Source organism: Argentina anserina, chromosome 7 (assembly GCF_933775445.1).
Source record: "Argentina anserina chromosome 7, drPotAnse1.1, whole genome shotgun sequence".
NCBI lineage: Eukaryota > Viridiplantae > Streptophyta > Magnoliopsida > Rosales > Rosaceae > Argentina > Argentina anserina.
The window spans coordinates 4,629,003-4,772,150 of record NC_065878.1 but is presented as its reverse complement, the minus strand read 5'-3'; the positions used below and the strand labels follow the sequence as shown (position 1 = coordinate 4,772,150).

The window sequence follows — 143,148 nt, the reverse complement described above, 5'->3', positions numbered from 1 at the left end:
GCATCATCAATGGCCTTCAATATGGTGGCACCAGAGCAACCAACATCAGAGCATGCCTTGTAGCATGCAATCCTTTCTGATGGTAAGCCTCCCCTTGCTGTACCTTGTGCTAAGCCATAATAACTAGCATTGGGAACTCGTGCACCCGCAGCTATGGATGCAGTGTGAGTACCATGGCCAGCAGAATCTCTTGGGGAGCCTTTTGCTGCAGCTAGATTGCTCTGGTTACCAGTCATTTGTTCATTGTAGTATCTTGCACCTATCAATTTTCTACAGGCAAGTGTAGTGGTAATGGATCAAGATATAGGAAGATTTCATAAATATAACTCCGAAATACCTGATTTATTTTTCACCTATCCAAGAAGTGTGATTTAAGATAGAACTTGTGAGAACATAACTACCTGTTACAGTTAGATTTCTTGAAGTCGGAGCCCTCCATGCAGAGCCCTTTCCATCTGGAAGGGACTGCACCAATTCCCTCATCATTGAAACTTGGAGACTCGGGCCATATACCTTAACCAACAAATCAAATGAAATTTTTGCTGCATTAGAAGCTTGTACTATATATGCTTATCAGAGACTTGCAACTACAGAGCTAGCTAGTTGAATCCACAGCCTGAAATATTTTTGCAGGTGTAAAATGTGAAGTAGCAAACATTAAAACTTCATTCTGTCGAATGGACCACTAAAAAAATGCAAGCGCAAACATTTTCTTCCTTTTCCAATGTAAAGAACCAGTATTTTCTTTACTTCTATGAGTACATCCTTCTAGACCTATAGCATCTATTCATCACCCCGTTTTTGAATTCGAAACGTTCTATCTTCGTTTTCCTTCTCACAGAAGCTATATCAGAAATGGCAAAATCTTTTTTTCCATCTTTCGTAACATTAGGTGTTATTGTGTTAAGTGCCCTACCTTCCCTATCTCCCTCCCCAATTTGTTTGCAGCTTCACAATTGAGTTGACTACTTCCATTTCATCCCTTTCGTTACAATTAAAAATATCGAGCTTAGTTCGTTTGGTTCCTCAGATATCTCTTGCACAGAAAGAGAAAACTCAGAGATGATGGAGGAAGTGGTACCTGTGTCTATGATTCCAATAATGACGTCATCACTGCTTGTTGTTGGGCGTGGATGATATGAGACTCTGCCTAATCCTGACCCGGCCTCTTGTATGAAATCCCAAGATCGTGTTGTGTGTAGTTCAAGTTTTGAGTCGGGGAAGATGGAGACGACATCATCATGCCCTACATTGTGTTGGGAAATCAGGTTAGACTGTCACTCACATTTCAAATGTAACATAAAATGTGACATGAAATGCCCTTATAATGTTCTAAACTCGTTACCAGATGGTTTGGTGAATTCATGTTTGCAGCTACCTACATAACTATCATCGTAATGGAAAAAATTTCATGATTGATTGATTGATTCATGGAGACAAACAACTAAAGGATCAGCGAGTAACAGTACCCTTCTACCAGGTTACCAGTAGTTAATACCATGGTACCTCTTTTTGTAGAATACGGGAAACTAATACGAAAATACACATTCTCATACAAATACAAATTGCTATTTGCTATGTACTGAAAGAGAAACAGCAAGGAATTATTACCTGACAGAATAGAAGCTTCACTCTCTGTAAGCATGGCAGAGAATCCTCTAAGAGCATGATTATACTTGTGAATTATAAATGTTCTTTCTCTCTGATGGCTGGCAGAAAAACATTGAAAAGTGGGTTTGTACAAAAATCAAATGATGAAAAGTGCAATGCTATTAGTCTTGATAAATGATGGTGATGATAACCTTGGAATAATGGATGACAGCATTTCCAAGTAAGCTGATTCTGCAGATTCAGCTTCCCTTCTAATTCCATCTGATAAAGAACTTCCCATGTACACCACATGATGCTGCCAAAGAAACAAGAACATCAATTTCACAATAAGAATGAAATGACATTTCATTTCGAAAATGTGGGTGAAATTACTGGGGCCAAGTTCCAATTATGTAAATATGTAATACAATTCATATTCATGTTCTGAGGAAGAAAGCAGATCGATTAAGATTTAAGAGTAAAATGTAATACTACAGATGATTAAAGCAGATTACGATAGAGCTACTGTTGAAACTACCTTGGGAATGTCTGAAGTGGCAATTGCAGCGCAGAGTAGAAACCAGGGGAGTATGAGAACAATGGGAGTCATGGATGATCAGTGCAGGGAGTGACCTGGTGAAGGAGTTGTTTGGAATATGTACTTATGCAGGCACACATGTAGTTTGAAGTTTAAGTCTGAACTCTGAAGTAAATGCTTTTTATAAGCTTGAACCTCGAGCAAAGCATCTAAGATACTTTTTTAGTTCATAATATACAACATTAGATCTGCAATCATTGACAGAAGAAATGCAGGTTGTTTAATTAATTTTTCAGAAATATTTTCATCTTGTTTTTAGCCTTGCTGAGAAACAACATATATCTTCAGGAAACATAGCAATCAATCATGTAATAGAATAGAAGATCATGGTATTATTTTTCTTCATTGAAGATTCACATATACGATATATAACCATTAAGCAGGAGTGTGTATTGTATGTTTCTATAATTCTATTCTATCTCAGTCTCACTTCCACTACATTTCCACCTTTTTTTTTCTTTATTTATATAATTTTTAATTATTCACAGAAAAAGCAGATAAGAAACTTGAAATCCAAGTAAGCAATGGCTCTTTTCCAACAAGGGAGCATAAGGAGAGGAGATTTTAATTGCATGAATTGGGCATGTGCTTTATTCTCCACTCCTTTCCATTATTTTCTCCATCACACATTTCTCGGTGTAGTTTATGTCCTCGTGATATCAAAAATTTGCAAGCACCATTATAGGCTGTGGCAATGCCTTCAAATCCTTCAAGCACAAGTAACCCGACTTTAGGAACTAAGCATATTATACGAATCAGTAACTTTTTTTTTTCTTGGGCTTTTGCCCGCTGGTTTCTAGTAAAGATGAAGATAGAGAGCACTGTCTATTAACTGGCACTATAGACTCAATCTACCTAAAAAAGAGTGAAATTATGCTTAAAACACCAAAAGCTGTCAATAATCTATATTCTGTGCTTTGCTCAAAGCTATGAAAAAGCTTAAACCAGTTTATCTGTGACACGAAACTCTCTTCCATTTCCTCAGTAATGAAGAGGGAAATGAGTGTTGCATCTCTCGGCAAAAACCGATGAACAAAAAATTTAAGGTCACGTTAGCAGAGGCATGAGAAAACATTAGCATATCCTGAATCTTTTATCTAGCAATGAACATCTTCCAATTTTTCCTCTCAAGGCCTTTGATTTTGTTAAAACAAATGTTCCACCAAGGCATCAAAAGAATGAGCAGGAAGACGGGACACTTGATCCCAAAATCAAATGCATTATCCAATACGATCCTGCTTACCTGATTAAGGAATAGAGATACTATAACCTCATATTAACAACATCAAGTTCCTACTTATGAAGATCAATTTTCATTTCTTGGGATGTTCAGGAAATGAAAATATATACTTATATTTGAAAACTTATGTACTCAACATATAAATATACTTGATCTGTACAGTCAGTGTTACAGTCTTGCTCATCACCAGTCAGATCATCATCCTTACCAGGAAGAAAAAGGAAAATAAAGTACACAAATACGTGGAATTGAAATGATCTGAGGCACAGAGAAAATTCAGTAAAATGCAGCCAAAAATAGGAGTAGATTATTGACACGAGGAAAAGAACAGAAAATGGAAATTCCCTTGCTATTAATATCGGGGACGATGCTTTTATATACAACTGAGTGATGCTGAGTGACGATTAGGAAGCATCAATCCTTTAAAGATATGGGAGCCACAGGCACCCAGTACCTCATTCTCCATCCCTCACAACAGAATATGTTCTCAGATTGACCATGATATCCGAGTATCAACTGAGCTTATTACTAAAGCAAAGCTAATTTATTGAACTATATCCCTCTGGTTCTCGACTGGTGGAGACCTTTAGTCAGATATTGTATCACTTTTGTTTCTCCACAACTTGGTTCTTAAGGAACTCCAACACTGAAAGCCGCTGCATTTAAGATAAAGTGTTAAATCAGTGAACATATCGCAAACAATTTATGAAATGAAATCAACATGAACCAAATAAATAATATAAAACGAAGTCAACCAAGAGAACCTTACCCGTTGCTCAAGACCAGTGTCTGCAGAATTTAATGTCAAAGTTTCCAACAATTTGATTCCTTCTTGAAACTCACTAATTGCCACATCCTCATTCCCAAGACTTCTGTCAGCATCTGCAACTTTCGCAAAAGAAACAGCCAGATCCAGAATCTGTAATTGCAAGACGAGATGCAACATCAAGAAGTTGACAACCACAAAATATATGTATCATACATCTTTGACTACAATTTGGAAAAGAAAAGAAAAACAATAAATGAAAGACAAAATTTATTACTGTTTTCAACCTGGGGCACATTAGTAATAACTACAACAACTTCCATTAACATGTACCCTTACGTGATCAAGTAACGTCAGAAATCAATTTCCAACCATCACCACTCAGATAAAGGTGAAGGAACTAGCCTAGCATTTAGATTGTAAGAGGATTTCTCATACTTCAGGTTTCATAGGAGATGCACCAAGTAATAGAGATCCCTTTATATTTATATTTTTGTTCCATTTGGTCAGATGAGATAAAAAAAAAAAAAACAAGTGCAGATCACCTTTCTGATGATGAAAAAATTGTGAATTTGGGCTTTATAGGAGTTAACTAATACAAGTGCAGGAGGTAACTTCTTTACTGTTCAGTCTAGGAAATGTATTGTGGCAGTCAACAGACAATTCTCTAAGAATTTAGAGAGCTAAATCGTCAGAATTATTTTGTAGACCTGTTTCATACTTAACAGACAATACTCTTGCTCTTTCTGTGGACAAGTGATAATATTGCTAAGAGAGGTTGACTGCATGTAATATGTACGTCCTGCTATCTGTCTAATGCCCCTTGGTGTGCGGTGTGTACACACTAAGTTGAAACTTTGGACCATATGCTTCGTAACAGTCCAGTTGCACTGTCCTTATCATGGCATTTTACAATGGTTAATTAAAGTTGACAGCCTCCAACTCGATGGCATCTATTTGGTAACTTAGGTTACAAGTACAAGTTGGTGGAAAGACAGGATAAACTGTGGGATGTGCAATGATGCCCTGTTTTGAGCCACCTTGGATGAAAGAAATACCAAGTTGGTAAAACGAAAGATAAACTTGGGAACGTGCAATGATGCCCTATTTTGGGGAACCTTGGATGACAGAAATAGAACGATTCTCTATGATCGGTAGGGGAAACTAGGGGGATCACTTCTTGGATAGAGTTCAATTAAGGTCAAGTTTGCCAGCGTAAGTAGTATCAGAAGTTCAGGGACCTTTCTATCCAGCTACTTTATACAACAAGAATGTTGTACTTGTACAGTTACCTTTCTATCCAGCTATCAGAAGTTCAGAAACCTGATGTGCTGTTATAATGAAAAAATAAAAGAAATAAAGTTCTGTGGAAGAAACAAAAAGTAATTGCCACCTGAGATGGAACATTCGGATCTCGTTTAACCGCATCACGCCGAACATCCAACGACTTGAAGTAGAAAGATCTTGCAGCTTGCAGGTCACCATCATAGTATTTAAGATCTCCAATTTTATTAAGAGAGATAGAAAGTGTATGAGTTACCTGTAAAAGAATTAAAGGAAAAGACACTTGTCAGAGCAAGCACACCTAGGACATAATGGCATGATGCCGATATCACAATCAAGCTTTAATGCAATAACCTCCTGATCATTTCCTGGCATTTTTGAAAGAAATTCAACGCTCTCTTCAAAATAAGTGACTGCAGAACTAGACTCTCCTGTTGCTCGACTGAAATAAAATATATTGCAATGGGTTAAAAACTCCATCAAGCAAATTGCTGAAATCATCAAGAAGGCTGTAACAGTCTCAAGCGAGCAAATTGTCTATTAGTAATTTTCTAAGAACTCAAGTTTCAAAAGATTTATCTCCAACCAGATATTACTATCTGACTCTCTTTTCCATATAATCGTCAAACACCAAACAAATTGTGTGTGTGTGTGTGTGTGCGTGAGAGAGAGAGAGAGAGACTAAGAAGAAAATGGACGCTCCATAGTTTTCATCATTCAAGATACCATTGCATCTTCAAAGAAAATAGTAACAAGCTTCGGTGCAGCCCATAAATTACACGACACTACGACCTCCAAATTCCATTTAGAACACAAAGTCACAAAGTAAAGAAAACAATTCATACACAAGGCAAGCCGTTCGATATAAATGGAAGCCGAACTCTTTTTCTTTTTTATGAAACAACTTTTACTGAACACTCAAGATAAGTAAACTACGACATGGTAGATCAGTAGTCCACCAAAATAAAGGTAGGGAAACACCCTAGACTCAGCCACTTTCCAATCAGACTGGCAAATGGCAAGCAATCTAGACAAGCCCACGAACAATCAACGGGAAGAAATTCACACAATCAAACAACATGAAGCCCAATGTGTATCCCCATCCAATAAACTTCACCAGTTCTACAAATAGTCAACAACAAATCTTAGCAACATCAATTCCCCCAAAATCTTCAATGCACAAATAAACTAACACATTGCATTAGCTATAAACAGCCAAAGTTCAAAATTTTACACCAGATCTAACCACATCCACAAAATTAAATCAGAAGAATCTCAGAGACCTTTCCACGAGATTTAATTTCCTAACTGTACTAAATTAAATATACTTAATTTACAGGTAAATAAATTGAATCAATACAGAAACAATTTGTTCAAAGCAGTCAACATGATATCCACTGACAAAAGTACACGTAAGAAAAGCAGACAAATAAACAAAATATATCATACCCAATCGGCAATGACCACTACAAGGAATCTTATCAAGGGATGCAAACTGCAAAAACTTACGAGATAAACAAATAAAAAAACGTATTCTTCCAATTGCCTATTTAGGAGGAAATTTCAGCCTTCCCAAGTAGAGGTATCATATTGTAGACAGCTTGTCTGGCCTATATCAGGCCAGAGGTTCAAGAAAACTCACATAAAGCCTCCACCAAACTCCTCTTGTCAGGTTTATATGCGGCTAGAGGTTCAAACCAAATTGTAGGAAGTGGGCAAAACACATATCATTTTTGGATTTCTATAAGAATAACTATGGTACCTACAGGTAGTGCTATCGCACATAACAAATGCTCATTCAGTAATGTGTTTTAAGGGTTTCAGCTCATAACCAAATGCTCAAATTCCAATGAGAAATAATTATATTTTCATAATCAATTACAATGGCCTACTGACTTTAGCTGACAACACAACACTAAACTATAAACTGGCTGGTAGGAGGAAAAAGGAGGTAATGGTTTCTATGCCTCAAGTTAAGTAACATGGTATGCCTACTTTCGATAAAACTAGCCATCTGCTGTGATAAAAGAAACATATTACTATCCATTAGTTATATGTAATCAGTTAGTTTTATGTATCCCTATATACAGATGAAAGAATTTATGCCTTGTACATTAGGAGTACAAATCGGGTTTGTATTGGTGACATGAACAGACAGAGCCCAAAGCATTTGGGGAGTCAAAGTCCAATCATGCAGGCTTTCTCTATCATGTGGTGAACTTAGTTCCAAAAGAATGAATTAACTCACACGCTTAGATTTTACTAGGATATTACTGGTATTGTGTCTCTGTACATTTCTCTACCTATCTACTCTATAAAGGGAACATCCGACTATTCAGACGCTATTGTTAATAGCTACACACATACACAGACGCACTATATATATAGTGCGGACGGCCCTTTTCCGGCGACAGCGGGGCGGAGCAGCACAGCCGGACTCACCACGGCAGGGCGATCCCGTCTATGTCAGCCGGAGCTCCATCGGCAGCCGGAATAGCAAAGTCGCCGGAATAAACTTAGAAATTGATTTTTGCAGATTCCAACCGCCGTGAGTCTCCGATTGAGCTCCGGCCGGCACAGACGGAGTCGCCCTGCAGTGGGTATCGCAGCTGTGCCCCTCCGCCGCCGGAGTCAGAAATGTCCGCACTTTAAGGGAGGGTGCGGACATCCGCTCTATAACCTCCCTGATATATATATATATATATACACAATCTCTATCCAGAGTGAAGCTTCACTCTGAAATTAAAAAGTGAAGTTCTAATTTTGACACACTTTTCGATCAAATTTTTTCACCACAAGTGATTCAATATTTAGGTATATTATTTAAGATAATCTCTACAAAATTTCATCTAATTCGGACATCTTAAGTATTGAAATTAGATTAAATCAATGAATGAATTAAAACTGTTCAACGTGAACCGTTCGTGTAAATCTCAATTTTGAAAACTCAAACTATTGTCAAATTAGATGAAACTTTGTAGAGATGATCTTGAATAAAATACTTAAATATTGAATCACTTATAGTAAAAAATATTGACCGAAAAGTGTGCCAAAATTGGAACTTCACTCTGTAATTTCAGAGTGAAGCTACTCTGGATATGGACTATATTGAGAGAGAGAGAGAGAGGAAGGAAACAAACCAGCAGTCGCCAAGCATTCCTAGAACGGCTCCCAGCTGAGAATACAACTCCGAAGTATTCCCCATGGTCTCCAACTGACCCCTGATGTCTTGTGCACAGAGACTCAGCCTCGATTTCGCACTCTCTATATTCTGGGACCGGAATGCCTATAAATGCACCAAAAATTAACAAAATGTTCATAGCAAAAATGGAAACATGGTAACATATCAGTTTAATCTAATAAGTAAGGCGGGAAATGCGAAACACAGTCAGGGCAAGGCTTCCACTGACCCTCATGGCTTGCTGGACCAAGAAAGCACCTCTCTCCAAAGACACGTCTTCATAAATCACTCTCTCACTCTTCTCCTCCTCCGCATTATGAGACCTCGTGATCCTCGCGTGCCCCTCAATGAACCGATCCACCAATCCCTGCAGCTCTGGATTCGCCTCCGTCTTCTCTATGTCGGCTCCGCACAGCGGGCAGTCTTTAAACCTCGACACACAGACTCTGCAGATACCACCAAACCCCCATTTCTAAACCCTAATTCCGAAATTCGAGTAAAACCTAATTCAATTCGAATTGGGAGGGAAGATTGAGCTTACTTGCAGAAGGAATGAGAGCAAGGGACGCAGTTAGCGGAGTCGAAGAGGAGGGCGTGGCATATCATGCAGCTGAGTGGGCCCAGCTTGAAGGTCTGAGAGTCGTAGCCCATGGGGCATTTTGGGGAGACCGTGGCCGGCGACGGCGATGGCGACGGCGACGGCGATGGCGACGGCGACGGCGACGAGTCTTTGTCTTTCTTGATTGGCTCCGACGGTCGAGCGGCTTTCACGAACGGACACACCGGTCTCATCTTCTTCTGATCCTCTTTCTTCCCCTTCTTTTGATGTACATGATATAAAAGCTTGCGCATACGACGTCGTATTTGGTTGCTAGGGATTATATGATTATTATTTTATCGAATAATAACATTCATGAAATGTATGACCTTGCCGAGCAAAACATTGCGAGTTTTATGACCATGCACGTCATACCTTTTCTAATTCTGTTGATACGTGGAATGTATCTTATACGATTCTGTTATATTTCGTAAATGTCGTCGTCATCGCGATCAGAATGTTGGAATCTTGAACCTTCTAAGTAAAGATTATCACCGCTGGGTCAACGATATATGGAAGTCGCCTTTATAAACAAAGGCATTCATACATATTTTTTTGAAGGTGTTGTCAATATTTTTGTGGGGTGATGTTTCCAAGACTCAAGCTCTCATCTATACGAAACGTTTGAAAAAGCAGTACTTGAACAAAAAAGATCCCCGGCTCCTATGGTATTATGTTGTGTTTGGATAGAGAAAACCGCAATCCGCAAATACTGGAGACTTACAAATATATGACTCTTAATTGAACTGAGATATCCAAAAAAAACTTAAATATATGGCCTCTACAGAAGACAATTAATAGCCAACGTGTTATTGTACTTGATCAATCCATTGAGAAAGTTGTTTTTTTGCTTAATCTGTTCCTGACCAAGATAAGAATTTGTTAGAGAAATATATGGGTATATGTATACTTCATAATATGAATCTTCCCTCTTGATATTGTATGCCAATCCTTGCACTATAATCAAAAATAGGAAAGGTTTGAACTCATAATACAAAGTTCAGTTTGACAAAAGGGTCATTTATGCATCAAAACTCAGCCAATAGTCTTAGGTTTATATTGACCAAGAACACTTCTCAAAAGTTGAGAGGGGTCAACTAACCCTTCTCGCCCTATAGTGGCTACACCAGGCTGGGAGCTATTGGACAAAATCAAACTGCGGTACAACAATGTTCATTATAAATTGTTGCGAGAATTAACTCTACAATATATGGGAGACTATCTATCTATTAGATTATGCTAAAATGGATGAGTTCAATCAAGACATGCTCACTTTACAATCAGACCTTGGAACTGTTGGAGTCATTTAGACCGATATGGTTCTTATTGACAATACCCTGGATATCTTTCTTTTTTCATATGATGTTTTTACCCATATGTACCGCACTCATAATGAGGAAGGCAAGATTTGAACTATTGCAGATTAAGTGGCGTTTTTGTCCAAGAAACAGAGACATTCTAAGATTTTGCTCAACAACTAAAATGCTAGGCCTGTTGCCACTAAAAAATTGATACGCCACAAATTTACTATGAAAAGGCCCCACAATAAAAGAATCAAGCTCGAAATTCTCTGTACCAACAAGCGAATCAATTGCGTGGTGGTTAATAAAGAGGCTATCAGACACCATTTCAAATACTTGGAGAAGAGATGGCGGAGGCACCGCACCCACCGCGGGAGGCCGCCACCATGCCAACAACAATCAAGGTGGCCGTGTACCACCTGAATCCTCCAATCACGGCAATGGTCGTGCTCCCTGCTTCAACTGTGGTTCCTCTAAGCACTTGCATCATGAATGTAGCTCTAGCAAAGAGATGATGAAGACCTATAGGAAGTACAAATTCAACATGGAAAACACAAAGGGAGACAAATGGGAAGTAATTGGTAGTCCTTCAAATAATACAATAACAGTTGTGTGGTGGATGGTTTTTGACTGAATTTTCAAATTCATCCATAATTCAACGTTTGATACTTTTTGCTAATATTATGGGATCTCTTGTTGTTTCTTCATTTGGACTGAATTTTCATATTGTGGAAATATATTGAATTTTCATTTTTTTTTGTTTCCAAAAGAAATAAACTGGAATCTAATGGATATTTATGGAAATCCTGCCATAAATAAAAACAAAGTAACCTATAACAAAATAAAAATAAAAATATTTGACGGGAGGTCATGTGGTTGATAGGGTTAGTGACCTTATGTCGGGTGTGGGAGAATGGGATGCTACAAAGATTTGTGGTATTTTTTCTCTTGCAGATGCTCAACTTATTTTAAGTATTCCTCTTAGTCGTAGGGTTGTTGATAGGGTTGTTAATCGGTCACGGTTCCGTCAGGAACCGTTGGAACCGAATCATGTAAGGATGGTTCAGTTCGGTTCTTACATAAAAATTTGAAATTATTTAATAAAACCGAACCGTTTATATACGGTTCGGTTCGGTTCCGGTTCTAATTTGTAAAACACATAAGAAGCGTTGGATTTTAAGTCATACAATTCTGATCGTTAGATTCAGTCATTTAGTTACCTGTATAGTTCTTTTGTTGAAACTCTAGTCGCAAGATGCATACTCTCACTCCCTAAGCCTCTGAGCCTCTGAGCCCTCTCTTCATTCCCAAATTCTTCGCCAAGTTTCTCAGCCCTCTGCCTCCCTCATTCCCTCCCTCTCCTCAACCTCGATCTCCCTTTCCTCCGACCGCAGCATCTACTTCCACCATCGTTGTGCCAATCCGATCGAGCACCATCGCCTCCACCTCCACCTCCACCTCTTAGTCTTCACCTTCAATTCTGACCACCACCGACACTGCCCAGTAAGCACCGTGGCGTCCAAAATCTTAGCCGCAGTGGCTCGCATTGACAGGGTTTGTGATTTTAGGATTTTCTGCTTGTTTAGAAATAAATAATCGTTTCTATTCCTATGCCAGATTTTTGTGTGTCTTCTGATTAAAGTTTCTTGTGTTGGTGGATTTGGCTCCAATTCTTACGTGTATAAGATCAATGGGACCATGTATGAAATCATGTAGTTACTATATATATTTGAATTTTCATTACTGGCTTAGTATTCAATAATATTATGGGCAATGGGCACTGGCTGTTTGAGTTACTTTTCTAGGATTAGTTGATATAACATGTTGGGCGTATTTTAGATCTTCATTATAAGATACTGGCCTTTTTGAATGTACCAGGGAATAGCTAGGAAATTGGATCTAGAAGAGATATTTAGGATGAAAGAGGCATAGGTCATAGAGATGTTAACTTCTCATAGTTTTTCTTGGAAGTGATTGAAATTCAGTATGATTTGTAGTTTTAACTCATAAGTTCACTGCTATCCTTGCATCCAACACTAATCTCTCTAAGCAATTTTTGTTTATTAGACTGATATTCATGTCCCTGATGATCATTCCCTGGGATAAGTTTGGGAGTTCTAAGTATATGACTAAAGAAATCAATGTTTTGGCTTTGCTTGGGTCTAACAATGTAGCCATTTATTGTTTATTTCCAAACTCATAGCCTAAAAGTAGATTGCATAATCCCCTATGTGTGTGTGTGTGTGTGTCATGGCGTAAAGGGCATGAAATTCTGATCAGGAAGGTCTGGTAATGACATATATGACTTTAAGGATATATAAAGCATTGAAATTGTGTTCACACACATCATTTAACTCAAAAATTGGATCTCGTTGGATGATAATGACTGATACATCTTAAATCTAATTTGCAGATAAGAGTCCTAAGACAAGCACCGAACATTCAGGGCTGCCATAACACAGCTGTATATTGGAGGTAAGAGACTTGTGTTCTTGTTTATTGGAAAATACACATACATGCAGACTTTGAACTTGGAATAATTACATATTTTCTTTATATACCAAAAATCATTATTATGTTGTAGAATGTAGAACGTTAGTATACTGACTCAAAGTATAATGATACATACAGTTTTACCATGTTTCTGATTGAGACAATAGAGAGGTCTTGTTCAATAATATTGGAGTTATTGCACCAGCGAAATACAAATTCCTTTGTGTTCCTACTTTTAAGTGTTTGTTAAATAATTATCCTTCTGTTGTAATGGGTGGTGTAAATTATGATCAGAAGCTGCAAATCTCATTCATATTCAGACTTACAGATTAATTATAACCATGTGCAGCCTCTTAAGAATCTGTCCTTATCAAAGTTCATGTTATCATATTATCTAAACTCCCTTGATCTGTATCTTTTGATCTTTTATCTTAATTGATTGATGGTTTCATCCTAATTTCTTATTTGTAGTCAATCTCCAAGACTGATTAGCACAGTATCAGAACTGACAACCTTATAGATTTTGCCTGTTTGGCTCTGTTAATCAACTAATTGAAGACTTTTTTTGCTCTACTTGGGTCTGACAGTATAGCCATTTGTTGTTTACTTACAAACTCATAGTTTGGATGAATACCAAAAAGTAGATTGCATAATCCCCTGTGTTTTGGGGTTTTTAGTTCCAATAATGATGGTATGGATTGAAGTTTTGTTCTTCATATTGAATTATTGGTCTTCCACAATTGCATATTGCCAATATCATCAAGAAGCATTGATTTTTAATAGTTTATATAGAGTTTCAGCTACAAGTTTTGCAAGAACCGTTTGGAACCATTTTGGAACCGGAACCGTTTGGTTCGGTTCCTAACGGTTCCTACCCTGAAAAACACAAAAACCGAACCGTTTAATTAACACGGTTCGGTTTACGGTTCCAGCTTTTTTTGGCGGTTTTGGAACCGTTAACAGCCCTAGTTGTTGATGATCGCCTCTGTTGGAAGTTAGCTAAGGATGGAAAATTTTCGGTCAAATCGATGTATCGTTATGTTTTCCTTCATTCATCTAACTATTCTCCTATTCATGTTTCTATGGGGGATAAATTTTGGAAAATGCTTTGGAAGACCAGAATTCCTAATAAAGCTAAGATACATGTGTGGCGCGTTTGTATTGATATTCTACCATCATTAGGGAGTTTGAGTGCTAAACATGTTGCAGTTGATGCTACTGTTGGTGTTTTATGTGGCTTGGATGGAGAGACTACTATTCATCTCTGTCGTGATTGTGAATTTATGAAGACTGTGTTCAGCTTTCATGCCATCCTTTGATCTATTTGTGCTCAGTGGGGTGCTATTCATTCTTCAATACTGTCATGGCTGGTCCGGTGTGCTTCTGAGCTCTCTGTGCATTATTTTGATGACCTGCTATTTGCTTTATGGCATGTCTGGAAAGAGAGAAATGAGTGGTTTGGAATAAAAAATCTAGGGTGGCTATTGATGTTCATATGGATTTGTGTACTCACTTGCATGATTTCAGGAACTATTCTACTAGTCATCCCAGTTCTCAGCCGAAGCTTGACATTGTGAGGTGGACACTGCAATCGGTTGGGATTCTGAAGGTAAACTTTGATGGTTCTTATAAGCATACCACATGATTGGGTGATATTGGATTTGTTGTGCGTGATTTCAGTGGGAATATGGTGGCGGGAGGAGCTTGCTTGGTCAGGAGTTTGCTCTTTGCTGAACACGCGAAGTTGTTGGCTTGTAAGATGGATGTTGATTTTCAATCTGAGCAAGGTTTTGATCAGGTGTTGACTGAAACTGATGCTCAAGAGGTTTCTCGTCAGTTACAGGCGTCACTTATGCCCAACACTACTGTTCTTGGGCGTATCTATGAGGATGTTTAGGCAAAGTTACTCACTCTGGTGTCACGGAATTGTCTTATATTCGTCGGACTGGCAACATGGTTGCACATAGTTTATCTGCTCATGCTTGTTCATTAGAACAAGCTGCTTTTTTACTTTTCAGTTCCTAATTTCCTTGCAGCTGAACTCTGTACCATTTGATTTCTTTCTTCTTAATATTAATTTGTCCTTAGATTTAAAAAAATAAAAATAAAAATAAAAAACAAAGTAACCTATACAGGCCAATGGGTCGTCACTGATCATGTCCCCCATTTTCTATTTGGAGCTTCTATTCACACTTCCAAAAATGATATTTTGACCTTCTCACTTAATAGATCTCTCTTTTACTTTTACAAATATTTGAAATGTTATTTAGACCTCCATACTTTTTCAAAAATGCCCATAATCAATATATTATTATTAAATATCAAATCAATTTACAATCTATTAATATCTTTCCAGTTTTACTTTTATATTCAGTTATTATAAAAAATCGAAAAATTCTTTAGAATTACATAATCTATCTTCTCAAATTAATTTTCTCTTTCACTCTTAAATTCATAATCAATAATATTGTTCTTTGTTTTTCATTCATTGATTTGAAATTAACCAAATAGTAAAATCAACACGAAAAATTATATGTAGTTTTTCCATTGATACATGAAAATTAATAATGCTATCTATTGTATTTATTTAATAATAAAAATGGAAGTAATTAAATCATCCTATTTAATTTATTATTTCGAATTAGGGTTAATCTGAAATAAATAATTAAATGATTGACGAAAAAAGAAAAATCGGTATTAGTTAAGCAAATAGTGCTTATGGAACTGCCACACTATTAATACTTGTATTGCCCTCATTTTTGAAATGATTCTCATAAAACAAGATTGAATAAATCATGGGTAGATGAGTAAAACTACAAACCAGCAAAACAAACCTAAGATAACTATGTTTGTATGAGATAACAAACATAAGGTAAGAGATAACTATTCAATTTCTAGTTTCACAAAACTACTCCCCAAAACCGATGTCATTGGTTGAGGCTCATCATTGACGTCATATCAAATATCCATACAATTATTAGGAGAGTTTTGTATAGACACTGTGGGGAGTACATCATATTTGAGTCTGGGGTGAAATTTGTAATGGCCAATGAATTTGATTTCAGAGAGAGAGAGAGAGAGAGAGAGAGAGAGATTTGGTCTCCAAATTAAGTGACGAATTTGCAAGTCGGCAAAATGTATCATGAAATCACCAATAGCATAAAGCTTCCAATAAAAATGAATATATATTCTTTATTTTCGTAGGACTATTTGAGCAATAGTTTTTGAGTTGTGGGTGGAAGAGATGAGATTGAGAATGCTAGCTAACACACCAAAAAGAAATTATGCTGTTGAAATTCCGTAATTGATTCATCTATATTATGCAATTCACATACAACATCTTTTTGGAGTTTGGAGATTGAATTTTCAACGAAATAGTTAAGAAGCAATAACTATTTACTTTCACAGCTATTTTGCAGGCATGTAGGAAGTGTTGGAAGGCTAGTTATAAATTTGGCAGGTTAAGACTTGTCTTGTTTTTTTCACTCTTATATGTCTTTTTGCTTCTATTCATACCTTCTAAAATAGGACTTAGACCTCCCTCTTTTTTCAATTTTGTTTGACTTTTTCAATGCATGTTAAATTACCAAAAAGATATATAAGAGTTAAAAAAAAAAAAAAATAAGAGAATTTTTAACCTACCTAATTTATAATTTTTCATTTTTCGTCAATCCTTTATTTATTTATTGATTTCAGACTAACCCTAATTCGGAATAATAAATTGAATAAGATGATTTAATTTTTTTTATTAAAAAAATATAATAAATAACATTATTAATCTTTACGCATCAATTGAAAAGCTACGTAGAATTTTTGATAAACTTCATATGAGAGAAAATTGTTCAATAGATGTTAGAATTTTTCATGTCGATTTTAAAATTTGGTGAATTTCAAATCAATGAATGAAAAAAAAGAACAATATTATTAGTTATGAATTTAGGAGTGAAAGAGAAAAATAATTTGAGAAGATGGATGATGTAATTCTAAACGCATTTTCGATTGTTTTATAATAATTAAATATAAAAGTAGAATTTCAATGATATTAATGGATATTAGAATGATTTGATATCTAATAATGATATATTTATTATGGGCATTTTTAGAAACGTATGGAGGTCTAAATATCATTTTAAGTATTTGTAAAAGTAAAAAGGAGGTCTATTAAGTGAAGAGGTACAAATACAGTTTTTGGAGGTATGAATAAAAGTTCTATTGAAATAATCAAAACAAAATTGGAAAAAGAGAGATGTTTAAGTACTATTTTAGGAGGTACGAATAGAATTTCACTTTTCAATTTATTGACTGCAAAATTAAAGAGTGACTTGACACTTTTCTACTAAGAAAGAGAGTCATTTTAAAGTTTAAACTCATGGGTACTCCATTATTACAGTATATTGAAATTCAATATTGAATTGTTCACCAAACAAAAGAGCCACTGTCAAATACCCCTTCACTATCTCTGTATCTCGGTTTCAAGCTTCAAAGTTCAAAGGGTGAGTTATTAAATTTTCTGAAGTTTTTCTTTTCTGGGTTTTGAGTGATTGTTCTGTTTTATCCATGCCCTATAACTTATATTAACTTCTAGAGCAATGATGTTGTGTATCTTCAAGTGGGTCTTGTTCTTTGATGTGTAATGCTTCAGTATGACTATATTGTTCTTGTTTTGTTTTCCCTTGAGGGCTCTAATGTCATGTTTGAGTAAATGGGTCTTCCAGTTTTTGATTTCCTTGTTTTGTGATTTCTGATCAAACATTGTTATGCTTTTCAATTAAGATATGACATAAAAAAGACATTGTTTTATCATACAAACACTCAATAAAGAGGCATTGTCAGTCTAGGAATGGTACTTTGATTAATTTAAGAGGTTAGGGTGCTTTGTGTAAAAATATAATTCGTTATGTATAGGTTTCCAATGTCCGGGGATCTATTGGTCATTAGTGTTTGAATTTGTTGTTGCTTCTTTTGATTAGCTACAGGTCCTTTTAGTAAATGATTTCATGGAAGATCGCTAGTTTGTCTGTGCTCTAGGGTGGAGGCTGGAGCTTCCCCTTTAAATCAATTTTTTTCTTCTTCTAAATTTAACGAATTGTCATTTACTTTGACAAAGGACAGAAATGATGAGGGTACCCACGAATTGTGTCGAGCAGGAGAAGCCTAGCTTGTTCAAGATTATTCTACCTGGCTACAACTCTGAGCATGTGATAATCAATTTTCCTTCATTTTGTCAAATTTTGTTGATATTTTGCAGCTGTTTGGTTTAGAATATTCTCAGTATCCTTCCCTTCTCCATGAATTGAGTTTTTTGAAATAGTGGTTCTCCTTTCTTTTTGTTGCGTCTTGAAGAGAATCCCACCAAGATTTGTCCGAAACCACATTGTGAACAAACTATCAAAGTGGGCGACATTGACATTAAAGCGATCCTCAGAGCATTCAGGGAAAGTTAGAGTGAAAAAAGCAGAAGAAGATGTCTATTTGAAAGATGGATGGCTCGAGTTTTATAAAGATGCTGGCTTGGGTGATAGAGTTTATAGTGTTCATATACACTGGAAAAATGCATTTAAGCATAAAAGTTTTTGACATGAATGGGTGTGAGAGAATGGATTTCCCTGACATCAATACACACCAAAACAGAGTCTCATCTTCGAGTCCTAAAAGGCCTCGTGGGAGACCAAGAAAATCTACCACATGCAATTCAGGTATGATAGTATGATAGTATGTAGTTAGATGTTGGAGTATACATTATTACTACTGGATCTCATACAACTCATGATAATGTTCTTGATATTATACTATGTTTGTGAAGCTGATAAGCTCAAAGAGGTTAAAGGAGAGCAAGTAGATTACATCAACAATTCAGAAAAATCTACTTCCAAGGGTACTGAAATGCTTCGTGGTAGGCCAAGAAAATACCCTGTCACTTGTAAAGACTCAAGTAATTCTATCAGATATGTATATGCACTATCAACGTATCCATGTTACTTGTGGCTATTTCTGATTTTGCCATGTTTATATTATGAAAATGTGAACCAGCAGGTAAGCACAATCCAGATTCTGAATCTGATGTACCCAGAGGGTAAAAAAAGAGGAAAAAAAACTACCAAGAATTTGGGAAGCTGTTTAAATGCAAACAACAATATTTTACAAGCAAAATCAACAGACTAAGTCAAGTGGTAAGCAAGCCAAGCAACTACATTTGTGTTAGGATTAATGTCTCATGAATGTTTATGTAAATTTTCTTTGTCTCTGGTTGGTTTTGTGTTGATTGTGTGTTGCTTCTGCAATACTTGTGCAAATCATTCTATATGGACAATATTTCATCACAAAACTACGGTCTTCATGACTAAAGTGTGGAATGCTTTTGCAGCGCTAACCAAGTCAAGGTTGGCAGTCTGCCAATTTCAGTTCCTAAAAGAGAACAATTGAACCTGTGAAGTGTTGAACAACGGGAAGGTCAATCTGAGGTAACTAGTAATCCCCATAACACTCCTCCTTGTGTCACATGCCTACGTTGCATGGTGCATATAACGTTGCCTCATTAAAAACCTTGTCAAGCAAAAGAACTTCTTGGGTGAAAAAAAAAAGCTTGATCGAAAGAGAAATATAGTACAACACACCATCTGCGTTTGATAGCATCATATGAGGTAGACTTATCCTGAAGTCTACGAAACAACTCCCCCCTGATTAGTGTCATAATCATGGAATACAAAACACAACGTATAGAACGTTTATTATATTCTTCTCAAAAGTAGTCTTGGGCTAAAAATTAATCATTAATCTCACCACATATCTTTAGATCATACATGCTATACTTAGTCAAACTTAGATCTTAAGAAACAGCATAACAACTCAAAACAAGAATTTGCAAAGAAAATCAGATTTCCGCATGGAATGACCATCACAAACTTAGATGGCCATAACGTCTTCGTTATAAAGGTATGGTGAACCGTAAAATGTTCTGAAAAGTAGACACTCATGGCTTTTCAGTGAAATAAAGTTCACAACCTAATTCGACCAGAGAAGTTTACAATACTGACTTGCAAATTCTCGGACAGAAGTGTCATACTTTGCTAAAACGAACATAACTCACTGAATACGACATATATAATTAAAATGGTTGGTGTCCCTGAAAATTAGACACATAGTAGATAGAACAATCCTATGTTAATTGAACCTTTCAAGTACCGAAACAAATGCTTGATACCATTCCAATGACGTAACGTAGGCACAAAACTAAATCTTGCTAATAAGTTCAATGTGAAAGATATGTCCAGTCTAGTACATTGAGCTAGATACAATAATGCCCTAATTGCACTAAGGTATGTAACGACGGCAAGCATATTTCATCAGAGTAACAATTTGCAATAAAGAGATCTCTAGTGGTTGGTTCTAAATAGCGGACAATAGTTGGCGAATTATAGACAACATAGATACCTAATCGTCTTTGAGGACCCGTTTTAGTACGTAGTGGAAGCGTAATAGGCACATAGATGGCGCAACCAAATATACATAAGTGTGAAATATTTGTTCGTAACCAGTAACCATCTAGTACGCACTAAACGTTTGGTTAGCCGCGGGTCTGAAACGAATAAATCTCGCAGCATGCAACACTTCATATCCTCACGCATAGACTGGCAGGTTAGTACCCATAACCGTAGCCTGAGCAACAAGCTGAATATGCTTGATGGTAGCCTCTACTAGACCGTTCTGTGTATGAACATGAGGAACTGAATGTTCAACTTCGATCCTAATACACATGCAGTAATCATCAAAGGTTTTGGAGGTTAATTCTCTAGCATTATCCAATCGAATGGATTTGATAGGATGGTCAGGGTGGTGAGTCCTAAGTTTGATGATCTCAGCTAATAACTTAGAAAATACAGCATTCCCTATGGATAACAAAGAGACGTGTTACCAACGCGTTACTGTGTCAACCAGTACCATAAAATATCTAAAAGGTTCACATTTCGGTTGAATAGATCCACAAATGTCTCCTTGAATACCTTGTAAAAATGAAATGCTCTCGGTGGAAGCCTTAGAAAATGAAGGACTTCCTTGAGTTTTAGTAAGAGAACAAGCTTTGAAAAACGAGCGTCGAGCGATAGACATTAGAGATTGTCACAGTGGCATTAAAAAACACGGAAGGCATCACAAGCTTTTGTGAAGGAGGGGACGCAGCTGCTGATGGGATTACTGCCATGGAGCTGCCGAGAGGGGCAGGCTACCTTGTAAAAATGAAATGCTCTCGGTGGAAGCCTTAGAAAATGAAGGACTTCTTTGAGATTTAGCAAGAGAACAAGCTTTGCAAAACGAGCGTCGAGCGATAGACATTAGAGATTGTCACGGAGGCATTAAAAAACACGGAAGGCATCACAAGCTCTTGTGAAGGAGGGGACGCAGCTGCTGATGGGATTACTGCCATGGAGCTGCCGAGAGGGGCAGGCTCGGCCTCACCATGCAGGGCACGGGTTAGCACTGCCTCACCGTGTGAAGCACGGGTGAGGTGGTCCTCCAATCACTTCTGGGACTTGAAAAATGGGTGACCGTGTGAATTCTTAAGTATTCCAATCATCATATCACGTCCAACGTGCCCGAGATAGGCATGCCAAAGCATATAGGAGCCCAAATTACAAAACTTTCGTGCAACCGCATATGATTCAAAGAATCGAATGGAAATTACATACACACTATTCCTGAGACTCTTCATCTTCTCTAAGATGCGGCGTTGACCTACTTTCTTAGAGGTAATACAAAGATATTCCTCTCCATTCAACATAAGTATCGAGGTGGAAACCATTGGCACATATTGTAATACCCGAGATTTTTAATATCGTTTAACCGACACATTAGAACTAATTAATCGACATATATTGAATAACATAGTTTGATACGTCGATATTAAACTACATGTCGCCATGAGCGTTTCCGATGCTCTAATTTGTTTTTCTGACTTTACAAATATTTTCTTGAGTATTAAAAATATTTTACTTAAATTTATTTTACGCGACTAAGCCGTAACCATTGATTTTAACATTCGTCAAAATCAATTCTTGGGCCAGTTTTTAGTAACTAATTTGCGCTATTCATCCTCTAGTCTTCCAAGGCGAGCCCAAGTCTTTCCTCTGACCCAAACCCGAGGCCCAGTCTTCAGCCCATTTCCTTTTCATAACTCAACAAACTCTCTCTCTCTCTCTCTCTCTCTCTCTCTCTTATTTCTTCTTCAGTTCCTCATCTCTCTTCTCTTCTTCACCAAGACCAACACCGACCGCTGTTAACTCAAAGGTCCCCCTTAAGTATAAGGGTCAAGTTATAGTGTAATGAAATTGTGAGTATGAGATGTTGTACCTAAGGGATTAGAAAAACCCTCTCTAGCTAGGAGAACCTAAGCGATGCTAGAAGAATATGTAAATGTACAAGTCACAAATCAAGGCTCACAAGTGAACCTAAATTCATGGTGGATATATGCAAGATGATGTAGTGATTTAAATTTTTTTCGGATGTGGAGTTACTTGTAAAAACTAAATGACCACTTAAAATGTAAATTAGGCTATATTAAACTAGATGAGATAAAATTGATGGAAGTTTGGACTTAAGGTTTCCACCTCTAGCTTCTCTTGTGAACAATGATGCTACTAAATTGAATGATGTCACTCTAACTAGCCAATTTCTCTCCTTGTATGTCTCTCGGGTATGACAAGGGACAATCTCCTTTGTTGGTATCAAGCAATCCCTCTCGGGTGTAGTACTTAACTACTCAAGTCATGCATATGAATCCGGTTAAGTATCAAATGCATTACCCTAAGTGCATAAAGTTTTGAGATGAAGAAATCATGCAAACCAACCATGCTTATCTCTGAGTGATTGTAGTTCACAACTCTAACATGCACATATGATATGCTATCATGCTTCAAACAACTAAGGTTAATCAAGCCTTAATCATTCTTCATGTCATGGCAAACAATCATACACAAATTGATTAAGTTTAAGCATAAATGCTCAACTTTTGAACTAGCATATTAGAGTGCTAATGAAAAGTGCATCAACAAAAAATATTTATATCAATGTTATACAAAATTGGCTAGGGTGAAACCCAAAAAATTAACTACTCACTCATAACCAAATACACAAGCTTCAACATGTGTATGAACATCAATGTTAAGAGAGAGTAGAGAGGTGACTAGCGAATCTCAAGTTGAATGTTACTGTTCAACGTACTATTCACAGGAATTTATTTTTACAAATATACAAATATAGTACAAAATTAACACTTCAAAGAATTGAGATTTTCTCAATTCCCCGGCAACGGCTCCAAAATGATAGAACGTTTTGTTAAAACGTCTATAATAAACCCTGTAAAAACATCATCGTTAGTATAGAATAAGCAGGGATCGTTCTGTCCGGGGAATTGAAGGGAACTCTAAACTTTTAGTGTTAACAAATAATTAGGGGTTTGAGATTGATTATTAACTACTAAAATAAAACCTAAATTACTATTTACATGATCGACTTCTCTTTAACAAACTTAAACCAAATTTACCATTACACCACATAATTACAAGTTCAAACCTATCATGTATTCTAATTCGACCAATTACATACTTTTTAGACACCAATACAATTAGAGCCTTAGGGGATCATCTAATCATGCAAGATTTCAATTAACATTTAGATTGACTTAGGGCCTAATCTAAATTTGCATGCAATCAAATTCAATAACACTTAGAGTAGAAATCAAACAAGATTACATTTAAGCACCAAATCTTTGTTGGAGACATGTATCATGTGTGGCGTCACCCACCATGGTTTCACATGCAAATTTCCAGAATTTTTACCACTTTTAATCAACACAAACCGAACCTACTTAGGGCATGATTCGATTTGTGTCAATATGGTTGATGAATCTAGCACTCAAACACAATCTTAGGGATTGCGTCTAACCACTAAATTCATATGCACATATCTGAAAATTATCTAAAAGTATGAGAAAGATGATTAGAACACAACAGTAGAAATACAAACTCATTAATTATAAGAACATAGATTCGACATAGTCTCAAAAAAATATCAAATACAATCTGAAAATTTTAAAACAAATACAAAACCAATATTTCCACATAAACAACAACTTACAATCTTCATAGACAAAAAATTGTAGATTAACACAAATAGACGAAGCCATGGAGATGAGTTGTGAGAATCACACGTTGTAGGAACCTTGGAGGTGTGTCTTCAATAGTGAAACTCGGTGGAGATGATGATAGTTTTGGGGTGGACGGCTTGACTAATTTGTGAAGGAAATTTATGGTGGTGTTTTGGTAGAGTTTTGGCTCTTGAATGCTAATGAGAAGTGATGATATTTGAGAGATGAAGTCATGTATATATAGAGGAAAGATGGAGGGTTTGAAATTGCTTCTTTCTTCCTATAATAATGACATGCTTTAATCCCTTAAATCATGGAAAATTTTATTCCCTAAAACATGCCATGCTTTAATCCCTAAAATATGTAAAGTTTTATTCCCTAAAATATGCCAAGCTTTAATCCCTAAAACATGCCATGTTTTATTCCCTAAAACATGCCATGTTTTATGCCTTTAATGATCATCTTCTATTTAATTGTTGCATGACTTGGCTCCATCTTTTTTTCTTTAATTATATCTTCAATCCAATCTGAAAATAAAATCATAAGTAAGAGATAATTAGTTTCAAAACCTAACAAGGATTCCTAGTCAAACTAGGACTCTAAACCAATTATGCGTTTTAACTCATGTAAGCACAAAAATGCATCCAATACCGCTCAAGACTCTTACCACGACTCAATGACTCAATAGTACAACAATAAGGGCTAAGCAAAGTACAAATTGAGGTAAAAACATGTTAAGAACGTCGCACAAAGTGCTCCTATCATAAAGCTTGGACAAGTCCAGAACATTGTTAAGGCAACAAGTCGTTTTTGAAGGCATAGAACTCAACCATCATCGATATAGTTTCTGACAATTTGACGGGGTAGCAAACCCACTCCTTTTGGTTGTGTTTTGGACTTGTTGCATTGTTGTGATAGTTGTATGTGTTCCGTATGTTGAAATTGATTGAAACGAGTTGAATTTCTAATGCCGGAAACCTATCGGAATTGAGAAGGGTGAAAACCTGGTTTTTACCCTTTTGTTTAACCCTTTTACTATTTTACCATAGGGGTGAAATTACCTTTATGCCCCTGATAGGAAGTTATGGTTTTATACTTTTACTATTTATTTTTTTATTTTTAAGCTTTTTCCTGTTATTAAATGACATTTAAATAGTTTTACTTTTACCTTATGGTAAGTTAGTAAAACCTAAGCATACCTATGGCGACGAATAACATAATAGTTACGACAAAATGTTAGTTCTGATTTTCATCATGTTCAGAAATCTAGAGCTCTTTAACTTTAGATAATGTGTCGGTAATTAGATAAATCATCGATATGGTTTTAAGTGTCTTTAATAACCTTAAAGCACGCTTAGTATCGTTTGATGACTAAAGTTAGACTGTTTTTGGGTTAACTGAGAATTAGTGGATAAAAGGGTCAAACAAAGTCAATACAGCCAACTCCTGATCAAACCAGGAAAGACTTGGTCAACGAAAAGTCAAACTTTGACTTTCTTGATCAAACTAGGAACGAAGATCCAGTCAACTTGTTTACTACATTCAGAATGAAGATTAATTATTTATGCATCGTTACATCATAAAATCACTTGAATGAGAATTGCTCAACATTCGGAACATCAAGATTGGAACGGGAGCATACATTATGGACTTGGGGATTTTAGCACGTCATTCCCGGTAAGGGAGCTAACCCTATCATGTTGCTTTGGCCTAATTATAAATGTTCACAGTCTAGTTCTCGAAAGATTATATATTTTTGAAATGTTTGTTGATGCATTAAATACTTGTGAAAACCCGAGACTAGTCATATTGTTTAAGATATGATTGTACGAGTGTGATAAACCTGAGAGTGAAGTGGTTCTAGGATATCGGTCTAAGACCCCTCGGTGTTGAAACCGTAAAACCTCCGGAGGGGCAATGCCCTACTACCATTCTACCTTGTGCACTATATCTTTATTTTAGGGTATTTTCTGAAATGGACACTCTTGCTCCTTTATTGTTATTTTAACAATAAGGGCAGTTGACCTTAACTTAAGAGGTGACTTGTTCTCCTTCAAGTCATTAGGATTGGTCATGCATTCCTATTGTATCTATTACAATCTTATGAAAAGGGATCCCTATTGTTTTAGCATAATGTGTTTATTAAACCTGCATGTTTTAGAAAAGGGTTTTAACAGTACCAAATAACTTACCCTCAAACGTTTTATAAAATATATTGTATATCCTTACCTGTTTTGATTTTCAAACTCATAGGTGGGTTGGCCCCTACTGGGCAAGCGAAGACGACGCTCACCCCTTTTATAGTGTCTTTGCAGGTCATTTTGTTATTTTGGAACTAGGAGAATCGATAGAAAGTCATTGTACCTTTATGTCCTCTGTTAGTCTTCCTTGCCTTTATATCTTACGTTTTTTGAGTAAACGTACTCTGAGGTTGTATAGAATAGGTAACCTTTTTAATTGTTATTTTTACTTGGGTTGTTGTATTTTGTAAAATTTGGGCTAGTGACATTTCACTCATCTTCTACCTCAATGTGTAAACTTTGTAATTTGTGTTATTTGCGGAAAATATTTTGAGTTGTTCGTTTTCTCTTGTTTTTGTCGAAAAATTTAATTACATGTTTTCTTTACAAAACAAACTTCTTCATTTCGTTTCGCTTGCTAATCTCATTTTAACTCAAATCTACTGCTCGCATCCCTTTTCGAGATGTGACACTATGTCCTCAAAACATAGCAAGGTGCGGCGAGACTTCAGCACATAAAAAGCGTTAACGACGTTGAGAGTCGTATCATTAGGCAACATGAAATAAGTGGTGTCTTTTCCTTGAATGATGGATTTTGAGCTAATCATTGTAGTCATCGAAGAAGCCGAAAACACTAGATCCATGAAAAATTGTCTGTGCCGTAGAACAATGTGGGTTGTTCCGCAATCAGCTAGATACTCGATTTCGCCGCAGGACATCTACATAATAAAAATTAATAGAGTCAGCAACATGGGAACAATTCTGTCCAATACACCATATAATATTGTAAGAAAGGGGATCAGAACAAAAGGCAATCCCATCGAGTGTATCACATGGAAATAGTACTACATTCTTCAACTAAAGAGTTGGTAAAACATGGTATTGAAGTAGTGAAATACCAAATAGTAAACTAGGGTGGTAAAACCATCGATAACCAGTGTAAAAACACATTTAAAGAAAGTCGGTAAGTGTAGATAACAGACTTGGAGAAAACCTGAAAATTAACCAGAAAACCATGTTAAAATAATTCAAAACTGAGTGGAATTTGGACTGGGAAAACGCTCAGAAAAACTGTTGGAAATATGCCGAAAAATGACAAGAAAACAACAAAACTCGCCAGAAACCAACGGCATGCGGCGGCTGGAGCTGGCTAGTATGGAGCCCGGAGTTGCAGGTCCGACAGGAGATGCCGGCAAGAAATCAGGCGGTGGCGCTGGAAACGCCGGCATAGGACCAGAAGGCGGCCAAAAGGGCTAGAAACGTTGGGAAAATGTCGGAAAATGTTCCTGAAATGCCGAAACAGTGGTTATTATGAATGTTGTTGTACCGCAAGCAAAGTTTTCTGATACTTCTTTAGGATCATTTACCTTCAAGTATTGCCTCTTGAGAGTTGCATGGATGTGACGTCTCATAAAGATGAGAGCTTGAGTCTTGGTCATTGGTGGGAAAACAGTATGAGGGTTGGCAAACGTGCCTTGAATCCTTCGGCTCTCAGAAGCGAGCTCCATGTCGGAAACCCAGGGTGGTATGTCTTGCCTTCAAGATCAAGAAGGCCAAATCCGATCGTAATGGCGATGACATCTGCAAAATAATCACAAAATCGATTAGATTCAAGTATGACATGAATTGGAAGGGGTGATGTATATGGTCACAAGAAAAATCGATGCAGAACGGTGATATTCATGACCGCACCTAAAACAGCGGTGCACTCATGCGAACACACAAAATCGATTAACTTCCCTTTCAAAACCATTGTGACTCCCCTAGGACCGTCACACGAAAGACATCAACCAAAGAGAAGAGTGGCGAGTTCTCTCGTTTGTTCTCATATGCGATATAAGAATGGCGGGAAATTGAAGTAAGGCGAATATTTCCTGATATAATATATCTATATGTTAAAAAACGGGATGTATATTTCCCCATAGCAAAAGAGTTGTGCGCAACACGAGATTATCTAAGACGATGGAAAGTAACTAGCTAGGTGTATATCAGAGCTTACAAATGATGAAGATGGCAGCAGTCCAGCCTCCTTCAGAATGATTTTGTTCGCTGACGATGTTTTGCTCAATATCTTCATCATTATGATGCCCGCGTGAAGAGCCAGAGCTGTCCATAGAATTTTTTAATTGGTGATCCAATTTGGTTTTGAATTGGTTTTGATGATTCCAGTGATATGTTTGGGTGTGAGTTTGAGATAGTATATATTTCCGAGGACGTTTGTGTCTTATCGTTACTTTATTTCATAGAAAGGGAAGAATATACGCAAAACCAGTAAGACATGACAAGTTGCATGCATGCTTAAATTGAAACTTAATTCTTCTGTATTTAATCACCAGGACCTTCTCCCCCTCGTTTCTCTCTTCTCCATTGGTCTGATCGTTTTGTTGGGGAGTTGGAAAGCCTACATAGATCTTTCCTTGCGGTTTGTAGATCTGCATGTGCGTTGTCTAGGTGGAGCTTTGGAAGTGGGGAGAGTACGGCCTGGAGGCTGAGGGCTGGGTTGTTGGCGGGGCTGTTGGGACATCTTACAATCGTGCAATGGATTGTAGTTGGCAGCCACAAGGCTGAATACGGTGACAATCGACCGTCGGCAGAGTTTGGTGGTGTCAATGGGTGTGGGTCTTGCGTTGGGTTTGCTTTTTCTCTTGATTTTGGAGATGGAGGCGGGCTTGCAACGTCGGCGTTAAGGCTCTTCTTGCTGACGACAGAGGAGTAATAATTAATGTCATATTAATTATCTAACGATATAAACAATTATAACCCATATTCTAATCTAGAATATTTGTGGGTGCACCCAAATCTTGGTTGGGCTGCCTGCGTACCGTATAAAAGTGATCAAGCCATTCGTAGTTTAATTCTCCACCAAGCCAATCACTCCAACCAACTGAAATTACAAAACCCACAACCGCCAATGAGCAAGGATAAATGCCAGTATCACAAACCCTCACATTTACCACCAACCTACAACACTAGTCTGAATCTACAACCTCATACGACAACCAAATTCAACTATTAAGACATCGATAAGTTCATATCGACATATATTACTCGATGGAGCGACTCACTGCTCCCAAAATGACAGCACGCGCCACTATTCTCCGACCACTCCAAAATGACTGGACTGCAACATGAAAGTTATAGATCATCAGAAAAAAAAACGTTTTCACAACGGGATCGAAGCCCATATCAGCCGGACAGTGGCCGAAAAACGTAAAGGAATGTCAGAATAGTGCACCGATTTCAAGATCGTGATCTAGCTCGATTCGTAGCCCAACTCCAATCAAATCATGCCCAGAATGAAGGATCACATCAATTAGCAGAAATACCGAGCTTCGGAGTTGCCGGAAAACGCCAGTAGCAGCGTTGACTTTCCGCTGCAAACTTGCGGTAGTGACTGCGAAGTGTACGGTTGTCGGCGTTGCGTGATGGATCGACTGGAAATGATGAGACGGTATAGAACCGATGGCGCGTCGATCACAGGGTCGGGATGAACAATGGCGGGAGAATTAGAAAATTTCTGATTTTCTGATTCTCTCTCCTTTAATCTCCTTATTTATACTATTTTCCAAAAATACCTAAAACACTTCTTCATACGAACTCCAATTTAGGCGTGCCACATGTCCACAAATTCGTATCGATGAGCCCTATAACTTTCGCGAAAGACGTTTCCTCGGAAAACTTATACATTGAAAAGTCAACTTTTAGAGTCGTCATACTTAGTACGACTCTCGTTCCGAGTAAAAGATAAAACTATAATCGCAACGAATTGTAAAAGATTTGGGGCGTATCAATTCTCCCGTCCTTATAAAAATTTCGCCCTTGAAATTTTGGTAACCGCAATATCCATACTAGTTATGCGAAAACATCCCCTCTTAAACGTGGGCAATAACAACTACTTAGAGAATAAAATCACACGCTGCTAGTATTTGAAGGAGCACAATCTTCTTGCTGTAACTTGGTGTGGAGCCTTGTCTATGACGCTGGACGTCCTCCACGTCCCCTTCTACGCTGAGCTATGTTCCTGCCAGAGCTATGGAGTGTACCACTTGAGGCAGCTCTAGAAACCTGATTAGAATCTTGTCCCCTATTTCTGGGTCTCAGCATAGGACAGTTCCTGATTGTTTGCACCTAAATTTAGCAATCCCCATGAGTTGCTAAATTTGTTTGAAGTTCAGCCAAATATAAAAGACTTGCTCATTTGGCTGGGGTTAAGACTAACAAGAGGAAAGGGTCAGAACAGCCCGGTCCCGATTTAAGTCCAACCAAGATGCCACACCCACCAAACATGATTATTTGGATAGTTCAAATGGATGCAACCGACAAATGGAATTGGGCTGAGATGTTGTTGCATTTAGTTATCTTAAAGCCGGAGCCCAAAGATAAGCATGGCTGAACGAGTTTAGGAAAGAAATTTTCATAAGGAAAGCTATCAATTTGCTTCACGGATCCAGCCATTTTAGAAATCAGCCGAGTCAAGGCATTCATGTTCGAATCAACCTAAAAGGAATTTGTCATCCTTGACATCATGGGACTTGTATAGCTAGGGTTCGACCTATATAAATAGCACTCTATAAATCTTGTAAAGGGTCCAGCATCAACCAAACAAATCAATATACAACCCTTTCAAACAACATATCCAATTACATTTCATAGGTAATTTTACTTTCATTTTAGTTTTATTAGTCTTTACTATTCATATTGTTTACTTTCTTGCACCTAGGAGTATTTTGTTAATTTAGATTCACATCGTCAATCCATCGATCTCCTTCGGCCAGTTTGAATTGGATCAATGCGATTTGTCATTCATACCCACATCACATCACAACGCTCCGACAACCGAATCCGCTTCAACTTCATATTCACGGTGATCTGCGAGTACCTTCATCCATTCGATCTCTCGCCTATCACCCGTATATTCGAGTTCAATCAACAAGTAGACGTCTTCGAAGATCCCGGCTATTGTTGGCCGGAGTCCGAACAAAGGTTTCTAAACCTAACAGCCGAGAGTGTTCCTTCCACGGCCGACAGTCACTTGAAGAAGTCAAATCTAGCATAGACACATAAATCAAAACCTCGCTTGGCCGTCCGGCCGTGAGTTGCCACGCCTGCATATAAGAAGGGCGATTGTTTCTGAGTCCCTCATCCGAGATGATTTTTAGCCAAACACTGACGAAATGGCCACTTTGGGCGCAGTGGAAGCATGTCACGGGCACGGATCTACGTTGAGGTCGATCACGTTATGAATAGTATTGATCCAAAACGTCGCTTCGCCGACTAATAGGATGTCCCGTTTGCCACTCATCTCTGTTTCACATGTAGAATCCTCCAAAATCCATTGAGGTATGCAAACTATAGGGTCTGCCACCCCCAGAAGATCCAGAACCAGAGCTTAATGTAGGTCTCTTAGTTGGACCTTGACTGGGGCCTCTAGACTCATGGGGTCTATTTCCTGATACCAGCCTAGTCTCAATATTCAGGGCTGCGATCACTGCCTGGAGGAGGGTAGGGTACACATTACTTGTCATCCTATCAGCATAAACTCCCCCAAGTCCCTCAATGAACATACTAATCTTACTCTGCTCATCTTGAACCAGGTGAGGAACATGATAAGCCATAGAAGTGAACCTCTGCTCAAACTCCACCACACTTTCTATGTCACCCATGTTCAACCTCAAAAAGTCTTGTTGCAACCTATTGCGGTGGGCTTGACCAAAGGATCGTGCATATAAGTGAGTCTTGAACTGCTCCCAAGTCATCTTACCAACATGTTCAACTCGAACACCACTCCACCAATGATAGGCAGTTCGGTCTAGAAACGACACCGCCATGCTCACCCTCTGGTTCTCAGGAAACCTGGCATCCGTAAATGCCCTCTCCATACGGAATCCCACTCGTGCGCATCTATAGCCTCTTGAACTCCCTTAAACTCATAAGCTCCTGCTTCAACAACCTTTAATTTCTAAAAGTTTGATGGTTATGCTGACCAGGCACTCGATCAGTCACATGTCTAATAAGGCAATCAAGGGTGCCAATGAATCCTTCAACATTACTTTCTTCCTCTCCCTCTCGACGGCTTGCAGATCGCTAACTCCTACATGGAGGCATTCTGAAAACTCAGTACCTGAGGATGATATCAAATCAGAAACTTAGAACATGAGGTTACACCACATGGTCATCCTAATAATATTAATAAGTTCCATCACAACATAGTATCACAATGGAAGCATAGTTGGAACTAATGCTCTGACACGACCCGCCCTAATTATTAACCTAATTATCTAGAGTAAGTCGTTTGGGGACCATTGTTCAAGGAAGTATACCAAAATTTCGGCATAATCTCCGTTGAAAGTAACTAACTCTACCTACACAAAACGACACTCCAAATATCTCAAATCCAACCTCAACACCTAGAGCCTCCGTGCTCTGCAAAATTTCACAACCTTCGCAACAAAAATCATAAATATAATTCAAAATGCATGACAGAGTATGCATTGTTTGTTACCTAATCTTATTGGGCCCATGGAGCTTGTAGCTCGTCTTATACCACAACCGTCTAACCCACTAAGATGACGGGGTCAAAACAATCATAAAAAATTATATAAACACCGAACCCTGTAAATTTATATTTATAACGACGTATACTCGGGAAGCAAACACGAGACCACATGACACTCAGCGAGTCACTGGTCCTCTCCTTTATAATCTCTATCAGGAGTCTGCTAGTACATCCACTCTTTTCTAGTGACTCAGTAATATCAACACCGCTTCTGGTTCATCTACTCTCTTTCGATTTTGCCGGTACATTCACTCTCTTCTGATTCCCCAAACGGACTAGCCCCACTAGTCTAAATCATAACATCGGAAGACTAGCCCCACTAGTCAATATCATATCTCACTGCACCCCGAGTCTCACTCGTAAACGCCGAAGCCAATCAATCCGACTAACGGAGATAACCGAAACCATAACCTGAACGATCACACAACACTCGGCGTTTACCCGCACACCTTTACCTGACAATAAATCTCACGATCCTAACACTAATTCTGATAAGAGAAATAATTAACGTCATACTAATTATCTAACGATATAAACAATAATAACCCATATTCTAATTTAGAATATTTGTGGCTGCACCTAAACCTTAGTTGGGCTGCCTACATACCGTATAAAACGGATCAAGCCATTCGTAGTTCAATTCTCTACCAAGCCAATCACTCCAACCAACTGAAACTACAGAACCCACAACCGCCAATGAGCAAGGATAAATGCCGGTATCACAAAACATTTACCACCGACCTACAACACTCACCTTAACAACGCAAACCTCATAACCATTTTGATTCATATATCACAATCACATCATCACAACCGACACACATAAGTAATATCCTAACCATCATTCGTCAAGTACACAACACCATATCAATTATCAAATCAAACAATCACATTCTTAACACATGACTATCAAACGATACAAACACATCACAACCAACATTAAATTAACCCAAAGCCTTATAACGATAATCTAAATCCACAACCTCATATGACTCGACTCCAACATGAAAGTTATAGATCATCAGAAAACAAATATTTTTTTACGACGGCATCAAAGCTCAGATCGGCCGGGAAGTGGCCGGAAAACGCAAGGGAATGTCGGAACAGTGCACCGTTTTAAAGATTGTGATCAAGCTTGATTCGTCGCCCAACTCCGATCAAATCATGCCCATAATGAAGGATCACGTTGATTAGCAGAAATCCCGAGCTCCGAAGTCGGCCGAAAACGCCGGCAGCGGCGTTGACTTTCGGCTGAAAATTTGCGGTGGTGACTGCGCCGTGTATGGCGGTAGGCGCGGCGTGAGACCTATATGGATTGACTAGAAATGACAAGACGGTTCGAATTGAACCGGTGGCTCGTTGATTGATGACCGAATGGTGGAGATCGGCGTCGGAGCTGATCACAGGTTCAGGATGAACATTTGCGGGAGAATTTGAAAATTTCTGATTTTCTCTCCTTTAATCCCCCTATTTATACTATTTTTCAAAAATTCCCAAAACACTTCATGATTCGTAACTTTTTCGTACGAACTCCTATTCAGGTGTGTTGCGTGTCTACGAATTCGTATCGACGAGCCCTACAATTTTCGTGAAAAAGTTTCATCGGAAAACTTACACATTGAAAAGTCAACTTTTAGAGTCGTCATACTTAGTACGACTCTCGTTCCGAGTAAAAGATAAAACTATAATCGCAATGATTTGTAAAATATTAGTGGTGTATCATGTTCACTGAGCAATAATATATTTTGACTTCTTGATTAAAAAAAAGTAGTTTGATTAATCCATGCATAACATTAGAGCAAATGCACCGCAGAGACCAATGGCAAAGACAAAGGAAAGATTTTGCTTCCCATTTCATTAAATTTGCTTTTGCCTTTCATTTCTTTATACACCCGTGGAGGCAAAGGAAATGGCAAAATATTTACCTCCCGATCATACTTTTTCTTCTTCTCAATTTTGCCCTTCTTCAGTTATGCTTGGCTTTCATCTCTCTTCATTCTTGATTGAGTATGGGTATTTCTCTTTGGAGTCTAGCTTAGGGTTTTCTCATTCCAGCAGAAATCTTGTCGATCTCATCATCTACCAAAACTTTCTCCAACCTTCTTCAACACCAAAACGTCAAACCTCTACCCCCAAAAAACTCTAAATCCACTTCAACCCATTTCTTTCTTCCAGCTTTACCAATTACTGATTCAAAAGCTCAAAGCCTCAATGACAACAAAAAAAAAATACTCAGAGCCTCGATGGCGTCAACGTCCACGACCAGGTGGAGCCATGGTCATCCATGTTCTTTCGTATCGTCGTCGACCTCACCGCCATCACCATCAGGTGTTGATCTTCTCTATCTCGCAGAGTTTATAGACGCGAAGCGTGGGGCATATTGGGTCTCCACTGAGGAGCCTGTTTTTTTTTTCTTTTCTAAGTCTCCTTTTCAACTGAAAAACTGAAGAAGTTCAACAGGGTCAAAGTGGGGAGGTTGAATTGACTACGGGACCCATCATTTTGCCCGACTTGGTGAAGAGTCAAGAATTGACTACGGGCCTGGTCGACTAGGTTTTGATCGGGCAATGTCGCAATGAACAAGCGATGCTTTTGACAAAATCCTGATTAGGAAGCTAAATCATGGTCTTGCCAGCCCCGGTGCATTTGCTCTTAGTAAGACTTAAAGTAGAGGTGGGCATAAAAAACGGAAATCTCGATCCCGTCCCGAAATTCATAGGGACGGGACGGGATGGAGGTCTAAAAACGTTTGTCCCGTCCCGATTCCGTCCCGCTTCATAATAGTGGGATGGGACGTGGGACGAATAATTTCTATCCCGCTTCGTCCCGTCCCGTCCCACCTTTAATGAAAACTTAAAAATTCTTATATATATTTATATCAAAATGAAACTAATTTATGTTCTTAATAACTCCAAAATTATATCAACTCAAATAATAATGGTAAATTATAATATTTTTAACATAATATGTATTTTTTTGTTAAAATTTCATTATTAAATGTTTGTTATGAAAAAAATAAAAATATAGGTTTTTATTTAACTTCATAGGAAGATGGGATTTGTCCCGTCCCGTCCCAACCGGGATTAATCCCGAGTGGGATGCATTCTTAAAAACCTTCGTCCCGTCTCGATCCCGTCCCGATTCAAAAGAGTGGTACATGACGTGAGATGAGCCTTATCCCGTCCCGTGCCCACTCCTACTTAAAGCCTTTGGTCTGTTAATGATGAGTCTACATGACAATTAAGTAATTAAGTAATATTGTACAAAAAACTTATATTAGTCACGTAAATAGTACTCATACGCAAGATTCAAAAAAGCGTTTGGCGGTGTGCAGATGGACAGCCACCTCGTAACATCTATGCGATTTCGAATTATGAAATATTTATTTATATTTATATATATATTTAAATTATTTTTATGATTAAAAATATATAATGATGCTCAATATTAATTTTAAAAATAGTCTAAATTCACAATAACTTAAGTGCAAAGTCCATAGAAAAATATTAGAACAAATGATAAATTATAAAACAAATGTAATACTAAATCTTGTTGAAAGAGAATCATCTTCTAGATATTCTTAGTGTATCTTGTGCTAATTAGTATAACATAGCTAGTTCAAGAATAATCTTGTCCCAGATTCATCGAGATTTTTGATGTAATGCCTATATATAAGACTCCATATCTATCAATAAAATTACAGTTATTCTCTCGAATTCATTCTACTGTTTCACGTTATCTAGCACGTTACTCTAGCTTTGAGTTCCTAAGCCTAGAACCCGAAAAAAAAAATCTAAACCCTATATTTTTTTTTCTTTCGACCGGCTGCACCTTCTTCTAGAGCTGCCGGCCTCCAACTTAGCCCCATGTCCGACCGCTGCCCCATGGTGGTCTTAACCTCCTCAACCGTCACACCAAGATTTGAAGACCAAAGTTTCAAGGTTGATGCCGTGAAGAGGAAAAGAAGAGAATAAGATGAAAATTTAAGACTTTTCCTATTCAACGTAAATTTATATATTAAAGTTCTTATTTTCAATGAAATTTAATTCTATTAGATTTTTGTCTTGCATTAGGGACTTTCTAACTTTATTTTCTAGTCAACCCGATTTTTCTACTTCTCGGGTAGATATCAGGGGAACTCGCCACTCAATTGATATTGAGTTTTAGGAGCGGCTGGGAGTGTCATTGTTACCATTCGTAGTCGTGTGTGTAACTATATATGAAAAAAGGGAAGAATAATAAAAGAAAATTTCGATCGTGGTAGTCATAGCCGCAAATTCGCATCGATTAGACTCGTACAATTGTTCTGAAATAGTTTATTTATTCAAACTTGTTTCGTTTATTCGAAACTAACATCTTCGATATTTACTCTTATAGATGTCTGTTAAGTTGCTTGAACAGAGTTTGGCATCCTTGATGCTCATGACACTGAGTATCATTGATGGGTGTCAGATGTGTAAATCACATTCATAAGAAAGAAATATACTCCTGCCATCAAACCTCTAAAAGAAAAAGAGGACCAAGCATCCCCAGAGGTGAAAGCTCAGGTCATGATGTTTCTCAGGCGCCGTATGGATAAGGTGTTTATACATGTATTTAAATTATTTTTATGATTAAAATATATAATGATGCTCAATATTAATTTTTAAAATAGTCTAAATTCACAATAACTGAAGTGTAAAATCCATACAAAAATAAATAGTACAAAAGATAAATTATAAAACAAATGTAATACTAAATCTCATGTACTTTTAGGTTTTTTTAGTCAACTGATTTTTAATTGTCTAATTTGCAAAATGCCAAAGATGGCCACCGAGGTAAAAATCGCGGCGGTGACCAACCTCCTAACTCCTAGACGCCGCATAGGTGACCGCTTTTTAGAATAGTGGTCATACATATCAATTTAGCTCTTTCTCCTTATTGCATTCTTCTGCTTCGATTCTTTTGTTGTAACAACCCGATTTTTCGGGATCAAATTATACGAATTCTTAGAAATTAATAATTTCATAAAATTATTAAATCGCATTTGTTTCACTTCACTACTTTGTCGATTCAAAAATGAAACTGTCTTCGGAAATCAAAGTTTGAAAAAAGTTACGTTTCCGTGACGCGGGAGTCGACTGTTACTCCGTCGCTCATTTCTGAAAACTTCCTTCACGAAAATTGTAGAACTCGTCGATACGAGTTCGTGGACATGTCACGCGTTCTAATCGGACGTCGTAAGTGAAAGTTATTAGCGATGGAAGTTAGTTTCCGATTTTGAAAAGGGTATAAAAAGGAAGTATTAAGAGTTAGGGTTTCCATTTTTGATAGGAGCACAAAGTGTGACGTTCTTAATGTATATATGCCATGTTCTTATGCTTTGTTACTTATTATTTAGTTGTTTTAGGTTCATATTTGTCATTTCTATATTCTAAGGAGAGCTATTTCGAATTTAGTTGAATTGATGATGAAATTGTGCTAAGTGTTATAACTCCTTATTGAGCTAGGATTCCTTACTCGACTGGACTCTACTTTCCTATTTTCATCCTTTTCTATTCCTTAATCGACGAATTCTTTTCAGGAAAGACAAATCATATTTGGAAAGGAAGAAGAGATGTCGAGATGCATTCTTAGTGAGACAAGGAAATCATATCCGAATTGAAGAAGGAGAAGAAGAGGCCGGCCTAGCTACCCCTAGTTGGACCTAGAGATGATGCCGTGCAGCCCTTTTTGTGATCTCCCTATTGGACTTGGTTTCCTACATCAAGTTGGATATGGAGTACATGAATCAAAATCCATAACAAAGAGGATTTCAGCTTCCCAATTGGATTCTACTTTCTTATAGGATGGCAAGAGGCTTCAATAAACTCCTATATATAGAGGCTCGGCCTCTCCATTCAGATCATCATCAACCTTGCACACAAACACAAACCTAGCTTTGCCGAATTAATCCCTCACCCTTCCATGAAATCCTAAAACCGATTCCACCATTCTCCACCTTCATCTATAGCCTTGAAGCACGATTGAGAAGAGGTTCCATTCCCCTAGAAGTCTTGGCTACACCTTGTAGGATCGATTGATTGATAAAGGGTAACCATGATTCTCTCTATGTTTAAATTCAGTTTTTGGTTTTTCTTGTTCTTGGATGAGCTTGCGATTTGTGTAGTGTAATCTTGTTTCAATTTTGTCTATGAAATAGCTACTTGATTCAATTTATATAAAGGATTCGAATCCATGTTTTGGTTTTATGAATTTTCTGTTTTGGTTTCTGCCGTGTACTATGTATGATCAATTTCGATTCCTAAGTGTTAGGTATACGATTGTAGCATGATATTTAGGTTGTTGGATTAAAGACTTATGCTATGAACATGTTTATTCTTTTCTATATGATTTTCGAAATTGCATGATTGGGGGTTAAGTAGGTGACATACTTGATGAATTCGATATTCATGGCTTTGGGATTGTATGGTAAGATGAACATGTTAGATTTCAATGAAGCGGAGTGGCAAGACTTGAATGTGTTAAGTGTCTATGCATATAGGTTACTGATTTGGAACTTCAATTGCATGATCCAACCTTAGTTGTTCATGACTAGTCTCGGCATGATTCTCAAGATAGATATAGAACTTGTTTCGATTTCTTTATGTGACTTGTTTTGATGATTGTTTATGTGTTGGTTGGTTGATCACATGAACATATTAGTTTAGGTTTTATTTACTGTTTTTATATCTCAATCCGAACCTATATCAAACCTTTTATATCTTTATGAATTCGTGTTAAGTGTTGTGATCCTAAGCCCTGGCTGGATCCCTGGTTTGTGAAGGATACCCTCTTGCTTTATACTACTAATGATGTGTACATGGTTAAATATTGATGTCGAGTAATCGAGCACTCATCAATTTTCGGAAACCCTCTTTCTCTCTCCTCTTTCCCCCGCAGCCGCTCCTCCCTCTCTCCTCGACTCTCCCTCTCTCTCAGAAATCGTCGCCGACCATCTCGCCAACCGGGCGGCCGTGGCCCTCACCGCCGATCGCAAAAGCTCCACAAGCCCGACCATAACAAACCCCGATCAAGCCGCGACCTTCCTCTCCACCGTGAAGCTCGCGCGACAACCCGAGGCCCTGTGACTCCCTCCGCCGTCCTAGCTTCGTCGTCGGCGAGACCAGAGCACGGAGACCGGCTCACCATCACCGACCCTCATCCCCGAAGCCACCTGCTAGGAGATTGGAACTCAGAATCGCGCCGCTCCTCATCCTTTAAGAAATCGAGCATGATCGGCGATCCAAACCTCTCTGATGACATTTCGGTGGCTCCAACGTGCAATCTAGGTAAGATTTGTTGTAATTGATGGTTGAGATGGATTGTAGATGGAATTTGGGTCGATTTGGTGGAGGATCGGAGGAGGAGGATGTGGAGAGAGTACCGCCGCCTTAGGTGGCGCGTGAGGGCAGGTGGGATGGGCTAGAGGCAGCCTTGGGCCGTGGAAGAGGAGGAGAGGAAGAAATGAAGGGTTTTGGGTGGCGGTGGACAAGCCACGCGCACCGGTTTGAGCGGCGCGTGAGCTCCATGCGCTGCCACTGTGGGGAGGCGCGTGAGCGCCACACATTGTCGCCGGAGGTGGCACGTGAACCCCACGTGACGCCACGTGCGGCGGCACGTGAACAGTAAATTTTCAAACAGTAATTTTTGTAAAAATTGATTTCTGTACGGTGAATGTAAAAAGTAATTTAGGTACAGTACATGTAAAATTATTTTACGTACGGTGAACGTAAAATTATTTTACGTACAGTATTTGTAAAGTAAAATTTTAAAAATAAATCGGTGATTAGTATTTACTGACAGTATTTACTATGAATAGTATAGTGATGTACATGAATACGTAAACAGTATGTATATAAAAAAGTAATACGTAAACAGTACGTATATGAAAAGTAATACGTAGATAGTACACATATGAACAGTGATTTCGTAAAAAAACTGAAAATTGTTGAATAGTAAAACATTAGTACTGTTTCGGCATTTGAGATTTTACGTCACGCTTCTAAATCACTTCTTATCTATTATAGGTGATTGACACAACAAGTAAAAGATTCGCTCGGAGAATTGTGGAAATTACGCTCAAGAATATAAGGTGAGTAAAATCTCACACTGACGAATCTATCCTTAGTGGAGATTCATAACTATACTTATTTAAAAAAGATTGAACTATGATATGTATGTGATATAGTGGATTGTGTATGTGTATAATTGGTAAAATCGATATACATATATGGGTTGCTATATTATGTACTGTCATATTACCGTTTTCAAATAAGTTCATTTATAGCATTGATATTTATTTTATTTGAGCATGTCACTTAGTTTTGTACGATAAGATGTGAAGATTATTTTGTACGTGGTTTTAACTTGAGCTATGTTAAAATGATTTTGATGTCTTCGGACGTGTTGGCATGTCAGAATCTAGCTTTGGTCGGGCGATAGTTACGATACAGTTAGAGCTCTAGTTTGTCTACCGGTGTACTGGAATGAGAGGTAACATATGGGTTACCGGCTTATGAGTACCCATATTTTTGGGATTATTGGGTGACAGATGGGTTGCCCAATGCCCGGCGGTGTACTGCATGAGGGGTAACAGATGTGTACTTGGATCTCATGAGTACCCGTATTATAAATGTATTTGGGTCAACAGATGGGTTGTCTGATTTCTCATGAGCACTTATATGTTCATATTTTATTAGACAACCAGATGGACTGCCCTTTGACTCATGAGTACATTTATAATTGGATGTTTCAATATTTACTCTCGTATTTCTATGCAAGTTATTTTGTTGTTTTACTCATACGAGCTGTAAAGCTTACCAAGTTTGTGTTTTGCAATCCCGGTGCACCTATTCGATGGTGTAGGGGATAGTTCTGCAGGTGTGGATTAACATGATCGACGGACAACTCTAAAGACTTCGAAGTTGCCTTATTTTATTTTGTGGTGAGGTTTGAGAGGATTTTTACATGTCCATTTGGTCTGTAATAATCAATTCGACTGAGTTGTATTATCAACTTGGTAACGATCCGCTATGACGATAAGATGATTTCGATTTATTGAGATTGTTTTAAAATTTTCATAGCTCCGATTTTTGAATTTCATATTCAAAAATTCGGGGTCGTGACATTTGTATACGAATCCATTGGTGATCCATACATACAAGCAGAAATTCAATGCGCTCAGTCCTGCAATTACCCAATAAAAATAATCCAGGTGAGCTCGATTGATGTTGTTACCAATCCATTGTTCACCACCTTTTGAGCTGATTACTTGCACCAAAGTTATTATCCCTGTGCTTACGAACAATCCAACTCCGGAAACACTGAGATAAAATGACGCTCCCATGCTTCTCATTGCCTCTGACATTTGATCATAGAATAATTCTTGCATTCCAACAAAAGCAAATGCATCAGATAAACCACATATCATGTACTGAGGAATTAGCCACCATATTCTCTTCGAACCCATAATTCGCCTCTTAAAGACATCTTAGGTGACGAAAATTTCCGTCGTGTCTAAGAATCACTTAAGTGATGAACACATAACAACGAAGACGTTTCGCCATATAAGTAAGTAGTTAAGCGATAAATATATCACTGTTGTCGCTAGGTGCGTTATTAAAGGGACGAACCAAGCCTAAGTTATATTTCATCGCCTAAGAGGCGAAATTGTTTTGCCAAGCTTCCAGTTCGCCGCTTAAGACCGGTTTTCCACTAGTGTTATATTGCTTTAGGATTGTCCAGGAGGTTGTGATCCCTAGCAATCGTAACCCTTTTGGCCTCTACCACACCCGCAACAACCATGCCAATGATAGAGATGAACAGGCCAGTGCCGATTCTTTGTAGGATAGTAATTCCTGATGAATGTCCAGTGAATTTTCGGGCAATGGGTACGAAAACACGATCGTAGATTGGAATGGCGATCATAATGGTGAGGCCAACAAAGACTTGGAGCGAAGCCTGGGGAAATTCGAATGAGCCGATCGATCGGTTCATCGTACTTCCTTGCTTGATGAAGAAGGTCTGTACATTGGATTGGACTACAGAAAACATTAAGCAGCAGATCCATATGGGAATGAGGCATAGGAGGAGCTTCACTTGTTCCACTTGAGTTAATGAACATAATCTCCAATGATTTCTAGTCTCGCTTGAAGCATCCCGGTGGTCAATGACCATTGCTTTATCCAGAAATCTGGAGATCAATATATATATATATATATATATATATATAATAGTAAGGCTCACAATTATAAGACCAAAGAATGATTACTTATAAAGTTGAAGGGGAAATTGATATAGTGACTCAGAAATCACAAAATTGGTACGGTGTATTCTTTGACGTATTTTTTTCTTCATATGTTTTACAAAACATAAAAACTTGACACTCAACTCTTTAAGCATCTCATTATAACATAAATAAAATCAGAGATAAAATATACAAAGAGATGAGCAATGGTGAGAATTAAGTAGGACTAATCTTTGTTGGCAAGGTATGTGTGTCTGTACCTGAACTGGTTGGTATGCACCAACCTATTATGTGGCTGTTGCTCACTCTTGTCATCTGTGAGATACTTACCTAAATCGTCACCCGTTGTGACCAGCTTGATGTGCCGCTTCCTCACGGCGGCAACAACCACCTGAGCCACCGTGGTGAAGGGACTGCCCAAGGGTCCTTGTTTTCTGTATTTCTTGATTCCCAGCAGAAAGAGAATCAATGCCACCGCCATGGAACCCGTCAGTATTCCTATCCCTGCTGCCCAGCTTACGTTGTCCTGCATGCAGCCAATATAATAATAATAATAATAATAATAATAATAATAATAAAATTATCACATTATAAATTTTGGGTAAATGTTAACCACTGCATATACACCTTTCTATCAACTATATATTCATAGAGGGAATTATGCTTTGGTAGATATTGATTTATCCATACGTACCATATTTAAAATAAAGAGATTGTCTACCAAAACATATTTTTTTGTCGTAAAATATTTATCGATAACCCCTCATTTTCGTTGGTTAACCTCTTCCACTCCTACATCCATTGGGTGTGCGAAAATTTTTACTAATACCAAACGGGTAGATAAAGACGTAAATCACGTAATTAATGCAACACCAAACTTTATTACTTCATGCAAACTCAAAATTTTGATTGTAGAGACTTGTCACTTTCGTAAGTGGTTCGTATTTTAATATGTTTCATCTCATAATATATAGTAGTTGAACTCTTTGTTTTTCACCTTTCGAGTAGGTTTCACCTTCAGCGTCATTTGAAGTAACTACCAAATTATGAAAAGAGTCAAAGAGGAAGAGGAACCTAGACATATATGACTACCAAAACGGCAGCAGAGCCACCAACTACAATTCCCATGTACCACCAGTTAAAGAAGGAGCTCTTCGCCTTTCTATCCTCCTGCGAATCCTCGGAAAATTGATCAGCCGCGAACGTCTGCACACATGGTTTATGCCCTGATATTCCTACTGACAGTTGGTAAAGTGCCGCAAAGAAAATTGATTTCCGCAGATGCAGTGGAATAACTGCAACCGCTACGGTTAACAAACTCATTGCCTGAATGACATGAACAATATTTATAGTCAGCTGATAGATAGAAGGCGAACATATATAACAAAATTTTGATTGGAAGATGATTAGTTAATTAACAATTTGTTCATACCATGCAGTAAATGATGGAGGAGACAAGGACGGTGTTGAATCGGCCGAGGTATGAATCAGCGATGAAGGCTCCGAAAATAGGGAGGAGAGAAGTAACGCCACCCCAAGTGTTGATGTTCTTGGCAGCTGTTGGGATTGGTTCATGAAGTTCATTTGTGAGGTAGGTGATGAGGTTACCAGCCAAGCCATAGTAAGCAAATCTCTCTGCCATTTCAACAACTGAAACCCAGCCATAGAAGATTACGAGCGTTTTAGAAACTACTCAGTTTCTACACAAAGATGGAAAAGTAACTAGCTATCAGAGGGTATATATTGATTGGCTTACAGATGATGAAAATGGCAGCACTCCAGACACCTCTGGATCTGGAAGATTTATTTTGTTTGCTGAGGTTCTTCTCAATATCTTCATCATGAGGAAGGCCCCGTGAAGAGTGAGAGCGGTCCATAGAATTTTAACCTGCTGTTGAAGAACTTGGGTGCATGTTGGTTTTAATGCAATGCTTTGGCTAGTGCTCTTCACTCTCGGGCATCCTATTTTCTCAATTAAATTTTGAAAATATTGTAGGCATTCAAATATATCAGGGCAAAAATAGAGTAGGGCTGTAGAGGTGGTTTTTATTTGGATATATGATTAGGTAGGATAAGAGACGTGAAATTTTGAGGTCCTGCTATATATAGGATAAAGTTTGGTGGAGCGGGGTTAATTCCCACTCATGCTCAACTCAGTGACAACAAATCATGACTACCATGCCACTCTGGCCTATGAGCACAACAATATATCAAAAACGTCCATCAGCACAAGCTAATAATTTAGACTAATGTCACTATGAAAATGAAGTATAACACACTGACGTTGGCTAGTGTTCATGCCCACTAACAGTACTGGCCGTGGGTGAGAGGACTAATCGTGACCGGGATGTGAAAATGCCTGATCGGAAAAGGTCCTGCTTTGTTACGCAACTTGGCATGTGGTGACATCTCATTCATTATTAATGGATGTGACTTTTTCGACGTACGTTTGAAGAAATCGGCCTGAGAAGCATGTGCTGCATACTAGCAGCAATGTATAGTAGAATTTTCCTATAAAAATAACTCTTTTGGTTTCCACCAGAGCCGCCACAACCATGTTAAGTATGGACAGAAATAGGCCAAATCCAATTTGTTGAAGCACCGTAATGACCCCTGGATGTCCGGTGAGCCTTCGTACTTGGGACAAGAATCCCGTCGTAAATATGGAGTTTCTGTTGAACTGCAAAAAACATTAGACAACAAATTCCCATATGGGAATAAGACGGAGAACCAGCTTCACTTCTTCCACTTGATTGAGAGAGCATAGCCTCCAAGGGGTTTCTGATGTTCTTTGATGCATCAAGGTTGTCAATTATCATTGCCTTGTCAAAAAATCTGATGTTTTGAAATAGTTCAGCATATACATATCATAATTATCATATATATTGATTGAATGAGTTCCCAAATGTGTTAGATATGTACCTGAATTGGTTAGTTCGTGCTAAAGTTTTCTGCTTAGGCTGAACACCCATATGAGTTTCAGCCAGATCCTTGTAGATATCAGGATGACGCGTCTCATCCACAAACCATCTCCTTGTCGTCGCCACAAAAACTTGCGCCAAGGTGGTGAAGGCGCTTCCAAGCGGTCCTTCCTTTCTATAGTTCTTGGTTCCTAGTAAAAATATTAAGAGTCCCACTGCCAGTACCACTGTCAACATACCAAAGCCTATCACCCAGCTCACATTATCCTTCAATATATCGGAAGAGTTGTAAGAATGTAAAGCTGTAATTAATCCATTTATCTTATATTTCAAAAGTTACAAGTTTATATTTCGTATATATCAGCTCAAAAATTTATGATTGGTGTTTGTGGGTCGCTTTACTCGGCTTCATTTGCCAGTAGCTACTATAATTCAGACTGTTGGCCTAGATTTTCAGGAGGGCATCAATTATATTTGAGAAATAAAATCCACATTATTGATTTTCTTTTAGAAGACAAAACTAAATCTATGTATAGTAAAAATATAAATTTATCCAAGTCCCAGTCGCAGGGTAATTGTTGGTAGTAATAGCTAGGCTTAATTTGTTTAATTGGTAGATGAATATATTCAGGCATAGACAGATAATAATGATCCACCAGATAACCACATTAATCTACCTGTATGTAAATTACCACAAGGGTGTAGTGCTTTTCTACCAAAAATGGAATGAAGTTTAGCTACATTAGATAGATTTATGCTGTATCTTGTGTGCATTACGAGGAAAAAACGGTTTGAGATACATAAAACAGGACATGAATCAATCTAAATGTTGATTTTTTTAAACAGTTTGAGGAACCAATATGAGCAAAGACTATGCAATTGACTGCAAATCAAACAATCCAACCATGAACGATTCAAATAGAAAGTTACCTTTGCATGTCCAAGTTCACAGTAGTCGAGCATTAAAGAGAGTTCGATTTATCTCTTCTTAAAGTATCACTCAAATCTTCCTTAATTTAAGTCCTGGCACCAGGAAAATGGAGATGTTTCTTGATCCAAATGACCTGTTCAGCCATCAAGTGTGTTAACAAAATGCTGGAAGTGAATATGTGTATTAATGACATCGATAGCATCCCCGGCCCATGGTGGTAATTTCTCTTCTGCTCACAGCTAAGCAAAGTGCCTCACTACCTGACTTGTTCCCCCTAAAAATTGAATTTACTGATAATTGAAACTAAACATTTTCTGTGTATTGATCTACAGATTGATTTGCTAAAGATGCTCCAAAATGGGTGCAGCTTTCTGCTATTAAATATTCAGCAGCAGGAATACCATATCTAAGAAGAATATCTTGCAACTTATGAGCTGCCACTAATATAGGGTTCCTAACCCCCGCTTTCCTGAAACCAAGGACAAGTGCTTGGTGAGTAATGTGGTTGGGAATAATACCATTTTCAACCATCATACATATCAAGTTGCAAGCATCATCAATGCTCCCAACACTACAAAATCCACGAATCAAAGTGTTATACAGTATCAGGTCTGGATGTAATCCAATATCAAGCATCTTGCGAAATAAAACATTGGCCTGTTCCATTTGATGTTTCCTACAGTATCCATTGAGAAGAGCACTGCATGTCACTACATCTGGTTTGACATCATGCTCACTCATGCAGAACCACACAAAAAAGGCTTCCTCAAAGTTCCCCTTCTTTGAGAATCCGTCTATAACATTAGTGAATGACGCTACATCCAGGGAGAAACCCCTCCTGATAAGCTCAATCATGATTTGTTTTGCCTCATTCGCAAATCCTCTTGTGGCAAGACTATGAATGAGAGTGTTATATGTAACAACATCAGGGGAAACACTAGAAGAATTGATCATATCTAAGACGCCAAACACCTTTTGTAATTGTCCCTTTCTTCCATAGCCATCCATTAAAGTGTTGTAAGTAACAATATCAGGTAGCACACCCTCTGAAAGCATAACATGAAACACATGTTCTGCCATTTCCGTATCTCCAGATTTGCAGTAAGCATCGATGAGCAATGTGTATGTGTTAGCCAATGGTGTAATTCCACCTTTTAACATTTTTCCAAAATACAGAAATGCTCTATTCATGTCTTTCACTTTGCAGTAGGCTCCTATAATAGTTGAGTAACAAACACAATCTGGGACTAAGCCAAACTCAGACATCTCAAGAAACAGCCCAGAAGCTTCATGCATGTTGCCATCTGAACATAGGTTTGAAATAAAGCTAGTGTACACAAAAATATTTAGAGGAGGACGGAAGGTCTTCAGTATCTTAATTGCAGCTTCTCTCTGTTTCAACTGACAGTGGCCATGAATAATTGAACTAATCAAGACTGAATCAGGAGTTATACCCATCTGCAGCATCTTAAACAATAACATAGTGGCTTCCTTCGTATAAGACATCTTGCAAAGGGAATGAATAATGATTGTATATGAAACAACATCAGGTTGAATCCCACACTTTTTCATTTCAACAGGAAACTTGAAACCACTTCTGAGATCACCCTCACTACAGAACTTACGAATGAAGAGATTGATGATAGAAGAATTTAGACCTCCTCTTGTCTGCAAAATTTCCAAGAAATCCCATGCAGAGTCCAACTTGTTTAGTTTTAATAATACTCGTAGCAAAGTGTTGCAAACTCCACCAGTAGGAAAAATCTTTAACTGCTTCATTCCATCTGTTACATTCAGAGCCAAGTTCACCATGCCTTCCTTAATATACTGATCCACTAGCATGCTACACACAATTTCTAAAACCCTTTTTTCGTTATGGGTTCCATAAAGAACTTCCAGTAACAAACCACACATTTCCTCTTCAGCATAATTCCTCACAAGAAGCCGTAGCAAGTCCAGTGCTCTATGTTTCATGTTTCCGGAAACCAAAATATGTACCATTCGACATATAGTCCAAAGTGTATGTTTTGATCCAGTGCAACATTCTGACCACTTGAAAAAGCACAGAGCAAGATTAGCATCCAAACTCTCCTCAAACAAATAGTCCAAAATTTGTACTACATTGAAGTAATTCCGATAGATATTATACCCATTTTGACAATCGAGACTCCATGGACGTTTTGAGAGTATTAACATAATACTTGTCATTACACCATCATCGACATCATCGACATTTCTCTCGTTACTGGGAAGCAAGTAGTGTCAAAAACAAAGTCCATTCGATTGTATTGTAATTTTCATTCAGTAAAAGAACCATTATCAGCAGAAACAGTATCTTCATACCTTGAACTAGATATGGAACACAGATTGAAGTTATCACAGAAACAATGTCTCATTGTACTTGTCCTCCTTAACAACAGCTTCATACGAGTAGCACACACATTTGTAATCGACGACAACACCCTCATGAACAACAACCTTAAGAAAACAACAACAACTAAAGGGTGTAAGACAAAAAGGGACAAGAATCCAGGATAGTAGAGACTCAAATACACAACCCATATGCATAAAATGACCAAACTATAATATTACAGTCTAGAATCAATGAAACGGAACAGGCTATTTTGTTAAATACAGCAGCTGGGTTTGGACTTATAAGAAGAAAAAGAGGAAACCTTTGGGGTGAGCATTTGTTGAGTACTCCCACGACCGAAAAGGGTTCACTTGAGTTGAGTGGCTCTGCTTGCTTCTTTCAGAGCTGAGAGAAACCAAGTTCTGGCCTTGTCTTTGGGCAACTGAGGTGTTTCAGCAAGTCTTCAACCTCTGAACTCAGAGGTTTTTATCGGTGGAATTCCCCTTTTGCCCTTTCATTTGTGTTTATAAGACCAACAAAGAAAAATGAAAGTATTCAAAAACAGACATTTTCCATAGTTTTTTTTTTCATAGTGTAGCTTTTTGTGATCTTTGAGTGTAGCTTTGCTGTGATATTGTGAAAGGGTGCAGTTATTGCCACCCCACCAATTTCTTTGTTCATCCCATAAAAATTTCAATCACTGATTCTCAAGTGTAATATGACTATTAAGTACACTAATTTTTTTAAATACATAATCAATTAATTATATGTATACGAAAAATACTTAATTTATTATGAAATATTAATCTTTTCCACCAAATCTAAATACTTAATTTATTATGAAATATTAATTTTCATTTTTTTCTGTTCGATATTCATATGTAATTCGTTATTCAAATCATAAATCATTATTGTTAATTTAATAACATCTTTATAAATTTTTTTTCATTGCTCAAAATTGATAATCTACGATTTTTTTTTCCACAACTCAAAATTGTTAATCTATGAATTTTTTGGCATTTATATTAGATAAACACTTAATTTTTTCTAAAAACAAATTAAAAAGAAATATATAGTTCAGGAAAAAATATATGAATCAAATTATAATTCTATTTAGAAATTCTATCATTCTTTTTATATTGGTGTAAATTAATTGAAAGATTATCTCTAAAAACTATCCTTTTTAATTCGATATATATGTCATCTAAGGACACTTTTTGAAAAAGAAGTGATTGAAATAAGAAAATTTAATATTAAATTTAAAATATGGGGTGAAATGTGTAGAAAAAGCGAACAAAGTAGATAATAAGATGACAATAGCCGCACCCATTATGAAATTGAAATTAAGTGATACAGCAGCTTTTAATTTGGCATTTTTTGGTTGGTACTAGTTTAAGTCATGTCAATTGAGACATATTTGATTTGGTGCTGCATCTTCAGTGCCTGGTAAGTTTTCAATTCTTTGTTTTTGTTTCTGCTGAACCAATCGTTAAACTATCTGCTTCAAAAGTGTTGATTCGACTGCTGATTCATTGGGGCTTGCGTTTGATATAGAAAATTAAAGAATTAATCAGAAAGATTGAGACTTGATATGAGCAACTACTGGTGTTCTGTTGATCAACCAAACACATGTCAATTTTGGGACTTTTTATTCAATCTGTTATCCTGAGAAATTCAGATAGTTTAATGAACTAGAGAGAAGGGTCTTGTGTTCTGTGAACTAGGAGGAGAGTCCTACATTTGTTTCAATCAGGAGCACGGTTGAGTTGTGCAAGTGACACTTTTCTTTATCTGGAGACATGTGGAAGTGATTATTAGTTTGGATAAAGAAGCAGACTCTGCATGTCAACTTGATACTCTAAAGGAGTAAGATTTGCAGTAGCATTTAGGTAATCGAATAGAATGGACGGGAGAGAAAGGAGAAGGGTCAACTGAGGGTGATTTCAGTTGGGTTGAATTGGAGCTCAGTATGGATCTCAGTTAGCTTGAATTGGAATATGGGTGATTTTAATTGTTGCAGAGTGCATAATTTTGTGTATTCATTGTGGTTGTGTTTTTGTTTGATCCCAATCGGGTATGTGTTTTACAGGAAGAAAATATGGAGCACAATGCTCAATCTTGGTATTGATCTAATTGCTGTATCACTCTACCAGATGGATTTGGACATGACTCAGTTCTTGTTGAGATCTTATTTCCGAATTCGACTGCAGTACGTAGGCCTACCTTTTCTTATTGCTGCATTTTCATGTGTTTCTTAATGCATTTGAAAAGTCTTCATTATCTGTGTGTACTAGAGACACAAGCACTCAGCCCATGCTTGATAATGATTTGGTAGAAACAAAGTTGTTTAGACAATTTTGGCTTGGTGTGATAGTTATAATTTATAAATAATCGCATAAATGCTACGCATACCTACAGGTTTAGATGTTCATCATTCTTTCCATATATTTTCAAATAACTTTCTATTGAAGATTGAGATATACATATTTTAGATCTTAGCCACTGCTGAACTCTACAACGTCTTTCTAACAGGAGAAGGCCTTTTTGAAAACGTGACGGTAGCTGCTATATTAGTTTGTATTCTTTTGGTGAAAGCTTATGCTTGAGGTTCGTTGTGGTTGGTCTTTATTTTGGTAGCAGCTGTCTTGTTGATTTGGAAAAACATCTTGAAGAGTGTTCTGTCGAAATTGGCTAAATCATCTATGCCTTCTCTGTTTGAATGTGTGTGTCTATCAGGTTCTTTTTCTATATGCGCTTTAGTCTATGCTTAGATTCTTTCTGCTCTGAGAAATATGGTCCTGTGGTACCTTTCTTAGACTTTACTTTACAGGCTTAGATTTATGAATTATGTTCAGTTCAAAATATCCGTGTTACTGCAGTTCCAACTTATCTAGTACCTAGGAAAAATCGGTGTTACGGTATGGATCATACAGTGCATTGGCATGAGGGGAGGGATAGAACCAGTTCCAAGCTACTGCGTGGGAATAGATATGTTCATTAAAGCCTTTTTGACATGTTCATCCATGAAACTAAACATATAGTGATTTATATCAATGCTTTTGGAAATTTTTGGTTTATATTTAATTACCCTCTGAAGAAGAATGCATGACTAGTTTGAAAACATTGTATGCCAAACTCATGTCAGTAGTTTTTATTTTCTTCATCTCGTATATAGCCCTTTCTTTAAGGTCACTCCTAGTGCTGAACTGCCAACATAAACCTCACTGCAGAATCGCTATAAGTGTTTATCTGTAGATCGAGCATATCTTTGAAACTTTTAACAGATCTGAGTTCTGGATTTTGATACATTCTCAACAGATTTGTCTTAGCAAAACCTCAATTAGACACGTTTGTTCACTTTGTTGTGTGCAAAACCAACTAATATCTTGGACATATCCAGCTTCAGGACAATGAAGATGGACCATCAGATAACAGGCAAACAATAAAATTCCTAACTATATACTCTTAGAATATTGGAACTTGCTATTTGTGTTCTTACACTTACTGGTTTCAATGTCCATATGACAGCTGGGAGAGCCAGAGACCTTTGGAGGAACCTTTCGAAGTGGAGCGTAATGCTTTGTACTTTGTATTTCATAAAGCAATAAAGAGATTCATGGAGGAAGGGACAATTGATATATTAGGAGCTTTGTGCTTTCATGCTGTTCCTGTTTAATGGACTCTAAGCTGCACTTGTTGCTTGCTGCATATTAGTATCACATCCGATAAGAAACCCATGATAAAAGACATCATCTTGAAGTACACGATTGCATCTTTGGCACTTCAACTACGGAGAAATGGTTTTGTCATTACATATTTGGCATTACACAAGCTATCTTGAAACTTGGAATGGTTAATGTAGATATATTGCATCTTTGGTATTACACAAACCCCAATCTCAAAACTTAGCATGCGTTAATATCAAGGTTTGAAAAAAGGTTGGGCGGTCCTCCAAGCGGACAACTACCTCCTACCGCCTAAACAGCTAGGTGGTCTCTTAAGTAGCGTGTAGTCGGTTTTAAATTATTAAATATTTATTTATTTTTATTCAGTTATTTATGTGATTAAAAATATAATTATGTTTAAGTCTTTAAGATGCTTAATTTCAGTTTTCTTGCAATGAGTGCACTCCAAATCCGGCATTTTGCCTCTATATGGCCTGCTACTAACAAAAGCTCTACTTTTCAGTGACTTGAGCTTCCATCCATTCATGACCTTCCTAGTTTCTTCCCTCTGAATAGTAACACTTACTGAGTTGAGGGATGGAAGCTCAAAATATGGCTTTTAAGATCCTCATACTCAGATCCAAGGCTGTCCTCAAAAGCTCAAAGATTTTGTCTTCTTCACTCTTCAAAATTATGGTTGCATCAATAGTGTGAAGTCAATAGATCTCTAGCTCATTCCACTTTGCTATGAGATTTCCATAATGCTCAATGAAGGAGAGACTGCCTTGCTGAAGAACGTGAATTTCTTGTTTGATTTGGAAAACTCGTGCATAGTTCTTGAGATTACGGGTGGACACACAGACCCGAAAACCGAAAAAAAAACCACATTCCAAACCAAACTGAATCTGAAAAAAAACGAAAACCGAAAAAAATCGAACCGAAAATAAAAATATTTTTACTTTTTTATTAATGAACAAAATTAAAGTCAGCATAAACCTAATTGACCTAATCAATCTTGCAGCCTCTCTCGTCTCTCAGACAAAAAAAACTTATGACCCTCTCTCACCTTCTAAACTCTTATTCCTTAGTTTAACGCTCTACTACAAATTCACTTTAATCTGCAATACCAGTCCATATAGCTCCTCCCTCGCTCATCTCTCCTCCCTTGACATCTATCTCATGTCGCCTCTCTTTGTATCTTGACTCTAGAATTGAATTCTTTGATCAATGATTCTGATAATGTTTCATATTCTGTAAGTTCTGCTCTGATTTTAACGCAGCAGTGTTTTTTGTACTTAACTAAATATGGATTATGGAGATGTTAGAATTAATTAAGCTTAGAATAATCAATTGGACTTTTTATGTTTGATATTCATGTTAAACTATGTACTTTGAAATTAATATCTAATATTACATATTTTACGTAAGGGTAAAACCGAAAAAAAAACCTGACCAAACCGAACTATACAAGTTGGGTTGAATTGTGGATCACAAATTCTAAAATGAGAAAACCGAACCGAATTTAAAAATTGAGTTGGGTTATGGGTCTTGTCCAAAACCGAACCGCATTGACCCGCGTCCACCCCTACTTGAAATCACCATAACTCTTTTGACTGCATTCCACATTTTCACAGCGGAATCATAGAACTGAAATATCTGATGAAGCCTTGCCTCCATGGAATTGATGATCCATGCCCTTACCAGCTGATCTTGAGATAACCAAGCATCAAATTCTGGAGCCAAGAAATTAAGTCCCTTTCTTTTTCTTCCTATTATCAACAAATACAAAGAATATGTAGAGGTTAATGTACAGGAGATCAACTAGTTTCCCATTCCTAAACACAAACTGGAGGAGATGTACACATTTGGTCTAAAAGAATGATCCACTAATATTAGTACTCGCCTTTCCGACTACATGCCAAACCCACCACTATCATCTACAAACCACCAGGACTCCAAATCTTAGCATCTTCCCCCCTTCAGCTACAGTCAAAAGTATACAACCACCACAAAATTCACAGTGCACCTTCAAGCTCCATAAATCCATGAACTTCAAAAATTTGGCCTCCCTTTGTCTCTCACCAGAGTCCCACTTCAAACTAGAGAAGCCTGCTCCGATTACCAGATATTCCATGTTTACAACTAGGGAAGCATGCAACATTATATTACTCTTAACATCGTTTGCAGGTACAGATGATATTCTGAAATGCTCGAGTTATTTCACACGAAACTCATTCCTAAATACAGTGAGGTTTTGGGTGAACTTGTCCCTGTTCTTTGAATCCAAGCTCCTAGTAACATCTGCCATAAGTTTGTCAAAACACAGGGAAAGCCGCTGGTGATGATCCGCTGGCTGCAGATCAACAAAGACAGATACTTATAGTGAGCGATGCAGAGGAACTTAATTTCACTAAAACAATGCATGTACCAAGTAATAAACTTTTCCAAGGAAAGCCTATCACAATATGGAGTACAAAATGATATGATAATATGGATCTTTCCCTCGGTAAGTTGAACAGTCAGAAGAGCAGAGACTAACCTGAGAAGCCATGATCCGTACTTTCAAATCAGAGAATATCTGTGAGTCAGAGGGACAGAGGCCAGCTTTCAGTAAAATTCAAAGTTTCAAAGAATCTACCAGCTTCTCTAATTACTAAAAGTTGTATACCTCAATGAACTTCACAGACAACAGCATGATATTTTCTAATGCAATAAATTATCATTGAAAAAAAATTGCTGCAGGAACATGTAAATCATGTACACACCAAATAGGAAATCGATTAGTGTATATGATGAAGATAGAATGATGAACTAATTTTGAAGCATTTGAATGAGGATTTGCATGCATCCATGTTTCTGTTGTAAAGTATGAAGCTCAACCATTCATACTCAAAAATAAGAATCACCTGTTCACTAATTAGAATTAAGCTCAGCATTGGTCTGCTAAGACTCCACTGGTTTCCACAGTCCTCGAACAAAACAATCTCAAACAAAGTCTTCAGTATCTGTGTATTAGAATGAACTCATGTTACTGATTTGCCCTTTCAAAATATAATAAACTAGATGAAAGAGATCAAGTGTACGGCATGTTAAATTCGCCATCTACTATACAAACAATAATATATGTTATCAATCACATGCTCACAGCACTGCTAATCACATTTTGTTAGGCACTATAATATTGATATTTCTTTATGGTAACAGAGCATGTCCTGTTAACAGAATTATGGAAGTTTAAACATAGTGGACCCGGCACTACGACAGTATCAAAAAGGGGAGAATAAAACATAAATGGTTTAACAAAGATGAGGGACACGATTGAAAAATAAAAGTTGATAAATATAACGATTGAAAAAAAAATAGTAACTCAAATTCAGTCTCAACGAAGACATTAACAAACATAGTGCAGATGAACATAGTGCACATTATTACAATCTAATGAAGAACGAGCATGGTTCCCTGATATTATTGATTAAGAATTACTAGCCAACCAGAATTAAAATAAAAACTCGCATGAAAAGATCGAAAGAACACCGGACTACAGCACAGCACCCTGACTTACTTCTGGAAACAAATTGGGGCAGTCCGCAATATGACGAGCAAGATTTACTGCAGTAGGTAATGTAGGTGCCTCGCCCATGGTAATGTTGTTAAAATAAAACGCAGCCAAATTATCAACAGAGGACGCACACTGGAGCGAAAAAACTATGGGCTTCAGTAATGGACAATGATGGAAGACAAGCAATAGATGAACAAGAATATTTGACATTGAGAATCAATTGATATTTTTACATATTTAAAGCCCTGACATTTAGATTACGGGTTTAAAATAATTTCTTTGGTATAACCTAGTCAATAAAAGGAAGTTAATCAGCAGAAACCACAAACTTTTCAACTATTTGGCACGTGTTCTACATGAAACTTATCATCTTTTAATCCTACTATCCATCTCATATATGAAGGCTAATTTTACTACAGTAATTTTTTGCTGGATGGGAGTCGGCATTTATCACAGAAAAACAGTGTCATGTGGGCTGTTGCTACTTCCAACTATAAACTAACAGTTGTACCCTTGAGGGGGAATTGTACTTTCCATATTCTAAGCTTCCTCTGCATATGGCTTGAAACATTTTTCTGACTGATTTTCCAGTGTTATTAAATACAGGGTGATGGAGGGTGGGGGAGCTAATTATGCACTATAACATTATTCCGGTTTCATCACATCCCTTTTTCTTGTTCTTTTTTTTAACAATCATCAACATGCCTACTAACATCACATTAACTATATGCCAAAAACGTTTGCCACCCAAAATACTTTCAAAGACAAAATTACAGCCTAAAAGTTGAGACATGTCTGTGAAACTAGAAAAGTGCTTCTCAGATAGAAATGTAGTTGGCATAGTTTCAGAACACATACCTGTGATGAGATACTTGTATCAAGACCTTTGAGGCCAGATTCAAGAGATCCGACAATATGCATAAAAGTACTGGTATCCATATTCAGTATGTAAACTATGTGGCTGTTGAATAAGACCTCTAAAAACGCAAAGTAGGCTCTTGTCAGCTGCACAAGGTGAGAATTCAAAATGTCATATAATGTTCCACCTTGCAGAGTTTACACTATGAAAACTCAAGACAAAAAAAATCTTAATGCTCATATGTCAGCAATTTAGTGCGCTCATGCAAACACTGGACCTTTTCTAGCATAAAGAAGAAATGATATCAGAATTTCAGCATGTAGTGCTAGAGTAAGCCAAATTTTAATTTAAACTTCATCTATGAGATATGCTACTTCACAAAGATCAAACACAAACAGCATAAGCAGACTTGCATTTAATCTCACTTCATATATTACCCATTGGGGTCAACCTAATAAAACATTTTTTTACTGATAGTCTTTTAATTCCAAATTCTTCACTTGCTAAAAGCGAACCTAAGGCTATATAAGTTCTTATGAAAATCTACAAAATGTGCTTGCATTTTCCGAATTAAGGTAGTCAAAAAAAATATGCTCAGCACTTGCTTCAATTTTCATTGCAAACTATATCATTTAAGATGAGTCTATTTTCAACTGCTGGACTAAAGGTTTCATACGTTTTAAGCTGTATAGCACCTATAGAGAATAAATGTTTACTGATGTTCTGACTTCAGAGAACTTCCAACAAAAGACTAATTGCCCAGATATTTTTTCAATGCAGAGGCATCCTATTTTCAACAAATGTCAACAATGTTTATTATTAATATTATTAAAAGCCAAAAGCTACCAAATTTCACTAAAGTTTTGTAGTATAAACCAAACTCCATAGTAGGCGTCACGGAACAATATGGTCAAAGGGTATGCTGACTATGCTCTAGCGCCTTCATGTATTGGTGTCAGAATGGCATAAAAATAAAATCTCTGAAAAAATATTAAATTCATCTTTCCCAAAGTCCAAGTCACTCAGTTGCCATAGTATCACATTAATGGATAATTTATAAAACATTCCCTAAAAAACACCAGAGCATACAATTATGTAGCTCCCAAGAACAACAAAAATTTCATGGAAATTTTCTAAAAAGAAAATATTATCAGTAATATGAACTCTAAACTAACATAAAAGATAGGGAAACAAGGTTCATCTACCTTCCGGAATGCCAATATGTCGGCCAAAGGAATTGACAATGCCAACTTCAGTGCAATATCAAGAACATCCGAAAGTGCTCTATCACCATACAGCTCAAACACCCCAAAGTTGACATAGTTTCCAGCAAGAGCTGTGTTGTTTGGCAGAAACATACTAAATTAGATAACATAGTTTATTGAAGCACTATCTATTTTGGGAATATTCTATCAGGAAATCAAAGAGTGAGCAACTACGAAAAAGTATTACTACACTGATGATACCACAAGCATTAAAAGAGAAGACCACGTCATATTGTCTTTTAGAGTCTCAAACAAACAATTAAAAGAACAGAAAAGGAAAAAGAAAACAGGCATTATTTATTTCCCTGCTAGTTCTAGCAAACTGGCGACCTACTAAAACCAATTAACATTATTTCAGAACATACTCATCTCAGTCACAACTTCAGACCCTTGTCAGTTATCTTAATTTACTGCCAGCCATGGATCAGAGATCTAACTAATTCCAGACCACAACTACACCATTACGAGCAGAACAGATGAAAAGGCATACCGAAGAAATAGCAAGAAAATAAACAAAAATAAGCCACAGGGCAAAAGCTTCACGACTGTATGCATACATCATGCAATATAATCATGCAAAGTGATTTCATCCGAGGGTCTAAAAACAATAAATTGAAAGTAACTTGTTATTCGGAAAGATTAAATATAAACAAAACAAGTTCATGTCTCACCTTTCGTGAGAATAGTCAAAGATATCCATATTCCCTTGTATTTGAAGGCATATATATCAGCCACGTTTGGAAGAGACAAAATCCTTGACCCATATGCAACAATCAGTTTACTCACTTCTCGGAAAAGAAGTATGCCATTAGGAGATGATGAGTCAAAAGTCAACCGCTGGGCTTTGTTCTGTACAAACTCAGCCATGAATTTCAACAAAGGTGTAGTAACCTGCATGGCCAGGTTGCAAAAACTTAAAAGAATGACACACCATATCGTTGAAAGAACATAAAAATGGACAAAACTTAGCAGGCCATAAATTGTAAAAAGACAAAATGTTGATTGAAAAGAAAAATATGAAATCAAAAGATAAAGTTAAAAAACCAAGGCCAAAACTTTGGGGCGGGGGGGGGGGGGGGGGGGGGGGGGGGGGAAGCGTGCTCCTTGTTTCAGGAGAATCGAAATAATTGTGGTACAACATAATTCTGCCTAAAAAAACAAGTTTTAAGATGTATGTGTAAAGCAATAAGACTTTTGAAAAAGAAATAAACAGAGATGAAAAACAAAACACCCATAGAAAGTCAGGGGAATGTTAAGTTGACAAAGATAATGTGCTGACTTATGCATAGATAAATAAGTTTATCATCTACCTCTGGTGTGTCAAACCAGTGCAAGATGCCCTTCAATAGAAGTGGCATGTGTGCAGGATACAGCCAATCAAATAAAAGTCCAAACGTTCTGCGACTGAAGACATTGAATCAGAAAATGTAAGAGAAGAATTTGTTGGACCCTTGAACTTTGGTTCGAAAACGCAACAGTTAATTACCTGTTTGTGGCCATAGCAATTCCTCGAAGATCCCTCATCAGCCCGATTAATGCATACTTCACATTATCAGTGCGAAACATTGCATCTGGAGTTGATTCCAGATTGATAAAAACCTAAATTTCATATCAAGTATAAGTTACATAAACAGCATGAGTATCTTATAGCATACATTAATATCAATAACTGAAATAAAAATGTATCGCAAATATTGACTATCCCCATATAACAATAGTCTTTTTTAAAGAATGCAGACAACTATGATCAATACACCAGGTTCAACAGAAGAATTCTGTAGTTTGCCTGTACATAAAAATCCCTCTGAGATTACCTGAATTCTCGACAATTTTCAGAAATTATTTTCTTTGTCCACAAAGATTGTACCATTGCAACTACTTTGGCGACTACTTGAATTGTTTGCTTATTATAAACTATGCATATTAGAAGCTGATCAATTTACATCTACAATATCTGTCATGTTTCCAAACAAGAAATACATATACATGGAAGTACAGTAAGTTCTGTAATTCATTAGACAAAGACAGTGTCGTATTCAGATGTCTACAATTACACAAGTAATTATAATGTGCACAACTACCAAATGGGTCAGTATTATTTCTGGATGATGCAGATACCCAATATACATATATATGTGTGTGTGTGTGTGTGTGTGTGTGTGTGTGTGTGTGTGTGTGTGTGAGAGAGAGAGAGAGAGAGAGAGAGAGAGGAGCATACTTGCAAAAGTGTGTGTGTGTGTGTGTGTGTGTGTGTGAGAGAGAGAGAGAGAGAGAGAGAGAAGAGCATACTTGCAAAAGTGGATCCATTGAAGATTTAAACTTCACAGGGCTGTCTTCCATGAATATTAACCAGCCAATTGTGAAATAGAAAGTTGTTCTACTACGAGAACATCTATATTCTTCTAGAAAGGGGAAGTGCTCCCTCTGTAAAAGAGCGGGAAAGAAAAGAAAATTCAGGCCAGGTATACAAGATGGTTTAAAAGATGGTTGATTATAAAAAGTAAAAATGTAACAGAAAGAAGATTGTAGAGTGAGATTTACAGTATGATTGGACACTATAAATTTAACAGTATCCAACTTCAAAAGCAGCTTGCCAGTCATGTATCTGCAGCCGAAAACACACATTAACCAAATTATAGGAAATTGAGTTCCTAAAGCAACAGGTAGCTCCAGTCCTCTGAACCAAAAGCAAACTTAAAGAAACTAACCCAGAAGCCAGCTCCAAGAACAAACTCAAGGTGTGACCAATGACCTCCTCACTCTGATATAGAGACAAGAATTAAGTTGGGAACCATACTCCTTATACTTCTTATAAACAACTCAGAACAAAGATTTAACCTCAGTGTAACATTTTAGGTTTGTAGCAATCTTTCCAACAATTGCATTCAACATCAAAAGATGATCATGAAGGCCAAGAAGTTCAGAAAGGCGCGCATACAACTGCTGCAACATATAAGACAAGCATCAAGCTAAAGGTTAACATAAGTTTGAAAAATAACAAAGAGAGTTACTTACCTTCGAAGAGTGCATGGCCTGATCACCAACATAAGATTTCCGAAAATGTTGGAAAAAAGTAAGAATTGCACGGTCAAGTCGTTGCTTGCTTATCTCACCATATCTCTGCCAAATACAAAGAAGGAATTTCAATAAGTGTGGACCATTAATGTAAGAATTTCAACGAGGTAAGAATTGCACGCTCTAGTCTCAGAATGCCAGCTTTGCTTGTCTTTGTATTAATGTATCACGTATCTAATGTCAACATTTAGCCAATTTTTCAATCTTCTGTCAAGTCAGCACAAACTTCTATTTTCATACCACAGGACCAAACTATCACAGTCAATAATTAATAATTTTGATGATGATTTCGTTCTTACACCCTTTAGGATATTAGAATATAACTACAGTGTTTGAAATTAATACAAATCAGAGTAACGGCCTAATTATGTGGTTTAATATATCAGCTAAGGTGTTTGTTAAGCTCAATGTAGCATAGGTTTGAAAAACTCCATGATGAAGAACACAAGTGACAAAACGCTAGGGTTTATTCAAGCCTTATAAAAAGGTTCTAAGGCCTTTAGCTTTTCTAGATATTGTTGAGCCTACTTGGGATCATGGAAAATTAGGTTTTGAGCAAGCTAAATTACAATAGTAGACCCTCAAGCTCCTCTTGTGTTTAACAGTATCTATTTTAGGGTAGTTTAGCCACATAGGATTTGGGTCATACATGACATCAAGGATGTAAGAATAAAATTGAAAGATTTTGCTTCTGTTCAAGTCTATGGTGGTGAAATACACCCAACGTGATGCCGACGGCCTCTATATGTGATTCCTGGAACCCTGCTGGTCAGCTGGTGCGATGTAAGTTCCTTCCAGGTCATCTTAATTTTTTCTCTTGTGAAGTTCATACACAATCAGTGTAATTTCAAAAATCATACCCTTAAACCATTGAATCTTCAAAGGAGGTTTCTTCTACAAAGACCAACAAGCTAGGCACCAAAAATAGGTATGGTTAACGGTTGTTCCAAAAGTGTGTTAAATGGATTATAACTTTTCCCCCAAAAGATTGGGAATTGCAGAATGATCGCGGGGTTTGGATCCTCTGTGCACGAGCAAAATTAGAGGGTTTATAGGGTTTATAGACTTCCCGAGTTTCTCTGTAAGAGCATCTAAACAAGCTAGCTTTTTACTAAAAATAGCAGCTACACCATACTCTCTATTATAACTTTCCTTTAACTTTGAGCTATCTTGATCTACAAATTTCGAGAGCAAGATAACTTAAAGCTAAACCATTTACAATTAAACATTCCTTCTATGTAATTATATATAATTTATACATACATTTAAACTACTTTTTATTTTATTTAATAAACACTTTAAATTCATTAAAAGAAAAGGAGAGAACTGATGTGGACGTAGTTCTAAAGTGGCTATCAAAAATGAATTTTAGTTAATTTGACTAAAGTTTAACTAATATATGGCTAGCATTGCTAAAGATGCTCTAAGAGAACTCTGGTATTGAGTTTATTTTTGTTCTGGAATATGGGCATCCGTTACGGGGTTTGGAAATCGTCCCTTTCTGACTTGGTGCTAACTTGGAAAGGTGCATTGACTTGATTAAGGCACTTTCAGCGTTATATCTGGTCGTTGTCTTTGTTTTGACTTTTAATTTTTCTATGAGAACTTCCTGCCCTCTATTATTGCTTATTAAAAGAAACTTATGCTTCTTGTGCCCTAAAAAAAAAAAGAGAAACCCAAAAAAAGAGAGAGAAACAGTAATCTGATATCATCAAATTATAGTTTCAATGTATTATCAGTACATAAAGTAAATGTCCTTCCTGCAGCTGTACCTGGCTGTGTACCCCACTGTCAGTAACATTAATTAATTGCAAGATACGAGCTGAGAGTTCCGCATCAAATAGTTCTTGTGACTCAGCACTGCAGGACAGAATTCAAACCAATAAGAATCTGCCGCATTATCCAATCCAGAACATGGGTTGAACAAAACGAATATTGAATGAGAATGGAAGTGTATGTATTTCTTTACCTACAGCCAGTACATTGTTTTGTCTTAAGAATAGCAGCAACTATATGAACAATCCAAGCAAGTTTGGCTTCAATAACAGAGAGATCACTGATTTCACTGGGCTGCATGCGAGCTCTTTCCTATTTCAAATAAGGAACAAAAAAACATGAAGCCATAGACTCTTCACTTTCAAATTCCAGAAAAGTATATTATCATGTATGACCATACCGTGTATACTTGTAAAATGGGTTCCACAGTGTTTATTATGAATAAACTACTGCTTTCATACTGCAATTCAAAGAGAAAAGGTCAAAAAAATTCCAATCAGTTCCACACAAGCAACTCAGGAATCAGTACATGAATTATACTACACTGCTATAAACAGTACTTGTCACATGCAAAATACCAAATCAAACTTTATTTATACTTTAAAGGAAACTATTTACAAATCATGTGTAGAGGATGAACCTGGAATCTGCAGAGGTAAGGGAAGCAATCTAACTGATCCTGAAGAAGTTCAACATTGTCCAGTGGGTTTTCAGAAAGATCATCTGAAGACCCATCCTGCAACACAGAGAAATTTAGTGAATACAAATAATGTGGTCAGCTACAACAGCAAACAACAGTGTCAGCAAGAGCAACACTTGATGCTATACCTGAACAGAGTTAAATCTTGATGTGATGAAACTTTCTGCAATCTTAGGCACAAATTCTTCAAGCAAGCTGGGTGCCTCACCTTTCAAGTATGGTACAGATGTCACCAATCTAGACCACAGTCCTAAAAGGTAATATACACTGCTGCTGGCCCACTGGTGTGAAAAGAAGCTTGTGAGTAATCAAGTATGCAACCCAGAAATTCCAGCTTCCAGTCAGTAACAAAAGGTTACTATGCAACCATGTAGTACATATGAGTGCTAAGACACATGCCAAAAGTGATTTGAAAAGAACAAAAATTTGGATAGTAGACATTGGGACCAAGAGAAAGAGAAATTACAATACTCGGATAAATAACACAATACAACATAAACTACTAGATGCACCTAGCAATAGGAGTATTGAGTTAAATGGAAGATTATAGCTTGATAGAGAGGCTAAGCAAGACACGGATGAGATAAAATAAAGGAATACATCTCTAAAACCATATTAAATGGATAGAGTACACCTAGCAATATATATATTTTTTTTTTTAAAAGGAAATTCAGAGTGAAACCCCGTATGCATGGAAGGAATTGATTTTCTCATGTGGATTTGTTTATTTTATAGCTTGAGTATGCAACAATATCATGGCAATAGCTAAGAAAGGGTTAGGAATGTCAGTCAACCTTCCAGGATTGCAATGACTTTAGTGTGAACTCTGCTACTAATCGGATCCAGTCACTATAACCTTCCACATTGACAAGCTCTGACAACTGCAAAAGAGTTGAACAATGAACAAACATAAGAAGTAAAGTTGATCCATATGTACATACGGTAACATTGAATTGTGCAGGAGGTATAAGTTAAAATCTCAAGCTATACAGCAGTCTCATACGATAATAAATTCACATCCCCACCCCCCCCCCCCCCCCCTCTTTTCTCTCTATTAATCAAGAAAATAACTCTAGAAAACATAATCAATAAAATTTAGATGAGTAATAACATCATTTATTAGAAAAGAAAAATGAAATGTTGAATGTGAGTTAGGTCAAAGAAAATAATAGTTTATAGAAAGGAAGAAGGATACACCAAAGATCAACTTTTAATAGAAATTAAGCAAACAAGAGGACAAAATGTCCAAAAAAAAGAAGCAGAACTACAAGAGACGAACAACCAGCAGAAACAGGACCAAGATAAAACGCAAACTCCCTATGAGGCCAACATCTAAAGAATGTAATAGAGGCTGTAGTCTTTGAGAACCGTCAAAGCCTGCCAGCATCCTCCCACCTCACACCTTGGTAGGATTCTTTCTACTTATTTCCATAAAGAACACCCAAATGACAACGAGAATTTCCCAAATTTTTCTTTCATCCTTCCCCAACACATATTGATGACAGAAGAGAGCAGGAGTTCTAAAGAAAAGTAGCATTCCTTCACTCAATCAGTTGTTATCAATGATATTTCTTTAAATGTAAATTACTTTGTCCCAAGTCAGTCTTATCTATGTTGCTATGAAAAAGTAACTTTCAATTCAAAAACAAATCAAAATACTTGACCAAAGACACCAAAAGTAAAGAGTTACCTGATAATTAACTCGGAAACGTCCAAGAAGACGGCAAAACTCATGGTAATTATCATGATCAGCAAGACCTGGAAACCCAATACAAAGAATTTTTCATACTTAATCCAACAGACCATGACAGCAAACAAAAGGTATATTAATTTAGCCCATGACATATATGACCAACTAGTCATCAGTATACGAACGAGTATATGGAGTAAATGAACACCAGAAAATAAACTCGTCAACTAGAACGTGTGTATATAACAAACAAGAAAGAGCCTAGATATGATCAATACAGAGCAGGATCTATAACTTAACGTATAGAAATCTATCCTGCATTTTTGTAGTTTCATAGAGAAAAGGCAATTCCCACCGAATATGCACAAAATCCTTCCACCCATGTATACATGCACACAAAATGTATCATTATCTAATCCGAAAAACTGGAGGAATAGGTTTAAATCCGTCCATATATTGCATAAATCGCAAAACCAACACACAAAAATGTACCCACCCACATTCTCTTTTTCTTTTCTTTCTTTCTGGTTATCACCCACACATTCTCAGCCACAACCCATATTGTTAAACGCAGAGCAAAAACAAAACAGAATAAAATAAAAAGGAGCCAGCAATACCTTGCCCTGTTTGTAGAATTTCTTTGGTTCCCGTCATCAAATGGGCCAAAAACTTTGAACGAGCAGCATCATTTGTAAACAAAGATCGTCTAACAGAAGCCAGTCGCACCAAGCACTCCAGTGCCTAAAAAGTAAATAAACAGTTGTGAACTTCCAAATAGAATAGTTTACATTAGAAACAAGGTGAGCAATGAATCAATAAAGTACGGAGCGAGAAGAAACATTTTACTTCTACAATAAGGAATATGACATCTTTAAACTCAATATCTTAACACAGAATCAAGAGACCAGACCAAAACAAGAGAACATCCACTTCAATTTGATATTCAATGTGATTGGAATACAGCAAGAATAGATCAAAGCAGCCTCAGGTTCTAGCAGTCTAGCTGCTTCCTATCTTTCAAATATGTGACTCATAAACCATAAGATCACTCATAGGAAGTACAACTTTATTGACGGAAATGTTAAGCTTCCTCATGACTAAAGTAAATTACAGCCATTCATAAGAACTCTATGACAGATATAAGTAAAATTACTTGATAATATGCTCAACCAGATTTGGCAAAGAAATATTGTGCCCTCACTCATCCAATACATCAAAGTTTTCAAGGGACATTATTAACAATTACTTGAGAAAACAAAATGAAAAAAAAAAGATTACAAAACTCAAACTCCTTTAACTAAAAACAAATATACTGACCTCCTTTGACAGAGGGGCTTTTGTAATGGTATAGTAATCGAAAAAGACTTGTAGAGTTGAAGGATCCTCCAAAACTGACCTCCAAGACGTTGGGATCTGTAAGACTACCAGTAACATCAGTTCCATGACCAACAACAGAAAGGACTCCAGACTTCTAAATTGTTAAGAATCTAAGCAAAAGAGCAAATACCTGAACAGTACCAAATTCTTCTGAACTTTCATCAACTGATGTCCCAACAAAGTCAAAAGATAAACATTTCAGAGAAAGAGAAAGAGCCAACTCCCGCAATCGACTTTCAACTGAGCATCACAATGAATACCAGTTAAACAAGATGTTGAATTATTAGAAAATTGTAAGAAACAAAAACAGTCTAACAAGAGAATGCCAGAATAATACCATTGTTTTCCAGTTGACGCAAAGAAGTTAGAGAAATTTGGAAAATTTGAAAAAGTGACTGATCCCTGAAGTTGCAGGCAACTCTTCGATGATGCGTTGATGGCAATCCTGGATTAGGCTGAGAAATTACCAGTTTATTGACATAAATGAGAATATTGCGTAACAAATTCTCATATAAAATTGATTGCCTTTATTACTAATTGCTATTGGCGCCAGAAAACATAGGTACGAAATCTTATTTGCGAAAGTTAATGATTGTAGATCAAAAGTGAAAAATAAGAATATCCCAGAACATGTTCAACAAAACAAATAACTATGAGGGCTTAAACTCTTCACCATCATGTTCATTATCAAGAAGATAAAAATTGGTTCTGACAAAAGATGAAAGTGATATGATTAGTTCTACCGCCACATTTCAATAAGATAATTTTAAGTTCTTGAAAGGTTTTGAAAATCTTCAATTATACAACTACATCAGTTAAATTTCAATTTAATTGCAATCTCCATTGTCTGGTTGATAAACCAAGAAAACATAACGCGAATTAGAAATTTTTTCCTTGTATTGGAAACTATTAAAGTAATATGGAGAAATTTTAGCGAGCAAATTCAAAAAGAAACCTATTTTGATGGAATTAATGTGAGGAATTTGGGAAATCAATTCATTCAATTCTTTTCCACAGAGAAATTCATAACTTCAGCATGTTAAACAAAGTAAAGTATATCAGAAACTATGTATTCCACGTTTACATTTAAATTCCATCTCTGATATCTTCATCCAATAACACCGTAAAAGTATCTTATATCCCAAAAATTCCAACAAGAAACACCATACATAGTAAGCAGTTTCAAAAAGCTTAATGGATCATAAAATCAATTACTATATCATGGCACCCAACTTGTAACATCATCTTGCTGGTGGAAATTTCATAACGGCGTGCAGGTAGCATGAAACTACTGTCTTTCAACATATACCAAATAAAGAAATTCCAAACTAAAAAAAGAATCAGTGAAAAGAACGAAAATAGCAATTTCATTGTCATCAACTGCTCACTCACATGTGAATCCTCAAATTTGGCTGTAAATCCTAAATAGCTTAACACAGCTGCAGGCTCATAGCATCAGTCATATGACTTAATAGCAACACAACAAGGCAAGACTCAAATACAAAATAAAAACTATCAACAACCCATAATATCTCGCATCAGTGATAATGGATGGCAGTCTAGGGCAGAATTCGAACACCAACCTGATTCATCTCAGAGATGAGTTGATTTAATATCTTCAGACCAATAGCATAGTGATCAGAAGTGGCCTGATAAACAGATCATCAGTAAGTCACAGTCAGTTGCAAAAGTAGTGTGAAATGAAAAATATAAGTTACACCACTGAGTGCGAGACATCGTCAAGTCATATCACCTGGTTCAAGAAGTTCATGGACTCTTTAACCACATCCTTGAATCTGTCATCATCAAACCACCCAAACTTGGTGAGACGGCATAAGAGTTGTACTAAGGAAGCAGTAACAAACGGCTGCAGCTCAGGTCCTCTAGTGGCCAGATAGTTAACAAGGTAGCTCCCTGCAACAAAGAGTCAGTCGGTGCAATACCACACGGAAACAATTTAAAAAACGTATACGAGGACATTACTGATGTCGAGACGAAGCTGCAGGGCGAGGCTGTGATCGGTGACTTGCTTCAACAAACTAGAGCTAGCGAGCATCAGAGCATACGGCGTCATGGCATTGTCGAGAATGTACTGGCACTGCGAAATGTACTCAATGTTGACAGAAAAGCATTTCAGAGTGTTTTCGGCGTGTGCTCGTTCCACCGAGTCCTGCGAATTGTACAGCCTCTCACACAAAGCCTCCAGTTGCCTTAACCCCTCCATTTCTGCAAACACAAGCACAAATACAACACCATCATCATCGTCAATCAATCAAAACCTCCACATCACAACCACAGATTGCTTCGCAAAACACACACACACAGCACTAAGAATCGCAACAGCATCGATTTCGGGCCAAATTCTGATTTCGAAGAGAAAAACGGAACAGAATCACAGGTGTTCTTAAGCAAATAGTTCAGATGAAAGTAAAGAACACAGGTTCGAAATCGGAAAAACGAGCGAGGAGAGAATCAGAGCAATGCCGCCGGTGACGGAAATGATACGAAGAAGAAGAAGAAGAGCTTACCGGAGAGAGGCCGACGAGTGTAGGGGTGGTGGATCTGAGATCGAAACCCTAGAGAGGTTAAGGGTTCTGAAATTGCATAGATAAAAGATTATTATGGGATTCCTTTTGGGAATTGTTTTTTTTCTTTATAAAGCCTTTGTGCCTTGTGAAGGAGTCTACAATGGTGAGCAGCGACAGAGTGAGAGAGAAAAAACAAAAAAAAACGACCCTTTTTACGTAAATGTTTTACCATTGGGAGGCTCGATGAAATTCCGAACCTTGAGACTTTTTCATTTGCAATGATGAGTGAATTTTTTAGACTCAGAACAAAATTTCATATGGATGGAACCATGTCGCTAACACCGGCTCTGCTACATTTTTAAGAATTGATTTTCTGACCTAAACCATGAACTATAATTTTGGTACAGGAACTATAATTATAATATAGAGTCAACTATTCTATATTCGTCAGATTTCTTCCAAGTAAACATGCTACGGACTTGTTTTCTATAATTGCGTGCAGAGTGCTTAACAGATTCCAAGTTATGTTCCTATTGTTGGGTTGCAATGTTGCATATAATCTAAGAAACAATCATTAACTAGGGTCAATGAGATTGGTGAGACTTTAGTCACTTGACCATGTTTGTTTATCCATGACAATTAGCTGGCTTTTAATCACCTCAAACAACTCTTGCTATATATGGTTCATTGTTGGAACAGATAACACGTTGATGATAAAGAGTCAACTTACTGCTTCTGTACGTAGTTTCAAATTCTTCTGTCTTTTGCTGATTGTGGGTGAAGGCCGGGCTGCGAAGATAGAGAAGTACCATCAATAATGTTGCGCATTTGATAGCAACTCACGCTGCAAACTTTTTTATCATCCGCAAATGTTGGTAAGGCCGTAAGGATGTACATTTTTCCATCTGTACGTCTTTGAAGTTAGTTGATTGTTATGGAAGTATAATATATACGTGTGGATTCAATTACCGTGACTATTACGTCTTTGATACCCAACAAATGTGTTTGTAATAGTTTTGTACAGGCAAACACCTAAAGTCATCAGAGTTCATCTTATTCACACGATCATCTTTCTTAGAGTTATAATTCAAGCAACCTCTACATCAGTCATACGTACGTACCAACACGAATGTCTTTCTTGGGACTATATATGCTTCTTACGATAGTTATACTTCACAATCAAACAACATTCTTGAGCCAGATCATAGCTTGTAAACTTAGTTCCTACAATAGTTACGGGTCAAAACTCAAAAGAGATTATTAATAAAGCAAATATATAACTATTATGATAGCTAGTTGAACATGACAGAAATGAACCTTAGGATTATTAAGAAGCATACATACAAGTTCAACGTACACAACAGAACGGAACCGAGCTACATTATCAGGACACGGAAGCTCAAGTCTAATAACCAACTCTAAAGCTTCTTAACATTGCATGTTGGACAACGTTTATTAGACTCACAGCTTAGTCTCGTACTGAAGACACCTTTCTTATCAACTTCATTAGGCTCAACATATATAGATGCCTCCGTTGCTTCTATTTTCGGACTCACAGCTTATTCTTGTACCAGAAGACACCTTTGTTATCAGCTTCATCAGGCTCAGCATAGATGCACTCCTTTGCTTCTCTCCAAATCGCTTTGTAAAACGGAGTCCCATCGAACTGATAATAGTCGCCCAATATCGGCTTGATTGCCCTGGTGGCTTCCATTGCATGGTAATGTGGCATGGTGGAGAACAAATGGCATGGTGAGCCACATAAGTGTCAATGATGTTACGGAAGACCTTGTTCAATACTCCATAGTCTCTGTCCACAGTCGCCAAAGCTCCCCTCAACCAGTCCCATTCCGATGAATCGTAGTGCGGCAATGAAGGGTGTGTGTGCTGCAAATATGTGATCAAAACAAGAAACGCGTTCACCACCAACAAGGGACCTCCATAGAAGCACAAGGCCCAGGCCAGGCAAGTCCTTTCGCAACAGCGAGACGGTAAAGCCCGTAGAACACCAGAGTCTGAAATATGTATCTGCAAACGTTCACGGTCAGAATAGATCGGGCCATAAGGATCGTCGTGGCAAGCAAAGCCATCATAGGGCCTTCCAGAAACATTGAATGCCAGATACAAAGGCCAGCCAAGAATGAGTGTGATGGCCAGAGTAAGGACTCTGCCTGGTGGGTTGTTAAGGTATTTGGAGTACCATCGCATAGCGGACTTCTGTTTTGGGACAAAGACTTCATCTCGCTCGAGGGAACCAGTGTTTGAATGGTGCCGGCAATGGCTATACTTCCAAGAGAAGTAGGGGACGAGAAGAAATGAATGCGGGACGAGGCCAACTGTGTCATCAAGCCATTGATAATCACTACGGGCATGGTGAGCACATTCATGCGCAATGACCCAGACTCCAGTTGGGACACATCCCTGAAGAGCCCAGTAAATTGGCCATGCCAAGAAAGCGAGAGGAGCAGAGATGTGACTGATGTAGTTTTAAAAGCAATGTAATAAAGGACGGAGGCGATTGCGAAGTCGTAGATGACATAAGAGAAGGAATGAATGACGGAGCGCTGGAAACAGTGAGGTGGGATGGCTTTTTTGATTTGGCCAAGACTAAATGGAGGTTTCAGGTGTGGCACTCGCTTGATGATGCTATCAGTTTCTGCACTCTTGCTAGTTGGGGGTGCAGACATTCTTCCACCCCCACCCATATTCTTCGATTTCTTCCTAGACCTGCCAAGTTTCAAATCAATTGATTCAATACAGGCCATAGTTCTCAAACCGCTGCCGATCCGAACCGTCCGGCCGGGAAGTGCATGCATTTGAAGATCTATCAGATAACTGGTGAAGAATTGGAAAAACAAAAACAAAAAAATGTGAAGAGAGAGCAAAACGAGAAGAATCAAGAATTGGAGACATGTTGTTCCTCAACTCATATTACGACCCAATGCAATGATTTTGAGGCTAGGTCACTCCACCAAAAATAATGCTAGAGATGACACAGAAATGCATGTGTTGATTTGATAATGATTGAATGTACTTACTGAATTTGATAATGAATCTGATTGTTTGAAATGTTTGAATCTTGAGGAAATGACGACGGCACCGTCTGAACTCTACAAGGAAATGAAGAAAATGTCGACCGGCCGGAGATTTTATATTAGGGCAATCAGGCGCAGCGTGAATTGAGTACCGTTTATAATGTTGTCCAGTTATTTACGGAAATATCATTGTGTTTTTTTTATGTGGGTGTTTATTTGATGAGAAATTTTATATACACTCCACTTATCTTAATTTATATAGGGAAATTCAAATATAGGGTGTGTATTAAGAGGTTAGTGGAGTATATATAAAATTTCTCTTATTTTTGCTATCTATATTGTCTTTTTTTTTTTCCTCTACGTCTTTGAGAGAGCTTTGATCATTTGGCGAATTGTGATCTTTTCTTTTATATGATAATTTCCTGTTATGGCTTTGTTGTGATTCCAGAAACGTTTTTATTCTAAAATTAGTTGGAAATACATGTCAAAGTGGAAGCACTTCGTCTGTTTGGCAAATTGGTTATGGTTTGATAGGGGGATTGATTGAGGAAGATCCGTAACGCAAACATATGGGAGAATTCCAGAAAGCTACTTCAATACTTCAACTTGATGCTGATGGTGTCTATTTGGAGCACAGGTAAAATGGGGACAGGGCAGGCCTTTTGCAGCAACTCGACCGGAAAACTTCATAGCTGCCTACGCTGCACCAGTCACGCACATTGGATCTGCTTTACAATGGACAACTTCTTGCAATCGAAGGAGATCAATTTGTTTCAAAAGATGAAGCTACAGCAAGTTGTGATTGAAACTGATTGCTTACAACCAGTAAATGGACTTAATAGTACTTGGTAGTCTAATTGATGAAACTGAAGCTGCTATGAGTATGATCACTTCGCTTCTTGTTGTAATGGAGTAGCACATAGCTGGTATATGGCTTATAAGTCTCTGGTTTGATACTATCCTAGACTCTGCATCCAGCAGGAATGTACTCTGTTGCGTAGAGTTTAGGGAAACAACCTCGGCTGTGTAATCAGATACTTTTGTTTTTGGTCAATGTGCAATCTGATACTATTCTTGCATCTTTCCTTAAAAAAAACTTCAAAAAATGGTACAGGGAAACAGAGACATTTTACATGGACAAGAACTGGTCATTACGTGCATAAAATGCACAAAACCGTTTTCTAGCTTTTCCACTTGGTCATTTTGAAAGTTTTGAAGATCAAAAGGGAGTCACCCCCTTCTGTGTTATACCCTTTCACAATGTAATTCTCCAACCAGTGAAACAAATTGAATTATTATCAGGTTAAATCACTTAAATGTAACGTAGAAATCAGAAATCTGCAGCCCTGGGAAGTGGGAACCCAGGAGGATGAATTCTGCTAAAAGTTTTACTAACTTTGAGCCTTTTGCTTTTTCTGGTCAACATATCCGAAAGTATGTACGCTAAGAGAATCAGTCTCAAATAACTTAACTGATACAGAATCTACAATTGGCTGGGAATTGAAGATCTACAATACTACCTGAAAGAATTAAAGAATCTGACCGTGTCATCTAAGGCATGGATAAAGTCATCAACATCTTCTTTAGTGTTGTAGAAGTAGAGACTTGCACGTGCACTTGAACCAACTCCTAAATGTCGATGAAGGGGTTGGGCGCAATGGTGACCTGATCGAATAGCCACTCCATGCTGGGGTTAAAATTAAATTAGTTACATAACAGCTAAATATTTGAGATGATGCATAAATTAAAAAAAGCCAAGAATAAGTCTGAAATGAAGAAAAATGAAGCCTATACTACGTTTGCTTCTTGCATAAAGATACCTCTTGATCAAGAAGAGTAGCCAAATCCGTAGGGTGTATACTCTCAACATTGAAAGAACAAAGAGCAGCACGGTGGACATTTTCTGAAGGTACCGGACCATAAATGCGAATGTTGGGTATTGAACAAAGACTTTCATATAGATATTTGGCCAGCTCTATCTGCAAAAATAGAAATAAAATAAAATTGGCAAACAATAATGATGTTCTGATAAAACATATCGTATCAACACATTATCTTTACATGCCAAATTTCTGAAGACACAATGATACCACTATAATCAAAGCTAAATTTTTCAACTGATTGCTTCTCCCAGAAATAATAGTAACCTTTAAGTGTACACTATCTCCAAACAATAGGATAAGATTTTTCTTGGATAACCAGTACTGAAGATAGAATGAATGCAAACAATGCTCCCAACAGAATAAAAGAACCCAAATTCTTTCAGTTACATAACTTATCAATAGCATACATGAAAAAGATACTAACAGGTACCATCTTCATTTTGAAAGTATCACCACCATGCCACATGGTACACTTCCGGTATTTGATTATTCACATTACTTAAACAAAAAATTATACTAGTCAAACCATACTAATGTCAAGTAAGGTTAAACTTGAAGAAATGCATTCAAAGCTCTTGTAAAAGGATGATTCTGAAATTAGTTATACAAAAAAATAAAAGGAAGATAAGTTCAATACCTCATACTCATGTATCCGTTGCATACCAATTTTAGACAAATAATCAATAGCTGCTCCTAGCCCAATTGTTTCGGCAATAGCTGGTGTTCCAGCCTCGAATCTAGTAAAGTTTATGGGTGGTGATTACACAAAGGTATCAGAAGGGTGCCAAACATGTAATGTAGATTTATACATTTAGAATATAAGAATATAAGAATCAAAGTATTACTGATCAAAATCTAAATACTAGACAGAGGACAAGTTACATATACCATAACCTTTTTTATCAAAGATAGTAATAATATCAATATCAGCATAATAATTTCTAAGCTACCCAATGAACTTCAGGTTTAGAATATAATGCAAAAATTCTTAGGCCTTACGTAGACCAAGTTAGACAGTATCTAGGAGCACTTGCTTATAGTAAGGATACTCAGACTATTCATGGTTTTATGTGTAGATTATTATATTCCACGACATGTAATAAGCTTTCCAGTACAGAGACAGATTACCAACCTAGATGGAGGTTCAGCATAAGTGGAATGATCGAGAAATACATCGGATATCATTTCTCCACCACCTAGATAGAGAGTGACAAATTAGAGTCAGCTAAAAGTACACATATGTCATTACTTTGCTGGAGTTAGATAAACATAACTTAAATAGAAGAATTAATACTTTTGAGGCACAACTGCAAACTGGGAAAATACCTAAAAACGGAGGCATAGAAGAAAGTAGATCACTTTTGCCATATAAGAATCCAATTCCCGTAGGTCCACACATCTGAGACATGTGAATCAGTTAATTCATATACTTGCCTATGAAGCTAGATTGCAGTACTTAAGGTAGTGTTAAAATTCCAGGCAGCCTACACATCCTAACCTTGTGAGAAGAAGCAACAAGAAAGTCAGCATTAAGATTCTGTACATCAACCACCATGTGCGGAACACTCTGACAAGCATCTACAAGAACTTTTGCGCCAACATCATAAGCACAAGACGTGATATCTTCAATAGGGAGAGTAGAACCTACATGAAAATCAATATAGATCCATCAATGTGTATATGACCATGTCATGTGTTTATTTGAGTCAAACACTGCAATATTCAGTCGACAACAATTCACAAGAATTCATTCAACTAAAAGTTTTACACCTTTTAAAACTTGTTATCTACCACAAGCATAAAGAGCTCAAGACAGGAAAGAAAACCATAATTGCTTAAGAAACAGACCCATACCAAGAACATTTGAGACATGATGAACAACTACAAGTTTTGTCTTTCTCGAAAGCATATCTTTTAACTTTTCCACATCTGGAACTCCATCTTCATTTAATTCCACGAATTTTAAAACGGCACCAGTCTTTTGAGCTACAAGTTGCCAAGGAACAATCGCACTGTGATGTTCGGCGACTGTGAGAAGAATCTGCAATAAAGATTACGTGAAACAACAGATGATAAAAATATTGAAATTAATTGAAGAACATACCAAGAAGATTGCATCATTTATCTACCTCATCATTTGATTTTATATTTTGGAGCCCCCACGAGTGAGCAACCAGATTGATAGCTTCAGTAGCATTCCTAGTAAAAACAATTTCTCGAGAATCTGATGCATTGATAAACTCTGAAATCTTCTTTCTGGCCAGTTCATATTCCATCGTCGCCTTTGAACTAAATTCACCATAAGCAGCAACAATTTACTATATGCAAGAGGTAATGAATACCTCTACACTTGGGGTAACAAAGTATACTACATCAAGGATGTCTAACTAAAATAGTCTCTACGAGTCCTAAATTGACAAAAGTGATTAGTTAAAATGAGTTCCGACTACGGTATGTTGCTACTCTAGTCTCTACCTTAAGTAATGTATCCCACGATGGACGTTTGAATTGTAACCTGCATAGTAATCCTGCAAAGCCTTTAACACAGTGATTGGCTTCTGGGAGGTTGCTGCATTGTCCAAGTAGACAAGTCTAGAGCCATATACTTCCTGATATATCCAATGCATCATTAGTACATAATAAATATAAGTACTCAAATGAGGAATAACAGAAATAAAATCTGTGGTTGAAAATACAGACCTGGTGAAGGATGGGGAAATCAGGTCGGGTCAAGTGACCGAGTGAAAGGGATGTGGGTGGAGCTCCAGCAGTTGAAGCTGATACGAGAAAGCGTCGGAAGGCCCGAGGGGTGCGGCAGGCAGGGTCTCTTATCATTGGGAATGATTGTGGTGGCAATTTTAGGGCCACTCCTTCCAGCGTCCTCATCAATAACTTGTTAATTTGGTACTTCCTTTCACAAGTCACTGAGCAAAAATTTATATTTTGTTAGCACCAAGAACAGGCAAACCAATAGCTTGAATAAACAAAAGTAGCTTGAATGATAAATTCCCAGAATAGACAAAGGTAATTCAAATCAGGTTGCAGCTAACTACATTATATTTAGAGACACCAACTATTGGAGTTGAACTTCGATCTATATAAATAACCACTCGACCCGGTCCTGAAGTTTCATGTCTAGTTTGAGGGGAAATGTACCCTAATTACCATTTCTAACACAAGTATCCTAACTTTGAAAGGATGCATGTTAGGCGGATCCAGGATTACAAGATTAGGGATGCTGTTTACCCTTCATCTGATTGCAAGGTCGAGTATACCAGCATTTTTGATCATATTTGAACGTCTCTACCGTTAACTTCACAATCTCTTTGATATTCAAGATTCTGCATTACCTACTTCAAATTTCAATAAAATGTTCTATAAGGATGTCAGTGGTTCTCATATAATAGTTCATGTCGATCAGTACTGAAAATGGCCTGCAATCCCTGCATAATAAACTCTAATGGCACAGAAAGCTAGCTTCTCTCTTCTACAGCCATTTCTATTCGAACACATAACAGATTCCAACTTCCATATAACTCCAAACCTCTTCCTTTATGGCTCCTCAACTGCTTATAATAATCCTAATGAGTAAACTATACTAATGCACTAAACAAGCAATACATGACAAGAACAGTGAATTTATAACACTGCCTGTCGGGTCCAACATAAGTGAAACTAAGCTTTTCATGATTATATAAAGGAAGATAATGATTACCCAGCACCATATGAACAAAGCAATCTCAAATAGACTAATACCCAGTTATCAGACCCTGTTAAGTTAGACTCCAAATTGATATCAGACCCTCTAAATTTCAACATTCACCAATCTCAAATAGACTAATTCCAGTTGAAATATAAGAGAAGGAAGGCAACACCTTGGAGAAGTATGAGTACAAGTTGGAGCTGAGTTGGGGTTGACAGAAGAGAAAGGCGAATGAAGTCAGCTGATGACTCTCTTGAGCTTGGGCAGCTGGGTCGATGGCTCTGCGTTTTCAACCATTGAAATTTTTTATGTATTTTTGGGTATTGGGGTAGAGTTAAAGTACCTCACTAGGTAAATACATAATTACATTCATCCCACTTTTTACTGATACCCAAAACAAAACTTTACCATAGTTAAGATATTCAATTGCTGAAAAACAACTTATAAAACCTACAAACAAAACCTAATAGGGAAGATGTTAGATTGTAGAATCAGGGCAGCAATATTACTATATTATAATTATTGCTAAATGTATCTCCATCAATTTTTTTTTTCTATTAAACTTCCAGCTTTATTCTTTATTATCATTATCTACACCTTTTTTTTGTCGTAATCTTGTTATTCTTCATGGTTTATAGAATTATTAAAAATAAATAGGAAGATAAATTCTTTGAAAATCAAATTAATAATTAATAATCAGTTAGAAATCAAAATTAGAATACCAATTACAATTGTTCACAAATCATTTTTTGAAAAGGATAGTTCACAAATCTATACTACTATATAAAGCTAGCACCCAACAAAATCACCAAAAAATATTTTACTCAAAATACCATTTGTATTTAAACATAATTACACAAAAGAATTTGGTGTTAAAAAAATCAAATAAGCAATTAAAAAAAATCAAACATAATAAATAAAGTTTATTTTTCATCTTTACACAATAACCCGTGTGGTAAATTAACATGTGCATCGCACGAGTACAAGTATAATCATTGAGAAAACCAAAAATTTGAAACTTTCACATGATTCCAACCACATTTAGATCAAGCTTGCAACTTTTGTATTATTCTTTCATAGATCGATATATTTATCCTGCGATACATCTTTAATCATAAAATACTCCTTACCTCAAATTTGTATCTATCATGTTTGTCACTCTCTTTGTGTGGATATTTTGATTAATGATTTATCACCTATTCATCTTAATTTCTTTTTTTATATATAAAGGGTAATTTAGGATTTTTGAAATTTTCAAAAATTTATGAGGTATAATTGGCAATTTAAGAGGTGCAAATAAAACCTCTCATTAGCTTTTGATATATATGCCGATATAAATAGATATGGAAGGACAAGACTAGTCCTAAGATATCTTCGACTACATATAGAGGATTTTCCCAACGAGCAGTCAATTTAATTCTTTCAACAAATTATGTTCATGGGTTTTAAATGTGGTGCTCAAATTCATTTGTGCTAACATATATATATATATATATATATATATATATATATATATATATATATATAATTCTCAAATGTGGACGTCCGGACGGTCCGCACTGTGCGGATTTGGCGATTCAGGCCACCGGCAATGCGCAAAGACGGTGCTGACCAGCACAGTCACACTCCCCTCCTCCCAACACTCATGTATGTGTTGGCCAGAGCTACACCGTTGGCCTACGGCGGCTGGACGGTGTCCAGAAACTTGAAATTTCGAGATTTCAGCCACAGTGGGCAGGCGCTGTAACTCCGGCCGGCACAAACAGGAGTGCCGGAATGAGGGGAGTGCGGCTGTGTTGGCCGGCGCCGTCGTTGCGGGTCGCTGGTGACCTGAATCGTCGAATCCGCAAGGTGCGGACCGTTCGGACGTCCGTAGCAGAGACGGACTATATATATATACAGTCCATATCTAGAGTGAAGCTTCACTATGAAATTACAGAGTGAAATTTCAATTTTGGCACACTTTTCAGTCAAATGTTTTCACCATAAGTGATTCAATATTTAGGTATGTTATTCAAGATCATCTATACAAAGTTTCATCCAATTTGACAATGGTTTGAGCTTTCAAAATTGAGATTTACACGAACGGTTCACGTTGAACAGTTTTAATTCGTTCATTGATTTGATCTAATTTTAATACCTTAACGATGTCCGAATTAGATGAAATTTTGTAGAGATGATCTTGAATAACATACCTAAATATTGAATCGCTTATGGTGAAAAAATTTGACCGAAAAGTATGCCAAAATTGGAACTTCACTCTGTAATTCCAAAGTAAAGCTTCACTCTGGATAGAGACTATATATATATATATAGTAAACATCGCAATATGTGGAATGAATTTGAATGAGTTTCTATATTTTTTAGGTTGACAATTGCTTTAGGTAATACGTAGCTCTTTTGCTAAAAATCAACTTAGGATGGGACTCATATCCTCGTTCGTGGATCATAGTTTACCGACAAATTGATTATTTGGGTAAGAAGTAACCCAAATATTATTGTGCAGTTACAAACTACATATGGCTGATTGATAATGAGATTGAAACTTCCGGTGATTATGATGTACATTTTACAGAATCAATACTAATATCACTGGATCAAACTTATGGCAAATTACTTTGATTTCGACTCATTTAGGCAACTGCACCAAAATCAGCTAACGAAATCGTTGCTACTATTTTTCTCCAAATCAAACCAGAATGTTATTGGAGCTCAATCTTCTCCATTAATTCCTGCAATGACATTGGTAAATGCACGATATATATTCCATGCACTCAACTCTTGTTCTTCTCAAACAGTTTTGCAACCCTAGCATTCTGTTTCGTTTATTCTTCCATTCTTTATTTCTTTCATTGTTAGAGTTATCTAGCTAGCTATAATGGAGGGTCAAGTACTTGCAATGATCTTTCTGCTCATGATCATTCTGGTCGCTTCACCTTCACCAAGTTCATGTGCTAGACGACTTACTGATTTTCCCACTAGCACTTTCAGAAATGATGATTTCATAGGTTATTATGGTGATCAAGTTGCCAGTGAAACATCAAATCCATCGGAAAAGTATTATGGTGATGCTGTTGCAGCTAGATTCGACAAGTACTATGATGCTCGTCCGAATCGCCAATCTGATGATGATTTACAAGTACATACTTTACAAAACCAATTCACCAGCAAGGTTTTCTTGTTTTGATTAAACTAGTTTTGGTTTAGTTCTAATTACTGCATCTTGATTGTCTGCAAAATCTTTGCTCATTGATAGGCATTTCCAAAAGAATGGGGATCACTTGCAACAAGCACATTCAATGTGATGAATTATGGTGCTGTTGGGAACGGCCAAGCTGATGATAAACAAGTATGCATGACATATAAACACACAGCTTTGCTAGATTATTTTTTGTTTTTGTTTTCACTTCTTCGTTCTCCTAATGTTTTGTCTTTTGATTTTTGCTGAAAGGCCTTTCTAAAAGCATGGAGAGATGTTTGTGGATCTACTCAAGAGACCCCTACCCTTATCATACCAAAGGGCAACATTTTCCTGGTCAGTTCTCTGGTGTTTCAAGGGCCTTGCAAGGCTGCAAGAGTAAAATTCCAGGTATATATACATCATTACATCTAGCAAAAAAAAATACTTGGTCATTTTTGTCCACGAGAAGTTGGTATCTGCCCTCTAGTTGTATGAGTTTCATATCTTGATAAGGAAAACTTCAAATTCCACTTGATGATAAACAGTTGCTGATTTGGTGACTTGCTCTTGTAATATCAAAAAGAAGAAACGATCAATGCTTGTTCAGATGTTTTAATTTATATACTATACTGATCATTTTAAATATTTGTAAAACAGCTCAATGGGAACCTTGTTGCGCCAAATAATATGAATGCTTGGAGCAACAAGGAGAAATGGGTTCAGTTCACTAATGTTCAAGATCTGATAATCAATGGAGGAGGTCAAATTGATGGTCAAGGTCAGGTTTGGTGGAAAGTTTGCGACGATACAGATTGCCCACGACCAACTGTGAGTGAGATTAACATTTAACGTAACAGTGCCATCTTCACTTCTTGATAATAAATATCCATTTTGTTGTGTTATATATATGCTATTCTCCACCAAATATTGAACTATTCATTCATGATATTACTGTAGGCTCTCCATATTAACAAGTGTGATGGTCTGCGGTTGAGTAATATCACACATATTGATAGTGCCAGAAACCATATAAGCATCAGCAGCTGCAATGATGTCGAAATCTCCGATATCCTTATTAAGGCTCCAGAAGATAGTCCAAATACTGACGGAATAGACATCTCTACATCAACCAATATTATCATCAAACAGTCTTTTATAGGCACTGGTAATTGGGTTTACATTTTAAGCTCAATCCCTATCGCTACATTAACTCTTTTTCCTTGTGGTAAATATTTGATTAAATGTGTAATGGTAATTTCTTTTTACAGGTGACGACTGTATTGCAATCAATTCTGGTTCATCTCATATCAACATTACTAATCTTTTGTGTGGTCCGGGTCATGGTATAAGGTAAGTTCTCAGAGTTTCCATATTTCCGACCATGAACAATATATGAACCCTAAACCTTCAACAACATTCTCTCTTGCTCACTGAATCTCTATCTCAAATTCAATATTTGTGAATATGTAGTGTTGGAAGTCTTGGAGCGCATGGTTCTTATAGCACAGTGGAAGATGTGCAAGTGAGAAATTGCACCTTCAGGGGTACAACAAATGGAGCAAGGATCAAGACATGGCAAGTAAGAGTTGAAAGATAATATATTGTGATATATTTCCATTACATCATCTTGTCGAATTATCTAGTTAATAATATTAATTCAATGTAGTTAATGTTTTTATTGTGGTGTATGTGTGTGTGTGTGTGTATAAACTAGGGCGGATCAGGGTATGCTAGGCACATCATTTTTGAGAATATAATCATTCAAGCAGCCAAGAATCCTATCATTATAGACCAGAAGTATTCTGATGCTTTTCTTACTGGATTTGGAACTGTGCTTGCTCAAAGAAATGCAGTGCAAGTGAGCGATGTGAAGTTCCATAACTTCCGGGGATTTATTGATGGGGATACGGCTATTACTTTGAACTGTGACAGTCAGATTGGATGCAAGGAGATTGTACTGGATCAAATCGACATAACATCGTCTGACCCTAGCAAGAAGGTTACTGCCTTCTGCCAGAATGTCCAAGGAACTGAAGTATCTGTGTCTCCTAATCTGAAATGCTTTTAGAGTGTGTTAGCTTCCTTGTGTTCTTTTGTCTGAGGACATAATAATTTAGTGTAATTTTTAGATTGTCACACAGAGAAGTTTTGACTGATAAATAGTGAAATATTCTTTCTTCTGCCGCCATTAATTTGCTATGATAAACTGGAAAGGAGCTTACCATGTCTGATCCTCTCTGTATACCGATACATGTTAATTAAAGATTTAGGAAGCATTTCTTGTCGAGAAAACTAAGGAACCTCATCTAGGGAAACATTTCACATAAGCTGTTGTTGTCATCTTATTTCCCTTGAAACTTATCATCTTTTTGAATAAAAGGCCAACTTCAAATTATGATTGGGTTAAAGAGATTGTAATGAATTGGTGTCTTCAAGAATACCACTAGGTTAGGTTTCGATCGTGAATTAGTATGCACTGATCAATTGACTGAGGAGTTGAGACTTAGGAGAGATAGTGAGAGCAGAGAATGAGAATGCCATGAACGCAAATGAATTTGTTGTATTCGGCACAGAAGTTCAGGTTCAAAAACCAAAATTCTCAGATTTGTGGAATGTTGCTGCTGCTGTAGCCAAGTCCTGAAGTCCATAATCATCAATTGGGCATCAAATTCTATAAAATCGAGACGAATCAAAAATGGATAAAAAGAAGATGGAAGGCAGAGGCAATGGACAATACGCCAATCTCAATGCAAACAGATTAATACCACCAAAACAATGATTCCATCTAGAGGTGGACTTTTACACACCGAAAAACCGAAAACCGAATAAAACCGTACCGAACCGACACCGAGAAACCGAAACTGAACAAAACCGATCTATCAGTTCCGGTTTTAATATCAAACTGAATAGTTCGGTTTCGGTTTGCGGTTTCGTCCGTGTAAAAAACCGATCAAACCGAACAGAACCGAATCGATATATATATATATATATTTAATTATTAATATGTAATATAGTAATATGTGTACATTATGTTTTTATTGATTAAGAGTTACCTACGATATACATGATTTTATATCATTACAACATCAACATGTCTAACTTAATTGCTCACAGTGTTTCACTCATGAAATATTACGTTTTGGTTAATACTCTATCGTAACTTTGTTGATTTTATTTGTTGTTTCTAACTTATCGCAATCTAGTTTACTTATTTACTAATTTGAAGTACTGAACTTGTAGCTTACTACTTTACTTTGATTTTAACTTTTATTTTAAGTAAAAGTGAAAAGTTATTACAAATGGTAGGTTATATAACTGAAACCGAACCGAACCAAACCGGATTGTAGGTTAACCGAAACCGTGGTTAATAGATATTTTTTCCGGTTTCGGTTGTAAGAAATACAAAACCGAGACCTCAATTTCGGTTTTCGGTTAGTGCTCTTAAACCGAACCGATGGAACCGAGTCCACCCCTAATTCCATCGTATCAGAACGTTTCATGTTCTACATGCATAATTATGAGAAAAACTTGCGTACAAACTAGTATGTACACGTGCGTCCAAACTCTCGTTTATTTGGACACTTTGGGAATATAAATACATGATTTTAACCGTTCAAAAGTTTAGTTTATTACTAAAGATCATTTATGTAAAAGATCAACATAAACAAAAATCGTCTTCATAGTCGATTGCATCAAACAAATTGACGGTTGATCATGAGACTACTAACTTTCACCATAACCGTTAATTTGTTTGATGCAATCGACTATGAAGATGATTTTTGTTTATGTTGATCTTTTACATAAATGATCTTTAGTAATAAACTAAACTTTTGAACGGTTAAAATCATATATTTATATTCCCAAAGTGTGCAAATAAACGAGAGTTTGGACGCACGCGTACATACTAGTATGTACGCAAGTTTTTTCCCATAATTATTCTACAATAATAAGAAAAGCCAGAAAGCAATCGTATACCCCGATCATATGGTTTTGTTCAGACATACATGCATTGGAGTTTTTAGAAGAAACCAAGTGAACCACAAACAAAAAACAACAGTGATCAAATCATGCAAAACAGGGCCACAAGTCTCAATCGCATCTGGCCTCTCTCAGACCAGGACATAGCCAAGACTTACTTCCCAACGTTCACAAAATCAACAACATGAATTACAGGACAAAAGTTTCAACTTCATTCAATGAACAGGGCGGTTTCTCAAGGAAGATCCATCATTTGACAGACAGCAGGCATGTTGTTCCAAGGGCAAGAACCCAAACCCCACCCTTGATTCGATGTAGAAGTTCCAGAAGCCATGTGCTTGTAGTCAGTGGCCAAATCCTCACCCAGAAGTGATGCAATAGCATCATTCATGATTGATTGGTCTTTAAACCCAGTACTCGGCTCGAGCCAATCTGAACCAAGTAATGCATCAGGACCAGTATAATCCACTGGAGGTGAAGTTTCTTTTTGTTGCTCAGGTGTCCAAGCATGGTCAGCAGGTTCAGGTTTAACATTCAATCCTGGAAGAACAATCCAAAACAACATAAACCGTAACAAAAGGTCAGGGATCATTTATCCTGCAAATTGTGCACAACAAGGTTTATCCTGCACATTAGAAATAGGAATTCGACAAATGATATTCACAGAAACAACTGAAGTAGTTTTTCCTAGGACATAATACTATTATATCAACCAAAAGAGGAACAAAAAGGTGTTCATAATCGGGTATTAATATTTGAGATCCATTTAAATGACGGGGAATAACAGGTGATGCATGGTGGTTTCAACTTCTAACAGAAAATTATAACCAAGTGAAGAAAATAATTCTTATGAACTTTTTACAATGCGATCATCAACCTCATTCAACTGCAGGTCTCCAAAATAGATACTCACCAGTAAGGGTCTCAGCAGGTAGCGCTTCCTCCAATGAACTTCCACTGGCACTGATAGGAGTGCACTCACTGAACAGTGACGTAGCAGAGTGACCCAATGGAGAAATCGGGTCGCGATATTCTTCCCATTCTGTCTCGCAAACATTCAAAGTGGAACTCTCAGCCAGTTCCCCAGGAGTAATGCTAGATGAATTTGAACTCTTGTCTGTTGAATGGTTCTTTGCACTACTGAGAGTCTTTGCCTCATAGAGTACAGCATCTAGCAGTCCACTGTTACGCGGTGAGGCACAATCTGACTCGAATGCACAAGGAGGTGGAGGAGACTGTATAAAATTATCAAAAGGATCCAGTAAGGGTGGAGGAGGAGAAGTGCTCCAGCTACCTAAATCAGCTTCTGGATGTTGGAGTGAAGGGAGCTCAAGCTTCACAGCCCCACAAGTGGTTCTGGAAGCAAGAGTATTGCCAGTTGGAAGGGAATGGCTGCCCTGAATTACACCGAAAGAAAGTTGACCCCTGGTGGTAGGATCGGGATCAAGTGGAAAGGACAACCCAAACGATCGAGGATCTTTATTACAAGCATCATTGTCAAAGTGGTCGAATTGAGCAAAACCATCTTTAAAACCACTACCAGAAGTGGGGAATAGAGCCGTTGATTCTCGAGGACGCTTTTGGCGATGCATTGTTGGTGGTATGAAACCACAATATGGAGTAGAACCAAGGCCTTTCAGCAGCATGCTACTTGCAGAGATATCAGGAAGCTCAGCAACATAGGGTAAGACACAACCGTTCCCTTTCAAACTGTCGAACACAACATCAGGTATCTCATAACTGTTACTTTGTAGAGAATCATGATGTGCTCTGTCTGTGCCATTAAATGCAGTGGAGTGGCCTTGCTGACTCTCCTGCAATGCTTGACAGACCTCAGGAGGATAAAGTGGCAAGCCAGCTCGCTGACGTCGCTTTATTCTGGTATTCCAGTAGTTCTTTATCTCATTATCCGTACGGCCAGGTAACTAAGAAGAGCAAAAGAGACTGTTAATCAAGATTCTCATCAAGTCATCATTCTGTCATCATAACTACTATTACATTTTCTATTCTATTATATTATTTTCTTGCTTTTTAACACTAACACACAGGGATGTTACAATATGAAGTATATGAAACAGAAACACAGCTTGACAGAGAAACATTACTTACATGTGCCGCCATTCGCGCCCATTTATTTCCCATCTTTGAATGGAGTTCAACAATCAAACGTTCTTCTTCTGGAGTAAATGCCCCTTTCTTGAGATTCGGCCTTAGGTGATTTGCCCATCGCAGCCGGCAACTTTTGCCACAGCGGGACAGTCCTGAGTGCTTCTGAACAGCGTTCCAGTTTCCTTCCCCATGCTTCTTAACATACTCCACCAAAATTGCATCTTCATTTGATGTCCATGGCCCTTTCTTTAGAACAAGTCCGCCATGTCCAATTCCTCCGTTACTCTCATCCATCCACGGAGACTCAATCTGATCCTTAGAGAGCATTCCATCTTCACTGTCAGTTGTTGTTCGACTCATCTCCTAATTTCTATCAAAACAGCCAAAGACCATGAAAAGAGTAGCTCGAAAACCTGGACCCAAATGGGAGAAAAAACAAACAGACAAATCAGCAAAACTGTATCGCCTTTTCCAATCCACTTGTTTATACAAGCACTGACTATCCTCTGCATCTTTACTTAAAAACAACAAACAATTTGCAACTGCCGTATTTAAAAAGAAAAAAAAATAGCTGCCTGTGTCACAGATACAAAAAAGAACAACCCAAGACTCCAAGAGCTGACGACAATGGTAGAATCCATAAACAGAAAGAAAAAAAAAACGGAGCATTGAATATGGACTAAGAGGTGAAGCTAGCAAAAAAACTAACTTCCAATTACGCTTAAGCAAACACTCTGGACACAATAATGACATGTTAATAAAAATGCAAGTAGAGTACAGATCTTCAAAACCCACAAAAAGGAAATTCAACTGGGTAATAAAAAATTTCCAATGTAAAATCCTTTTAACCCCCAACCACAACCAAAATCACTAAAAACCACACAAAGAATTCACCTGAAATTTAATACAACTTAAATAAAAACAAAGATTGAATCTCAGCTCAAGTAATTACAACCAACTCAAATCTAACCAGGGAGCCCAATCTGTACAGCATATAACAATTTGCTTCTAAAAACAAAATTAAAAAAAAACAATGAGAAAAAAAAGGGGAAATAAATGTATACCTGAATCGTTCCTTTGGGTGGCAATTAATGGAATGGAGAGAATAATCGCGCGGTTAAGAAATTGATCTGAGAGCTGAGAGAATCGTACTAATGGAACCCCTGAAAACGCCAAAACAACCAAGGAGAGCTCATTAAATAATTAAATTCCAGACCCAACAAAACAAGACCAAACACAGAGGAAATTGAGCTCGGAAATTGCAGATCGAGAGAGGAAAACAGAAACCCTAGAAAACTAGAGAAGGGATCTGTTCAGAGTTCTGACCTGAACTTGAGGAAGAGAAGGGTTACGATGCGAACGTGGAGAGAGCAACACATCTGAGAGCTGCAGCAGCTGAGATCGATCCACAGACAGACAAACACACAGAGTAAAGCTTTTCTCAGAGGAAATAATTTGATGAAGAATTAAGAAGAAGAAGAAGAGAGAGAGAGAGAGAGAGAGAGAGAGAGAGAGAGAGAGAGAGAGATTGGGGATCTTTAGGGTGGGGGAGGAAATGGCAAAAGAGAGAAGAGGAATGTTAGGCTAAGATAAAGGAGGTGACTCTGGACTCTCTCACTCTCTTCTCCCTTCTCCTCTCCTTCATCAAACTCTTTCTCTCTCTCTCTCCTCTTTTATTTTTATTTTTTATTTTTTACTGGGATTAATTAAATTCTCTACTTCTTCTATTTTTCGCATCACACGCGGAGACCAGATCTGGGATTGGGTGTTTGACTGAGACTGACAGAGTTCTTGTTTGCTTCTAGAGTTTACTTTTTTACTGGATTAATATATTTTTACCGTGATCTTCTTCACATGAATTGTTCACATGTCAAAACTGATCCCACACACTACTGGTTAAAAGAAAATGATGTCTTTCTCTTTTTCGGCATCTTTTGACTACCATTTTTCTTCTTCATTATTATTCTTATTCTCTTTTTTTTTTAGTTTGAAATGATAACATTATCATGCACAACAAGAAATTGATAACTTTATCTAAATTTTATTTTCATTAAGACTTTAATTAAAGGAATGATGATCACCAAGTTACTTACATTGGACTTTCATGGCTGCTCAATATTGACATAGCCGAGATCTCCCGGCAGGTACTTCATGCAAGTAACGCAACCTTCATTTCTACATTAATTGATGGGACGTACATCTACAAGATTAAAAAAAATTAGTGTCTAAGTCTAATGTTTGAGGTTGAAGTATTGGCAGCGTACTTATCATTGGTGTGGACGGGTGGTGTCAAATTGAAGGCAATTGCCAATTTGGGTGGATAGTAATTGAAAAGGTTGGCAATTAGCATCAAAACATGGGTGAGTTTGCTCCAAGTTCTTGTACTTAACATGCATGAAGAACTGCACCACCTTCATTAAACAAACGCCTCAACCACACGTGCATGTAAGTGTGGGTGTAAGTAGAAAATAGCATAATCTATGAGTGTTGGTATGAAATGATATTATTAATCATAGGTTTAGTTTTCTAATTAACTATTTGAATATGGGGTCGTTAATGTATTTCTTAGTCTACCCAATGTACTTGAGTATATATAGAAGCCTCTACGATGGGAAAATCCAATAATATATTCAAGATTTTCCCACATATTCTTGTTCATGTTGTTATGGTATTAGATCGAGTATGTTTGTTCACAAATTTATTAAACAATACTAAAGACAAAAGGAATAAACATTAATTTAAAAATAAGGTCATATGAAAATTATGGTAGGGAGACTTGTCTCAACAGTACGTGACGTTAGGCACCTTATAAACTCTGGTATCTCATGTTATAAAACTTCACTTTGGTGCTTCAAGTCTTAAATCCTACACAACTTTGGTACACGAAACAGTTAATTTCGTTAACACCGTTAAATAAATCGGATGGAGCGTGGTGGACCCATATTTAAGTTTGTTTATTTTACAGCTAAAATCTATCATTTGCACTCGAAGATAAACATTTATTTTATTATTATAGCAAATTCAATAGTCTCTAGACTACTATTAGCCTTCGCTAGAATCTCTTTTAAAGAACTTCAAAAAGAAAAAGAAAAATATAAAGAAATTATAAAATATAAAAAGAACCTTCTCAGAAATACAGAAAATTACATAGTTCAACGTAGAATCTATGAAACTTGAGAAAATATTGACGCTCTTCAAGAAGTTTTCGAAGAAGATCAGAAGAAGATCAAAAGCCCTTTGATATTTTGAGCATCGGTTAGATCCGCCCTAGTTGGTATCAAAACCTATTTTTCTAAAAAAAACATGTAAAGAACATGCTTATGCCACAAAGTTGGCTCATTTAAGCCAATTGAAAGAATTCAAACCAAAGATTTATCAGTCATTTTGTACAGAAAAAAAAAAGTGATAACTGGCAGGTGTGCTTTCATTCAAGACATATTCAAGAAAGCCAATACTTCATCGATTACGTTTGCAAGGTCTTAAATACTCTATACGACGAACATATTTATCTCCAGAAAGAGATTGGAGTAGTAGAACTTGATCCATCAAGACCAAGTCTAATTGAAATCCTAGATCACATATCTAGAGAAATAAGTACAGACCACGCCAAAGTTTCATATCAATTCGAGAGGTTTAACCTTCAAATAGATCAACTCGAGCAGAATAATTCTCGAATAACTAAGCTTGAAGTCAAGTTAGATTACCTCAAAGAGAAGAAATATCTCTTAGATATTGAAAAGAAGTTAGCTCGAACTGAGAATATCGCTAATAACACCCATCAACAAGCAGCTGAACTAAAAGATATACATGAAATCCTCAAAAAGTTGTTAGAAACTCTAGTTTCCCGAATATGGTGAATCAAAGAGTAGACCTAAAAATAAGAAAGGAATATGGTAAAGTCATATGCTTTCACCTTTCTACAAAAAAACTTAGTGAAAACGTTGAGGCAATAATTCATTAATAGAATTACAACATAGCCTATCTTCAAAAGATAAGAAATAACCTCGAAGAACAATTTCGAGAGTTAAGTAGCAGAATACTAAATCTACATAAATCTGTAGAAAAAAAAATGAAAGAAGAAACAAATAAAAACAATTGATGAAGAAGTGCTAGCACAAATCATTGCTAGTAAGATCAAGATACACTCACCGAAAGGAGAAAATGAGCTTAAGTTTAGTGAACCTAAACTACTCTAGTGGAAAAAATTCCAAATCCAAAAGAGATATGAAGATGTTGAGTAGAATACTGAGTAATAAGAAGAGTATTGTACCAGTACAACTCATTAATGCTTAAGAATTTGAGTATAACGAGATTGAATCCAGTGTCAGGAAAGCATCTGCTCTTAGATTCAGACTAAATGAGATATATAAGAGAGGATCTTTCATCTTAGATTCTCATAAGTTCAAGATTCTTGAACTAACAGTTACAGCTAATGGTGGAGAGGCAGACATTAGATTGATCACTCCTAAGAAAGTGAGTGAAGCTATCCAAAAAAGATATTCATATATGCACATTGGCGCTGTCCAAGTTAGCATCAAGCTTTTAGCAAGAGATGTAATAGATTGTTCTGTCCTGTATGTTTTACAGGATGACAGAATAACATACTTTAAAAAAAGTCTATTAGAAACAGTAGAAGCTTCGTTGTGCAACCAAGTTGCATATTTTAATGTCTTCCCAAACTTTACTAATTATTTGAGAGATGCAGTGCATTGCTTGAGATTGAGATTGAAGACAGATGGTATTTCAATGGAGAATGAGATGATGGAACTTGCTATAGATTATAGAATCTATTACAATCTAATGAGTTCGAATGTAGCACCTAATGCCAAATTTCTAAATAGCCCTGGTGTTACAAAATGGCATGAAGTAACCTCTTCAAGGGAATGGAGAATCTCATCCCCAGAAAGACAGGTTCAAAGTTCAAATACTTCAGTTTATGAAGATATGGGAGGAAAAATTAGCCTTCAGTTCCATCATAGGCATTTATTTGCTAGATATGATGAGGCTAGTACCTTTGAACCAAGAGCTATAACCTTTCACAAAGAATCATTCGAGGAAGAAGATTATAAAAGACTTCTAAAAATGCTTTAAACAAATAGATTAAAAGAGTTTTATGCACAAGCAAAAACTTGTGAATCATAGAAGGATTGGAAGAGATTATGAGGAGAATACCCCAAATCCAACATGAGAAGAAGAAAAAGACAAATATTTTTCCTCATCAAGAAGCACAAAAAAACGAGGTTGGAGAATCATTTATGGATGCGGAGCAATAAGATACTGGACCAGCACCAGTAATCCAAAATATTACGAGTTATCCAACAAGGCTAGGATTATTCGAGAAAATAAGACTAAACTTCCAAAAGGACAAGCTCCTACAAGAAGGATTGGGGAACGAAGCTCGCAAAAGTTCATCTCTACAGAGCCAAAATGGGGACAATCTCTCTCTGAAAGAGGTGTGTACTTAGATCTAGACAGAGTTGGGGGCAAGAGAAAAGCTATAGACAACTGGGTCATTAGCTTAAAACTAACTCAAGCTCGAGTGCTATCTAAGTATTCATATGAGGATGCTTATGCATACTATGAGTCAACATTGATAGGAATTGTCCAGATATGGTATAATTCTTATAAGCAAAGCTCGATGTGGCCAAACTGGGTTACTAGACTTGTTCAAACTAATAGTCCTTTTGATTTTGCTATGTCAATTTATGCTCAATTTTGTGGAGATATAACATGTGAGAGTGAGCAAGCAAAAGAAAGAGATAGAGCAAATATTCAGAAACTGAGTATTTGTAATATGAGATATTTCGAGGAATACACAAAATGAATTTCAAAATTACTACTATACAATTGGAGATATAGAGAATAATAATCTCATCAAAACATATTACAAAAAGCTTCTAGAACCATGGAAACATGCAATACCCCAATCAGTTGAGGAAAATCTGTTTCCTCAGTTCACGGTTGGTGAAATAGCAGAAAGAATTAGGGATCTCTTGAGAAAGCAATGTGCATATAACCTAAAGTTAAGAACTGCTAAGAAACAACTGAAAGGAGTTGAGAATATGTGTCCTAAAATTATGGATATTCCAACTCAGTGGGGTTTCCATATTTCTAAAGACAGGAAGCATTAAAGCAAGATTTCAAGTAGTTTCTCGAGCAAAGGACGTGGACGAAAGTTCACTTCAAAGAAATATAGATTAAGGTTGAAATGTTCCAAACCAAAATCTTCTGAAAGAGAAGAAAGATAAATCATATCCTAGAAAGAGATTTTTTAGGAAGAAAAAACCAAAGCAGAGTAACTCTTCCAGAGATGCAAAGACATGCAGATGCGGCTCTGCAAAGCTGAAGGCCATTATGCCAATGAATGTCCCAAGAAAGGTAAAAGAACTTCTAAGGCATTAATAGCTGAATATGATGAAGCTATAGAATACGCAAACCTGAAAGGGTTTGAAGTCAATTATTCTGATAAAGAGAATGACTTCATATATTCTCTTGAGTACCCATCAAATAGAGAAATAGATAGCACTTCAGAAAGTTCTGAAGAAAATGAAGATATAGGACACCGACCTATATTTTTGTTACAACTCCAAAATTAGAAGCAAGAGCAAACTGATATTATCAGTATTTTCTGCCCAAGACCAGGAGCATTTACATGTGACTAGTGTAAATGTAAGGATGACAACATAGTACCTATGAATTGTGAGAGAACAAGAGAAACATATCATAAGGAATGCTTCATCGCAAAGCTGAGAAGGATGCTCATATCTTTGTTAATCAAGAATATGAGATGTTATATCAGCAAGAGAAAGATCAAATCCTCAAACAGAGTCTTAGGAATGATATTGAAAAAATGAATTTAGTAACTTCATTAAGTAATTCTATATCAACAAAAGTTGGATAGTCTTCCACACAAGAAGAAAGGATAATCAATCATTTTATTGAAATAACTGATTCACCAAAACCATTAAAACATGTCTAGACGAGTAGGTACAAAAACTACATAATTGTAGGGCTGAAGTTTCCCAATTACAAGAAATATTATCTACATTCATTTGTATATAGTGGATTACGATATAATCTAATAAGGAAATATGTTATTCCTGAAGAATATTTGGAACAAACTAACAAACTAGTCACAGGATTTGGAATGGGAAACAACGAGATAATAATGAATATCTTCGCTAAGAATCTTAAAATTTCATTGAGAGGATGAACTTTTATCGTTAAGCGACTTTGGCAGTGTGAACTCAAGAAACTGATTTGTTGATAGGAAATGATTTTCTCCTTTAATAAGTAGTAACTCAAACCCCAGACATGCTCAGGTTTGAAAATATAACAAGTTTTACTGAGAATCCAGACTTACAGTTATAGTAAGAATTACATGAGAAGGTTTCACCGAGCAATATTAGAGATCGCGAGCGAAGAGTGGTAATTACAAGTTAGGTTATGAACCGGAAATGCAGCCAGTTATGCTATTAAAAGATCAGCTAAAATAGCACTAAGAAATAATTACAGCTGAAACAAGTTCAGAAGACTCGAAAAATTCAAAATCTGAATATGATTATGATAAAAAATCTCAAACATAGATGGAGAAGAAGAGTACATAATGGAACACATCCTCAAAGTATATACCAATAAGATTGAACAAAAGAAGGTTCATACCCTTGCGAAGATTGAGAATTTACTGAAACCTAAAATCATGAAGATCCTCAACTGTACTGGGAAAGAGATCCAGTATATTGTGAGCTAAAGACGCATGATGCAAATGTTATTTGCGATGTGAAAGCAATTCCTCATTACAGAGAGCAAGATAGAAAAGAAATGAAAAACCAAATTCAGGAATTCTTGTAAAGAAGTTAATTAGGTCATCTAATAGTCCTCATTATGCTCTAGCTTTCCTTGTGAGAAATCATGCTGAACAATTAAGAAGAAAAGTTCGAATGGTGATAGATTATAGAGATGTAAACAAGAAGACCATCAAGGATGGTAATCAGATAGGTCAGGTGAGAGTTCTCATCAACAAACTTAAGGGAGCAAAAATCTTCTCCAAGTTTGATGCAAAGTCAGGATTCGAGCAAGTCAAAATGCATCCTGGTTCCATAGCCTTAACTGCTTTTGGAACACCTCAAGGACACTATGAATGGCTAGTCATGCCATTTGGATTAAAGCAAACCCCTTCCATTTTTCAAAGAAAGATGGATAATATATTCAAGCTTTATGCAGATTTATGCATAGTTTATATATATGACATTTTGGTTTTCTCTAAAACTATAATGAACATTTAAAGCACCTCGAGCAGATTTGCAAGCTTATTGTCCAAAAAGGGATCGTCTTTGGACAAAAGAAAATTCATCTTATCAAAAGTGAAATAGATTTCATTGGCATATATGTTAAAGATGGAGAGATTCATCTCCAAGATCATATTGTTAAGAAGATTAATCAGTTTCCAAATAACATCCGTGATGCTAAGTCTTCATAGAGATCTTAGAAGTTGTTAGTTTTGCGAGAGATTTTATTCCTCAAGTCAGTGGTCTCACTGCACTTCTCTCTCTTAAAACAAGCTCTAAAAAGAAGTGGTCTTTCACGGCAGATGATAGCAATACTATCAAAATGATTAAAGAGCTAATGAAGAATCTTGCACCTTTACAATTACCATAAGAGGGTGATAGAATCATTGCAAACTGATGCAAATGATTACTATTAGGTAGGATTTGTCTTACCTATTGCCCCAGATATAAGTCATGAAAATATTTGTAAATTCATGTCAGGAAAATTTTAATCTAGTTGAATTAAACTATTCCACCAGAGACAAGGAAGTCCTTGCTCTAATCAAATCTATTAAGGGTGCTGAGGTATTCTTAGGAAATAAATTTATGGTTAGAACTGATAATAAAAGAGTCAAAATTTTTAAGAATTATAAACTAACTGATGCAGCTGAGAGAGGGAGAGTCCTTAGATGACAAACGTTTTTATCTCAATATGAATATAACGTTGAAATGGTTGCAGGTTACAAAAACTACTTGTCAAACGTGCTTATTAGAGAAATGGTGATGTTCAAGGAAGGTCGCAATCCCAAAAGTAGAAGACCAGACCCCGAAGAAGAATCTGAACCTGTTGAGAAGACTTTATGGGAGAGATACAAAAGCGGAGATAAGACAGTCGGAACGCTACATGATGGACCTGGTTATCAATGTATAGTTTCTTACAATGCTGTTGAATCTAGTAAACTAGCTAGAAAACATAAGTCAAGACAAATGAGAAATTAAGATAAGCATTCGGATGATAAATCCACAATGAAGGAAGAAGCTCAGTTGGTGACTTCCGAAGATGAAAAGAAGTTCTTAAGTGAATTCTTGTTGCATCCCAGTGATGTAGTCATAACTAATCAATCCCAGGGTAAATGATTGACTAACTTGTCTTAAATGGCAGACAGTAAAGGCACAACAAGTCCGTTTTATGGCTAATGTCTTGCCAAAAGGTAGAAGAGTCCATTTTAGGGTAAGCAGGCCGGCTTCTTGAAGTTACAGAAACAAAGAAGATTTTCCACCAGCATTTGAAGGTCTTCGATAAACTAGTTTTCAGAACCGAAAGGGTATTATCCTTCAAACATAAAATTATTATTGATAATATTTTGTACGACTTTCGTGTTGATAATGAGTGTCATATGCTTCAAGCTCTTAAAGTGTTAACATAAGAGTTGTATGGATCTCATACAAAAGATAAGCATGTTGCTACTGAAGAATGTCAAGCTCTAAATGTAATGCATCTTCAACACCTTGAGAGTGCCAAGCTTCCTATCTTGGCCTTAAAAGAGGATGAATGGTATAACTTTCATAATATTTTAGTAGATTCTAGAAAGAGAAGTGCTCTTCCAGAAACATTATCACTAGTTCCTGACCCATATTATGGGAGATACTTAATTGATGTTCAAGCAGAACATCCCTAAAAGCACAAACTTTAGCTTGTAGAAAACGATTTTGTTCACAACCTATGGATAAATTCAAATGAAGATTTAGAGGGATTCTCTGAAATAATTCATGGAGATGTCAAACACATTACACCTGATCGATGCATTCTTCACACCTTCATAAGGGACAGTAATTAAAGGAGAAATAAATTACATTTCTCCATATCATTATGTCAGATTAATTCAGAGTTCAGCAAAGAGGTCTTATGTCATAAAGAACAATGATAAGCCTAATCAAGGCATTCTATGGATGAAAGCCATGACTATTGCCAGCTTAAGGAAGATACTTCTGAGAGACATAAGTTCAAGTCTTCTAGCAAGCGGGGAAAAAATAATGGTCACCTGTTATAACCATCCGCCGCTAAAGAATATCGATTTATTTACATCCTTAGGGGGAAAAAAGTTGATTGCACTCTAGCCATTACCACTTGGCTAGAAAAGATAGAAAAAGAAGAAAAACATATGATTCATATCTATGATTCAGATCTTGAATCCGAGATAGAAGACTACAACTCAGATACATCCTATGATTTTGATGAAGAAGCACATCAAAGCATTATCAACCAGATGGAATACTAAGTGGTTGTTGATGCATCAAGGCAACTGACTTTTGGCTGCCAACGCAACAAGCCAAAACACCTTTCTTTTCTAATCTAGACGTGAGTGGCTTCTGACGCTACAAAGTATTCAACTTTACTTTTCCTAAAAGTAAAGTTAAGCTTTTTGAAAGAGGATTCCTCATGTCGACCACTTCCTCTAAACAAGTTTTTATCTTTAGTTGAAATTCGAGGCCTATATAAAAGGAGCTCAACCTTTAGAAAGAAGACATCAAAAGAACTTGGCATAGAAGTTCACACTACCTTTCAGAAAGAAGAGAGTTAGTCTATTAAGTGTTTTAGTATAGTTTGAGTGAGTGTGCTTAATACTGTTTGAAGTGTCATTCTGCTGCTGTAATCATCTGTTGTGGTGTGTTTTTCCTACAAGTAAGTTTGTAGTTATTTCAAGTCATCTAAATAGCTCTTGATGTTTACCCAAGAGTTGAGCCTCTGGGTTTTAGTCTGTATATATGTTGAAATAAATAAATTATGTTGGGAGCCCATTATATCGTCTAAAAAAAGAGCTAGTAAATTTATCTTTTTAGGATAGTATTAAAGTAATCAAGGTTGTTTCTATTAGTTTTTCAACCTTTTTTCCTAGTTAAGGTTAAGTAATTGTAGACAGGAGGTCGTTTGGTGAAACTTTTGACATGTTTAAGGCTAGTTCTTAATAAGAAGTTGGTTAATAGTCGGTAGGGATACCTCGGTTTACTTTTTTAAGTAAAAAAAAATTTAGACTTTTGTTAACGGAGCTGTTAGTTGTATATATTTCTTTTGTTCTTTTGAAAAGGTGAGGTACCTTTCTAAGATTTTGCAAAGGTGAAATACTGATCTTACTAAACTAGAATAGGTCAAATACCATTCAATTCCATCATGTTACGTGATAATAAACAAATTAAACTAACTACATTGAGTACATTCTAATATTGTTCTTTAAGGTATTTATAAGTGTGCTCGAGCGGATATTTTAATTGATAGGAATAATTGTATGTTTAACCCATAAGTCATTCGTTGAGCGGTCTTATAACGTACAAGGTTTTAGGGCTGGCCGTCGTGGTAAAATGCTTCTCGATATCTATTTAGGTGATTTGGCCTTACTAGTTTACAATTTTTGTGTCGCCCCGATTTACAACGAGGAGATTGCATTTTGTCTATAACCAAATCAACCCTGAGAAGATTGCTTCGATCACAACCAAATTCACCTATGCAGATTGTGTTTCGCTATAGTTAAAAAACAACTACTTCGAGAAGACTGCATTCAATCGTGAACTATGTCTTGATCGAGCCGTTGAACGTCGTGTTTCGATTCTCACCCGGACTTGATTGCTCTTGATCTATGAGATCTCTTGTAAGTGCACTTAGAGACTCTCTCTCTTTTTTTCAAGATGTTCTCAATTAAGAATACTCAAATAAGAGTTCGAGATCATTTAATTGTTTTTTTAATCAAAGACCGCCACAACTGTCTTTAAGCTAGCCTTGCATTGAATTACCAAATACAAACTAGATCGACATTAGTCTCAGTGAGAAATAATCCAACCATTTCAATTAAAAATAATTCTAATTGGCTCTACAAGCATACCTATAGAATTCTGATTCCAAACTATTAATAAAAAAATAAACAAGAAAAATTATATTTTTCCATGCAAGTAAACATATCATTGAATTTCATGTATATATATATATATATATATATATATATATATATATGGTCATGTCCGTTTGAGCAAGAAAGCTGCAAAATGTGGGAGCACATAAAGTTAGCTAGGTTTGATCATTTCCAATTTCTGTTAACAATTATGTGCATAGAAACAAGAACATAAAAATGATAATTATGTAATCGATAATGCATGTGGACGAAACATGCACGAACAAGTTCCATTATGACAATAATTTCCAAAGTTGCTAGTTGATACTTGATAACATAAAACCAGATACCTCAGAAGGCCCCAAATATGCACTTCATTGAATCAGAAGCAAGGTAATAAAGGGAAGTGTGACTTGAATCGAGTAGATGTTTCACATGGCAAAAGCAAAAGAAGCAGCCATTTTTGTGCTGCATTTGGAAACTACTGCTATACATTTCTATTCAAGGGGGATTTTATTAGATCGTTCCCTCTACTCAAAGCAAGGTACGTACGTAAAGGGGTAGCATTTTTTCATATGATAAAATCCCATACGTCTCAATCTTCTTTTCTCACCCAAAATGCATTTTGTTCTTTGTCTTCACCTCTTACCCAACTAGCAGGACAGTGATGCTAAGGTGTCTAGGCTAAGATGACAAAAGCCGCTCCATGATTATTATAAGATAATTGTTTCGAGATGGATGAGAGGGCGTATGCATGAATTTATTTGGGTTTCTACTCGAGTGATGACGAAAAAGGAGACACGAAAGGACCTTCATTATCGGAATTCAAAGGGAAGAAAGAAGTTAACAATGTACAAAAGTCTGATATCGATAGAGAAAAGAAGAAAACATGCATTATGCAATATACCCGTGTTAATACTAGCTGTATTTCTAGTATATATTTAAATTCAAACGTAGTATTCATAAAATAGCAGTGAATTTGGGGTTGTTTATGGTGCAGGGTTATATGTCATACATTTATCTTACAATAATTGAACTAAAATTACAAGTTAGTTGAATACGATTTACGATATTAACAACAAAATTACTACATTTATTTCACACATTTAAATTGAATGAATTTTTTTTTGAATTGAGATTTCATTTTTCCAAGGCGAAAATTAAACCAAAAGACTATTACATATCCACCTGCTATCATCTATATATTTCAGGATAGACAGAACTTCATTGTACAAAACCAAAGTGATACACATGATATACCTTCAATCTAAACACTTCCGCCCAATGCAAAGGAACCAAGACCAATGCCAACACCAGTAAAAACAACAAAACAAAGCAAAGAAAGTAAGAGTTCGAAACTAAAAAACACAAAGTAAAAATTGAAAAAGTCTGACCCAAAAAACATGAGCTTACAGGGCCAAAGCAATCAAACAAAACCATTTTAGACTTTCTCCTTCCCCCTTGGCAATAGGGGTCGGAGGTTTCCCATCATAGAGGTAAGCAAGCACTTGGTCGCCTGAGATTGGTTTGGTTGAGGAGGCTTTTTGATTCTTCTGACCCAGCGGACTACCCAGACCACGCTTATTTGGCACTGATTCCATAGTAGCAAGGGTGCTTGGAGCTTGAGCAAAAACACTATCAGACCGCTATACTAGTCCTAGTGACTTTGGAATAAATTTAGAAGGGACTTCAGACATCTTTAGTCATTTTAGAGGAGCGTCACTTTGAGTGTTGGTGAGGTATTCTCAAATAACCTGAACAACTTCTTTGGAGAAGGGGTAGTAATACGCCCCGAATCTTTTTGCCCGTATAGATAGTGTCGTTAAGTGTAACGACTCTAAAAGTTGACTTTTTATGCGTAAATTTTTCGAGAAAACTTCCTTCAGGAAAGTTGTAGAGCTTGTCGATACAAATTCGTGGATATGTAGCACACCTAAATCAGAGTTCGTATGGAAAAGTTATGAATTAAAAAGTGTATGTGGGCATTTTTTTTGAAATAGTATATATATGGGAATTTAAAGGAAAATTGGGGAGAATTCGAAAAGGGGTTTCGCGCCACTGTTCACCCGAGAGAACCCAGAAACCGCCGCCGTCGGTTGTCCCTCCTCCGGCCACCACCCCGGCCGTCACCGGTCGCGATAGAACCACACGGCCGCCCTCATGAAGTTTGTGGTGGTGGCGCACCACCTATCGCCGCCTAGAGCTCGTTGCGATGCCATGAAGCCATGCGGCCTCGTTAGCGTCATCCCCTCCTCCGGCCACCATAGGCCTTGAAACTGGTACCAAAAGGAGCACAATGAGTCGTTTATCAAACTCTCCAAAGGAATTGAACTAACTCGCCTTGAGGTAAGAGATTTGATGATTTGAAATTCTAAGGTTCTTGATTTCAGGTTTTTCTATTTGTAATCGATTGAGGTGTTTAGACTCAGATTTGGCCTTAGTGGTGAACTAGAAAGTTATTAGGAATGTCAAGTAGATTGTGTTGATGAAATTTGGTGATGATCGGAGGCCGCCGGCAGTGGAGGCACCGCCAATGTTCCGGCGGCGCGTGATGCCGAAATCTAGTCGAGTTTTGAGTTCAAAATAAACCTCTCGGTGAGACGACCCGTCCCAAAACTAACCTAATTACGCACTAAAAACCAAATTAAAACCAGCAAAACGGAATCTAATCTAAAATTATTGTGGCTGCACCCAAACCTTGTTTGGGCTGCCTACGTACCCTCTACGAGGGATCAAGTCATTCGTAGTTCAACTCTTCATCAACAACCCGACTTCACAACCAACAACTATCGTGGGTCAATATCGTATCACAAACCCTCACATTTACCACCAACCTACACACTTACCATAATCATGCAAAACTCATAACCATTCCGATTCGTATATGACATACAACAACACATCCGACATACGCAACCATCACTATAACCATCATCCATCAAACACACAACAATCACATTAATCTTTTATACGTGCCACCCCTCTCCAAACTCTCCAAATCAGACTCTAACATGAAAGTTATAGATCACAAGAAAACACACCTTTTTCACGGCGGCGTCGAAGCCCAGATCGGCCGGGAAGTGGCCGGAAAACACAAAGGAAGGTCAGGACAGTGCACTGAATTCCCAAATCGCGATCTAGCTCAATTCGTCGCCCAACTCCAATCGATTCGTGCCCAAAATGAAGAACCAAGTCGAATGATGATAACCCCGAGCTCTGGAGTCGCCGGAAAATGGCCGCACGGTGGCGTTGACTTTTGCCGGATCTTCCGACCGTGGCTGCGCCTCGTACGGAGGTCGGCGCGGCGTGAGGCTAGTACCAATCGACAGGAAATGGCGAGGCCAAGTGAATAAGACCGGTCGCGCGTCGATCGGTGGCCGTACGGCGGAGAACGGCGCCGGCGAAATCTCGGGGTCGGGGAGTGAACAGTGGCGCGAAATTTTGAATTTTCGTTTTTCTGATTTTTCCCATTTTCGACCCCCTATTTATACTAAATTCCAAAAAATGCCCAACTGCGTTTTTAATTCGTAACTTCTTCATACAAACTCCAATTTAGGCGTGCCATGTGTCTACGAATTTGTATCGACGAGCCCTACGACTTTCGTGAAGGAAGTTTTCCCGAAAAACTTACTCCTCAAAAAGTCAACTTTTAGAGTCGTCACACTTAGTATGACTCTTGTTCCGAGTAAAAGATAAAACTATTATCGCCACGAATCGTAAAAGATTCGGGTCGTAACAATCTTCCCTCCTTATAAAAATTTCGCCCTCGAAATTTACCTACCTGACAAAAGGAAAAGGTAATATTGTTTTATCTAACCCTTCTTCTCCCAAGTAGCTCTCTTCCTTAGTGGCTCACTAACCACACATATACGGTAGTAAAATAAATAAGATTATAAGTTGGTCGTCGTTTAAGGATTAGATCTTCTAAACCCAACTGATAACGAAAACCCTGATGACTTGTCGATAAAACATGAAACCTCACCGCGTAAGCGCCAAGAAGTTAATTAAGCTAAATAAGGACTCGTCGGAAAATATCGAACTCACTCATGAGCTTTTCCGAAGTGACAAGATAACAGGGAAAAATTACCCTCAACACCTCGTTCTATGAGAAATCACTAAAATTTTAAATTAACCCACTAGTCAAATTCTCACGATCCATTAAAAACATACATATGAGAATACGACTATTGTTCTATATATCAGAATGAGTACCACTCATGGTACTACTCCCCTCTTCCAATGCCGCTGGAAATGTGCGAAATCCTTTTTCTTATATTTGTCCAACCGTTTAACAAAACCTATAGTTATCAACAGAACTCTAGAAAATGCTTCTCACAACGATAGCTACTTGAGCGAACACTTGTATGCACAAGTTTCACTCGTATCAGGCAGAGAAATGCGACTTGCATCTATATTCTCTGCTTTTACTACTGGTTCTGTAATACGATTTAGAGAAAATTTACACCCCAAATTCTAAATTATGCTCACCACAGCATTTCATTACTCTTGGAAGGCAGACAACGCTTCCACATACACTCGCTCTCCACTCAAATGTGGATGTTTGATATCCTTGATCCTTTCTCTTCCACCACTTGCTCAACTGAGTTCCTCCGTAACTGCAGAGATATAGCGCATATCCACTCTTGGGGCAAGTCCTTTGAACTCGAGGATCAAAGTACCACAATTATTGTAGTACCTACGAACATCCCACATTAATAGCCTTCTGAATATTGAGCCCTGAAAGCCCTAAATTCCCTGTCTTTTAGTTTCAACCTTGTCAAACATCCTTTAATAGTTCTCCTTACGTAAACCTTCCGTAACGACCATACAGAAGGAAAGTCATCCTAATCCTCTCGTCTCACGAGGGATAATCAAATGTGAATTAACTCATCGTCTATTTCTTAAGATCTTTTAACCCCTAAATAAAAGGACGCCCGTCCATAAGAGTCATAACCTCTCAAATCACACCTGGATCCATAAGCGGTCCCACCACCCTACGATCCAGTGAAAAGGTGTCACCAAATACGGATACGGTAATACGTATCGAAATATGTACCACCTCTATTACCCCACACAATAGACAAGCTAGAACTCGAAATACCTTTCGAGCCAATGCGAACATTTTCTCTTAAGAGTTCTCAGCTCATAATTCAACTTCAAATAATCGATAGTGTCACATTGATCCATTGGTGAAGTATAACATTCAACCGATAGGACCACTGTCAAAAGAGATTTACTAAAATTGCCTACATCTATATCGAGTTGTGCGGGGGCCACTAACAAAGGAGGCATACCGAAATTTCGGCATAGTCTCCCATGAAAATAGCGTGTCCCACCTGCACAAAACGACACTTCTAATAATCACAAAACCACCCAAACACCTGGAACTATCTGCTCCTCTAATCAAAACGGCCTCCACAACATTTAAACAAATTCAAACATCAACAATAAAAATTCTCAACCTATAACATTCATAAAGACATCCATTACGCTATGAGACATTAGAACACAAAACATCAATCGATCCCTGGAGCTTTCCGCTCCTCTTAGACCACAACCGTTCCACCCACTTTACGACAACAATAGTTGTTATTTTACGTAAAATATAATTCCCAAAGTAATTACTAAAATGCCGGAACTACCTAATCAATTTAGGAGATTTCCCATCTCAGATAATTATTCGACGAATATAAAAATAGACTAGCCCCGCTAGTCAAACTAATAACTCAAAAATAAAACTGGACTAGCCTCGTTAGTCAAACTAATAATTCAATCATATAAACTAGACTAGCCCCGCTAGTCAAAGGGATATCTTAGGCTATAAAGTAAACTAGCCACGCTAGTCAAATAATACTATCTGATCATTTTAGAGAACCGACTAGCCCCGCTAGTCTACATAAATAATTACGAATAGCTAGAAGCTGACTAGCCCTGCTAGTCACAATAAATAAAGCAAATATCAGGAAATGGACTAGCCCCGCTAGTCAAAATAAATGACAAACATCATACACTATGCCCCCCGGCAAATATATATATATATATATACATAAATAATCTCAAGTTTTCAATACCATCACGTCACGTTCACGGAGAGGGTATTGAATCATCATTTCATTGCCGGCTATATAACCTCGCCTCTCAAGCGGCATCGCCCCCCAGGCGGAAAATTGATATTACGTAACATCGCCCTCCAGGCGGCATCGCTCTCTCGGCGGCATCGCCCTCAAGGCGGCATCGCCTCTCAGGTGAAAAAGTAATGTCACGTAACCTCGCCCCTCGGGCGGCATCGCCTCTCAGGCGGAAAAGTGATATAGTATGCTAACATAGTCAAAAAATAGATATCATTCATATCTGTTGATCATGCCCCCTTTGATGTTGCTACAGGAGAGGATACCAGATAGAATGAAATATGATTCCGTTGATCGTGCCCCCTTTATAAGATTAAAGGAGGGGATACCGGAATAAAATAGAAAATCATTCTTATCCGTTGATCGTGCCCCCTTTAAATAGTTACAGGAGAGGATATCAGATAAGAATAGATAGAACGAGTACGGTTCCCAACCATACGTATAAATCTCAACATCAAATAAGAGAAATCCAAATAAGGAATTAATATAGTCTGACATGTCCCACATGTCGAATAACTCTCAAATATAATTATAGCAATTCCGAGAATCTCATTCCCGGATAATTATCAACCATTTCTAAATATCCCATAAGGCATTAAATAAAATTCTCAAATTTATTTCCAAGACAATAAATATAAATCACATTGCAAATAATATAGAAAATAAATTAAATCATACATTTTCCCGAAAATCCCATTTCGGTAATTTGTCAACAATTATAGTTTTCTGGAAATCCAATTTCCAAATAACTAACAAAATAAATATTCGAAATTTAAAATTATAATTCTAAGATAATAATTCACTCGATAAACATGCATGCATATATTTAACATAAACGTCCACTCATAGCCAAAAACCTAGCATCTAAATTGGATGCTTGCAAACGTAAACCGAGTAACCTCAAATAATTCCGACTTTACAACCCCATTTCTAGAAGAACATGGAGAAAACCGCATCAAATCGGTTAACTCACTCGTCTCGGTTCTAAGTGAACGCACGCATGAATCTATAAAAACTAAGATTCCCAAGACACAGAAATTTTCCCAAAATAAACGTACTAACTCCCACATCTCAGCAAGCCCATCGGTTAGAGGATCATGCTCTGATACCAAATGAGACGACCCGTCCCAAAACTAACCTAATTACGCACTAAAAACCAAATTAAAACTAGCAAACCGAAATCTAATCTAAAATTATTGTGGCTGCACCCAAACCTTGTTTGGGCTGCGTACGTACCCTCTACGAGGGATCAAGTCATTCGTAGATCAACTCTTCATCAACAACCCGACTTCACAACCAACAACTATCGACGGTCAATATCGTATCACAAACCCTCACATTTACCACCAACCTACACACTTACCATAATCATGCAAAACTCATAACCATTCTGATTCGTATATCACATACAACAACACATCCGACATACGCAACCATCACTATAACCATCATCCATCAAACACACAGCAATCACATTAATCTTTTATACAATAATCTAATTTACCAACAACATACAACAACCAAATACGTCGATTAATATGTCGATAAGTCCGTATCGACGAATGCTACTCAAAGGAGCAACCTACTGCCCCAAAAATGACACCACGCGCCGCTACAGTAGCTGCGCGTGGGCCCCACACGCCACCCCTCTCCAAACTCTCCAAATCAACTTGACTCCAACATGAAAGTTATAGATCACAAGAAAACACACATTTTTCACGTTGGCGTCGAAACCCAGATCGGCCGGGAAGTGGCCGGAAAACACAGAGGAAGGTCGGAACAGTGCACTGAATTCCGAAATTGCGATCTCGTCGCCCAACTCCAATCGATTCATGCCCAGAATGAAGAACCAAGTCGAATGATGATAACCCCGAGCTCCGGAGTCGCCGGAAAACGGCCGCACGGCGGCGTTGACTTTTGCCGGATCTTGCGACCGTGGCTGCGCCTCGTACAGTGGTCGGCGTGGCGTGAGGCCAGTACCAATCGACAGGAAATGGCGAGGCCAAGCGAATAGGACCGGTCGCGCGTCGATCAGTGGCCTGACGGTGGAGAATGGCGCCGGCGAAATCTGGGGGTCGGGGAGTGAACAGTGGCGCGAAATTTCGAATTTCGGGTTTTTCTGATTTTTCCCATTTTCGACCCCCTATTTATACTAAATTCCAAAAAATGGCCAACTGCGTTTTTGATTCGTAGCTTCTTCATACGAACTCCGATTTAGGCGTGCCGCGTGTCTACGAATTCGTATCGACGAGCCCTACGACTTTTGTGAAGGAAGTTTTCCTGAAAAACTTATGCCTCAAAAAGTCAACTTTTAGAGTCGTCACACTTAGTACGACTCTTGTTCCGAGTAAAAGATAAAATTATTATCGCCACGAATCGTAAAAAATTTGGGTCGTATCACTCGGTGTAGGGAATTCATGGATAGATGGATGACTGTTATGTTATTGATTATGTGTGTTGGTTGTGATGATGCGTTTGTGATATTGGCTTGATGAAATATGAACTACGAATGGCTTGATCCCTTTTTAAAGGGTACGTAGGCAGCCTAGCTAAGGTTTGGGTGAAGCCACCCATATTCTAGATTAGATTATCGTTGCTAGATGTGTTGATGCTTTATGAATTGTGGTTATTTAATGATGGTTGCTTTATGAATTAGTTTTAGGATCGTAAGATTTATTGTCTGGTAAAGAAATGCGGGTAAACGTCGAGTGTTGTGTGATCGTTCGAGTTGTGGTTTCGGTTATCTCAGTTAGTCGGATTGATTAGTTTTGGCATTTACGAGTGAGACTCGGGATACGATGATATTGTTATGCGTGCACGAGTGAGACTCGGGGTGCAGTGAGATATGATATTGACTAGAGGGGCTAGTCTTCCGATGATATGATTTAGACTAGCGGGGCTAGTCCGCCCGAGGGGAACTAGAAGAGAGGGGATGGACCGGGGGGGGGGTGTAACCGAAAGAGAGGGGATGAAGTAGAGGGAACCGGAAGAGAAGGGACGAAGTGAAAGCGGTGTTGATATTATCGAGTCGCTAGAAAAGAGGGGATGTACTAGCAGACTCCCGATAGAGATTAGAGAGGAGATGACTAGTGACTCGCCAAGTGTCATGTGGTCTTGTGTTTGCTTCCCGAGTGGACGTCATTATAGATATAAATTTACACGGTTCGGTGTTTATAGAATGTTGTATGATTGTTTTGACCTCGTCATCTTAATGGGTTGAATGGTTGCGGTATAAGACGAGCTATGAGCTCCAGGCAATGTTCTAAAAATCGCTAGGCGTTAATCGGGCGGACAGCTGAAAACCAGCGACTAGAGGATTAATGAGGGATTAATCAGATTTGTATTTTTGTATATATTTTAAATTTTTAATAACAAATAATTATATAAATACAATTAAAATAAGAATATAATGCATGTGATTAATATAAAAAATATATATAATGTCTAGAATACTGAAAATACATACGTTTTTAATCCTTAATCTTTAGAAATATTCAACAATATTGATCTAATGATCTTAGCCTTAGCCTCTTAGAAAAAAAAAAAGAAGTACAATTCAACAACAATGAACTTAGGAAAATCAATAAGAAGAAACAAAATTCACCAACCCTTTGGAAATTAAGAAAAACAATTCAAACAACGGGAATGCATTTTTGCAAGCATAATCCCTCGGAGCTCATCAAATTCTTATTCTCCATATCATTCAAGTACTTCTTTTGTATTCGAATCAAACTCAAAATTCAAAACTAAAAAAAAAAAAAGCCCAGGATCCGCCCAGCCGCCTAGGCGGGCAAAAATCGGCTAGCTACCTAACACCGCCGTTTAGCCCAAAATCGCGGCGGCCAGGGGTCTCCGGGCGGCGATTTTTAGAACCCTGGCTCCAGGGGTCCAATGAGATTAGGTAACGAACATTGCATAATCTGACATGCATGTTGAATTATATTATGATTTGTGATTAGGGATGTTGTGAAATTATGGGGAGCACAAAGGCTCTAGGTGATGAGGTTGGATTTGAGATATTGGGAGTGTCGTTTTGTGTAGGTAGGGTTGATTACTTTCAGGAGAGACTATGCCGAAATTTTTGGTATATCTCATTTGACAGTGGTCCCCCACGATATGTCTCGATATTGGTATATTTTGAGGCGGGTCGTGTCAGGTAGTCTCTCTTGAGCGCTTAGGGTTCAAGTCATCATCATCATGAGAGCTTTGAGCCTGCATATCAATATGCTGAAAATTGACCGGAACAATAGCTAAACAGTCATTAGATTTCTCAAACAAACTCTTTTTATTTAGAACCACAGGCTTTCAAAGTTTACTTAGACCGACAACACGTGAGTAACTAGTATTCAGATCAAACAAAGGTCGTATGCTAAGGGTTTGAACATAATCATGAGTACTAGAGAAACAAAAAGTTCCTTTGTTAAGAATCGAACCTAGAATGTGATAGGAGCACAAAGTTTGACATTCTTAATGTGTTTATGCCCTATTCTTACTCTTTGTTACATCTCATTTAATATGTTTTAGTTCCTTTTATATGAATAAGTGTTCAGGTAGAGCTTATTTCGAATGTGAGTGATTTGATGATGAAATTGTGCAAAGTGTTGTAAATCCATATTGCGCTATGATTCCTTACTCAACTAGGACTCTACTTTCCTATTTTCATTATTTCATATTTCTAACTTGTCGATTCTTTTCGGAAAAGACAAATCCTATATGGAGTAGGAGAAGTGGAGCCGTGATGCAATCCTAGGTGAACAAGGACACCATTTGCGAGTTTGATAAGGAAAATTTGATGCCGTGTGAAGTCTAAGCCATGTTGGATATGGAGAAGTCGTGTCGTGCAACCCAAAGACAATCTCCCTTGTGTATTTGGATTCCCATTCAGAGTTGGAGTTAGAATTTAAGAATCAAGTCCATATCAAACAAGATGTTAGCTTCCAAATCCGATTCTACCACCTATGAGGGACGACATGGGTCTGATTTGCTCTCTATATATAGAGCGCGACAGAAGATGATCATCAACCTTGTGCCAAGTACTAGCCAAAGTTCTGCCCAAACACATCCTCACCATCCAAGAAAACCTAAAACCGATTTATTCATCTTTCATCACCTTATGCTCCAAGCGCTGCGCCTAGGATGCTCATCCCCTTAGAAAGACTTGGACTTGCCTTGTGAACACCGCTGAGGAATACATGAAGTGTAACCATGACTTTCTATGATTGAATTCGTGTTTTAGTATTCTTGTTTATGGATGATTACAATGTTTGGTTTTGTTTAAGCTATTTCGAATTTGTCTATGAAGTTGTAGTATGATTTCAAGTTATATAATTTCAATGAATTTCGATTTTTGATTCAATGATTTGTGGTTTCTTGCCATGTGTTTTCTTAAGTGAATTCGAGATTATCTATGTATTGTGTTTGCGCTGAGTATAGCATGATACACTAGGCCAAAAAAGCCTTCATACGACACTCTTTAGACAACATATGTTTTGGATATGCTGTATGAACTTTGATCAATCTCTTTAGACAACATATAGTCCCAAATGTGCCGTCTGAATAACTAGAGCAAATTTTTGTTAGCTTGAACAAATTTGAGAACTTTCAGACAACAGATAAGCAGTATATGCTGACTGAATAATTAGAGCGAAAAAATGACATGAACTTCACGAGAGTTAAACATTATATGCTAGACTGATTAAACCAAAATTTTTTGAGAAGCTGAGTTCAATTCAACAACCTATCTGAGCCGTTGAGTTTACACAGTGAGATCTGGATCGTCCGTCCATATGTAATTAAACCCAACCTAGACTCCTCTCTAACCCGACTGTTCTTCTCCATATCTTCAGCGCAACAGCGCCGTCTACCTTCTCCTCTGTCTAGTTAGAGCTGGTCGAGTTGATTAGAGCTTATAAAACCATCATATGGGGGAAATGAAAGACTCTTTAATGGAGGTGTAGGATACGACAGAGGAGAAGGTTGCGGTAAAGGAGAACGGTCCGAATACGGTCTCGAAGATTCAGATTTTTAAGCTGAAGGCTGGTTTCCTATTCAGGCCATCATATTCAATTCCATTTTGACGGGCTCCCTCTGGTTAGGTAAACCAATTAACCTTTCTCTCTCACTCTTATCCCGCTGGGTATAAACCAATTACACCGATTAATCCAATTCCATTATACGATGCGGTTTCACGATCTGGATCTTTTTCAAGGTTTTCTTTTTTCTCTGTTCTTCAATAAGGGCTGAATTTGGTTTCATTCAGTTAAAACACTTATTGTTCTATATCACTATTTGGAGGTACAATGGTCGATCTCACTCTATGGATGTGTAATTTCTGGTATGCATGTGCATGTAGATATGTAATTTCTTTTTATATGTGCTAGTCATTTAGCTCATTAATTTCTTTTAGTTTATCCATGAATGTGTTATAGTAATTCCAGCTTGTCTTGTAATTTACAATGATATAAGACTTTCTGATTCTTAATTGAATTAATCTGGATTGCTCCAAACCCTCATAATTTTGTTGGCAAGACATTCTTTGTGATTTAGGTTTGTGATTGTTGATAGATACTGTTGAATTCATCTCCAAAGACTAGATCTAATCGATACTCATCTTATTGATCCAGCTTTTTCTAAGACAAGGTTTAAGGCTATCTAAGACTTACACCCAAAAGCTCTCTTCATGTATTAGACATGTTAATCATCTGTGGTGAAAAAAAACTTAGAAAAGAATATATGAGTTGCAAGACGCATAGTTGTGTAGCAAATACACTAATTTCTTCATGGAACTTCTAGAAAACATATATGCAGCTCATCTGAAAAGGTACAAATTGAAATAGGCATCTTTAACTTCTTAGCTAACTGTATTTGTCATCAAATTTCATATACTAGTTTCCTATAATTGTTTTGTCCTATTAAATACTGTATGAAGTTGATATTTTGAACTGCAAACCTCTTTGTTGTTTGATGTGAATAATTTCTGCTGCAGAAAATGTTTCCGGTGATCACCTATTACCTTAATGACCTACTACCTATTATTGTTACAAAGATTTATCTCTTACACTAAATAATGAGTTATCTATTACATCATCTAGGTCTCATTTTGTAGGAGGCTAAGATATGCATTTCATCATCTAAGTCTACAAAGCACTATTTTGGTACAGAATTATTGTTCATGTTGTTTGTTAAAGTGAACTGAGATTTATTGTTGTTGTTGCTTGCTTTGGTAACTTGCTGCATATTCTTCTTGCAGTGGAAATTCAAAGGCAGACCTAGCTACTAATCTTATATGCAAAGCTGGTGACATTGATCAAGTTCGAGAAGATGGGTCTCTAATGTCATGGTGTTTGGAGAAGGCCACCCACAAGGTGGAGTTTAAGTAGACTAGTAGGAATTAGAAACAGCTTTTATGCATAGACAAAGAACTGATCAATTATGGCCTAGGCATGTGCTTACTCAATGTTATGGTTATCTAAAGCCAACTATCTATGGACAATGTGTATTTGGGTTCAAATGCAATGAGAATTATATTTTGTTGGCTTTTTGAATGGAATGTAGTTATTTGCAGGAATATTGTATATTAATGTAGTAATTATGGGATATATATATATATATATATGTCAGTCTTGTTATTATTCAGACAACACATATGTGGTTAGCAAATATATGTTGTCTTGGTATTATTCAGACATCACGTATATGTGGTCTGTTTATACATACAGCAGATGATGTATCTTTGTCTCGGTTTTGGGTGATATCACATAGCACCGATGTAGTCAGTACATAGATTCTCATCAGTCAGCAGTTTACAACGGCTGTCTGAAGCCTTTTTTGGCCTAGTGATATCTAGGTTGTTTGATTAAACACTTGTAATAAGAACTTGGTGAATCTTATTTGCTGCGTTGAGTATGCATGTTAGGATTAATTAAGTTAGATTTCAATGAAGGTGCTGCGCGCTAATTGAATGAGTTAAGTGTCTATGTGTTTAGGATAACCGCTGAGAACCCCCATTACATGATTAAAACCTTAGTTACTTGTGAAGGTGTTACAGCATGAACCTTAAGAAGAATGAAACTTAGTTTTCGTTGGCTTTATGTTACTTGTTTGATGAATGCTTGTGTGAGTTTGGTTGATCACACGTATATATTAGTTTAGGTTATATTTTATGTTATATTCCAAACCGTATCTATCAAAACTTCTATCCCAATTTGTGAATTCGTTGTTCTATAGTTTGTGATTCATTCCCTGGTTTAGATTCCCGGCTTGTAACAATATCCTCTTGCTTATAGGGTTAATGTCGAGTAATCAAACTAATCAGAATGGACAACAAGGTTGTAAGATTTGGCATGCTCAGCTAGTGTGCGGAATAGAGCAATTGCTGCGATGCATTGGTTGGTGAAGTATAGCATTGACCTTCCTCATGCCATATTAGATTATACTTCTTACACCTTCTAAGAAGATTATCATAATAGAAGGATACTTCTTTCTCCACCTGTTTAGAAAATTTGATAAGCTTTTTCAATAACAAAAGGTCGAGCAAGACGATGTGAAACCCTAACCTTGATCTTGTGCAATGCTCGCCATTCCCTGTCATCCCAGCAAATGAAGTCGCCAACAACCATGGCAACCGAACGAATACGATTCAGTTTCTCAAATTTGGGTGGAAAGTTCTTGATATATACCCAGAAAGGAGGTTGTCTATGGGCACTGAATGGATCTCAACAATGCCATCATATTCCTGAAAGATCACCAGAGCTCTGTCATAATACCATGGGCCGCCGGTAATCACATAGTTCACATCTTTACCGTGATTGAATGAAAAGAGGTAGCGCTTCGGCGTGCGAGCCTAAACTTGAAAAGATCATTCCAATGTCCAAATTCATATGAAGTGAGATTGGAAATCTCTCGCTAAGAACTTTATCTATGCCAAGGTTTTTGCAAGGAGTAAAAATTGACCATAACCATGAGGGTCATCGTTGTCGTCATTGATGTGTGAGATGTCAAGGGAATGGGCAAGCTTTGGGTAACAACTTCTAGATTAACCATGGAGGAGTGAGATGTGGGGGAGGAATCAAGGACAATGCAAAGCACAAACTGAATACTACGTACCTAGATGATGCTAGGTTGCCGAGCGGCCAGAAGAGAGGAGTTCAACGCTCTTACAATTGAATACAATTACTACACAGTCAACGTATAATATATTTAAAACTACTAAGAAATAGTAGAACTAAATCTATCAAAACACTAGGCCAAAACTCAAGGTTGACAATGTTTTTTGACCGTTGTCTGATATAAGGGTCTACCATTGTCTATTGAATAATTGTTTATTACATGGTTCAGACAATGCACAAAAAACATTGTCTATAATCAACTCAGACATTGAATATGGTTAAAAGAGCCAGTGTATGAACACTAGAAGAGACAATGATTTTTTGTTTACCAGTATTGTATGACGATCTACCTAACAATGGTCCTCTTCCAGTTTGCCTATTGTGTATAATTAATATCAAACAATGGTTTTTGACCTATTTGGTCAATAATCTCTTTTATTTTGACTATTTTCTTTGGTTTGTTAAACAATGTGTTCTAGCTATTTATTTTGTGAAAAAACTATTGTATATCTTTCATCAATAACTAGGACCTTGATTGAACAAGCACAATATCCATCAAAATCAATTTCATTCATCAAGCAAACACAAAACTAAAAAGACGTAAAACTCATCAGAACCAATCCTCAATATTATATATTTTGACAACCGAACCCAACATCTTTATCTAGTAGGTCGACATTGTACAAAAGTTTCACCAAGAAACCTCTAACATAATTGCGGCAACATTTCAGCTACACTAGCTCTCGTACTATTTTTTATAATAATTCCATGCTTGCCCAAACCTTGCAAGAGTACCAATTCTTATCAATCAAGGCGATTCAATAATTCTGAATTAATATGCAGCAAGAAATGAATAATTGACATCCTAAACAGGTTAAAGAATTGAATTTGAAAATGGCAATGAACATGATGAACTCTATAATTGACATAATGGCTATTTTTTGTTTCTTTATGAGATTCAAATAAAAATCAGCAACATAACTTGACTGGGAATGAGCTTTGCATGCATAAGTACGAGAATAAGTATGTATTGTTTCAAAGCTTATTAAAATTTCATACTATGAGCAGGTTAAAATCCAAAAATCAATAAAAATTATAGCAGTTCACTAAAGCCACACATACCAAGAGCAAAATTAGGTAAAAATTATGCAGGTTCTATAAATGTTAAATGCACTGGACATAGGCACATACCTAGTACTAAGCAAGTAAACTGTTAGGATTCTCATCATCAAGAAGATCACCATAACATATACATCTCAGCCCCACACCAAAAATTAAACAAAGAACTTAGTTTAAATATCATTCAACAGAGAGTACAAATTTACAATGTACAATCTATATCATTTGTTTCTCATAATTAACTATCTGATACTCGTATTGAAGACATACACATCATGTGGATGAAAGCCAATTCATTGTGACAACATACTAGGAAAGTAAATCCATATTCATATCTATAGAGACATATCAGAACAACATAACATAATTGACCAACAAAGTAGAAAAAGTAGTCTCTTGTTTTCAAACGTCAACTCCAAACCAAGCATACTCAATAGCAACAAAGCAAGATCTCCAATAGCTTTAATAATCACCCAATATACCGATTGCAAAATTAGAATTTATGGCAACCGTTCTTCTGCTCCTCTAATCACCAACACATACCAGACCATTCAATTGTTCATTGAAACCAAATAAACATCCATATGAGCTAATGATAAAATAGAAAGTATAAATGGGTCAATACAACCCATCACCACCTCTGTGAATCATGAATTCACAATAGGTATCAACCAAAATTTCAAAACTCCAACTTCTTCATATCCAAACCAAATAACAATTATATAAAGGTCAGCCACCATTTCTCTATATTTAAAACTCTAAGCTTCCCATTTCTTTATCATGAACAAAGGCAAGTTATAGAACACAAACTAATTAATCAAATAGACAAACACCCAAGTCTTCCAATTCTGAAATTAAGGCATAATCAACAACAAACATATGACCTATAGCTTCCATCTATATAAAAATAGCTTATCAATGCCCCCAAGTAATACTACTAAACTGTAAGAACATAACCCTTAAAATCCCAAATCTCTAAATCTAAACCAAACTGAAATTTGATTATAGACAAAGGTGGAGCACAAAGCTAATATTAGTTCCAATACCTGAAAACACAAAATCTCCCTTACCTGAAACCAAAGAACACTCTCTTGCTCGATTCGCAGCTTCATGCATTCTTCCATCTGAAGGCTATGAGTTCATCTTTCAAGAAGAGTTTATCCACGTCAACCTCCTTGACATCCAATGTCTTGTTGTTGTCTATATTCTCACCAATATGAACCTTGTCCACGTAAATCTTCTGAAGAAAATCCCAGGTTTCTTTGCTTCTCATATTCTCACTACCACTAGCCAATACATCAAGCAATACATCAAGCAATACATCATCAGCTAGTTGTAGCTCCATAAAGCTCATTGCCCTCTCATCCATCTTCTGCCAAACTTTGTTTGCGATATCACTTGCCTTATTTTCTGACATGAGAATAGCCTCATACAGACCTTGTTGAATCAGGACACATTTCATCTTCCTTTTCCAAAGCGTGAAGTCATCTTTGCCATTGAAGGGCTCAATTGACGTACTCACATCTTCTGCTTCGACCAAGCCTTTGATGTTCTCCATCGCAAAAGTAAACCAGCTCTGATACCACATGTTGTGGAGACACCTCTGGATCTTTTACTAGGTACTTTATGCTATAAGCAAAGCTAAGAGATGAACTTGAAAACATAAAACACAGCACACAGAACAATTAATAGAGGTTTGGCAACGCCTATGTCGCCTGTGTGATCTCTCCTGAGAATCACTAGCACTATGGAGAATAACAACTTGATTACAAGCACTTATTGAAATCCCCATGTTACTCCCAACCCTTTGCTAGATCTCTCTATCACCCTTGGCTCCTAGTTTTCTGTACTTTCTGCCTTATCCTTAGAAACCCCCTTGCAACTCCTATTTATATCAATAGGGGTTGCTGATACAACATGGTTTATGACTCGTAAACCTAATAGACCAAGTCTATTATACAAGTCCTAATAGAATCCCAAAAGACCAACTTTCCTAGAGCTTATAGAAAAGCTGCAACGCTATCCTCTTTTTATTTTAAACTCAGATTTGCCTACTGAATCCTACAATTCCAAATTGTATCAATGAGCTAAAAATGAGCATCATTCTTTACCTAGGAGGGCTCTAGGGCTCATATCATAGGGTTTTCATTATTGAGATTAAAATTCTGAAACATGTGAGGGCACTATGTCAATAAAAATGACATATTTATGCTATGTCAGAGAACGAGACTTTCCAGTCTTTTTTTTTTCCTACAAACGAGACTTTTCAAGTGTGGACAATTGGGACAATGGAATCAATTCTTCAATTCATATTGTTTTTCCTACATATCCGAATAAATGAAATCGAAAAGAAACCAAGTGAATCAAGAGGCATTAATTGGCTTCTTATGAACCAAACCAAACCCTAGTTAGCAACATTCAAGAACCAGTGTTATGCATGAACCTGTTCGTAGTCATGTACAAGCTAACCATAAGGAACATCACATGAGCTATATCAACAGTACATGAGTGCCGGAACAGAATAGCCTTGCAGTAGAATCAAGCAACGTACTGAGCTAGAAAGTTAGAAAGAAAGAGAACACAAAAAAAAGAAATTTGGCCCATACAAGTCTCGAACCTATGACCTTTGCGTTATTAGCACGACGCTCTAACCAGTTGAGCTAATAGGCCGTTGTTGAGTGATGAGTTTCCACTAACTAATACAGACAATTAAAAGTTTATACAGCAGCACTGAATTTGATGACGAGTTGGAACTTGAAATTCTTCAAGTAACATCATTCTGCTTAGAGAGCTTCTATTCATACCTCCTAAAATAGTACTTAGACCTCTTACTTTTTCCAAGTTAGTGTTGACTTTGTCAATATATATGAAATTACCAATATATAAATATAAAAATAAACATTAAAACAAAGAATTAATATAATACATCTGATTTCCTAATTTTTTTTCTTACAATAATAATTTCAAACGAAGGAATATCTAGCTAAACTATAATATTATCGTTTTCAATAATTCACATATTTTATCTCACTTTGTAGACGTTTATTTTTTAAAATTTTTAGTTTTTTATTCTTCCAGTTTATTATGATTTGTCCGTTTGTTGTTATGAATTGTATATAAATTTATTATATAGTGATTCTATTCAAGTTTCAGCGACTCGAAATAGTCATAATAGGTTTGAATCAATTGAATTATAATAGGTTTGAATGAATTTTTAAATAAAAAATAGAGTTTTATTGATTTTATGGGACTATGGGCATTTTAGGAAAACTGGGGAGGTCTAAATAGCATTTTAGTTATTTGTCAAAGTAAATCGGAGGTCTAATTACTAAAGAGATCTAAATACCAATTTTAGAGGTAGGAATAGAAGCTCCCTTCTGCTTATCTGTTCCACCATTGCTGTTCCAAAAATCGATGCTTTCATATCTGGCTCTTAATGCACGATGCCCATCTCTTCATTTTCTATCAAATTCAATTCTACTTTCCAAAGATTGCATCTTTATGATTCAATACGAAGATTAATGAAAACCCAATATTTGATATTCTGCTACTTCAATAAATTACGCAATAAATCAATTGTCTAGTAGTCTAGTTTTTGAAGAGCTCTACATAACTTTACATGTTAATGGTTTTGTTACATTTTGTAGTACATTGGTAATTGCATATAAGCATATTATATTCTCTATAATGTGTGCTGAATATGTGAGCTTTGGATTGGTAGTGTTCAGTTTATTGGGAATGCATGCGCTAGGAGTTATATAGAGGAACTAGATTATTCATCGCTCTGAGAATATGCACTTAGAGTATTGCTCAATTTGTAGACTTATTGAAACTAACCAACAAAAAACATATAAAGAGAAATCTCTGCATAATGCATGTTGACAATTATTGCAGACATTATAAACTTACATGACATGATCCACTGTGAAATCAATATCAAACTATCACAGTATTCGGCAATAAGAAGCAAGCCAAATAGTTCCCTGAGTCTCTAGAGATCGGAAAGCTGTTCCAGCAAAGACAGCCCTGTATCTCTAATTCTCATCTGGATCGTCCTGAACTAGGCCATCACCAGTTTGGACACCAACTAGAAAGTTACTGTACCATTGTTTCTGTTATTTATCTCTTCTCTTCAACACTTTCACTGCTATCCAAGGTGGATTGCTCTGACACAGTAGAAAAGCATGACCTTTCTGAACTTGTTGATGGAGGGGAAGGCGATATTGGCAATAGTTTTCCGGTTGTGTGATTCATGTAGCTTCCTGAGGGAGTGATGTCTATACTAATGTAATTGTCCCCTTCACCATGTGACTCAATAGAGTCTGGTACGCTTCCAGCAGATTCCGAATGTGCTGGGGAGAAGTCTCCAATGATACACATTTGGTTGGCTTCATTCAGGTGATCTAAAGCATTTGCTACCTGCCATTACATGAAAACAACAAGCTCATAAATTGCATGCATGTGTTAGTTTGATTCATAAGCTAACATAAAAACTCATAAAGAGGAATTTATATTCAGTGGTTGAAGTTAATCTGTTTCACAATACCAATGCTGTTAGTCCTACATTTTGTTTCACTTATTTATAATCCGCACCCTACTGTTTCTTACAAATTTGATACTGTCATGTTATCCCACATTTTATAGTCATACATTATTCCTGTTCCAGATTATATCCATGCATCCAACTGATTCCTAACCATATTTCCCTTAATGCATTTGTGAAGGACTTGCATGTTTTCTTAGTCTGCTCAATCATTTGGACGCACCTTATCCATTGTTAATCTCTTCTGAGGATCCCTGGTGAGACATTTCTCTGCTACCCGAACCATCCAGTATAGTTGGTGCACATCATGCGCATCTACATTCCTTGGATCAATTAAATCTGGATAATTCCTTTCTTTCAATAGTGGTCTTGCCTGAGAAAAAGTTACAGACTGGCTTAATTATTGTGCACATGAAGTAATATACTACCACACTGGAAGTCTAGAATCCTGCTCTTTCTTGTTATATTTGATAATCAGTAAAGTTAGTTTCTTTTGTCTGCGGTAAAGGAGTATTTATTCTCATATCATCTCTTAGGCATGTTATACGACTATGTAATATCCCAAAAAATTGCAGTATGGAACTTCTTACCCATCCCACAAGACTTTTCCCTCCTAGCTTCTTGTCTGTAGGCCTCATTCCTGTGATAAGCTGCAACAGAATGACCCCGAAAGCATAAACATCTGTCTTGGTTGACACTTTTCCACTTTCTGCATATTCTGGTGCCAAATATCCCAAAGTTCCGACAACTCTTGTTGTGTCTGATGATTGATCCGGGTCCTCATGTTGAGTTCTTGCGAGGCCAAAGTCTCCCAGCTATTACATAAAACATGTTAGTTTGCTTTGATGCAAGGAGGTTCAAAAAGAATCTGCTTGTTTGCTTAAATGAGGAGGTTCATCTAAGAGTCTGAATAATAAAATCTGCTCATATCGCTGAAACACTTTTCCTGAAATCTGCTCTTAGAGCAGATTACCAAACTAATAATAAATAAATGCAATACAGAAAGTCACTTTGAGTAAAATTTATGTTCTTCCTGCACAAATTATTGAGTCTAGTAACTACTAACCCCACAAAAAAAATTAGTAACTGATGTTTAATATATGATTTCTTGTGAAATAATTGTATGATACTGAAAAAAATAGCTTCGTGTTGATTAATCTACATAACTAACTAGTACATCATGATATAGTCAGTGTTAACTGCAGTCATATCTGATTTATTTACCAGGGATTCATAATCATGCGTCACGAGAATGTTGTTTGGTCTCACGTCCCTATGGATGATGTTGTTCTCGTGCAGATATTTTAACCCTTTTGCAGCCCCAGTGGCGATCTTGATCTTCTTATCCCAACTGAGAGGTCTGGAGGCATGTGCTGCACAAATTCAATAAAGATTATTTCACTGTTGGACTTCTCTATGCTGTAACAGCCAGTATTGAGGAACAAATTTCATGTCAATTGGCAGAAGCTTCAGAAGCAAACATTTCTAGTATAGCTTGTTTTCTTCTTACTTGATAAATGCTGATCCAAAGAACGGTTGCAAACATATTCGTAGACAAGGAGCCTCTGTCTTCCCTCCGAACATGAACCTAATAGCATAACCAGATTTTCATGTCTTGCCTTGCTGAGTACATGAACTTCAGACTTAAATTCTTTTTCTCCTTGGAAGCTTGCATTTTTATGCTGCTTTACAGCAATCTTCATTCCATTCAGTTCACCTTTGTAGACTGAACCAAATCCACCTTCAGATAGATAGTTCTTTGCAGAAAAGTTATCAGTAGCAGCTTGAAGTTCTGCATAAGTAAAATCTCTCTTCCATCCAATCTTTGGCCGCTGATTATTGCAAAATGTGCAGATTGAATTCTTAAAATCCTCATCTGCTTGAAATTCTCCAATCCAATCATTCTTGTAGCTGTGTTGTTTAGGTTCATCTTGGCTCACAGCGTTGTATGTTTCCTTATGATCCCTCATTTGCCTCCATGCAATTGGAGGTGGGACTGCTGTTTTACCTCTTGCGGTATTTGCACTGCCTTCTTGTTCTTGAAATGTTGCAGTAGTCCCAAGGCTTGAAGTTGTCAGCTGATCACTTGATGATGAGGTAGATTTTCTATAATTAGGCCATGGGTGTCCACTATCTTGTTCTTTGCGGGTACTGATACTCGGAGGACTTGGAGTTTCTAAAACAAAATCCACTTTAATCAAGCTGTAGAATTTTTACTGACCATTAGAAATGTGAAACTATGCATGTTGTTGTTGGTCACTTTCTATCAAATGTACTGCACTGCAATACTGCCCCATGTTTAGATTATAAGATCTTCATCAGGCTCCTAAGTTTATGTCAGGCCACAATCTGCTATGATATTCTTTTCCTAATTTTATTAATGAGGAGATTCTTTGAAAGATGTACGTACGGGTTCCACTTCTGGCATTTAAATGCTATGGCACTGGTATTTCTATAGTCTTAGTAATGAGGGTATAGAAGAAGAACTATATGTAGCAGTTTCCTATTTCCTTTGATCTTTTTGTGCTTACCATTGGACATGGTGTCATGGTCAGAAAATTAACCGATCATATCAGTACTTATGTCTAATTATGCAACTTGGAACTCAGTCCTAGATAATTGAGATGACTTCCTAAAATAGTTTCTTACTTTTAGGAGAGAGTTCTTCATCCGGGCTTCCAGGTATCATTTCATCATATCTTACATGCTCTTTGATACGTCTCCTAGATGCTGATTTGCTTCGATTATCAGGTACTGGGTTGCTAGTCTCAGTTAGTTTTGGCCCTCTCAGCTTTTCAACAGAGCTGTTACGCTTCATCCTGGATATACCACATGTCAAATTCTCCATGAAGAATTGCTTGTCCTTCTTCATTTGCCTTCAAAAAACATTCAGTAGAGGCTTTTAAATTCTGATGTGTCTATGTAACTCTGCATTGTTGATTTTTTGACGGTACAATAGCTTTGGAAATTGGCAACTTTTAAAATCTAAAGCATACATGCATCCTCATCTGTAGTAGCATAATTTTTTGCATCTGGCTTGAAAAATAATCAAAACATACGGTACTATGGCAGAATTTAAAATCACAGTGAAGCATCTATAAATTGTTTCACTTCTAACCAAGACTCCTTATCTGATTTCACATTTCATCTTTTGTTAAGTGGAATCGTTGAAATAACATTAGATGATTATGGCTGCATAGAATCAGGCTCAACTAGCTGCCACCTCTCAAAATCGTAGGCGACTAACCTATCGAGAATAACCCATGTTGCTCCTAATCGTTTGGCAGCATTTGCAGCAACCATTTTTGGAGACGAGCCAGCGAGTACCTCCATGTTGAACTTAATCTGTGCTTTTAAAAAGTACAGTGATATTGATTAGATTACCTTATTCTATTGCAGGCTGCAAGTACTCAATCAAATAGTTCATAATTTTAACTTCAGATTATATTTTCCTTACTTAATTAGACTTGTATAAGTAGCATTAGTGTTTGCAACTACAAAAAAGATTAGCAGGTTATGCATGGCTGCAATTTTGATCTGACCTCTGCGCTTTCACATATTTGGGAAATCATTATAATTTCCACTTTGTTACGATACTCCTCTGTTTTCCTCTCAATCTCTTCCTCAATGACTTTCTGGTTCGTTCCGAAAACTGAACTTGAATCCATCTTGGTCCTGTATCCCACTGAAGACATAGAAGTTGGGACATCAGGTTAGGGAAATACAAGGTTAGCATGATCTGATTTGTCTAATATAAATGATCTTTTTGGTTCTTTTACCACATTCCAAGGCTATGCTTTTCAAAATCAAAAGTACAAAATCTTACACAGTCTCCCAGCTAACGTACTAGGGTTATTAACCTGGTGAAGAACTGCAAGAAGTGTAAGTTCATCCCCAGGGTTATGTGATAAGTGTTGCAGGACTGATTGAATTGTGCCCGAACTAACAAGATCTTTCGACGCATCCTGGATCACCACTATTTTCTGAGCTTCTGCTGCCATAGTTATCTGACTTATCTCTAGCTAATATGTAGTTCTTCCAACGAAGTTTGTTATATTTTACTCAGATAAAGGACATGTAGGGGGTCAAATACAAAGATATGGAGTGATATGGAAACTTTATAAGAGCCTATCACAGGATCTATATCATGCTTGTATAAGTCTAATCGTGTAAAGAAGAAACTGCCATTCTGTTTTATGATGATTAAGACTAACAAAAGTTTATTTGGAATGAGGGAAAGACCTAGAGGAAGGTTGATATATATATATATATAGCTATTGTTATAGAAATAAATTTTACTCAGAATAATGAGAAAAAGGTGGACAAAGTACAATTCTCAATATCAGTTCATTCCCCTCTGATTCAACTGATTCTGAAAACTAGAGAAGAAAGTTGAAAATGAGAACTAAAGAAGAAATTATAGTGGTGAACCAGGCAGGCATCTCTAGAGTTAGCTCGAATGCGCATATTCGTATATTCAAGAATGGAACCTGAGGAGATTTTCATCTTGTAGGGGACTAATGACCTTATTTAATTAACCTAATACGTTCATTTAGTCGTTACAACCTATGGTTTTTATCATTTGATACTGATTAATGAACTGTAGTTGCGTGAATTGCCACATCAACAATAGTTGGAATTTGTGGTGATATTCACAAAGAATTTGGATGAAGTCTCATCTTGTAGGTTACCTATTAGTTTATTCATTCATTCTGAGGTCTTTGTGTTCAAAGTTTCTGGAAATCCCGACTGTCAATTTGTTGGACATGATTAATATAACTTCAGAACTCCTTGTTATTTTCATTAGCAATTTTTCATGAGAAGGAAGGTGTGTTGTTATAGATTGTTGTATCACCTGGCTTTTTCTTAATAATCTTTTGAACTTTTTCTGCTTGAATTCAATAGATGTTATTTCCTACTTTCAAATATCCACGGCGCTCATCTTTTTTGAACAAGAATAATCGTCATTGGATTGAACTCAACACCCTATTTACAAAGAAAAAGCCATATTATGTCCTACGTGTATTAGACCCTCATGATCCTAGTCCTAATTCAAAGTAAGTTAATGATTCTTACTAAACCGGACCGGATGCCAAATAAAGTTGATGTTTGTTCAACTATGTATATGATTCATTTATGATTCATGCCATCATTTGGGTCAAGATTGGCTTCTTCGATACTACAAGCGAATGTTGCATATCAACACTAAATACTTCTAACTCTTCAAGTCTTCTAGGAGACTTCCGCCGCGACGACCAACTCCGGGCTGGAGATTCCCCTTTCTCATCGGTTTCTTCTGAGAACGATGGCAACCGCGCTGCATTTGTTTGTGGTCCTTAGCCTTCTCTAGTTCCGGCGGTGGCTCTGCGGTGGCCTTGGATCAAGCGTCACATCTGGGTTACGGCCTACTTCTATGGTGAGCTAATTGGAATCAACTTGAAAGGAACTAAAACAAACCGCACGATGAATCAGTGAACAAAACGACTGCCAATGACCTTGGGTGAACCAACTTCATGCCCAAACACAAAAGCACGCTTGCAAGTTGCAGTAAGAGACTCTACCTACAACCCGAAAAGAGGGAGACAAGGAAGAACCACAACCGTTATGGTGTAAGCATTGAAAAACCAACTCAAAACCAACCCATTGGGCGGTGTTCTGAACAAACCCTAGAAGCGCACTCTCTTTCTCAAATGAACATTGAAATTAGAATTTGGGTGCAAGTTTGAAGGTTTGAAACTAAAGACTTGTTATAAACATCGGGAATGTTAACGCAGTACATATTTTTTAACGAGAGGACAACACCCAATAGAACCTCTAAGGTAAAGGTGAAGCGTGGACACAAATTACAACTACTCCAATTCCATAGCTTAATTCCAATTATCTTCCCTGACTAAGAATAAGATCGACAGAGTCGTTATCATTCTTACTTAAGACATCTCACGGAACCTTGCCAGTGCTTTCTTATGAATGAGAGTTTTATAACTATCTCCAGCCTGAGCCTCCAGAGCCGGATCTAACTTCTTCTGCTGACTCCCAAGTCCGGCTCTCCTTTCTACACTCTGAGCCTGCACTGGTTCTACCATTCCACTCCCATCTCTTCCTAAACCCTGTAATCAGATAAATAACAAAACAGGAGAATCACATTCCCAAAAATATTAGTTAGAAACCTGATACAGATGTATCAACTAAAAGAAAAAAACTGTGAAATTGTTTAACAAGAGAAGTAGTTTTATTTTATGTCTTTTTCTGTTGAAGAAAATAAAGATACATCCAGCTTGGTAGAACAGAAAAATTGATCGCCATTATTCTACTATTATATAATATATGTACTATTGTACAATATAACCAATTCATTCTTTGGCCAGAAAAAGTAATTAGACAGCAGTCTAAATCATTCAATTGGACTCAACAACATCCAAATTTTGGAAACATTTAGAAAAGAGAATTAGAATTCCACGTTCATCAAACTACAGCAATGTAGAGATTTGGGAGATCTTTAATGTCGACTTCAGAAAAATGTTATAAAAGAGCAAAGGAAGAAGTTTATACCAAGCCCTCGTGCCAGCCCATGTTGCGAAGCATCTTGTTGCCCACATTACTCTCATCAATTGCTTTCTCAGCTGTAATCACCTCGTAACTGTCAATGGTAGCATCTCCGGTTACACGTCCTCCACCGACACCAGGGGGAAAGGGCATTGAATCAAAAGAACCCTTCCTCAATGCCATATCTCGATCTTCACATCAAAAAGTAAGAACCATTCAGAATTCTTATGTCTTTTGACATGTTTATAACATGGAAACACACAGCAAACTGGGAACCATAAAATAATCTTAAAAGCACTTACTTGAATCCCCAAAACCATGTTCAGGCAAATCATCTCCAAAAGAAGACGATGATCCATACAAGTTCCTCCTTTCAGCCGCTCGGTCCCTGTATCCAGTATGAGGTTCTTTATGAGCAGAAGCTGGCATTTCGGAAAATCTTCTCCTGCCGCTCCCAGCAGCCACAGGTGGTGTATAAGAACCCAATGCAGATGCATCAGTTCTGAAGGGTGTTAAAACTGTGGAGATATTTGCATCTGTTGATGCAGAAGAACCAGCTACACACGCAGAAGTTGAAGGTGTGGAGACTCCGCCAGATGCTGAAAAGGATGCATCTGATTTAACAACAGTTCTTCCAGATCCCCTTATCACTCCCATCAGAGTCCCACCTATACTGTTGCTAACAGGCCTTGGCATGACTGAAGACTCTAAACTGAGAGTATCTTCAGTGGAAGCACCGGCAGTAACCCCTGAACTAGACATAATATTCTCACTTTTGATTGTTACATCAATTTTAGACCATGTCTTTGTAGATGGAGCAGAAGAAACAGGTTTATCATTAGCAGGTACACTTTGCTGGTTATCATCCAGAGCTACACGGGTTACTTGCCCTTCATGACTCCTCTGCTTCCACATAGTTAACACATTATTCATTTTTTTCTTGTTAGCCAAAATACTGCTCTTTGAAGCCAACTTGATCTCTTTGGACTTTTCCTTTTCTTTCTTCTCTGCAGCTATTGCTGCTGTTGCAGCAGCCTGGACTGCATCGGGTAACGATGCAGCTGATGTTGTCGCAGGTGCAGAGATGACTACTTTTTTTACACTCGAACCATCTGATGCCTTTGAAAGCTGAGACTTGTTAGCAGATTCTTTGATGCCATTCTGATCAGTGCAAGGGATGTATTGCAGAGTTTGGTGATCATAAGTATACCAAATTCCATTGTTACCGTCATAATAAAGACCTACACTTAAAAGAACGTCCATAAGAATTTATAAATCATGATGAAAACAAATTGTTTGAGCTCACTAAGAGAGATAAAACTAAAAAAATTTGATAATGTGCAAGTGTTCTAATTTTACTAATATCAAAACACTGTAACTTCATGTAATTATCCACTGCCTTGAAAGGAGCATCAATATACTCCTGATTAAACTTAGCAAAGCTTTTTATTTTCTTTTTTGATACAAAACTTAACAAAGCTTTGAGGTGTAGTAACAGAATTCTTGACAGGAAAACAGACGATCATTTTTACTTGACTTCCACGGAATATATTCAATGAACAAATATCAACAACGAATCTTCTAAACTGTTTTGCGTAGATGAATTAGAGAAAAATAAATAAAACTTAGTTCTAAATGTTTTTGTAGCTTAACAGACTTTGCACATAATACAATACGAAACACAGTTTGATTCTCAAACAGATGAGTGCGTGTAATTGAGCGCATGTAATGGAGCAAGTGGATATAAAAATATATGTAATTTAATTTTACCTGAATTTCCATCATAGTAGAATCCAGAAGAAGCATCATAGTAGTAACCAGATGCCTCATCCCATACAAAACCAGATTGTGGAGCCAAACCATCATTCTGTACTTTTAAGTCCCCACCACTTTGCTCCTTCCCTCCCATGGATTGTTTGTCATCTGGATTATATTCCTTTGGTGCCCATCCAACAGCATCATACTAGAAAGAAGAGGACAAGACTTCAAATAACTAAAAAGTGAATTATACAACAGCAGAAACAAACGAAGCAACCTGACTTTCTTGGCAAATGAAAATTTACATTAATCGGATGATTATTAGCCTTGGAGGAACAATCTGCTTGCACAAATAAAGTACCTCTCAGGCTAGCTCGATTACTTCAGTCACGTGATTTTACTCCCTTAATATTGTTTCCTTTGTAAGATACAGCAAACTATACTGAACACTTCTTTTTTTTAGTTAAATCAGTTACTTCAGTCACGTGATTTTACTCCCTTAATATTGTGTTCTCTGTAAGATAGAGCAAACTATACTGGACACTTCATTTTTTAGTTAATTCTTAGTGGAATTGAACACTCTGTGAAGCAGCACACCCACTGCTTTGGACACCAGGATCACAAACTCTAAAGTTTAGGGTTAAACACTCACATGTCTTAGAAATTAAGATTCAATCCCAGGTTTCTCACCCTTATTTAGGCTTCACACCTTAGTCTAGGCTTCACACCCAGAACACTTTGATTTAGAAATCTCTCCCAGGTTTCTCACCTTTATCCCATCACAGGAAAATTCAGAAACTACTCTGACAATTCTTATTCAACATTACATGCCTCAGCCACTAGGCTCTACACTTATTTGTGCTAGCGTAGATAACTGACATTAACTAGCATTAAAGACTCATTAGAACTCTTAATTTTCTAAAACTGAAGCACGACTGAAATGAAACTTAAGAGACACGAAACAGAAATTCAAAAGGACCCCAAAGCCTAGGTTTCTCTTTTTCCATTTGTTTTGCTCATAAAAAGGTTTGACTGTGATGTCCGCACCACCCTGCACCTTCAAAAGACTTAAACTGTAAATTAATTATTGAAGTGTGTAACAAATATCTAGTTAGAGCTTCAAATGAGGTCAATACTGCCACACTAGCTTCTGAACCAGAGCATTCTGCTTGAGCATGTTGTTCAATGTAGTAATAAAGGAATCATGTTGTTCTAATAAAGGGGTGATAAGTATTTCCATGTACCAGTTGAACTAAAATTATCATCAGCAGTTCAACAACGTACACATTTATTTATCAGAATAGGGTGACTTTATTCAAAAGTAAAAACGAAACGCACATCAAAGTCCGCAAATGCAACAGAGTTTAAATAGCCTCTAAATAGTCTACATCACCAGATTACTTGATGAGGACATCATGCCAACCCTTTCAAGGTTTATGAATGGAAGAGATGAAAAAATAGAGCAGCTGATCACTACCTTTCTTTATGGTTGATTAATTGATCTCAGGATTTTAATTAGCAGCTGAGAAGAAGTCTGATCCAAAGAGTTTTTAGGCTTAGTGTTAATTCAAGAGTGTACTTGTGTCTTTTTGTTTCTGTTCAGTTTAGGAGTATTAAATTTTTATTCATTACGTCTTTTATGTTTCAGTTTCTGAATTTCAAGAGTCCTAAAGAGTCTTAAAAGCTAGTTAGTGTCAGTTATAGAACCTAGTATAAATAACTGTAAAAGCCAATGGGCTGAGATATGCTATGTTGAATAAGAATATCAGTGTTTAGTGAATTTTCCTGTGATAGGATTAAGGTGAGAAACCTGGGAAAGATTCCCAAATTATAGTGTTTTGGGTGTGAAGCCTAGACTAGGGTGTGAAACCTGGGAGTGAATCCTAAAATCAGTGTGTGCTTAACTTACAGTTCTTAAAGCTTGTGATCCAGGTTCCTAAGCAGCAACTGTGCTGCGTCATGACTTCCCACTACAATTCTTAGATATAATATAATATAATATAATATAATATAATATAATATAATAGAGCCATGCTACAAACAGATCCCAATCAGCAAGAATATGGTAAAAAAATCGCTAATGTTTATCAGAAATGGAAGCTCCTAAACTACCTACTCATCCTTATTATCTTCATAATTTCTAGCATATCACTCTTTATCCAAATTAGGTAAAAGAAGGCCGATTTCCACAGAACTTCAGTATATACTATATTACTGATGTAGAACGGCTAGCCGAGGAGTTCGAGGAGCAGTTTGAGAAACGTATGGCGAAGCAAGGTTGTAAGCAATCATAAGTTTCCTATAATGCCTAGGTTTACTTTTCCTTACATTCATATGATTTCTAGTTCTAATAGGTTTATTATTCCTAGTTCTAGTCTTAATAGGATTAGCCATATTTTAGAGCCTATATAAAGGCACCCTCTATGTTGTATTATTCAATTCAATCAATCAAACAACTCAAGTTATTTAGAGATTTATCTCTTATAATACCTTTTATATTTTGGCTTGACGCTTGTCTACTGATCTTATCTTTTACCCATACCTTTCACTGCGTTAATTACTGATATGATTAAAGTACCCTCATCTTATATTCTGGAAATATAAGCAGAGTACTACACTCACAATACATGTGATGGAAATAGAAACTTTAACTCTCTTAGATGTAAAGTTAAACATGTATTAGCTGGGCCATTATTCTTTAAAAGTTACAGTATCTTGTGATTAAAGCACATTATATATAAAATGAAATAACAATATATAAAGGCCAGGAAGTGGCAAACACGAAACTGCTGTATAAACTAACCTGTTGAGAAAATGTTGCTGCCTCAATTGCAGCAGCTGCCAGGCTGCTTGACTGTGAAGATCCTGACATGGTTGATCCTGGACCAAGAATGCTTTTTGCATATGCTACTCTTAAAATCTGCCCATTCCTTTCAAGTGGTGTTCCATTTGTTGCTTCGAGAGCTTTTGTAGCATCTTCAACCTGAAAAATATAGGATTAGAGCTTAAACAACAAATCATTAAGAACTCTAAGAAAATCTGCATTTCTTCCCATTTAACAGGATAGAAGAACGGGTCCCTAAGGGTTGACGGAGATTTGAGACTGTACGTACAAAATATCAATGCAGAACCTACAGATTTGTTCTGCATACTATAAGTTGGGCATACCGAATGGAAATGTACAAACGCAAATCCCCGTGATACATGAGTGAATTTGTCTCTGACAAGACGAAGATCCTGCAGGATAATACCCATCAATCTACTTTCAATGCACAAGTTTCAGAGGAACATAAATCTATTCCTTGATTTTTATCCATCAATTAACACATTTTTCAGCATTTGTACCTTGATAGGAGCATGTTTTGAAAATTCATAGCGCAGCATTTCCTCATCAGCATTTTCATCCAGTCCACGAACAACCAAAACATGAGTAGGACCTGAGTGCATGCATAGTTAGTGGAGTGGATTACAGATAGACGCAACTATGTAAGCTAACAGCAACTAGGTAAACCAACCAGCCTCTGCTCCTTTCTTTCCTGTCATTTGACTAGATAAAGAAATATCTGCAGGAGGAGCATTCTCAGTTCGTGCCTCATTACACTGCAATCAAAGAGAGAACAAAGAAAGAAACCTTTGTTTGATTAAAACATAACCGATTAACCATCTGAGAAGTTCCATACGAAGTAGTGGGCAGGGACTTGATCAGCATAAATCACAAGGAAATAAATAGTTAGTACCTGAAAGCAGGATGTTCGTCGTGCAAAATTAACATATCCACAGCTAATACACATCCAATCAGATGGCACTGTGTTGCTTTTATGGTTAACATTGCTAGATTTCCCAGCATACTCCTGACCAAGAGACCCACCTGCACCCCCAGTTGGCTTACTACTGCAACGAAACAGTTGAGACAGATATAAGTCAAACACCAGCAATTAAAACATATATGTATATACATAGGCGCACATACACACAACTTGGTAAAGAAAGAATAAACATCACCAGTTGCTGGTGAACATTGTAAAATAACTAACATCAGGATTTGACAACCTGATCCATGATACTTCCTCAATATAATATATCTAAAAGGTAAATATATTAAAGCAGAACTTATTATAAAACTAACAATCCAAGTACCTCAACATATGAAGTACGGTCAATAAATACTACCTGTACTCAAAAATAAGTTTCCTGCCATCCACCACATGGCCATTGTCCCCAAGTTTGGCCATCATAATCTGAGCCGCTCCCTATTCAAGAAAGACAATCCCATGGTCATTTATTAGTTCAAAGAAGATATAGAGCATCAACAGATAAGAGAGATGGATACCACGGAAGGGAAATCAATAAATGCAAATCCACGGGAAATGCCGGAACTACGTTCTTTGATCACACGGACATGACGAAGAGGTCCCCATTCAGCCTGATAGATAATTCAACTTACACTGTTACCAAGAAAATAGATAGAACTTGAACTGTATATTTCATAGCCAAAACTTCAAATGACACATTACAAGGATATGGTATAGATCTTCCTCAGTGGTCTTCTGTGAAAGTCCCTTCACAACAATAGTTGCAGACGGGGCCTGCAAAAGAATATCTTGCCTAAGAAATTGGCTTAAATAAATAAAAACAAGAGGTAGACAAGTTTAATGCAGACATCAATACATACCACAGAATACTGCTCTCTCTGGCGTTTATCTTCCCTGTCTCTTCGCTTATCAGTCCTCTCATATCTACCATCATCATAGCTGTCCTCTCGATGACTTCGGCCATGGCTTCGACTTCTTGGTGATCTCGATCTGGGACGATCATCATGCCCACGAGAACGTGACCGAGATCTAGAACGCTCATGCCTCCTATATGGACTTGTTTCCCTACTTAAACACTTCTTGTCACGCTCACGGTCACGAGATTCGCGACGCCTCCAATTGCCCTCTCTCCTGCTACTTCTGTCATAATCAGAATCGTAACTATGCCGGCCATAATCATAATCCCTCTCACGACTGTCCCCCCTGGTCTTATGGGTAATACCAGACCTATAGTCAAAATCATCATATGCATAATCATCACGATCACGTCCCCCTAGCCGTGAAGTTCTCTCAAACCCAGGATCACGATAGTTGTCAACACTGTGATAGCCATCACGTAATTTATCAAATTCCTGAAATGTATCGATCTCGTGGTCACGAAGGCTATCCATCTCATTATATGAATCCAAATACTGTTTATCATGTCTCCTAGATTCCCTATCAATGGGAAATTCTTCTTCGTAACTTCTCCTTCTTGAATGTGGCCATATACCAACTGCATGAGGTGGTGGTGGTGGTGGGTAGTTATCCCTATCCAGAACATCACGGTGAAATGTGTTTCTTGGATACACATTGTCCCTTGTGTATCTTTCGTCTATAAACCTTCTCTCATCATATGAACCACCGACCCTGACATAAGGGAAAAAATTAAGGATTACAACAAGAGGAAAAGACAAAATGTAATATGCACTATATATACAATATTGAGGCCACGCTTTCAGAGACTGTAAATAACAATATTATTAGAAAGAAAAGTTTCCCACAAGCATTACATACAAATTTTACAGGTTTTTTTTATTATGAGCTCTAAATTGACTTGGTAGAAAATGAAAAGCAAACACTCAATAGCACTCACCGAAAGTTTGGCTCGTGAACTGCACCATAACCCTCTGGAGCCTGTGGATTCAAGAGAATAAGGTTATGTCAGCAAGTGATCAATGATGATATGAGGTTAGGCAAATCCAGTGAGTCCATATCCTTATTGCCCCAGAGCTCTCTCAATTTTCTCCCAAAAAAATATGGACAGTCAGATTGGACCCTAATAAATTCTTGTATATATGATGATTTCATCCCATATAGGTGATTTTATTAAGGAGGAAACCACAAAATTACGCTGTTATTATCCCATCCTTGCTGAAGACCATAGCGACCGGAATCCATTTCTTTCAGGCAACCAGGCAAAAACCAGACAATGCTCCCCGATGACGCTCAGATTTGGAATACCTTTCCTGTAATACAATTCACAAACACACATACACAGTTACACCCTTGATGAGCCCAATAACAATAAATTCCGACGACTATGACCTTGTCGGCCTCCCCTTCACAACTCACAGCCTAATTCTCCTAAAGGACAACACCACCATTGCAGGCATCATCATCATCATCATCAACCAAAACAATAATAGCTAGCATTCAAATGGTTAGCTTCACACAGCTACATAAATCCCTAGTTTAAAACCTAATTCAGCTAAAAATCGAAAACTAAACTACAATCGAACGCATATCAGAGACGAATCCAATTCTGATAGTAAACCACCGGTGAAAATTGCTATAAGGATTCGTGAGATTGAAAATCCAAGCTAAGCGGCGAAGACTTACCGGAAATCGTGCTCGGGAAATTCAGATCTCAGACCCAATATCGCGCGCGCACTCTTTCGTCGTCGTTCGTCTCCGTCTCCGTTTGCTCACTTTGTTCCCAAGTTCAATTCTCTTCTTCTTTTTATTTTCTGGAAGATAAACATAAGGACCTTACGATCCAATTTTTTCTTTAATTCCTCAAACTACCTTTTTGCCATTATTGTTTAGATTGTTAAAGGTTGATGGTGTCACGGAGTCGGGGCATAGTCGTCATAGCACCCGCATGGTAGACTCTATTGACCATTTTATTTTCATATTTCGTATTCTTTTCGGTTACTTGTTATGATTACATATGAGTCATTTAATTTAGGGGTGTTTCAGGATGAAATAATTGTGTATTATTGAATAATATGGGGGCCTATATATAGGCATTACAAAACCATAATCCCGTAGGATTCGGAGTCCTAATCTATTACGGAGATGCTAATCTATCTCCTAACAGGAAACCTATTAGGCTAAGACACACACAAAGGTAGAATAGTAATTCTTCCGGAATACTCCCCCTTGTGTCATATGCCTAGGTTGCATGGTGCACACATCGTTGCCTCGGTAAAAACCTTGTCAAGCAAAATAAAAACCTCTTGGGTAAAAACAAAAGCTTGATCGAAGGGAAAAAGAGCACAACGCACCGTCTACATTTGATAGCATCATGTGAGCTAGACTCCCCCTGAAGTCTACGAAACAACTCCCCCTGATTAGTGCCATAATCATGGAGTACAAAGAACAACGTATACAACGCTTATTACATGCTTCTCAAACGTAGTCTTGGGCTAATGATTAATCATTAATCTAGCCACACATCCTTAGATCATCCATGCTATACTTAGCCAAACTTAGATCTTAGGAAACAAGATTGCATAACAACTCAAAACAAGAGTTTGCAATGAAAATCAGATTCTCGGGTAGAATGACCTTCACTCACTTAAACGGCCATAACTTCTTCGTCAAAATAGGTATCAGCGAACCGTAAAATGTTCTGAAAAGTAGACACCCGTTGCTTTCCAGTGACATAAGGTTCACAACCTCATCCGATCGGAGCAGTTCACAATGCTCTGTCGAAGTTGACTGACTTGCAAATTTCCGGACAGGACTGTCCTACTTTGCTAAAACGGTCATAACTCACTCAATATGATAGCTATGAACGAAAGGTTGATGTCTCTTGAAAGTAGACACATAGACCTTTCCAACGGTACTAATTTCACTATATTTCATCGAGCGAGCTGTCATGTAGGTCTCGTTGAAGTTGACCTACGAAACTGGACAGATTCTGATTTGTCACATTTAATGTGTCTTTCGCGAAAAGAATGGGGGAATGGACCAATGAAGGACTGATTTTTGGTCCAAGATAGAACCGTACGCATCCTCTACGCTACCAGTGTCGACTGCTACACCAAGGCGTACGTTGATGTTGCTGGAGCTGCTGGCGGCGTTGGTGTGGATAGGATTTGTGTTGGTTCACTAAGTGTAGAACTAAACCCATGTCAAAGAAGCAATGCAAGTCCAATGACAATGCATAGGCGCATAGTTAATCACGTCATAATGAAAGCAATAGTGTCCCAACAACACTAACATGTATGAATGTATAACTCATTGAATCTCTTCATCATCTATACTTAGACGGAATAGAGAATCAAGAATTAGCTTCATATGAACACATATGGGTATGAGTTCTTGCAACCGATTGTACTACGTTCTCTCGAACGTCGCAATCTGATTACATAAGCTCTCCGTGGTCTGGAGGCATTTAAAGTCCCTCGGGCACTCTCATATCTGCGTCAAGATCCCTTTACAGATATTCTATGACCATTATCATATGCTGTAAATCAGTTTTCATGGACACTACTACTGATCAAGTAGCGGAAAGCAATTATGTCCATAACGAGAGAATATAACTCATCGTAGTCAATACTAGGATAATGAGACAATCTTTGCGCCATAAGTCCTGCATATATTGCATGACTTCATCTTTCTCATTACACTTACGAACAACGACCAACATAACAAGTCTAGTTCAACCTGTATTGATTCTTTCCACTTCGGACAAGTTACTCATCGTTGATACTTTACAACGGAATAAGAGCATAAGCGAATACATCATCAATCATGGGAGATCAATACATTAAACACACGCGCGCGCTGTATATGATCAATTCGTGAGATTTCTATTCTTCTCTAACATCAACAAAAGGAGTCTGTAGCGTCCCACAGAAACTTAGTTGATACACATGTTTAGAGAATATATCTTGATGATGGGCGAAATACTTGTGCATACGCACTTCGCTTCTTTCTAGTTTTGATTCTAGAGAATAATGGTCTCCCCCTCATCTAGGCAGGAGCCAAGACCGAAGCTATGACCCTTAGTAGTCCATCTTTGCATTTGCCGCCCTTTTTCTGTGGTGCAATGCCACGGGCGCCGACAACACCACAGCGTACGATGGTGCCATCGCCGGCTTCCTTCCCACTGTCAGGGATGGTGCCAACGGTGCTAGGACCAGGTCATATGAAATTCTCTCATATTCTGAGAGTCCCAACCTTACCGGCACATCACAGCATTTATGTGCGATCTCGTCACTTTCGCAATATCGGTAAAGTCATTGAGCATCGAATTTTTGACTTTCTGGAGGTCGATAATGCGTTGCACATTTACTCACTTTGAGTAGTGCGGGATCTTAATGAGACATAGTGCCACACCACGTCAATTCCTGGCGTTAAAACCAGAATGGGAGCATTCCATATCTCCCCCTAACGACGGGAAGTATGTCTCATCAAAGTGACCGTCTACTAATATCGCAGGATAGAGATCAACGGTTGTAGATTGGAAATAGCGGACAAGTGTTGGTGATTCATAAATCATAACCAACCAGAATACTTAATCGTTTCAAGTAGACCCATTGAGATAACTACAATAGAGGCACAGAAACAACTTTAACCAAATAGGCGTTTAAGGAAAAGAACGTTGGGATCGTATCCAGTAACCATCTGGTACGCACTAAACGCTTGGCAAGTTGTGGGTCTAAAACGAATAAGTGTCGCTGCATGCAACATCATTACATATCTCCATGCAAAAATCGGCAGGTTAGTACCCATAACCAAGTCCGAGCTCTGCTAGATCGTGCAGTGAATGAACATGAGGAATACTATGTTCAACGACGATCCCAGTAGATATGCAAAACGAAATCATCAAAGTCGTGGAGGTGAACTCTCCAACGGTATCCAATCAAATAGATTTGAGAGGATGGGAAGGGTGGTGAGCCCTTAGTATGATGATCATAGCTAAAAACTTTAGCGAATGCAGCGTTTCTTGTGGAAAGCAAAGCGACGTGTGACCAACGCGTCGATGCTCTTAACCTATACCATAAAAATACCGAAAAATATCCGTATTCGGTTGGATAAGGTCCACTAATGTCACCTTAAATACTTTGTAAGAATGGAATGTTCTCGGTTGGAGCCTTAGCAAATAAGGACTTCCTTGAAATCTAGCAAAAGAACAAGCTTTGCAAAATGAGCGATTGGCATCAGAGATATTCATGGAGGCATTAGAAGACACGGGAGGCATCACAAGCTCCTGTGAAAGAGGGGATGCCGCCACCAACGGCCTTAATGCCATGGAGCCGCCGAAATAGGCAGGCTCGGCCTCACCGTGCATGGCACGGATAGGCTCGGCCTCACCGTGTGGAGCATGGGTGAGGTGGTCCTCCAATCGCTTCGTGAACATGAAAAATAGATGATAATGTGAATTTCAAAGAACTCGAATCATCATATCTTGTTCAAAATAACCAAAAATGATCATGTCAAAACCGAGAAGACAGTAAAACCGAACCCATGATTCAAAGAATCTTGAGTTACATAAAGCTACTGCTGCAGGCAAGCAAAACGATGTCTGCAGGCTAACAAAGCTACTGTCGAAGCTTGAAAAAGATACTGTCAATGAAATCTGACAGATTTATTCCTCTCCATTCTTAACACAAATATCAAGATGAAAATCCATCATTGGCATGAATGGCCTTTAAAACTTAGCAAGGCACGAAGATATACAACACAATCTCCGCACGAGATCCGTAAAACAACTACCTGCGCCGTAGGACAGTGTGGGTGGTTACGCAATTAGCAAGACACTCAATTTCACGGCGGGACATTCTCAAAATGAAGATTAAGAGAGTCAACGACGCGGTGAACTTCTCTACACAATACGCCGTAGGATATTGTAAGAGAGGGGATTGAAACAAATGGCAATCCCATCGAATGTATCACATGGCAATAGAACTACATTCTTCAACTCAAGAGTTGGAAAAACATGGTATTGGAGCAGTTGAATACCAAACAATTACGGTGGAAAACCTTCCATTTGGTGCGGGTGGTCACCAATAATAATAAAATCATTTGAGCTATGAAACGACTTGGAGAAAACCGGAAAATTAACCGGAAAACCATGTCAAATTAACTCAAAACCGGGTGAAATTTGGACTGGGAAAACGTGACAGCAAGAACTGCTGAAATATGCGGAAAACATGACGAGAAACGACAGAAAAAAAAACGTCGGAAAAACTCATCGGAAGCCGGCGGCACCGATTGCCGTAAATCCGGCCGGCAGTGGCCGGACCTGGTCGGTATGGAGGCCATAACTTCAGGTTCGACAGGGAACGCCGTCCGGAACCGGATGGCGGTGCCGGAAACGCCGGAATATGGCCGGAAGGCGGCGAATACGCCGGTAAAACGTCAAAAAACGTTCCGGAAACGCCGGAACAGTAACCGGGAAAAACGACGTCAATTTTGACGTTCCGAGGTCCGTTTTCCAAATTTCAAAGTCCAAAATCATAATGTAGTGCTATTGGGGTCCCATGTAACCCAAAAGCGGCCAATTTAAAAACCATGTGAGTTGCAAACGTTGACCGTGCATGCTAAGCCAAGGCAAATAAAATTCTCACGAGTCCAAGAAAGACGAGAAATTGTATAGGATATGCCAATATTTAATACAACACAACCAAACTTCCAATTCCAATAGACGACTTAAGCTAAAGTCGAACAAGAAACATGGCAATGCCAACGTCATACTTGAAAAATAGTAAGCAGAAAACATAGTCAAAATAGATTGACTAATCAAAAGTCCGTAGCAACAAAATCTTGCATATCGGATCGGGCGGAGCCTTAGCTTGAGGCTCAAAAATGTTTGCTTACTAGAGAATGGAAGAATGTTACTTTTCCATCTCCAAAATTCCCTCAAGAAAAAAAGATACAGGTGCCAAAAATGGCATGCGTTTCTTGGATGTGGAGTATGCATCAAGGTCAACTCTGATAATACAACGTCATAGACGTTCATTAAATCACTTTAAGTGTGTCCCATAGATTCTTTATTTTTGGGATCTTTTGTAGGCAAATAGTGTTGCATCAGAGTAATGAATCAACTCAAATAAATGAGTACGTAGACCTTGGGATTATCGTTTATAGACATGAGTTTAAGAAAACTCAAACATTCAAATAACAGTCGCGATGGCGACGCATCCATAAGAAACGAGAGTTGTATAGGTTTCGAATAATCGAAACTATTCAAGTATGTAACCGGAATTAGAAGGGTTGTGATGTATATGGTCACAAAATAATCGATGCATATCGGCGATTCTCATGATCGCACCCAAAACAGCGGTGCACTCAGGCGACCACACGAAATCGATATCTTCCTTTTTAAATAATAACGTGACTCCCCCAGGACCGTCACACGAAAAACGTCGACCAAGAGGGGAATCATATCCCTCTTTGGTCTCATCGGCGTTATAAGAAAGGCCGGAAAAGAAGACATGAAAAAAAAAGGCTAATAGCGCCCGATAATTTATATATATATCTTCAAAAGCAGCAACTTTAAGAAAAACATACTTGTTGGTCTGCCAAATAGACCGCATATAAGTAAATTGCTCTGCAAATCGATCGTCATGCATGAAGTTGCTTGTTGAATTCCTTTTCGATCTTCGTCCGATGACATAAAATCTTGGGAGGGTACGATCAAAATCGTATGTAGATGACAAAAGTATCATCCATCTCGGCATGAATGTCATCACCATAGTACGACGAGTGATCACTTTTCCTATGCAAGCACGTGAAACATAGTTAGAAAACGAAAACGTGCAAATAAACGATTTAATAAGCAATAGGAAAATAAAAAGGAAAAAAGAGAAATAGTTTAAAGGCCCAAAAGGGTAGAGAAGACGGGAGTAGCTTCTCTTGAGCGAAGAGTTTGCTTGTGCAGTTCGCGTTCATTGCGTATATATGTGGGAGGAGCAATTTTGAATCCTCTGATGCGGGGTTTTTCGGGGCAAAAAGATGTTTTTGCGGAGCGAATGCGGAGGATACCCGGCGGGGCTGTGGAGGCTGCGTGCAGGGGCAGCAGTGGGGTCGCAGGGGCAGCAGGGGGGGATGCAGGGCAGCAGGGGCCGCAGGGCAGAATCTGCGTGCGGGGCTGCATGCGGCTGCGATGCGGGGGCAGCAGGGCTGCGTGCGTGCGTGCAGGGCTGCGTTGCAGGGGCTGCAGGGGTAGCATGCAGGGGCTGCGCGCGGGGCTGCGAGGGCAGCATGCAGGGGCTGCGCGCGGGGCTGCGGGGGCAGCATGCAGGGGCTGCGCGCGGGGCTGCGGGGGCAGCATGCAGGGGCTGCGCGCGGGGCTGTAGAGGTAGCAGCGGGGGGGGCTGCAGCGACGGCGAGCAGGGGCTGCGCCGACGAGGAACGTCGACGGGAAGATGTCGGAGGCCGGAGACGTCGGTGGCCGGCGGTGGAGAAGAGAAAAAATTTCTAGGGCTCTAAAAGTTCAGGGTTTTAGAGCAACGTGCTGATAACGTGTTTCAGGATGAAATAATTGTGTATTATTGAATGATATGGGGGCCTATATATAGGCATTACAAAACCACAATCCCGTAGGATTCGGAGTCCTAATCTATTACGGAGATGCTAATCTATCTCCTAACATGAAACCTATTAGGCTAAGACACACACAAGAGTAGAATAGTAATTCTTCCGGAACAAGGGGAAAAATATAAGAACAGTATACCAACTATTAGTCACTCATAATTTAGTAAACCAATTTTGAAAACTAATATTTTAGTGCATGAAGTTTGAATCCTAACATCATTTTCATATATGTCGTTAACTTTTTCGTTAAGATTGACGTTACAAACAAAACTTTTTTGTTTTTGACAATAGCAATTAATCAACCAATTTTCCAATAAGAACTAGTGTAATACCTGAGATTTCTAATCTCGATTACCGACACATTAGGACTTATTAATCGACATTTAGTTTAAATATCAAGTATGTAGTTAAATACGTCGTTATTAAACTACACATCGCCACGAACTCGGAAACGTCTTCGGAATATTTTTCCGACGCTCAGTTTTGTTTTTACGATTTTCTAAAAGTTGTACTTTGTTTTAAAACATTTTCTGAAAAAAATTGTTTTTTGTTTGGGTTTTTGTTTTTAAGGCTTGAGGAAACCCAACCCAGTTCATTAACTTGACCCAAGCCCAACG

The 143,148-nt window shown here is 37.5% G+C and overlaps 10 protein-coding genes, 2 long non-coding RNA genes, 1 other non-coding gene and 2 pseudogenes across 20 annotated transcripts in view; 4 read left to right on the top strand and 11 right to left on the bottom strand.

Annotated features, from left to right (window-relative positions):
• Positions 1-2,414, bottom strand: part of LOC126803231 (CO(2)-response secreted protease-like) — a 5,846-nt gene extending 3,432 nt beyond the window's left edge. Inside the window, exons 1-6 of the mRNA XM_050531017.1 lie at positions 2,129-2,414; positions 1,803-1,906; positions 1,612-1,709; positions 1,082-1,246; positions 402-513; positions 1-270 (exon numbers count right to left, since the gene is read on the bottom strand). The exon at positions 1-270 is cut by the window's left edge and continues 262 nt beyond it. Of these exons, the coding sequence (XP_050386974.1) occupies positions 1-270; positions 402-513; positions 1,082-1,246; positions 1,612-1,709; positions 1,803-1,906; positions 2,129-2,200 (821 nt within the window). The 5' untranslated portion in view covers positions 2,201-2,414. The remainder of the gene's footprint in view (positions 271-401; positions 514-1,081; positions 1,247-1,611; positions 1,710-1,802; positions 1,907-2,128) is intronic.
• Positions 2,415-3,755: 1,341 nt separating this feature from the next.
• LOC126803247 (protein NCA1) lies at positions 3,756-9,451 on the bottom strand. The gene is made up of 7 exons (XM_050531040.1): positions 9,201-9,451; positions 8,889-9,105; positions 8,619-8,764; positions 5,833-5,920; positions 5,588-5,734; positions 4,198-4,347; positions 3,756-4,084 (listed from the first exon to the last, which is right to left on the bottom strand). Exons 1-7 carry the CDS (start codon positions 9,449-9,451, stop codon positions 4,031-4,033), a joined length of 1,053 nt encoding a protein of 350 aa, XP_050386997.1. The 3' UTR covers positions 3,756-4,030.
• Positions 9,452-18,165: 8,714 nt separating this feature from the next.
• On the top strand, positions 18,166-19,474 carry LOC126803447 (putative B3 domain-containing protein Os04g0347400). The gene is given in 7 exon segments (XM_050531255.1): positions 18,166-18,249; positions 18,395-18,570; positions 18,572-18,747; positions 18,855-18,983; positions 19,082-19,220; positions 19,332-19,379; positions 19,381-19,474. Coding segments are annotated over 7 exon segments (846 nt in total).
• Positions 19,475-32,427: 12,953 nt separating this feature from the next.
• On the bottom strand, positions 32,428-45,128 carry LOC126803446 (protein NRT1/ PTR FAMILY 5.4-like; annotated as a pseudogene).
• Positions 45,129-45,601: 473 nt separating this feature from the next.
• On the bottom strand, positions 45,602-49,880 carry LOC126803233 (pentatricopeptide repeat-containing protein At2g19280). 2 transcript variants are annotated; one of them, XR_007673076.1, is made up of 5 exons: positions 49,779-49,880; positions 49,447-49,581; positions 47,103-49,348; positions 46,174-46,439; positions 45,602-46,086 (listed from the first exon to the last, which is right to left on the bottom strand). XR_007673076.1 is itself a non-coding variant. In XM_050531019.1 (3 exons), the coding sequence occupies exons 2-3, from the start codon at positions 49,569-49,571 to the stop codon at positions 47,407-47,409; spliced, it is 2,067 nt and encodes a 688-aa protein (XP_050386976.1). In that variant the 5' UTR covers positions 49,572-49,581; positions 49,779-49,880; the 3' UTR covers positions 47,024-47,406. The 2 variants fall into 2 exon arrangements, 1 of the variants encoding a protein (XP_050386976.1); XM_050531019.1 differs by lacking the exons at positions 45,602-46,086; positions 46,174-46,439 and having other exon boundaries at positions 47,024-49,348.
• Positions 49,881-50,812: 932 nt separating this feature from the next.
• On the top strand, positions 50,813-52,851 carry LOC126803260 (uncharacterized). 2 transcript variants are annotated; one of them, XR_007673087.1, is made up of 4 exons: positions 50,813-50,902; positions 51,546-51,665; positions 51,989-52,177; positions 52,775-52,828. It is a non-coding gene; the product is annotated as an uncharacterized LOC126803260 (long non-coding RNA). The 2 variants fall into 2 exon arrangements; XR_007673086.1 differs by having other exon boundaries at positions 51,989-52,851.
• A 2,015-nt stretch (positions 52,852-54,866) lies between these two features.
• LOC126803228 (uncharacterized) lies at positions 54,867-70,030 on the bottom strand. 2 transcript variants are annotated; one of them, XM_050531010.1, is made up of 29 exons: positions 69,951-70,030; positions 69,406-69,648; positions 69,176-69,336; positions 69,006-69,071; positions 67,760-67,877; positions 67,553-67,662; positions 67,363-67,458; positions 66,663-66,786; positions 66,046-66,113; positions 65,150-65,236; positions 64,484-64,636; positions 64,296-64,391; positions 64,056-64,115; positions 63,849-63,967; positions 63,652-63,739; positions 61,820-61,924; positions 61,643-61,747; positions 61,513-61,565; positions 61,346-61,409; positions 61,094-61,228; positions 60,291-60,403; positions 60,115-60,208; positions 59,476-59,695; positions 58,745-58,875; positions 57,539-57,685; positions 56,684-56,812; positions 56,028-56,126; positions 55,661-55,699; positions 54,867-55,474 (listed from the first exon to the last, which is right to left on the bottom strand). In XM_050531010.1, exons 2-29 carry the CDS (start codon positions 69,644-69,646, stop codon positions 55,337-55,339), a joined length of 3,159 nt encoding a protein of 1,052 aa, XP_050386967.1. In that variant the 5' UTR covers positions 69,647-69,648; positions 69,951-70,030; the 3' UTR covers positions 54,867-55,336. The 2 variants fall into 2 exon arrangements, with proteins under 2 accessions (XP_050386967.1, XP_050386968.1); XM_050531011.1 differs by having other exon boundaries at positions 61,643-61,744.
• Positions 70,031-71,502: 1,472 nt separating this feature from the next.
• On the bottom strand, positions 71,503-72,655 carry LOC126803245 (delta(12)-fatty-acid desaturase FAD2-like; annotated as a pseudogene).
• A 1,704-nt stretch (positions 72,656-74,359) lies between these two features.
• Positions 74,360-78,850, bottom strand: LOC126803238 (cysteine desulfurase 1, chloroplastic). The gene is made up of 11 exons (XM_050531026.1): positions 78,744-78,850; positions 77,569-77,792; positions 77,344-77,477; positions 76,998-77,157; positions 76,723-76,909; positions 76,367-76,512; positions 76,195-76,267; positions 76,001-76,064; positions 75,506-75,605; positions 74,806-74,964; positions 74,360-74,672 (listed from the first exon to the last, which is right to left on the bottom strand). The coding sequence occupies exons 2-11, from the start codon at positions 77,752-77,754 to the stop codon at positions 74,502-74,504; spliced, it is 1,380 nt and encodes a 459-aa protein (XP_050386983.1). The 5' UTR covers positions 77,755-77,792; positions 78,744-78,850; the 3' UTR covers positions 74,360-74,501.
• Positions 78,851-81,449: 2,599 nt separating this feature from the next.
• LOC126803445 (probable polygalacturonase At3g15720) lies at positions 81,450-83,820 on the top strand. Its single transcript, XM_050531254.1, has 8 exons — positions 81,450-81,710; positions 81,828-81,920; positions 82,023-82,160; positions 82,410-82,580; positions 82,710-82,917; positions 83,021-83,102; positions 83,223-83,331; positions 83,467-83,820. Exons 1-8 carry the CDS (start codon positions 81,450-81,452, stop codon positions 83,818-83,820), a joined length of 1,416 nt encoding a protein of 471 aa, XP_050387211.1.
• Positions 83,821-85,787: 1,967 nt separating this feature from the next.
• On the bottom strand, positions 85,788-89,371 carry LOC126803236 (transcription factor MYB33). Of its 2 annotated transcripts, none has more exons than XM_050531022.1 (5): positions 89,166-89,371; positions 88,904-89,002; positions 87,840-88,209; positions 86,644-87,655; positions 85,788-86,270 (listed from the first exon to the last, which is right to left on the bottom strand). In XM_050531022.1, exons 3-5 carry the CDS (start codon positions 88,197-88,199, stop codon positions 85,966-85,968), a joined length of 1,677 nt encoding a protein of 558 aa, XP_050386979.1. In that variant the 5' UTR covers positions 88,200-88,209; positions 88,904-89,002; positions 89,166-89,371; the 3' UTR covers positions 85,788-85,965. The 2 variants fall into 2 exon arrangements, with proteins under 2 accessions (XP_050386979.1, XP_050386978.1); XM_050531021.1 differs by having other exon boundaries at positions 87,840-88,252; positions 89,166-89,362.
• A 22,581-nt stretch (positions 89,372-111,952) lies between these two features.
• LOC126803256 (uncharacterized) lies at positions 111,953-113,649 on the top strand. Its single transcript, XR_007673080.1, has 2 exons — positions 111,953-112,210; positions 113,365-113,649. It is a non-coding gene; the product is annotated as an uncharacterized LOC126803256 (long non-coding RNA).
• A 5,288-nt stretch (positions 113,650-118,937) lies between these two features.
• Positions 118,938-119,011, bottom strand: TRNAI-AAU (transfer RNA isoleucine (anticodon AAU)). Its single transcript has one exon. It is a non-coding gene; the product is annotated as a tRNA-Ile (tRNA).
• Positions 119,012-120,256: 1,245 nt separating this feature from the next.
• LOC126803444 (inactive protein kinase SELMODRAFT_444075-like) lies at positions 120,257-124,885 on the bottom strand. The gene is made up of 9 exons (XM_050531253.1): positions 124,711-124,885; positions 124,427-124,569; positions 124,132-124,229; positions 123,534-123,760; positions 122,395-123,060; positions 122,109-122,257; positions 121,475-121,699; positions 121,108-121,257; positions 120,257-120,760 (listed from the first exon to the last, which is right to left on the bottom strand). The coding sequence occupies exons 1-9, from the start codon at positions 124,883-124,885 to the stop codon at positions 120,461-120,463; spliced, it is 2,133 nt and encodes a 710-aa protein (XP_050387210.1). The 3' UTR covers positions 120,257-120,460.
• A 1,720-nt stretch (positions 124,886-126,605) lies between these two features.
• Positions 126,606-135,716, bottom strand: LOC126803226 (SUPPRESSOR OF ABI3-5). Of its 4 annotated transcripts, XM_050531009.1 has the most exons (17): positions 135,599-135,716; positions 135,110-135,225; positions 134,853-134,893; positions 134,411-134,626; positions 133,858-134,317; positions 133,700-133,771; positions 133,516-133,608; positions 133,356-133,435; positions 132,923-133,076; positions 132,701-132,785; positions 132,531-132,622; positions 132,354-132,422; positions 131,989-132,168; positions 129,198-129,390; positions 127,730-128,668; positions 127,434-127,618; positions 126,606-126,991 (listed from the first exon to the last, which is right to left on the bottom strand). In XM_050531009.1, the coding sequence occupies exons 2-17, from the start codon at positions 135,155-135,157 to the stop codon at positions 126,812-126,814; spliced, it is 3,087 nt and encodes a 1,028-aa protein (XP_050386966.1). In that variant the 5' UTR covers positions 135,158-135,225; positions 135,599-135,716; the 3' UTR covers positions 126,606-126,811. The 4 variants fall into 4 exon arrangements, with proteins under 4 accessions (XP_050386966.1, XP_050386963.1, XP_050386965.1 ...); XM_050531006.1 differs by having other exon boundaries at positions 133,858-134,626; XM_050531008.1 differs by having other exon boundaries at positions 127,434-127,612; positions 133,858-134,626.
• Positions 135,717-143,148: the final 7,432 nt, after the last annotated feature.

Excerpts from the sequence above, each read along its gene's own strand:
- LOC126803247 (XM_050531040.1), bottom strand. The coding sequence starts at position 9,451 with ATGAGACCGGTGTGTCCGTTCGTGAAAGCCGCTCGACCGTCGGAGCCA. Across the intron at positions 8,765-8,888 it reads TGGTCCAGCAAGCCATGAGG|GCATTCCGGTCCCAGAATAT; the intron begins GTCAGTGGAAGC and ends GTGCATTTATAG. Across the intron at positions 5,735-5,832 it reads TGCCAGGAAATGATCAGGAG|GTAACTCATACACTTTCTAT; the intron begins GTTATTGCATTA and ends ATTCTTTTACAG.
- LOC126803233 (XM_050531019.1), bottom strand. The coding sequence starts at position 49,571 with ATGAGGGTGTTGTCGTCGATTACAAATGTGTGTGCTACTCGTATGAAG. Across the intron at positions 49,349-49,446 it reads TGTTCCATATCTAGTTCAAG|TAACGAGAGAAATGTCGATG; the intron begins GTATGAAGATAC and ends CTTGCTTCCCAG.
- LOC126803228 (XM_050531010.1), bottom strand. The coding sequence starts at position 69,646 with ATGGAGGGGTTAAGGCAACTGGAGGCTTTGTGTGAGAGGCTGTACAAT. Across the intron at positions 61,748-61,819 it reads AGGCCATGCACTCTTCGAAG|CAGTTGTATGCGCGCCTTTC; the intron begins GTAAGTAACTCT and ends TATATGTTGCAG. Across the intron at positions 61,566-61,642 it reads ACCTAAAATGTTACACTGAG|AGTGAGGAGGTCATTGGTCA; the intron begins GTTAAATCTTTG and ends TCTCTATATCAG.
- LOC126803238 (XM_050531026.1), bottom strand. The coding sequence starts at position 77,754 with ATGAGGACGCTGGAAGGAGTGGCCCTAAAATTGCCACCACAATCATTC. Across the intron at positions 76,910-76,997 it reads ATATAAAATCAAATGATGAG|ATTCTTCTCACAGTCGCCGA; the intron begins GTAGATAAATGA and ends TCTTTATTGCAG. Across the intron at positions 76,268-76,366 it reads TTGTTGCTTCTTCTCACAAG|ATGTGTGGACCTACGGGAAT; the intron begins GTTAGGATGTGT and ends CACATGTCTCAG.
- LOC126803445 (XM_050531254.1), top strand. The coding sequence starts at position 81,450 with ATGGAGGGTCAAGTACTTGCAATGATCTTTCTGCTCATGATCATTCTG. Across the intron at positions 82,918-83,020 it reads ACAGTCTTTTATAGGCACTG|GTGACGACTGTATTGCAATC; the intron begins GTAATTGGGTTT and ends TTCTTTTTACAG. Across the intron at positions 83,103-83,222 it reads GGTCCGGGTCATGGTATAAG|TGTTGGAAGTCTTGGAGCGC; the intron begins GTAAGTTCTCAG and ends GTGAATATGTAG.
- LOC126803236 (XM_050531022.1), bottom strand. The coding sequence starts at position 88,199 with ATGAGTCGAACAACAACTGACAGTGAAGATGGAATGCTCTCTAAGGAT. Across the intron at positions 87,656-87,839 it reads GGGCGCGAATGGCGGCACAT|TTACCTGGCCGTACGGATAA; the intron begins GTAAGTAATGTT and ends TGCTCTTCTTAG. Across the intron at positions 86,271-86,643 it reads ACCTGCTGAGACCCTTACTG|GATTGAATGTTAAACCTGAA; the intron begins GTGAGTATCTAT and ends TTGTTCTTCCAG.
- LOC126803444 (XM_050531253.1), bottom strand. The coding sequence starts at position 124,885 with ATGGCAGCAGAAGCTCAGAAAATAGTGGTGATCCAGGATGCGTCGAAA. Across the intron at positions 124,570-124,710 it reads TACGTTAGCTGGGAGACTGT|TGGGATACAGGACCAAGATG; the intron begins GTAAGATTTTGT and ends CTATGTCTTCAG. Across the intron at positions 123,761-124,131 it reads ACATGGGTTATTCTCGATAG|GCAAATGAAGAAGGACAAGC; the intron begins GTTAGTCGCCTA and ends TGTTTTTTGAAG.
- LOC126803226 (XM_050531006.1), bottom strand. The coding sequence starts at position 135,157 with ATGGATTCCGGTCGCTATGGTCTTCAGCAAGGATGGGATAATAACAGC. Across the intron at positions 134,627-134,852 it reads GTTCACGAGCCAAACTTTCG|GGTCGGTGGTTCATATGATG; the intron begins GTGAGTGCTATT and ends CCCTTATGTCAG. Across the intron at positions 133,609-133,699 it reads AAGATCTATACCATATCCTT|GCTGAATGGGGACCTCTTCG; the intron begins GTAATGTGTCAT and ends ATTATCTATCAG.